A 144,179-nucleotide genomic window follows, 5' to 3' on the forward strand; every position below is an offset into this window, starting at 1 on the left:
TCACTGTAACCTTGATTCCCAGGCTCATGTAATCCTCTGGCCTTAGCTTTCTGAGTAGGTAGTACTACATGTGCATGCCATCACACTCAGCTAATTTTAAAATTTTTTTTGTAGAGATGGGGTCTCACTATGTTGCCCAGGCTAGTCTCTACTCCTGGCCTCAAGCAATCCTCCCCTCCCAGGGTTTTTTTTTTTCTTTCTTTTTTTTTTTTGAGACAGAATCTTGCTCTGTTGCCCAGCTGGAGTGCAGTGGTGTGATCTCGCTCACTGCAACCTCCATGTTGGGAATAAATGTTTATCTTCTGATATCGCAGAGAAGAATTGGCATTCAGACAAAAGGTTTATCAGCAAGGCTTTCTTTTACTTTCTGCAGAAAGGGCACTGCTCTCCAGCAGTCTTGCTATGAGAGTGCCCTGAAAAAAGGAGACAAGATTATTTATAACTCGATGCATCCACCCTACTACTCTATCTGGCCTCCACTGGCTGGAGCAGGACCTCACATTGTATACTTTACCTAGTTGGCTAACAACTTAAAACTTTCCTAAATAGGTAAAGGGAGAAAGAACAAAGAAAAGAGGAGGTTGCTCATGAGACGATCAAGGAAGCAGCTCCAAATAAGGAATGGCATGAACTATGGGCTGGGACTTGCCCAGGCTTGTCCGGGCATGCCTGAATTAGCCAAAACAGCTAGCTGGGCTAGAATATAGGGGCTAACAACGGATAGGGACTTTAGGGTAAGAATTTATTATCCTTTAAGGTTTAAGATGAAAACTGAAGAAGAACTTCTCTATTCCTTACAGTTCCCCCCTTTTTATTGTATAATTCTTCTTCGAACTTAACATACCTTGGCTTTGTTTCTCTCCTTGGTATTCTAAAAGAAGCAATCTTTCTGAATCAGGTGGAGGAGTAGTTAGGGATGTTTTGGTAAGAGTCATATCGACTAATTTCTGCATTATTCCTCGGATGCAGAGTATAATACAATATCCGACAAGAAAGAGTATACTTACTGCAGTTGCTAAAGAGCTCAGAATCAAAGCAGTGGTCTCTTTCTATTTGCCAAAACCAGCTTTCTAACTAATTTGAAATGGGATTATTAACGCTAGATTTTTTAGCTAACTCATTTGATAGGGCACTGAGTCCTTACAGAGCTCTTGTTATGCTCCTGTTGGCAGCAGTGTTATCTGGAATAAAGGTACAGCACTAGGTCTTAATTATTGCACAAATACTTCCTTTTCTTTTTTCTTTTCTTTCCTAAGCCATTTGGCTGGTGGGTCCTAATTGTCAGCTCTTCCTCTGTTAGCATTCATAGCATCCTTAGTATAATTCACAAAGTGTTGTTGATGGTAATAAATATAATTTATCTAGTCTACATTTTTATTAATGGTTACCCACCAGAACAATGTAGATTCAAACCCTGCAGCTATTTGATTTCATGCTTTAAATTTATCTGGCACTCCTCGTGGGACTCCAATGGCATCTGTATAAACTTGCGGATCAAAGGACTCGTAAGGAGTGTCTCTTGGTTTACGGTGTTTTGTTTTTACCTTCTCAGACTCATGAAATGCCAGGGTGAAAGGGATAGCCAATTGGATTAGAGCACATGTACTGCTCCAAATTTCTGGCAGAGTGTCCAGTAAAGGTCCTCCACAGTACCACTATACATCCACTCGGGGGATGGTTGAGGGTAGACTGATGGGTAAGGTCTTGGAAGGGCTTGAGTTCTTTGCATCCTTTTATGCTTCTGAGGAATGTCAAATTCTTCCCTTGCGGTAAAAGGCATGAAGTAAACTTGGCATTTAGAGGTGGAAGCTGGATTGTCTTCGGCGGCTGACCTGAAGGGTGTCGAACTTCAGTAAACAGCAGAGAGAGAACTCGGCATGAGCTAAGCTGTGGGATTCTGAAAAGAGCTACCATACAGTCCAGACCTGGTGGACAAAGGGACTATGCAAGTGGAAAGGGGACAATCTGGGCCTCTGGTCTGCCATGCGCACAAGTGTATCAGTTGCTCTTATTCAAGGTGCGGACGGAATATTTAATCCATTCCAGCCAGGCATTTGCATTGTTTGAATGGCTAAGGTCTGCCTTAGATCTTCTAGTTTTACAATAGACACCTTAGTTATATCATTAGATGCAGGAACAACCAGTGTCTCGCCTAAGACTGAGACTACTGAAATCGAAGAAGAAGGGGGAACAATGTGTATCTCAAAAATGCCTAAGGGATCCTTTTTATTTACATAAATCCTTATACTATAGAAGCAACTAAGCACAGGCCTAGAGTCAGTTTATAGGACAGGGTTGCATAGATAAGACTGACAGTTGGAACGGGCAGTTCCTTTAGTGAAATAGAGGAGGGGCTTTAAATCAGCAGAAACCTCACCTGTGGAAGTCTAACCTTGGTCCTGAGTGGTCTAAAGAACATAGACTAAAAAAAAAAAAGAAAAAGAAAAAGAACATAGTATAGTCTTAACTGCTACAGGGTTGCCAGGTTGTAGGAACAGAAAATTGGCCTTTTGGTTGCAAGTGATCACACGATGGGAACCAGGAGTAGCTGTATCGATTAGATGGCCGAGGCATAAATACTTATTTGAAAAGGTTAGCTATTGTTGATCTTTTACACCTCCACAAGGTATGACAGAACAAGCATCAAAGGTCTGAGGTGAGTCAGACTTAGTTACATTAATAACAAAGGCGCTCATAACAAAATAAGAAAAGGAAAAGAAGCAATATAAAAGGTATATGAAAATTAAACTTTAATTTCAACCGGGTAGGGCTTGACCTCGGAATGATAGCCCATGATTCTGTGATGATGATGCTCTCTTGACTCCAGTATGATGGGTCCACCCTTTCTCCACTGTACGAACAGCAGTCTTGGTCGTTAGGAACACGAGGTAGGGTCCTTCCTAGGCTGGCCTGAGCTGCTTTCTTGTCTATCCTTTGATGAAAACCTGATCCCCAGGCTGATGCTGTTGCATTGGAAACTAAGGTGGCACCTGTGCTAAAAGACCTTTAGTTGTAAGAGAAGAGAAGGTGGAAGAGAGACCAAATATATAGTTTCTAAAAAATTAATCTTTGGTTTCAAAAATGGGAATGTCAGCTGAGGAATGTAGGTAAGGTAATCCATATAACATTTTGTATGGGGATAGACCAGTATCCTTCTGGGGAGCAGTCCTAATCTTCAGTAACACGATGGGAAGACATTTGGGCCGTGGTAACTGTGTTTCTAAAATTAATTTAGTTTTCTGAACATAGTATAACTATACAAAAAAAAGAAAAAATTAATTTAGTTAAATAGTTTTTTTCGTTTTTGTTTGGTTTTTTTTTTTTTTTTTTTTTTTTTGAGATGGAGTTTCGCTCTTGTCACCCAGGCTGGAGTGCAATGGCGCGATCTCAGCTCACCGCAACCTCCGCCTCCTGGGTTCAGGCAATTCTCCTGCCTCAGCCTCCTGAGTAGCTGGGATTACAGGCACGCGCCACCATGCCCAGCTGATTTTTTGTATTTTTAGTAGAGACGGGGTTTCACCATGTTGACCAGGATGGTCTCGATCTCTCGACCTCGTGATCCACCCGCCTCGGCCTCCCAAAGTGCTGGGATTACAGGCTTGAGCCATCGCGCCCGGCCTTGTTTGGGTTTTTTAAAGAGTTTGGTTCATTCTTTCTACTCTTCTAGAAGAGGAGGGGTGCCAGGGAATATGAAAGTCCTATTTTGTGTCTAACACTTGGGCCAACTTCTTAATAATATATGCAGTGAAATGAGTCCTGTTATCTGAATCAATATTTTCTATTAGTCTAAATCTAGGTATAATATGTTCAACTAATGCCTTTACTACATTACTGGCAGTTGCCTTTGAGAAAGGAATACCTTCTACCTAGTGTGTAAAATGACCTACCATTACTAATAAATACTTTTAGACAGTCAACTCAGGGCATTTCAGTGTCATCTACTTGAACACTTTGGCCTCTAACCTAGAGCCTCTTTGTCTCTTTGTTCCTTCTTTATCTCTCGCTACATATTCTTTCTGGGCTTTACCTAAAAGCGCTTCTATTGACTGGCTTTTCTAATTGTCTAGTTTTTGTAACTTCTTTGCAATATCTGGCCAGCTATTTGTAACAAATACAGCTTTAACATCCTTTGTCTTAGAGGGCTTTGTATATCAAAAGCTTCAGAGAGATTTTGAGGTCAAGGAGCTGAGTCTCGAATTTCTTTAATAATAATTTCTTCCAATTCTCTCCTGTTATTTTGATGGGCTGCAAGATTATTGTCCCACTGTGGGTCTTGAGCTAGAAACTTTGTATCTGCTGCTGGGACATCTTGGCCTGGAGGACGATCATGCTCCCAGGCCGCCATAGCAGCCCTATGGATGACGTTCTGTTCCTCCCTTGAAAAAAAGAACGCTTACAATGGACCTTAACACTGTCCAAGTATATAACTGGGGCCTTAAGAACTGATTCTGACTCTATCAGGGTCATCTAGTAATGGCTTAAATTCTCTTTTCAGACTTCGGACCTCAGAAGCAGTCAGAGGAGCATTCAGGAAGCCAATCATGCCCCGTCTTTGAGGCGCTTCCTTTAGCGGAAAAAGCTTTGAAGCTGAAGCTAATTCTTTAGCGGAGGGAAAAGGAAAATTTGGGATAGCTTTTTTACATTGTTGCGTCTCCGGCTGAGGTGGTGCAGCAGTGGGCTGAAACAGGAGGCCTGAGAGCAAGAAGGGCGGGTGCGGGGGCCGCAGCTGGGGGAGCAGCTGGGAGTGGCGGATCTGTGGGCAGCGGTGTGAACAGGGAAGGTCTAGGGAGTCCCACTTATTTGAGGGTTGCTCATGGATAAAAAACTTTACCCTTGTCAGGCAAGGCCTCTCCTAACTTTGTTCTACTCCGTGGTTGTTTCCTTCCCTCCCTAACAGGTAAAGGAGGAAGGCCGTGCGGTCAACAGAGAGCATAAGCTGTCTCCTAAGACCAGGCTCTTGTTACTGACATACACTATCAGAAGTTGACAGACCTAATCCCTCCGACCTAAATTTTGGCCGGACAACTGCAGGCTTGAGGATTGGTTCTTTGGTCTATATAAAACAGCAATATTTTAATCATTTGTTGTTTTTCTTATGCTTAGTCCTTTCATTATCTTTCGAATATGTTAGCATAAGCCCTAAAGAATATGTTAGCATAAACCTACCGGAGTCAGCTTTACTTCCTGTCTTTGTTTTACTAAAAGCATTACCCATGTCATATACTGGTCAGGTTTAATCTCCTGAAACCAGCGAAAGGCCCAACCCCTCAAGCTAGGGATGTCTTGCCTTTCCAGCCCTGGGAAGTTGACCTGTTCCCTCCCTTTTCCCTTCTGAAGGTCCTTGGCACATTCGCGCCTACACACATTCAATCCTTCAGAAGATGACCACTGAAGAAGTACTCTGTCACCCTCTTGTGACGTTTCCAAGGTAGAACATGCCTTGTGTACGAGGTTGCCTGGCCGCTAGTACTGCAAGTCTCTCTTTCCCCCGCATTGCTGAGAATCTGGATTTATTCCTTGCACTGGGTGGATCCCGGCTCTCTACCTTTAGGGCCGCTGCAACAAGGCAGTGTAGGGCATGTCTCCCAATGAGAGAGGGCTGGAGACCGCCCCAGAGGGGAATGCCTCCCCGTATGGGCCACCAAATTGTTGGGAATAGTGCTTATCTTCCGATGTTGCAGAGAAGAATCAGCATTCAGACAAAAGGTTTCTCAGCAAGGCTTTCTTTTACTTTACGCAGAAAGGGCATTGCTTGCCAGCAGTCTTTTTTTTTTTTTTTTTTTTTTTTTTGAGGCTGAGTCTTGCTCTATCACCCAGGCTGGAGTGCAGTGACATGATCTCGGCTCACTACAACCTTTGCCTCCTGGGTTCAAGGGATTCTCCTGCCTCCAGAGTATCTGGGACTACAGGCGCCCACCACCATGCCCAGCTAATTTTTGTATTTTTAATAGAGACGTGGTTTTACCATGTTGGTCAGGCTGGTCTCAAACTCCTGACCTTGTGATCTGCCTGCCTTGGCCTCCCGAAGTGCTGGGATTACAGGTGTGAACCACCACGCCTGGCCTCACCAGCAGTCTTGCCAAGAAAGTGTACTGAACAAAGGAGACAGGATTATTTATAACCTGATGTGTCCACCCTATGCTATGTCTGGTCTCCATTGCCTGGAGCAGGATCTTACAGTCTATACTTTACCCAATTGGCTAAAGACTTAAAACTTTCCTAAATAGGCAAAGGGAGAGAGTACCAAAAAAAGAGGAAGTAGCTCATGAGATGGTCAAGGAAGTGGCTCCAAATAAGGAATGACATGAACTATGGGCTGGAACTTGCCCAGGCCTGTCTGGGCATGCCTGAATAAGTCAAAGCAGGCCAGGTGCGGTGGCTCACGCCTGAATTCCCAGCCCTTTGGGAAGAGGGAGTCCGAGGTGGGCGGATCACGAGGTCAAGAGATTGAGACCATTGTGAAACCCCATGTCTACTAAAAAATACAAAAACTAGCTGGGCGTGGTGGTGCTCACTTGTAGTCCCAGCTACTTGGAAGTCTGAGGCAGGAGAATTGCTTGAACCTGGGAGCAGAGGTTGCAGTGAGCCAAGATCGTGCCACTGTACTCTAGCCTGGTGACACAGCAAGACTCTGTCTCAAAAAATAAATAAATAAATAATAAGTCAAAGCAGCTAGCTGGGCTAGAATATAGGAGCTAAAAATGGATAGGGATTTTAGATAAAGAATTTGTTATTCTTTTTTTTTTTTTTTTTTTGAGACGGAGTTTCGCGCTTGTTACCCAGGCTGGAGTGCAATGGCGCGATCTTGGCTCACCGCAACCTCCGCCTCCTGGGTTCAGGCAATTCTCCTGCCTCAGCCTCCTGAGTAGCTGGGATTACAGGCACGCACCACCATGCCCAGCTAATTTTTTGTATTTTTAGTAGAGACGGGGTTTCACCATGTTGACCAGAATGGTCTCGATCTCTCGACCTCGTGATCCACCCGCCTCGGCCTCCCAAAGTGCTGGGATTACAGGCTTGAGCCACCGCGCCCGGCCAAGAATTTGTTATTCTTTAAGGCCTAAGATGAAAACTTGGAAGATGAACTTCTCTATTTTTTAGACTCCACCTCCCAGGTTCAAGTGATTCTCCTGCCTCAGCCTTCCCAGTAGCTGGGATTACTGGCTCTTGCCACCATGCTCAGCTAACTTTTGTATATTTTTAGTACAGACAGGGTTTCCCCATGTTGGCCAGGCTGGTCTCAAACTCCTGACCTCAAGTGATCTGCCCACCTCGGCCTCCCAAAGTGCTGGAATTACAGGTGCAAACCACCGTGCCCAGCCCCCACCCTGCTTCTTAAACCACTGAATTATAGGTGTGAGCCACTGCACCTGGCTTCAGTTAAGCTTCTTGATGTTATCTATTTCTTCAGTTACCAGTTCACTCCACAACTCATTCCGACAGAAAGTATGGTGCTCATTACTGAGTACTGACTCCTGAGGACCCTTTTCTTGGCTTCCAGGCACTCTTCCTCTTAAATATTGATGTTCCCCTAGCTCCTGACTTCAGCACCATGTTCTTCTCTTTCCTAATCTGTTTTGGGAGGATCTCTTTATTTTCCTGGTTTAAATGTGATCGTTTTACTGAAGGAACTGGACTCCATGTGGTGCTGTTGCCTATTGTCCTTTCAAACTTGCTTGATGGGCTTTCTCTGTCCTGGATGAAATCTCAGAAAGTTGCCAGAACTGCCCCAGTCCTTCTGTTACAAGAACAGCCTCTTATCAGATATTAAATTGTTCAACATTAGATAATGTTATCACAATCAAAAAGTTCCACTTAAATGAGAGTTTCAGCAAGGTGCCTGGTTCATGCCTATAATCTCGGCACTTTGGGAGGCCAAGGTGAGTGGATCATCCTGGCTAAAACAGTGAAATCCTGTTTCTACTAAAAATACAAAAAAAAAAAAGCTGCTGTGGTGGCACACGCCTGTAGTACCTCCCAACTACTTGGGAGGCTGAGGCAGGAGAATGGCTTGAATCTGAGAGGTGGAGGTTGCAGTGAGCTGAGATCATACCACTGCACTCCAGCCTGGATGACAGAGTGAGACTTTGTCTCAAAAATAAATAAATAAGAGTTTCTCCGCACCTTCTCTCAGCTTAAGGTGCGGAAACCTGTGATATAGAATTATCTGCTGAATGTCTTCCTTGTAGTAGTGGACATCTGTAGTTTTTTATTTCTCTGGCATCTCATCTCCTCCCATTTTAGTTTAAAAAGCTTCTTCCTCATGGGATGTCTCATTACACGTGGCCTGGGTGGAGCTGACACCCTTCTATCCCTGACAAAGTTGTTTTCTTTTTCTTTTTCTTTTTTTTTTTTTTTTTTTTTTGAGGCAGAGTCTCGCTCTATCGCCAGGCTGGAGTGCAGTGGCATGATCCCGGCTCACTGCAAGTTCTGTTTTCCGGTTTCAAGCAATTCTCCTGCCTCAGCCTCCCGAGTAGCTGGGACAACAGGCACACACTACCAGGCTTGGCTAATTTTTTGTACTTTTAGTAGTGATGGGGTTTCACCATGTTGGCCAGGATGTTCTCTATCTCTTGACCTCATGATCCGCCCACCTCGGCCTCCCAAAGTGCTGGGATTACAGGTGTGAGTCAACATACCAGGCCTTACCCCTGACAACGTTTTAAGAGTCAGCCAACCTAACCAATCAGAGTAAGTAACTCACTTCTTTCATCACTACGGTTGAGAGATGGAATTTATTAAAGCCAATCAGATCTTTGCAGAACTATCCCTGGGGTTGCTGAGCTGGTAGGATGGATATGAGCCTGGTGACTTTCTTCACCACAGAGATAGACAGGAAAAGTGGCCCTCTACTTCAGCTAAGCTTCTGCTCTCAAGATTTCTTTTTTTTTTTTTTTTTTGAGACGGAGTTTCGCTCTTGTTACCCAGGCTGGAGTGCAATGGCGCAGTGTCAGCTCACCGCAACCTCCGCCTCCTGGTCTCAGGCAATTCTCCTGCCTCAGCCTCCTAAGTAGCTGGGATTACAGGCACGCGCCACCACGCCCAGCTAGTTTTATTGTATTTTTTAGTAGAGACGGGGTTTCACCATGTTGACCAGGATGGTCTCGATCTTTCGACCTCGTGATCCACCCACCTGGGCCTCTCAAAGTGCTGGGATTACAGGCTTGAGCCACCGCGCCCGGCTGCTCCCAAGATTTCTTAAGAAATTTATTCTCCCCTCCCCACTTGAATTCCTTTGAGATAGATTTTACAATTTACACTTGAAAAAGACCTGACTGAAATAGATGGCCTACAGAAAACTTGAAAACCTCAAACATGTCCAAAAGGGAATTCTTTGTTTCTTCCTCTTCTACTTTCATTGCCTCCATTTCTAGAGCCCATCACTAGAGCCCTTCCCTCCTTTTCCATACATGTCCTAGTTTGTACCGACTTTCTCACTCCCCAGCAATAGCTTCCTTTTTTGGTTTTTCTTTTCTGACTTTACCTAATCAAATCTGTTCAGCCACGAGAACAATCATTCTAAAACACAAGTCTGGTTTACCATTTTTGTTGTTGTTTATTTGTTGAGATGGAGTCTCCACTCTGATGCCCAGGCTGGAGTGCAGTGGCACAATCCTGGCTCACTGCAACTTCTGCCTCCCCGGTTCAAGAGATTCTCCTGCCTCAGCCTCCCGAGTAGCTGGGAATACAGGCATGCATCACCACGCCCAGGTAATTTTTGTATTTTTAGTAGAGATGGGGTTTCACCATGTTTGCCAGGCTGGTCTCAAACTTCTGACCTCAGGTGATCCACTCACCTCGGCCTCCCAAAGTGCTGGGATTACAGGCGTCAGCCATTGCACCCAGCCTGGTTTACCACTTTCTCTTTGGAAATACCTCAAATGTATCAAATCGTCTCTAAGATCAAGTCCAGTCCCCTCATTTGCCAACAGAATCTTCCATGAGGGGCGCATGTTCTGAGAATCACCTCAAGGCTGGGTCATGTGCTAAATAAATAAATCAATCCTTCTATGATGATGTCTTTTTTTTTTAAATTGTATTTTATGGTCTGGGGCACATGTGCAGATTATGCAGAATTGTTGCATAGGTACATACATGGCAATGTGGTTTGCTGCCTTCATCCCCCCCCGTCACCTGTATCTGTCATTTCTCCCCATGTTGTCCCTCCCCAACTTACCCATCTCCTGCTGTCCCTTCCCTACCCTCCCCAACAGACCCCAGTGTGTGATGCTCCCCTCCCTGTGTCTATGTGTTCTCACTGTTCAACATCCACCTATGAGTGAGAACATGCAGTGTTTGATTTTCTCTTCTAGTGCGTGATGCGGTCTTACTTGCCTCTTTAGTCTCATCTTCACCCTGTCTTTACAATTTCTGTTAGGCAACATCAATCTGTTCATCATCCCTTGTAAACACTAATCATCTACTTATGCTTCCTCTCCCAATTTTTTTCCTCTACCCCTTTGCACCTTTGCTCAGATGTCAGCTCTTCCAGACAGATGTCCTTAGCTCCCAAGTGGGGTCAAATGCTCCTACCGTTTGCTCCCATCGTAGCTAGTAAGATTTTCCATATTCTGTTAAATTCTTTCTTAGATCCGTCTTCCTGAGCATAAGCAATGTGAGGGCAGGTACTGTATCTTATTCATCTCTGTTTCTCTAGTGTCTGGCATTGTTGGACAAAATTGTCACATTTAAAAAAATTTTGTTGAACTGAAAATTCACCAGTTAGATATATTTGAGGGCATAGATATTCTTGGTAAAATGTAAAATCCACCTTACCTGAAGTGTAAGTTTCATAGTTCAAAATGAATAAACTTGATCAGTACTACTTTTTTTCTAACATCCTATTGATATGGGTCATTAAAAGGAAGGGTTCTGTAAGATAGTATGTGTACTGGTTGGAGAATTCAATTTTTAGAGTTCTAGAGTTAGAATTCCCAAGGCAGATCCTTTGTGTTGACATCATTACAAACAAAAAGCAACATTAAAAAAAAAAATAGAACTCCCAAGGTAGAATTTGAAGTTTTCTATTCATAAACTCAGTGACTTTGGCAAATTATTTAGCCTCTCTAAGCCTGTTTCCTTATTTGTAAGAAGAAAATCATTTTATGTACCTCATAGTACTATTTTAAACTTAAAATAGGCTGGGTGCACTGCCTCACGCTTGTAATCCCAGCACTTTGGGACGCCGAGGCGGGTGGATCATGAGGTCAGGAGTTTAAGACCAGCCTGGCCAACATAGTGAAACCTCATCTCTACTAAAAATACAAAAATTAGCCGGCTATGGTGGCAGCCGCCTATAATCCCAGCTACTTGGGAGGCTGAGGCAGGAGAATCGCTTGAACCTGGGAGATGGAGGTTTCAGTGAGCCAAGATCATGCCACTGCACTACAGCCTGGGCGACAGAGCCAGATTCTGTCTCAAAAACACAAAAACAAACAAACAAAAAACATAAAATAATCGTCCGGAATGGTGGCTCAGGCCTGTAATCCCAGTACTTTGGGAGGCCTAGGTGGGTGTATTGCTTGAGCTCAGGAAGTTCGAGACCAGCCTGGGCAACATGGAGAAACCCTGTCTCTACCAAAACTACAAAAACTGAGTGTGGTAGTGTACCCTGTAGTCCCACCTACTCAGGAGGTTGAGGCAGGAGAATTGCTTGAACCCAGGAGGAGAGGTGGAGGTTGCAATGAGCAGAGATCACACCATTGCACTCCAGTCTGGGTGACAGGGCGAGACGCCATCTCTAAATAAATAAATAAATAAATAAAATAAAGATTAAAATAATTCAACTGATAGGGTTCAGGACCTGCCACTCTGAAATATGACTGTAGGAAGCCAGAATATGCCACCCTAAAAGAGACTGTTTTTTTTTTTTTTTATTTTGGTTAGCATATTGATTATTTTGGAGAACTGCAGATACAGAAGCTCTGAAAGGTTACCATTCGGTAAAGGAAATATACATTTATAAAGTAAATTTTCATTTATAAAGGCATCTGTACTAGGAAGAGAGTTACTCATCAAATAACTTTTATTACATGAGAGACTTCCATCACATTTCCTCCCCTCACCCTCCCATAATTTGTCTCCACTCTCCCCACCACCCCCCAGAAACCCCAAACCCTTTCTGTAGCTCAGCATTATAATTAAGCCTCAATCATCTGGCCACTTCTTTAAGTCTCATTTATGCGGGACTCCCGTGAGCAGATGTGTCATTAAATGGCCACTGGCAAGGCATGGTGGCTCACGCCTGTACTCCTAGCACTTTGGGAGGTCGAGGTGAGCAGATCACCTGAGGTCAGGAGTTCAAGACCAGCCTGGTGAACATAGTCAACCCCCCATCTCTACTAAAAATACAAAAATTAGCTGACTGTGGTGTCTGATGCCTGTAATCCCAGTTACTCGGGAGACTGAGGCAGGAGAATCTCTTGAACCTGGGAGGTGGAGGATGCAGTGAACCCAGATTGCGCCATTGCACTCCAGCCTGGGTGACATGAGTGAAACTCCGTCTCAATAAATAAATAAATAGTAAAATGGTTTTCTTTCTGTTAATCTGCCATAAGTCAATTTAATTTGTAGACCAGCCAAAGAATCTGAATCTAGGAGGATACAGGGAAGCACTTTTTTTTTTTTTTTGCCCCTACACAAGAAACACAAAGTGCCTCTCACAGTGTTTATGTGGCATATATAAATATTCAATCCAAATTTGCTTTTATCATTTTCATTAATAAAGGTGGGTCTGGAAAGATGCCATATGTAGGAACGGTAGAACAATCATGAGGACACCTTTTTACACTGGTGGGTGAGGAGAGGCGACATCCCAACCTTAAAATTTTTTTTTTGTTTTATTGTTTTTTTTTTTTTTGAGACAGAGTTTCGCTCTTGTTACCCAGGCTGGAGTGCAATGGCACAATCTCAGCTCACCGCAACCTCCGTCTCCTGGGTTCAGGCAATTCTCCTGCCTCAGCCTCCTGAGTAGCTCGGATTACAGGCATGTGCCACCATGCCCAGCTACTTTTTTGTATTTTTAGTAGAGACGGGGTTTCACCATGTTGACCAGGATGGTCTCGATCTCTCGACCTCGTGATCCACCCGCCTCGGCCTCCCAAAGTACTGGGATTACAGGCTTGAGCCACCGCGCCCGGCCTATTGTATTCTTTATTTATTTTTGAGATAGGGTCTCTGTCACCCAGGCTGGAGTAGGGTGCACAATCTTGGCTCACTGCAACCTCTGCCTCCTGGGTTGAAGCAACCCTCCCACCTCAGCCTTTTTGGTAGCTGGGACTACAGACGCATGCCACCACACACAGCTAATTTTCATATTTTTAGTAGAGACAAGGTTTTGCCATGTTGCCTAGGCTGGTCTCAAAGTCCGGAGCTCAAATGATCCTCCCATCTTGATCTCCCAAAGTGCTGAGATTACAGGCATGAGCCAACATACCTGGCCTGTTTGTTTTATTGTATTTTTAAAATTGACAAATAATAATTGTACATATACATGGATTACATAGTGATGTTTTAATATATACACTGGATGGTGATGAGATCATAGTAATTAGCATATCCATTATTGCAAAAATTTATCCTTTTTTTGTGTTGAGAACATTTAATATCCTGCTAGCTATCTGAAACTGTTAGCAGTGGAGACTCCATAAGTGTTTGCAGCAACCTCAGTTCTTGCCTTCTCAGAATAAAGAAATCAATTCAGGGGCATAAGGCCGACTGAGAGTCTGAGACAAATTTTATTTTATTTTATTTTTATTTAGTTTTATTTTTTGAGACAGTCTCGCTCTGTTGCTTAGTCTGGAGTGCAGTGGTGTGATCTTGGCTCACTGTAGCTTCCACCTCCTGGGTTCAAGTGATTCTCATGCCTCAGGCTCCCGAGTAGCTGGGATTACAGGCACCCATCACCATGCCTGGCTATTTTTTGTCTTTTTAGTAGAGATGGGGGTTTCACCATGTTGGCCAGGCTGGTCTCAAACTCCTGACCTCAAGTGATCCACCCACCTCAGCCTCCAAAAGTGCTGGATTAGAAGTGTGAGCTACCATGCCTGGCTCTTCCCGTTTTTGTGTGCGAGGCAAGTTTCAGCTTATTTAAAGGTTTTAGAGCAGGAACAAAAGGAAGTAAAGTACACCTGGAAGGAGGCCAAACAGGCCATTTGAAGATTCAAGTGAATGGTTTGACCTTTGACTAAGGGTTTTTTACATAGACATACTCTGGGGGGTTGCATCTTTTCTCCTTATTCTTCTCTTGGGGTGGGCAGTCCACATGTACAGTAGCCTGCCAGCATTTGGGAGGGGCCGCATGCAGTGTGAATTGTGCTCATGCTTCCTTGAGGCATTTTGCCTTAACAGTCACGCATTCCTAGAAGTTCATATACCAGTTAAATAGTCCCATTTTGCCTCTTAGTGCGCATGCTTGAGCCTACTTGTCCAACTCCTGAGATCTTATCAGGAAGCTACTGATGACCAGTTTCAGGTGTTTCTATCTATTGGGAGACGGCCTTTCCCCGGCGCTGGCTGCGATTGATCATTAGAAGTTTAACAACTGCCTGACCATCACCTGATGGTTGCCTGACATTCCTGATGGGGATGGGGCGCCCTTTCCTGCCCTGCTCCTGTCTGACTACCCACTGTAACAACACTATGTAGTCATCCTACAGTGCTATAGAACACTCGAATGTATTCCTCCTATCTAGCTATAATTTTGTGTCTTTTAACAGATCTCTTCCCTCCTTTCCTCCTACCCTTCCTAGTCTTCAGTAGCCTCTGTTCTACTTCCTACTTCTGAGATAGATTTTTTTAGCTTCCACATATAAGTGAGAACATACACTGTTTAACATTCTGTTCCTGGCTTATTTCACTTAACATAATGTCCTCCACTTATTTTTATTTATTTTTTTTATTGAGACAAAGTCTCACTCTGTCACCCAGGCAGTGCAATGGCGAAGTCTCGGCTCACTGCAACCTCTGCCTACCGGGTTGAAGCTATTCTCCTGCCTCAGCCTCCTGAGCAGCTGGGACTACAGGCATGCACCATCACGCTCGGCTAATTTTTTTTGTATTTTTAGTGGAAACAGAGTTTCAATATGTTGGCCAGGCTGGTCTTAAACTCCTGACCCAGTGATCCACCTGCCTCGGCCTCCCAAAGTGCTGGGATTATAGAAGTGAGCCACCACGCCCAGCCAATGTCTTTCAGTTCTATCTATGTTGCTATGAATGACAGGATTTCATTCTTTTTTAAGACTGGCTAGTATTCTGTGGTGTATATGTACCATATATTCTTTTCTTCTTTTTTTTTTTAGATGGAGTTTCACGCTTGTTGCCCAGGCTGGAGTGCAGTGGTGTGATCTCAGCTCACTACAACCTCCACCTCCCAGGTTCAAGTGATTCTCCTGCCTCAGCCTCCCGAGTAGCTGGGATTACAGGCACCCACCACTATGCTCGGTTAATTTTGTATTTTTAGTAGAGATGGGGTTTCTCTCTCCATGTTTGTCAGGCTGGTCTCAAACTCCTGACCTTAGGTGATTCACCCACCTTGGCCTCCCAAAGTGCTGGGATTACAGGTGTGAACCACACCTTGTCCCTTCTTTTTTTTTTTTTTTTTTTGAGACGGAGTCTTGCTCTGTTGCCCAGCCTGGAGTGCAGTGGCAAGATGTTAGCTCACTGCAACCTTTGCCTCCTGGATTTAAGCGATTCTCCTGCCTCTACCTCCCGAGTAGCTGGGATTACAGGCACGTGCCAGCACACCTGGCTAATTTTGGTATTTTTAGTAGAGACGGGGTTTCACCATGCTTGTCAGGGTAGTCTCAAACTCCTGACCTTGTAATTCACCCGCCTTGGCCTCCCAAAGTGCTGGGATGACAGGCATGAACCACCACGCCCAGCCCCCATACTTTCTTTATTCAATCATCTGTTGTCGGACACCTAGGTCGATTCTCTATTTGGGCTGTGGTAAATAGTGCTGCAATAAACCGGAGGTTCTAGATGTCTCTTTGCTATAATTACTTCCTTTCTTTTGGATAAATTCCCAGTAGAGGGATTGCTGGATCATATGTTAGTTCTATTTTTGTTTTTTTGAGGGACTTCCATCGTGTTCTCCATAGAGGTTGTATTAGTTTGTATTCCCATTGTGTATAAAAGTTCCCCTTTCTCTGCATTTTTACCAGTGTTTGTTACTTTTTTTTTTTTTGATAGCCATTGTAACTGTGGTGAGTTGATACTTCATTGTGGTTTTGATTTGCATTTCCCTTATGATTAATGATGCTGAGCATTTTTTTGTATGTGTGTTGGCCATTTCTTCTTTTGTGAAATATTTGTTCAGATCATTTGCTCTTTTTGTTGTTGTTGTTTAAGATAAAGTCGAGGCCAGGCGCGGTGGCTCAAGCCTGTAATCCCAGCACTTTGGGAGGCCGAGGCGGGTGGATCACAAGGTCAAGAGATCGAGACCATCCTGGTCAACAAGGTGAAACCCCGCCTCTACTAAAAACACAAAAAATTAGCTGGGCATGGTGGCGTGTGCCTGTAATCCCAGCTACTCAGGAGGCTGAGGCAGGAGAATTGCCTGAGCCCAGGAGGCGGAGGTTGCGGTGAGCCGAGATTGTGCCATTGCACTCCAGCCTGGGTAACAAGAGCGAAACTCCGTCTCGGGAAAGAAAAAAAAAAAAAAAAAAAAAAAAGATAAAGTCGAACTCTGTCAACCCAGGCTGGAGTGCAGTGGTGTGATCTTACTGCAACCTCCGCCTCCCAGGTTCAAGCAATTCTCCTTCCTCAGCCTCCCAAGCAGCAGCTGGGACTACAAGAGCATACTGCCATGCCTTGCTAATTTTTTGGGGGGTTTAGTAGAGACAAGGTTTGACTGTGTTGCCCAGGTCTCAAACTCCTGAGCTCAGGCAATCTACCCGCCTTAGCCTCCCAAAGTGCTGGGATTACAGATGTGAGCCACCATGCCTGGCTTGCTCATTTTAAAAATCAGATTGTTTGGAGTTCTTTTGCTGTTGAGATGTTTCCATTTCAGCTGGGCGTGGTAGCTCACACCTATAATCCCAGCACTTTGAGAGGCTAAGGCAGGAGGATTGCTTGTATCAAGGAGTTGAAGATCAGCCTGGGCAACATAGTGAGTGAGACTTGTCTCTACAAAAAAAAAAAAAAAAAAAAAAAAATTAGCCAGGTGCAGCTGTGTGCACCTGCAGTCTCAGCTACTCAAGAGGTTGAGGTAGGAGGATCGCTTGATCCTGGGAGGTTGAGATTGTGAGCTGTGATGATGCCACTACACTCCAGCCTGGACAACAGAATGAGACCCTATCTCAAAAAATAAAATTAAATTGAGTTAAAAAGTTTGCTTCTTGTATATTCTAGATATTAATATCCTGTGAGATGATTAGTTTACAGATATTCTGTAGGTTGTCTTTTAACTCTGTTGATTGCTTTCCTTGCTGTGCAGAAGCTTTGTAGTTTGATATAATCCCATTTGTTTATTTTTGCTTTTGTTACCTGTGCTTTTGAGGTCTTATTCATAAAACCTCTTCCCAGACCAATGCTCTGAAGCAGTTCCACTATGTCTTCTAGTAGTTTTAAGATTTTGAATATTACATTTTGGCCTTTGATCCATTTTGAGTTAATTTTTATATAGGGTGAAAGATGGGGATCTAATTTTATAATCTATTTTTTTTTCTTTTTGAGACAGGGTCTCACTCTGTTGCCCAGGTGGAGTGCAGTGGCACAGTCATGGCTCACTGCAGCCTCAATTTCCTGGGCCCAAGTGATCCTCCCACCTCAGCCTCCCAAGTAACTGAGACCACAGATGTGTGCCACCATGCCTGGCTGATTTTTTTATTTTTGTAGTAACAGTGTCTTGCTGTGTTGCCCAGCCTGGTCTCAAACTCTTGGGTTCAACTGATCCTCCTGCCTCAGCCTTTCAAAGTGCTGGGATTACAGGTGTGATCCCCTGTGCCCAGCCTAGTTTCTTTCTTTTGCATATGGATATCCAGTTTCCCCAGCATCATTTACTGAAGAGACTGGCTTTTCCTTGTTGAATATTCTTGGCACCTTTGTCAAGAATAAGTTGGTTGTAGATATGTGGATTAATTTCTGGGTTCTCTATTCTGTTCCATTGGTCTGTGTGTCTGCTTTTATGCCAGTAGCATGCTGTTTTTGTTACTACAACGTTGTAATATTTTTTGAGGTCTCATAGTATGGATACTTCCAGCTTTGTTCTTTTTGCTCAAGATTCCCTTGGTTATTTGGGGTCTTTTGTGGTTCCGTATACATGTTAGAGTTTTTTGCCCCCTTTTTTTGTGAAGAATGCCATTGGGATTTAGATAGGGATTGGATTGACTCTGAAGATTGCTTTGAGTAGTATGGTCATTTTAATAATATTAATTCTTCTGATCCATGAGCATGGGATGTCTCTCAATTTGTTTGTGTTATCTTCAGTTTCTTCTATTTGTGTTTTGTAGTTTTCTTTACAGAGGCCTCTCACTCATTGGTTAAATTTATTCCTAGGTATTTTATTTTATTTTTTGTAGCTACTATAAATTGTACTTCTTGAATTCCTTTTCAGCTAGTTCACTGTTCATGTATAGAAACACTACTGATTTTTGTACATTAATTTTGTGTTCTGTAACTTTTTTTTTGTTGTTGTTGAGACGGAGTTTCGCTCTTGTTACCCAGGCTGGAGTGCAATGGCGCGATCTCGGCTCACCGCAACCTCCGCCTCCTGGGCTCAGGCAATTCTCCTGCCTCAGCCTCCTAAGTAGCTGGGATTACAGGCACGCGTCACCACGCCCAGCTAGTTTTTTTTTTTTTTTTTTTTTTTGTATTTTTAGTAGAGACAGGGTTTCACCATGTTGACCAGGATGGTCTCGATCTCTCGACCTCGTGATCCACCCGCCTCGGCCTCCCAAAGTGCTGGGATTACAGGCTTGAGCCACCACGCCCGGCCGTGTTCTATAACTTTAATTTACCAATTCTAAGAGTTTTTGGAAGAGTCTAGGTTTTTTTTGATATATAAGATAGGACATCTGCAAACAGGGACAATTTGACTTCCTCTTTTCTGATTTGGATGCCTTTTATTGCTTTTTTTTTTTTTTAATAAGATGGGGTTTCACCATGTTGGTCAGGCTGGTCTTGAACTCCTGACCTCCGGTGATCCGCCCACCTTGGCCTCCAAAGTGCTTGGATTACAGGTGTGAGCCACCACGCCCGGCCTGCTCTTTTTTTGAGATGGAGTTCAGTCTTGTCACCATGCTGGAGTGCAGTGGTGCAGTGTCTGCTCGCTGCAATCTCTGCCTCTTGGATTCAAGCAATTCTCCTGCTTCAGCCTCCGGAGTAGCTGGGACTACAGGCGTGTGCCACCATGCCCAGCTAATTTTTTGTTTTTTTTAGTAGAGATGGGGTTCCACGCCAGCTAATTTTTTGTGTTTTTAGTACAGACAAGGTTTCACTGTGTTAGCCAGAATGGTCTTGATCTCCTGACCTCATGTGATCTGCCCTCAGCCTCCCAAAGTGCTGGGATTACAGGTGTGAGCCACTGTACCAGCCATGCCTTTTATTTCTTTCTCTTGCCTAAATGCTCTGGCTCCAACCTTGAAATTTTGTCTATAATAAGCTGTGTTTAAAGTGTCTTTGTCCATTTGAGCTATTATAACAAAATGCCATCACTAGGCAGCTTATAAACAACAGAAACTTATTTCTCACAGTTCTAGAGGCTGGAAAATCTAAGATCAAGACACTGGAAGATTCAGTGTCTAATGAGGGTCCACTTACTGGTTCATGGACAGCCATCTTTTTGCTGTGCCTCACATAGTGGGAATTGTGAGAGTCTTTATGCTTTATGAGGTTTTTTGGTTTGTTCGTTTGTTTTTGTTTTTTGTTTTGTTTTTGAGATGGAGTTTCACTCTTGCTGCCTAGGCTGGAGTGCAGTGGCATGATTTAGGCTCACTGCAACCTCTGCCTACCAGGTTCAAGCAATTCTCCTGCCTCAGCCTCCCGAGTAGCTGGGATTACAGGGATGCATCAACATGCCTGGCAAATAGAGATAGGGTTTCACCATGTTGGTCAGGCTGGTCTTGAACTCCTGACCGCAGATGATCCACCTGCCTTGGTCTCCCAAGTGCTGGGATTACAGGCATGGGCCACAGCACCTGGCCATGAGGTCTTTTTTATAAGGGCACTAATCCCATTCTTGAAGGCTGCACTTTATGATATAATATTACTTCAGAGGTTAATTAAGAGTTCAACATGTGAATTTAAAAGGGACATAAACATTCAGACCATAGCACAGTGTCTGTTCATAAGTGATAGGAAATTTGAGAATATTGGCCGAGGTGTTTCTCAGTCACTGTCACATACTTTATTCCTTATCTCCAGTCAACATTGCACCTAATTACTGGACAGAGAGCACTGAGTAATGAGGAAGGAAAACTAGTAATGAGGAAGGAAAACCGCATCTCAAAGCAGTATCTAGAGGTGCTATGCAATTCACAAAGGTCCTTCACATCCATGATCTTATTTAGACCCCATCACAAACCATGTGTTAGAAATTTTGTTCTCACTTTAAAAATAAAGAAGATAAAGTTTAAAGAAGTTTAAATGACCAACTCCAGATCGTGGAGCTAACAGGAAGCTTAGTGAGGAATCAAGCCTTTGCCTTTTCTGATACATGTGAAACAGAGATCAGGCAAACAAGGAGCACAAAATGGAGATGGGAAAGCTAGGCAGGATAAGGAAGAACTATCTGGCAGGGACAAAATCACTAGGGCTGCCATGGTCTCTAAGGAGCAAAGAAAGGACAAAAATGTATTTGAGTAGTGAAGAACTTAAGAGCAGGTTGAAAGTGGGGCAATATAAATTACGATGACACATTATGAAACTTTTTGTCAAGGAAAATAATTGATCTGGAAAATTTCAAAGAAATCATTGACCACCCATCTTACAGATGAAAAAATTCAGACTCAGGGAGATGCCTAACCAGCCGTTGGTCTCATCACTGATGGGAGAGCCAGGCTTAAGGCCATCCAGGATTCATAATTATACCAGAGTTAAAATATTACAATGGGCTGGGCATGGTGGCTCATGCCTATAATCTCAGCACTTTGGGAGGCTGAGGCAGGTGGATCATGAGATTGGGAGTTCAAGACCAGCCTGACCAACATGGATAAACCTTGTCTCTACTAAAAACACAAAAGTAGCCAGGCGTGGTGGCACATGCCTATAATCCTAGTTACTTGGGAGGCTGAGGCAGGAGAATCGCTTGAACTTGGGAGGTGGAGGTTGCGGTGAGCCACGCTTACACCATTGCACTCCAGCCTGGACAACAAGAGTGAAAACTCCATCTCAATAATAATAATAAAATATTACAATGCCACTCCTCTCTTTTTTCAAACAGCTTTATCAAGGTATAATTTACCTATCATAAACTTCACTCACTGTAAGTGTTCAATTAGTTTAATACGTTTACATGTCTGGGTAACCATCATTACAATCTACTTTTAGAATATTTCCATCACACCAAAAAGAAAACATTGAAATAGTTCTGCAGCGGTAAATAAATAGCTATTGACCTCAGACCCCCAAAGAACCTCCTGTTCATAGCATCTCAACCACACCACAACCTGGAATTCCCCATGATCTAACTAAGGATATCCAGCTCTCTCAGTAGAGACTTTTCAGGACCCCACACTGGTAATAAGCAGTCGCTGTTGTTCTAAATGGTTGGTACTTGTGCCACACCTGTTGTTAAACAAGTTTAGTAACACTTCTGGGAGGGATTAAGATGAGCACTCAACTTTTCTGGTTCCCAATCCACAGCTTTTCATACAGCATCTTGATTTTCAGGAAGGCCAGAAAACAAACAACTGAACAAGAAGAGAACAAGTGTTATGAAATTATGCCTCAAAAAAAAAAAAGAGACACTTTAGAAGGGCAAGAGATTGAGCTGGTATCTATCTTCATCTCTTCATGAAAAGTGTTATTTTTTTTTCCATAGTCCAGCTTTTTTTTTTGAGATGGAATCTCTGTCTCCCAGGTTGGAATGCAATGGCACCATCTTGGCTCACCGCAATCTCCGCTTTTTGGGTTTAAGTGATTCTGCTGCCTCAGCTTCCCAAGTAGCTGGGATTACAAGTGTTCTCACCATGCCAAGCTAATTTTTTGTATTTTTCGTAGAGATGGGGTTTCACTGTGTTGCCCAGGCTGGTCTTGAACTCCTGACCTCAAGTGATCCACCTGCCTCAGCCTCCCAAAATGCTAGGATGACAGGTATGACCCACCACGCCTGGCCTAAAATCCAGCTTCGACACAAGTGAAAGGTGATTTTTTTTTTTTTTTTTTTTTTTGAGGTAGAGTCCCCCTGTTGCCCAGGCTGAAGTGCAGTGGCGCAATCTCGGCTCACTGTAACCTCTGCCTCCTGGGTTCAAGCAATTCTCCTGCCTCAGCCACCAAGTAGTTGGGATTACAGGTGCGTGCCACCACACCTGGCTAATTTCTGTATTTTTAGTAGAGACAAGTTTTCAACATGTGGGCCAGGCTGGTCTCGAACTCCTGACCTCAGGTGATCCACCCTCCTCAGCCTTCCAAAGTGCTGGAATTACAGGTGTGAGCCACCATGCCTAGCCTTACCTTGAGGTTTATACACCTCTGCTGCTAATCTAATGGATAAACTTTTTTTGTTGGGGCGGGGTCGGGACAGGGCCTCATTCTCACCTAGGCTGGAGTGCAGTAGCATGATCACAGTTAACTGCAGCCTTGACATCTTTGGCTCAAGTGATCCTCTCAGCTCAGCCTCCCAAGTTAGTAGGCATGCACCATCATGCGTGGCTAATGTTTTTGTAGAGATGGGGTCTCGCTATGTTGCCCAGGCTGGTCTGAAACTCCTGGGCACAAGTGATCCTCCTTCCTCGGCATCCCCAAATGCTTGGATTACAGGCATGAGCCACCATGCCTGGCCCTGGTGGATGAACTTCTAAGGGTCAGGTAACTTCCTGAAACACAAATTTTCATGGGTATGTATATTTTTCTGTGGAATGGATCCATGGTTTTCATTTGATTTTTTTTTTTTTTTTTTTGAGACGGAGTTTCGCTCTTGTTACCCAGGCTGGAGTGCAATGGCTCGATCTCGGCTCACCGCAACCTCTGCCTCCTGGGTTCAGGCAATTCTCCTGCCTCAGCCTCCTGAGTAGCTGGGATTACAGGCACGCGCCACCATGCCCAGCTAATTTTTTGTATTTTTAGTAGAGACGGGGTTTCACCATGTTGACCAGGATGGTCTCGATCTCTCGACCTCGTGATCCACCCGCCTCGGCCTCCCAAAGTGCTGGGATTACAGGCTTGAGCCACCGCGCCCGGCCTCATTTGATTTTTAAAGAGATCCATGGCAAAAAAGTAAATAAGGAACCACAGTCTTTTCAAGTAATAGTTTGCTATGACCATGTTTTGTAAGAGGTCTAGGGGAGAAATAAGCAGGGAATGTCAGGGCTGCAGACATGGGTAAATAACTCTTGCTAGAGAAGGGCAAAGACAGGGAATAAAGTAAAAGTTTTCCTGATTCACAATTTTCTTTGCAAACTATGTATGTATATAAATCAACTATTTTTGACATGTAGAATAAGTCACACTCAAAATAAGTCACATATACAAACCATTGTTATTTTGTTCACTTTCTTTGTCCTTTATCAGAAGATTTAAATGAAATGACTGGGATTTAAAATTATTTTTAAAAATACACTTTTGCTTTGTAGATATGCTTTTGTTATCACTCTGAATTATGAATATAGAATTTTTGCTACTTTATGAAATCCCATCTATATTTCAACTGGATTACATTAGCATTTTAAAATTGTTAACCAAAACCCCCTCAACTTCCCAGTATTTCTACATAAATTACAATGAAACCAAGTTCATTCCTTAATATATTTACAAAAGTGATTTTTAAACTCAAAATGGTATGTCATTCCCATTGCATTTTATCTTAGACTTTTTAACATGGTGTTTTAGACAAATCATGTAAAATTTTGATTGTCTTTAATAGATTCATGGAATTTGAAATCTAGAAGAAACTGTAAAGATTATGCAGTCTGGCTTGCTCATTTTATTAATGAGGAAAGAAACCCAGAAAGATAGAAGCCTCACTGAAGCTAGCTAATGACAAAGCTAAGATAAGAATGCAAGCCTTGGATTCTTAGTTTGGTGCCTTTTCCAAAATCCAATAAACAAACTGTTGGTGGCTGAACTGCCTCCATTTCTCTGCTGAGATCAGCCCCTAGGAGACTAAGAACAAAGTACTCTGTGGAATAGTAGACTCAAGCCAGTACTCACCAACTCTGCCTTTTCAAGCTTCAACAAACCAATGTTCACAGGACTGCTTCTGACTTTCCAGTTTAATAAATCACTAGAACAAAAGCATTCATAAATCACATTACCCATTGTACCATTTACCCTGTAGTCCCTTTGTGGGTCCTTTAATGTTACTAGACTATTTGGTTTCCCGTATTTCCTTTTCTTTACTGGCAGAAAGTCCAGATGCTAGTTTAGACCTCTCTGTCTCAAGCTCTCTCTTTATTCTGGAAGGGAAGATCTGAGGCACGTACACAGCTTGTGTATGTCCGGATTTTTTTTCTTCCAGGGAAGTGGAGATGTGGGTAGTTTGTGAAATGAGAAAAAAATCTCCACCTTGTCACCCAATGGGCATTTCTAATTGCTGTGGAAATGAGAAAGTGAACATCATTATCAAATCTAACAATCATAACAATTCCTTAATATTCTCTAATATCGGCCGGGCGCGGTGGCTCAAGCCTGTAATCACAGCACTTTGGGAGGCCGAGGCGGGTGGATCATAAGGTCAAGAGATCGAGACCATCCTGGTCAACATGGTGAAACCCCGTCTCTACTAAAAATACAAAAAAGTAGCTGGGCATGGTGGCGCGTGCCTGTAATCCCAGCTACTCAGGAGGCTGAGGCAGGAGAATTGCCTGAACCCAGGAGTCGGAGGTTGCGGTGAGCCGAGATCGCGCCATTGCACTCCAGCCTGGGTAACAAGAGCAAAACTCCGTCTCAAAAAAAAAAAAAAAAAAAAAAAATCTCTAATATCTATTCTATAATTTTCTCCAGGTGTCTCAAAAATATCTTTTTTACAGTTTGTTTGAATCTAGATCCAAACAATGTTAACGTATGCAGTTGTTCAATATATCCCTTAAGTGGCCAAGCACGGTGGCTCAGGACTGTAATCCCACCACTTTGGGAGGCTGAGGCAGGTGGATCACTTGAGGTCAGGAGTTGGAGACCAGTCTGGGCAACATGGTCAAACCTGGTCTCTACTAAAAACACATAAAGTTAGCCAGGTGTGGTGGCACATGCCTGTAGTCCCAGCTACTAAGGAGGCTGAGGCAGGAGAATCATGTGAGCCTGGCAGGCAGCAGCTGCAATAAGCCAAGATCTCGTCACTGCACTCTAGCCTGGGTGACAGAGTGAGACTCTGTCTCAAAAAAAAAAAAAAATATGTATCTTAATTACATATGTTGCTATTAAGAATATCCAGTAAGGATATGAGAAACTTTAACTTCATTATTGCTGAATTATTTTCCAAAGTGATCATACTGGTTTCACGCCTATAGACTTTATGAGAGCTCTACTTCCTCTCTCACTTGTGGTATCCTCAGAATTTTTTTTTTTTGAGACGACAGGGCAGGGTCTTGCTCTGTCACCTAGACTGGAGTGCAGTGGCATATTCTGTCAGACATTTTAACTTTTCCCTATCTGATAGTAATGATAGTAAGCCTTGCTCTGTAGACATATGCGCCTAGTCTTTAAACAGTGCATAATCGTGTCTTAGATATTAATATAACATGCTTACTGAAGATAATTATATACCCCCCACACCATCTGTAAGTCACTGTTTTGGCTCCTGTGTCAGGATCTTTTTATTAAATATTAAGAAGGAAGAAGACAGGTTATTATATGCTATTTCATATTACCTACAAAGGATATGACTGGCATTGACTTTTCCCTCCCGTGAAGATACTTTTCACATATATGTAACCCAAGGGATCAGATATTGGTTCCACCGTGATGAGTGTCAGAATTCTTGTAACTTTTTTCCTTATTAGTATCAGTCATGGCAGGTTGTTGGCTCTGATGATGTCATAATGCTTTGTAGGGTCATCTGATGCCACTTTTTCCATACGAACAATCAAGCTTTTAGGCAAAGTGAACCTGATCTTCTGAAGTCACAGGAATAAAGATATCTCAAACGAAATATACTGGAAACTTCTTCTATAAGCTTTCCTCTTTCATTGGGATATGTGGATTTCCTCACTGTTGTAATGTTGATGACACAATGGGGCTAACACCGGATATGCTTCCGGTTGATTCCGGTTTACCAAGAGCATCCAAACATCCCTCAAGGACACAGTCACTTTGCACAACAAAGGGAAAATCCGCTCTTCTGGCAATAGGGTAGACGTCTGAGAGAGGGGAGAGAATACCACCATAACTTCTCTAGAGATGGATAGTGTGTTTAATATTATGCCATAGACTAACTGGCGTATTTTAAAGATCTTTTTCTTTTTAAACACATTTCGGATTAGAGAAGTTCCAAAGAATGTAATCTATTTTAAGAGTGTGAGTGATATTCTACATTGCATTTATATCTTAAAGAAATTTCTAAAAAGAAAGCCGAGTCAACAAAATGACAGATTTTTAGCCTTCATTCTGGTAACATAAAAGCCTTCTACTCATTGTGTCTGCCACCTTAAGTTTTAAAGATAGAGCATGAGGTGCAGGCTTTGGCTTCCATTTTCCTCTTATAAACCAATGACATCTTCAGTTCCAGAATAGCTTTTTTCAAACGTGACTTCTGATAAATGTTGGCAGAACTGGTGCATTCCTAAAATAAGTTATGTATGCTCAGCTTTCCCTACCCAAGTTAATCCCTAAATGACCACAAAACTGCCCACCACCACATAGGCTTAAGAGAAGTCTGGACATAATGGTATAAGTGTATATTATAACATGACATTGGCATATTTAAAAAAAATTAATGCCTAGGGTCAACTCGCTAATCAAATTTAGACTGCCCCAACAACCGTAACTATTGTTGATACATGTGAAATTTAAAACTGAAGGGCTGGGGTAAGGGGCAGAAACTGCACACAACATACAGACTTCCAAATTTTCTCTCCTTTTTCAGGCAAGTTTCAACTTCACAAATCTAAATACCCTCGCCTTTAAAATATCAGTGTTGTTCTCTTAAATCCTCATCCCGTTGTACAAGGAAACCTATGGTCTCTCTTCCCCAAATTAAGAATACTAGAAGCCGTCAGAACGAGACTTCGTCTCAAAAAAAAAAAAAAAAAAATCCCCCAAGAAACGTTCCAAGTCTCCAAAGACCAGAAAGTAGCTGCGCGGGAAGTTTTACGGGGCCCCAAGGCTCTGAGAGTGGGATTGGTAGTATGGAAAACACATCCCAAGGCAAAAATCTGTACCGCACAGCTGTGGTTGGAAAAACAAAACGAACAGAAAAAAGCTGCGCAGATCCGGACGTCATAAGGATTTCGCGGTACAGATGAAGAAAACAACCGTAGCCGAGTCAAAACTGGAGCCCTGTGTCCTCGGTACCGAGAGTAAACGAAGGCTGGACTCGGGACCTGCGAGTCCGACCGTGACCGAAGGGACTCACAGCGCCATTTACCGTGCCCCCGCCCCGCCCCGCGGTCCCGACTCCCGTCCGCTAGCGTGCCAGCCAATCCCCTCGCGCTGTCCCCTTCCCATCACAGACCCCGCCCCCGCGCCGGGGATGTTGAGCCCCCGCGGCGTGACGCGAGCACGGCAGCTCCGCCCCCTGCGTCTCTGGCCTCGCCGGCCTTGGGGGGATGGTTCCATCATGGCGTCAATGCAGGTGAGAGGAGTTTGCTGCATCTGGGCGTGCCAGAGAGCCGCCAAGGGGGTGCCAGCGTTCGGGCGGGGGCGGTGTCCGCGATTCGGGGACACCCGGGAGGGTTCGGGATCGGTCCGGGTGGTCTGTTTTCCCTCGGCTCAGGGCGTCGGGGGAGGGGTGAGAGGCGGCGAGAGGCGTTGGGTTGGGGGGGTGGTGCGGTATCCGTCGGTCGAAGCGGACACCAGCCGACTGGGAAGTTGGGTGATAAAGGAGGCTTGGGGGAGAAAGGGCGAAGTCTGGCGTTCCGGTCTCAGAATCCGCTCCCCGCACACACACACACACACACACACAAACACAAACACGGGCGCTGCCAGTCTGCTGCCCGTCAGCCCCACAGTTGCCTTTCCCCCGCTGTCCCTGGCCCGACGGAAACAGCTGCGCCCGCGGTTGTAGCCGGGGTAGAGGCGGCGAGGGGCTGAGTGGGGGGGAGCCGAGAAGGCGTCTCCGGAGAAGGCGGCTGCAGACGGCGCTCAACGGCCTCTGCTCCGGCCTCCCACGCCGGGCCTCTCTTCTGCCCTTTGACTCTTAATTCTGTGCTCGTGAGTACCTTCTCTTTCCATCTGCACCGGCATTCACACTGACATTCCTCCAGCAGTCCACTGTCTCCTTCCTCTCGAAGCTGCCCCGAGCCCACCGCCTGATGGACGATCTCCCGAGAGCCGAGTCCTCAGCCCCCTTAAACCTCTCGGGATAGTTCGCCCTCTATTTTGTTTCCCCTTATAGTGCCCCACCCTTGCTGTCGCGGTAAGGCTACTTCTTGTTGCCCTTATTACCCAGACCTTTAGTAGAATCTTAATTTGGTAGGTGGCGTTTGTTAACCTGTGTCATTTCTTCCCCACTTGGCAAGGCGTGGTTTTCTGGTTTTCCAACTTAATTTACTCCTTTTGCCCGAATCCAGGGAGTTGTTTTATTTATTTATTTATTTTTGCAGGCAAAGATGGCAACCACAACTGTAGTTTTGTAGATACTGTGTTATGTATACCCTGCATTTAATTCATTGATGAAGACGAGCAGTATCAAAGGACATAGGAAGAGAAGGTAGAACTCTAAATAGGAGTGTCAGCTGAATACCCTTTAGCATTTTAATAACATCCCCTTGAGTAAAGAGAGAGACCACGTTTTCTTAGAAGTGTTTTTTTGCTTTTGTTTCTGGAAGAAGCAAGTCTCTGTTCCCCCTCCTTTTTTTTCTTTTCTCTGCTGAAAGTGTTTTTCTTCCCTTTTTTGCATCTTCTTCCTCTTTTAATATTTCTTTGCTTCACGTTTACTGCTATGCTTTTGTTATTCCCCTTTGAACCTGTTTTTCTTGCAGTATTCTTTTTACCTTTGCTTCTCCCTCTGGACTTGCCTGCAGAACAGAAAAGTTTTATATAACATTTCTAGTTGAAGAGATGTCATGAATGGTGCAGGGAAAAAACAAGAACAATTTCAGGAAACATTATACTTTACACTAGTTTCCCCAGAGACGTTAGAGAAGTTTCGTCATTTGAGGCCGAAAAAGGAACTGTGGAATGCTAGTTGAACAGTAGACGCAATAGGCTACAGGACCACTTAAAGATTTTTATCTGTGTTAAGATTAAAACTTTTTTTTTTTTTTCGAAACAGAGTTTCACTCTTGTTAACCAGGCTGGAGCGCAATGGCGCGATCTCAGCTCACTGCAACCTCCGCCTCCTGAGTTCAGGCAATTCTCCTGCCTCAGCCTCCTGAGTAGCTGGGATTACAGGCACGTGCCACCATGCCCAGCTACTTTTTGTATTTTTAGTAGAGACGGGGTTTTACCATGTTGACCAGGATGGTCTCGATCTCTTAACCTCGTGATCCACCCGCCTCTGCCCCCCAAAGTGCTGGGATTACAGGCTTGAGCCACCGTGCTCGACCTAAAACATTTTTTATGAGTTTAAGATTATCGGTATTAAGATTAAAACGCAATTTGAGGCTAAAGATTAAGATTAAAATCCACAGCACTTATAATATTTGACAAGAGAACTTAGTGTGTTATCTGGTTAGATTGAGTGTCTGGAAAAGGCAGATTTGTTTTTTTTTTTTTTTGAGACGGAGTTTCGCTCTTGTTACCCAGGCTGGAGTGCAATGGCGTGATCTCGGCTCACCGCAACCTCCGCCTCCTGGGCTCAGGCAATTCTCCTGCCTCAGCCTCCTGAGTAGCTGGGATTACAGGCACGTGCCACCATGCCCAGCTAATTTTTTGTATCTTTAGTAGAGACGGGGTTTCACCATGTTGACCAGGATGGTCTCGATCTCTCGACCTCGTGATCCACCCGCCTCAGCCTCCCAAAGTGCTGGGATTACAGGCTTGAGCCACCGCGCCCGGCTAGGCAGATTTGTTTCTAAGAGAGAAGTTGGTAATCTTGAACTTTTACATAGTGTCGTAAGCAATGGAAACAAATACTTGATTGATAGTGCAGTAGTGCATTTTTTCTGTGCCCTAAGTATTACTACCTCAGACTGTCTTACACTTTTGTTTTTGTTTTTGTTTTTGTTTTTGAGACAGAGTCTTGCTCTGTCACCAGGCGCCAGACTGAAGTGCAGTGGCATGATCTCGGCTCACTGCAACCTCCGCCTCCCGGTTTCAAGGAATTCACCTGCCTCAGCCTCCCGAGTAGCTGGGACTGCAGGGGCACGCCACCATGCCCAGCTAATTTTTGTATTTTTTTTTTAGTAGAAACCAAGTTTCACCATGTTGGCCAGGATGGTCTTTATCTCTTGACCTGGTGATCCGCCTGCCTCGGCCTGTCAAAGTGCTGGGATTACAGGTGTGAGCCATCTCGCCTGGCATTTATTTTTTTAAGACGGACTCATCCTCTCTCACCCAGGCTGTAGTGCAGTGGCACGATCTCGGCTCATGGCATCTTCAGTCGCCCGGGTTCAAGCGATTCCCCTGCCTCAGCCTCTTGAGTAGCTGGGACTACAGGCACATGCCACTGTACCTGGCTAATTTTTTTGTGTTTTTAGTAGTGATGGGGTTTCACCATGTTGGCCAGGATGGTCTCCATCTCCTGACCTCGTGATTGCCCGCCTCGGTCTCCCAAAGTGCTGGGATTACAGGTGTGAGCCACTGTCCCCCAGCTGTTTTATCACTTTTTAAAGTTTTTCCTTCACTTATTCTATCTAAATCTTACCACTCTCTATTCTGTGTTTTCTGGTTAGAGAAATGGAAAATAGGTGCTTCCTATTTGTATTAAAATAGAAAATCTTTCCTTTTTATTTGTATTTTAAAATATCTAGTACAGATTTTCTGGTAGTATCTTTTTTGTTGTTGTTGTTACGCAGTCTTGACCTGTCACCCAGGCTGGAGTGCAGTGGCGCAATCTCCGCTCACTGCAACCTCCGCCTCAGTCTCCCCAGTAGCTGGGACTACAGGTGTGCACCACCACACCTGTCTGATTTTTTGTATTTTTAGTAGAGACGGGGTTTCACTGTGAGCCAGGATGGTCTTGATCCCCTGACCTCGTGATCCACACGCCTCGGCCTCCCAAGGTGCTGGGATTATGGGCATGAGGCACCAAGCCCGGCTGGTAGTATCTTTAAGAAATTTTAATTTGTGTAAGTCAAGCTTTTTAAAAGACAGCCCTACTTTTTGTGTGGTTATTCTGTATATTTGTTGTACAAAGTTTATATTCTATCTTAATGGCAAAGTTTCGCTCTTTAAAGATAATTAGATTATACATAAACCTTCAATCAAATTATCAAATTTGTTTATTCTCTCAGCAGTTATCTTTTGGGGGCCCTCTATGTGTCAGACACTTACCTGGGTGCCACGGTTATAGCAATGAACAAAAGCATGCAAGATTTCTGCCTTCGTAGATTTAATAATAAATAGTCTGGTAAGAAGAGACAGACAGGAACAAAATATTTAAGTTAATTGTGTTTTTGTTTTGAGACGGCATCTCGCTGAGGCTGGAGTACAGCAGCATGATTTCAGCTCACTGCAACCTCCGCCCCCAGGGTTCTCAGCCTCCTGAGTAGGTGGGATTACAGGTACCAGCCGCCATGCCCAGCTAATTTTTTTTGTGTCTGTAGTAGAAACTGTTTTGCCTCATTGGCCAGTCTGGTCTCAGACTCCTGACCTCAGGTGATCCTCCCACCTCGGCCACCCAAAGTGCTAGGATTACAGGCGTATGCTACTGTGCCTGGCCAATTGTGTAATTATATTACAAGGTAATAGTACAGTGGAGAAAAAACATGGAAGAAGGTTAGGAAATTGGTATTTTGGGGGTTTTAATAAGGAGAAAATAATCTGTGACATGGAATGACCATGTCCTTACACGAAAAGCTTTTAGTGGATTTCTTTATCTTACCTGCACCAAGATGTTGCTGCTGCTGAAGTTTCTTAAGCTGTAAGAGAAACTGTATTTTTCTTTTTCTTTTTTTTTTTTTTTTTTTGAGACAGGGTTTCGCTCTTGTTACCCAGGCTGGAGTGCAATGGCGTGATCTGGGCTCACCGCAGCCTCCGCCTCCTGGGTTCAGGCAATTCTCCTGCCTCAGCCTCCTGAGTAGCTGGGATTACAGGCACGCGCCACCATGCCCAGCTAATTTTTTGTATTTTTAGTAGAGACGGGATTTCACCATGTTGACCAGGATGGTCTCGATCTCTTGACCTCGTGATCCACCCGCCTCGGCCTCCCAAAGTGCTGGGATTACAGGTGTAAGCCACCGCGCCCGGCTGAGAAACTGTATTTTTCTTAATGCCATATTATGCAAACGTAACATGGAATTTCATTGCTTGATAAAAGTTAAATAGTCTTTAAGATCAGTGGAGTAAAACAAGTAAGGGTAGACTTTGAATTTCTTATTGGACAGTACGTATTTTAAAGTTGAGCTGTTAACTGCTTTAATGTATTCTGTCAGTGGCTCTCAACCATCTTTAGGTTGTGTCCACATAGAAAATAAATTTTGAGTAGTTCACTAAGGTAGATGAGGTTGGGAAGCTAGAAAAGCACCTGGCAGGCAGCTCCTCATGAAATAACCTGGAATGGGAGATCAGTATTCAGGCACACTTGTAAATGCTGGGGAAGCTCTGCTCCCTAATATTGCTAGAGTTCTGCCATATACAATTCAAGGAAGTGGTTTTCAGACTTAAGTAATCCCTTTGAGACATTCTTTATTCATTTCTTTTTTCCCCCCTTACTGTTGTTTCTAAGAAAAATTCATATATCACCAAGTAAGATTACAGTGGAATTATGTTTTAAGAAACCTTTTCTTTTTTTGGAGAGGGTCTCACTGTGTCACCCAGGCTGGAGTGCAGTGGTAGGATCTGGTTTGCTGTAGTCTCGAGCTCCCTGGGCTCAGGTGATCCTTCCATCTTAGCCTCCTGAGTAGCTGGGACTCTAAGCATTTTTATTTTGTAGAGACAGGTTTCACCGTGTTGCCCAGGCTGATCTTGAATTCCTGGGCTCAAGCAGTCGCCTGCCTTGGCCTTCCAGAATTCTGGGATTATAGGCATGAGCCAATGTGCCCGGCTTCAAGAAACCATTCTTTTTTTTTTTTTTTTTTTTTTTGAAACAGAGTCTCGCTGTGTTGCCCAGGCTTGAGTGCAGTGGCACAGTCTTGGCTGACTGTAGCCTCTGCCTCCTGGGTTGAAGCAATTCTCCTGCCTCAGCCTCCTAGGTAGCTGGGACCACGGGTGCGCACTGTCTCGCCTGTCTAATTTTTTTTTTTTTTTTTTTTTTTTGAGACAGAGTCTCACTCTATCACCAGGTGCCAGGCTGGAGTGCAGTGGTGTGACCTCGGTTCACTGCAACCTCCGCCTCCTGGGTTCAAGCAGTTCTCCTGCCTCAGCCTCCCGAGTAGCTGGGACTACAGGTGCACACCACCACCCCCAGCTAATTTTTTTGTATTTTTAGTAGAGATGGGGTTTCACCATGTTGGTCAGGATGGTCTCGATCTCTTGACCTCGTGATCCGCCCGCCTCAGCCTCCCAAAGTGCTGGGATTACAGGCTTGAGCCACCGCGCCCGGCCTCGCCTGTCTAATTTTTTGCATTTTTAGTAGAGATGAGGTTTCACCATGTTGGCTAGGGTGGTCTTGATCTCCTGACCTCGTGATCTGCCTGCCTTGGCTTCTGAGAGTGCTGGAATTGCAGGCTTGAGCCACTGTGACTGGCGAGAAACCATTCTTAAGAGGATGATACATTTGTGGTGATACCTAAAATTGACAGTAGTTAAACAGATCTACATTTAGTTTTGGTAATTCTGAAAATCTTAAAATATTACATGGAAAGTTTCTTGTAGCAAATTTTTAATTTTATCATTTTAGGGACTGTGATTATTTGGTAGAAACTTTCTATCCCCAAACTGCAAAAGCATTATTTTATTGAAGTGAATTTTTATGTGATTCTAAACATTTTTTTTTTTTTGAGATGGAGTCTCGCTGTTGCCCAGGCTGGAGTGCAGTGGCAGGATCTCAGCTCACTACAACCTCCGCCTCCTGGGTTCAAGCAGTTCCCTGCCTCAGCCTCCTGAGTAGCTGGGATTACAGGCCACCACACCTGGCTAATTTTTTTTTTTTTTTTTTTTGAGACGGAGTTTTGCTGTTGTTACCCAGGCTGGAGTGCAATGGCATGGTCTCAGCTCACCGCAACCTCCGCCTCCTGGGTTCAGGCAGTTCTCTTGCCTCAGCCTCCTGAGTAGCTGGGATTACAGGCATGCGCCACCATGCCCAGCTAATTTTTTGTATTTTTAGTAGAGACGGCATTTCACCATGTTGACCAGGATGGTCTTGGTCTCTTAACCTCGTGATCCACCCGCCTCGTCCTCCCAAAGTGGTAGGATTACAGGCGTGAGCCACTGCGTCCGGCCCTGGCTAATTTTTTGTAGTTTTGGGGTTTTACCATGTTGGCCAGGCTGGTTTTGAACTTCTGACCTTGTGATTCACGCGCCTTGGTCTCCCAAAGTGCTGGAATTAAAGGCATGAGCCACTGTGTCTGGCCGATGATAAACGTTTTTGAAAGTGGAGCAGTATTGAGGTATTCTGTTCTTAGCTGAATCCTAAAATCATATTTTTTTGTTAAATGCCTCTTTTAAATTTTATATTCTTTTTTTCTTTCTTATGGTTTATTTAATATTATTAAATACTTGGCGTCCTGGATATAATTTCTGATTTTAGAATTTAACTGCTTCATTCAGACTTCTCCTAAATTAGAAATTTTAACATATACTGTATATGCTTTTCTAATTTGACATTCTAGATATTTTAATTTTAGATACAGCCTCCTGTTACATTGTGTCTTAAGATCTTAGAAAGTCAGTGCATGGTAGTTGATGTTGGTCAACTCTAAAAACAGTGAAATAATTGAGAGAAGTGGTCAGTTGAATTACTCTTGTGAATTTTCTGCATTTACTTCCTCTCTTACCTAGCTGGGTCTTAGACTGTTAACTGTCAATTTGGCTGGATAGAAGGAGGAAGTTGAGATTTAATGACAGGAGATAAAGTATGAATGTGTGCTTATTTTCAGACTTAGAAATAATGCATTATTTTGGATTATTCACAGCTTTTTAAAGTTTTTCCTCTCTGAGATAGGGTCTCACTCTATCACCTAAGCTGGAGTGCAATGACACGGCCTTGGCTCATAGCACCCTTGTCCTCCTTGGCTCAGGTGATCCTCCCTCTTCAGACTCCCGGGTAGCTGGAACTACAGACATGCCACCATGCCTGGCTAATTTTTGTATTTTTTGTAGAGATAGGGTTTTGTTGCCCTGTTTGCCCATGTTGCCCGTTTGCCCACCTTGGCCTCCTAAACTGCTGTGATTATTACAGGATGAGCCATTGCGCCTGGCCCACAGCTCTTTACTCAAGTAATTGGCTATAGTGACTGAGAGAGATGGAATATGGACTCTTACTGACATTACTCTTATAGTAGTCATATTGCCTTGACAGATACCACATCTGTTTGTTGATGTCATTATGAAAGGGTTACAACATAATAAAAAGTTAGAAATTGGGCCAGATGTGGTGGCTCAAGCATGTAATCCCAGCACTTTGGGAGACCAAAGTGGGCGGATCTCCTGAGTTCAGGAGTTTGAGACCAGCCCAGCCAACATGTTGAAGCCTCATTTCTACTAAAAGTACAAAATATATATATATGTATATATAGCCAGGCGTGGTAGAGCACTTCTGTAATCCCAACTATTTGGGAGGCTGAGGCAGGAGTATCTCTTGATCCCAGGAGGCAGAGGCTGCGGTGAGCCAAGATCACTTCACTGCTCTCCAGACTGGGCAACAAAGTGAGACTCCCATCTCTTAATTAATTAATTAAAATAAAATTAAAAAAAAGATTATCTTTGAACAGTAAAAATTTACCATTATAATTTTACTCAGTACACAAGTATACACATGAGGAAGATCTTTTTAAAATTTGATGCATAACCTTACAAACTCTAAGCTCTAAGGAATGTTCTTTTTTTTTTTTTTTTTTTGGTGACGGAGTTTCACTCTTGTTACCCAGGATGGAGTGCAATGGTGCGATCTGGGCTCACTGCAACTTCCGTCTCCTGGATTCAGGCAATTCTCCCTGCCTCAGCCTCCTGAGTAGCTGGGATTACAGGCACGCGCCACCATGCCCAGCAGGTTTTTCGTATTTTTAGTAGAGACGGGGTTTCACCATGTTGACCAGGATGGTCTCGATCTCTTGACCTCGTGATCCACCCGCCTCGGCCTCCCAAAGTGCTGGGATTACAGGCGTGAGCCACCACGCCCGGCCTCTAAGGAATATTCTAATTTTCTTAGCTCTAGAAGTTATAAGATAGTTTAATAAACGCTTAATTTTTGACTGAAAAGTTACATAATTACACCAGTGATTTCTCTGTGATGTAAAACTGTGTTCATTCCTTAACCTTCACAGCATCAACAGATTTCAGAGCTTAGTTTCTAATACTAGCTTCACTACTCAGTTACTATGTAGTTTTGAGTAAGTCGCTTTCCAAATAAGTACTTACTTATCAGAAGTTACTGCTATGTCTTTATAAGAATGAAATTAGGTTAGTTGACTTCCTCTTTTGTAAAGAATGTGAAAATACTATGAAGAACATTAAAGTTATGGCAAATGCATGCAGCAATAAAATGAGCCACTTTTTTGGTATATTATAAATATGAATTTTAAATTATTCCTTTATAGGTACTGAACCTTACTGTTACAGAATTGATTAATAGACTGACCTAAAGTAGAATTAAACTAATGTGGAATTTGCTATTTAGGAATGCCTTTTGAAGTGTTAAGTAATGGACAGATACTTACTATAGTCACTTTGTGCACATTTAAGGGATAGAGGGAAAGTATTTTTCCTGCTTTCATGAAGCAGGAAATCTAAAGCAGAAAATAATGTCAGATTATCTTTAAAGGCTGGCCACCATGCCTGGCCTTCAAAGATAATCTTCAGTATCAAGGAGAGTTTTTAAGGTGGGATGATCCCAGCCTGGCCAACATGGCGAAACCCCATCTCTACAAAAAAATTAAAATTAGTTGGGCGTGGTCACATGTGCCTGTGGTCCCAACTACTTGGGGGACTGAGGTAGGAGGATCACCTGAGCTTGGGGAGATTGAGGCTGCAGGGAGCCAGGATCGTGCCACTGTACTCCAGCATGGACGACAGAGTGAGTCTTTGTCTCAAAAAGTATATATATAAATACAAATTAAAGTGGAATGATGTGGCATCTCTCTGAAAATATAGTTCTCCTTAGTATTTACCTAAATTGAGCCTTTGTAATGTCAATTTTATTCCATCTCTGTATCATTGTTGTCTGCCTCATTATGCATAGTATCTGTAAAATACTTGATCATGTTTTTTTCTTGAGATGGAGTTTTGTTTTGTCGTCTAGGCTTGAGTGCAGTGGTGCTATCTCAGTTGACCGCAACCTCTGCCTCCCAGGTTCAAGCCGTTCTCCTGCCTCAGCCTCCTAGGCAGCTGGGACTACAGGCATGTGCCACCATACCTGGCTAATTTTTTTATTTTTAGTAAAGTAGAGACGGGGTTTCACATGCTGGCCAGGTCTTGAACTCCTGACCTGAAGTGATCCGTCCACCTCGGCCTCCCAAAGTGCTGGGATTACAGACATGAGCCACTGCAACCGGCCTGTCAGGTATTTTTAAAATGTCCTTGTTTGAAAGCCTTTATTTGTTAATGTAGTTCTTAGATCACCAAGAAACAGTGCATGCTTTTGAGTTGTTTTATTCTAAGACTCTAATTTCATTTAATTGCTTTTGTAAAACTTCATTAGTGATAAAGAACACAGGCTCTGTAATCAGAAGACCCAGATTCAAGTCCTGTTTCACTACCTTTTTTTGTTTGTTTGAGGTGGAGTCTCGCTCTGTTGCCCAGGCTCGAGTGCAGTGGTGCAGTCTTGGCTCACTGCAACCTCCACCTCCTGGATTCAAGCAATTCTCCTGCCTCAGCCTCCCGAGTAGCTGGGACTACAGATGTGTGCCACCACGCCTGGCAGATTTTTGTATTTTTAGTAGAGATAGGGTTTCACCATATTGGTCAGGCTGATTTCAGAACTCCTGACCTTGTGATCTGCCTGCCTTAGCCTCCCAAAGTGCTGGGATTACAGGCGTGAGCCACTGCACTACTTTTTAAAAAGTACCGGCCTTCACTACTTTTTAAAAAGCTATATTGCATAAAAGTCAGTATGGAATGTAGTGGGTAAGACAAAAACAGATTAGCAGATACGTAAACATATGAAACTGCGTTTTTTATTTCTCTTCCCCAAACTAGTTCTGTAATATTCCCCATGTTGGTATATGGGCAACTTCATTCCATTTGCTCAGCCAGAAACCTTGGGGTCATTCCACCCTACAGTCAAGCTGTTAGCAAATTTCTGTGTATTTTGCTTTCAAAATATATCCAGAATTCAACTGTTTTTCTGAATTACTTCCTGGTATAAATGCAGATGACATCCTCATTCCTTGCCTGGATTATATTAGTAGTGTCATACCAATTTTCCTGCTTCTGCCCGCATCCCTTTACTTATCCCTTTAGATTCCCAATAGATTTTTTCAAAACAAAAGTCATGTCATTTCACTCACAATTCTGTGGCTTTTCTCTCTTCCTCAGAATATAATCCAAAATTCATGTTATGGCCTAAGAAGCTTAACCTCTTCATGTCTCTGAAGCTTTATTAGCCTCCTTGCTACTCCTGCCTTGTTATTTTCTCTACTTGGAATGCTGTTCTCACACATCTGGATAACTTCCTTTTTTTTCACTCAGAGCTTTGTTCAAATATTTTTTTTAAGAGAAGCCTTCCTGACCACCCAGTATAAAATAGCTCTCCCACCTCAGCACTAATAATTTGCTTTGCCTTGATAAATTCTTCAGACCATTGACTATTATTTGTTAATTAGCTTATTTACTATTTTCTTTGATGTGACTTGCGCCTGGCATGTAGGAGGTCTTTAGTCAATGTTGAATAAATGAGTAAGTGAGCACAGCTTTCGGAATCAAAATACCCTGGGTTTGAATTCTAGTTTTGTTGCTTAATAGCTGTATAACCTTCCACTCCCCAAACGTAAAATAGATAAATGACAAATCAACAATCATATAAGGTAAAATAGGTTATTTCATTTCATGGATCTTTGGAGTTGTTTGTGAGTTATCTTTTAATGCTATATGCTTCCCATTTTAAACTTTACTAGATGCTTTTGTCTTTTTATAAATATACATTCCCATTTCAAAATAACTGCTGGCCCCATTTCTAGTCCCTGCACTATCTATCAATGGAAAAAATAGATTTCCTTTATGAACATGTGTTACATGAGGTCTCTCTTTGTATTTTCAGACCACAGGAAGGAGGGTGGAAGTATGGTTTCCAGTAAGTGTGTGTTTTTTGCCAATTCTCTTCAAAATTTGAGAATTAGTCAAATAAAACTTTGAGCTTTTAACATCCATTTTAACAACCTTTTAAGGCACAGTGTTTTCTTCTAATTGAAATATAATCCACATATCATAAAACTTACCCTTTTAAAGTGTACAATTCAGTGGTTTTTAATATATTCAGAACCATCATCGCTGTTTGCAGAACATTTTCATCACCCCCGAAACTCCTTATCCTTTAGCAGTCACTCCCTATTTCCCCCTTTCACCATTGTCTGGAAACCACTCATCTATTTTTTGTTTCTGGATTGGTCTATTATGGGCATTTTGTGAGAGTGGAATCATATAATATATGACATTTTGTGGCTGGCTTCTTTCACTTAGCTGTTTGTCTGAGACAGGGTCTCATTTTGTCGCCCAGGCTGGAATGCAGTGGCGCCATAGGCTCACTGCAACCTCCACCTCTTGGGTTCAAATGATCCTCTTGCCTCAGCCTTCCTAGTAGCTGCTACAACAGGCGTGTACTACCATACCTGGCTAATTTTTGTAATTTTTTTTTTTTTTTTTTTGGACAGAGTCTTTCTCTGTCACCCAGACTGGAGTGCACTGGTGTGATCTTGGCTCACTGCAACTTCCCCATCCTGAGTTCAAGTGATTCTCTTGCCTCAGCCTCCCGTGTAGCTGGGACTACAGGCATGAGCCACCACACTTGGCTATTTTTTTTTTTTTTTTTTTTGTATTTTTAGTAGAGATGGGGGTTTCATCATGTTGGCCAGGCTGGTCTGTGACTCCTGACCTCAAGCAGTCTTCCTGCCTCGGCCTCCCAAAGTAATGAGATTACAGGCATGAGCTACCATGCCCAGCTCATTTTTGTGTTTTTGTGAGATGGGGTTTTACCATGTTGGCCAAACTGTTCTTAAATTCCTGACCTCAGGTGATCTGCCTGCCTCAACCTCCCGAAGTGTTGGGATTACAGGTGTGAGCCACCATGCCTGGCTAATGTTGTATTTTTAGTAGAGATGTGGTTTCACCATCTTGGCCAGGCTCGTCTTGAACTCCTGATCTCAGGTAATCTGCCTGCCTTCGCTTCCCAAAGTGCTGAGATTACAGGCATGAGCCACCATGCCTGACCAAAATATGTTTTCAAATTATTTGTAGAGACAGGGTTCCACTGTGTTTCCCAGGCTGGTCTTGAATACCTGGCCTCAAGTGATCTTCCTTTCTCCACCATGGCCTCCCAAAGTGTTGGGATTACAGGTGTGAGCCACCATGCCCAGCTCCTGGCTAATTTAAAAAAAAATTTTATAAAGACAGTTTAGCTATGTTGCCGAGGCTGCTCTTAAAACTCCCAGTCTCAACAATCCTCCTGCCTGGGCTTCCCAAGTGATTACTGGCCTGAGCCACGATGCCCAGTTCATAGTGTTCCTGAGTTTCATCCATGTTGTAGCTTGTATGAATACTTCATTCCTTTTCGTGGCCAAGTATTGGCCCATTTTTTGGTTATACTACAGTTTATCCATTCATCAGTTATTTAAATATCAGATTTTTGGGTTTCCTGTTTTCATTCATCAATTGGTTGAGTTTGGATTGTTTCTACTTTTTTGTTAGTGTGAATAATGCTATGAACATGTATGTACACATTTTATGTAGGCTTATGTTTTAATTTGTTTTATGTACCTTGCATGTAGGAGGACCTCAGTAAATGTTGAATGAATAGGTCATATGGTAACTCTGTTTTAACATTATAAGTCTGTAGTGAATAAACAATGATTTTCTCCTGTACTCATCCGCAACACTTGATTCTCCTTTTCTGACACCAGATGTGTGGTTTTTTTTTTTCACACCAAGCAGTTTTTCAACACCAGCTGGGTGTTCTGCAATTCAGTTCTGGCATTAACCAGAGTTAAGGGCTCAGTCCCACAGGATAGGCTCCCACCTCAGGCACCAGTCAGAAGTTGTAGGTTCCCACATAACTCACAACTTGTGTCTGACTTGGCTACAAATTGGAGGTTTCCATAACCCCCTTCTTGGGTTCAGTAGTTTGCTAGATCAGCTCACAAAAAACCAGGGAAGACAGTATACTCACAATTGTCGATGTATTACACACGATATATTAAAGGACACAATTGAACAGCCAGATGAAGCTTTGCATATGTGAGGTTTGTAAGGGCCCTTAACTCAGGAGCTTTTGGTCCCATGGAATATGTGGATAGTTCTTATTCAACAGTTCAAAAGCTCTTCAAACTCGCCTTTTGGGTTTTTATGGAGGCTTCATTACTTAGGCATGACTGATTAAATCATTGGCTATTGGTGATTGATTAAACCTTTAAGTCTCCTCCCTTCTTCCCCAAAGAGTGATGGGGTGGAGCTGAAAGTTTCCACCCTCTAATCACATGGTTGGTTCCTTTGGCTACTAGTCGCCATTCTGAGGCTCTTCAAGAGTCGCCAGCCACCAGTCATGGTATTAACATATAAAAAGATATATATAACTTCCAAGATTTCAAGGGTTTTGGGAGCTACATGAAGACTAAATATATCCTTCTGGTTGTAAATCACAGTACCACACTAAGGAATTGCCAGATTTTTTCACAGCAACTGCAGCATTATGTACTCCTGTGAGTAGTGTGCAAGAACTCCAATTTCTGTGTTTGGCCAGTGCTTGTTATGGTGGTTTTTTGATGATAACATCCTAGTGTGAAGTGGTATCTCATTGTGGTTTTGGTTTGCATTTCACTAATGACTAACGATGCATTAAGCATCTATTTCTGTGGAGAAATATCTATTCAAATTTTTTGCCATTAAAATTTTTTTTTTTTTGAAATGGAATATCACTCTGTTGCTCACACTGGATTGCTGTGGCATGATCTTGGCTCACTGTAACCTCCACCTCCCAGATTAAACCAGTTATCCTCCCTCAGCCTCGCCAGTAGCTGGGATTACAGGCATGTGCCACCACGTCCAGCTAATTTTTATATTTTTAGTAGAGATGGGATTTTGCCATTTTGGACAGGCTGGTCTCGAACTCCTGGCCTCAAGTGATCCACCCACCTCAGCCTCTCAAAGTGCTGGGATTACAGGGTTGAGCCACCACACTAGTTCTAAAAAATTTGTCATTTTATTGTTGAATTGTAAGAATCCTTTATATGTTTAGACTAAATGTCCTTTATTAGACATGTGATTTGCAAAAATTTCCTGTTTTTCTGTGGGCTGTGATTTATTTTCTTGATAGTGACATTTGAAGCACAAAAATTGTTAAATTTGGCAAAATTTATTTTTTTTTCTTTGTTGTTTGTGTATTTCGTGTCATATCTAAGAAATCATTGCCTAATCCAGGGGGCCTTGGAGATTTGCATCTAAGTTTTCTTCTGAAAATATAATAATTTTAGCTTTTATATTTGGGTCTTTGATTCATTTTGAATTCATTTTGCATATAATGTAGGGATTATTTAGTTTTATAGTATTAATATGGTAGCTTGTTTGCCATTTGAAGTTATATAGGACCAAGCTGAGAACCCATTAGGTTTGATAGTATCAAGTTGGATTCAAGTTACTTCTCTGGATTAGAGAAGCTGTTTTTCAGATAAGAATTTACATTGCAGTCCTACTAAAAAATGTGATTGTAGTGTAGAATATTGCTGAGAATATTTTTATTTCACATATAAGCCTTTATTATAATTAAAAGAGGTGTATCAACTTCAGTTTTTAGACTTACAAAATCTTTGAGGCAGAGAGCATCTCAGATGTCATCTAGTCTAACCATCTTCCCTTTAAATATTGCTGCATTTTATGATTAGAGACAGTCCATAAAATAAAATTAAAAAAAATTTTTAAAATAAAAATAGTCTTTTGTACTACATGAAATGAACATACATATTAAGGAAATCGAGTAATGGGTGTTAAAGAGATTTGATAAAAGAAAACTTGCTATATTCTTAGGAAAACCAATTTAAGGATTTTAGTGGAGAAAGTTATCTTGTTGGGCGTATTTTTTGTTTGTTTTCAGACAGGGTTTCTCACCCAGGCTGGAGTAGGGTGTAGTTAGGCTCACTGCAGCTTTGACTTCGTGGACTCAAGCGATTCTCCCACCTCAGCCTGCCGAGTAACAGACTACAAGTGCACACCAATATGCTTGGCTAATTTTTGTATTTTTGGTAAAGATGAGGTTTCATTGTGTTGCCTAGGCTGATCTAGAATTCCCAAGCACAAGCAGTCTTCTCACCTCAGCCTCCCAAAATGCTGGGATTACAGGCATATAATTCATTTCATTATAACAATTTGTTTAGGTTACCTTGATTTATATGTTTCTGTAGTCCAGCTTCATTATTCATGAATTCTGTATTTGTGAATTCACTTCTTTGTAAAACTTACTTGTAACCCTAAAATTGATACTTGCAGGGCTTGCTTGCTTGCCTTTTTTTTTTTTTTTCCTTGCCATTTGCACACTTAAAGAGCAGTGACTTTGTCATTCTATGCCCCCACTCCCAGCTGAGGTCAAATAAGACTATGCTTGGCTCATACTGGTTTATTTTTTAGGTCTATTTTGTACCACAGTATTTAGCATTTTTGTGCTTTATGTTGGTAATTTCACTGTTTAACTGATGTGCTGTCTAATGTTCCTATATCTACATGAAGGCTGTGCTGTGCCTTTTGCAGACAATTTGTTCAGGCATGCATTATAGTGCTGTTGGCCATGAGTTTGATAATCAACAATATATAGTAAATAAGAGGCCAGGCATGGTGGCTCATGTCTGTAAACTCAGCACTTTGGGAAGCTGAGGTGGGTGGATCACTTATTAGGAGTTTGAGACCAGCCTGGCCAACATGATGAATCCTTGTCTCTATTAAAAAATACTTCCCCTGCCAAAAAATATTGCTGGACTTGGTGGCATGCACCTGTAATCCCAGCTACTCAGGAGGCTGAGGCAAGAGAAGTATTTGAACCTGGGAAGTGGAGGTTGGATTGCAGTAAGCCGAGATCAAGGCATTGCCCTCCAGCCTGGGCCATAGAGTGAGACCCTGTCACACACACACACACACACACACACACAAAGTCTTTAGACAAACACAGAAGAAACTAGTTACTTTTGATTGGCTGAAGAAAATAATGTGATCAGAGGCTGGCAGGAATCTAACCCTGTATTTCCTGTAGCAGTAGATTCCATATTTACTAATTTAGTGTTTGCCACAACTTTGTGGAGAACTTAACTACTATGAATAATGATAATTGACTGTATTTTAATTAAAAAAAAATTTTTTTTAGAGACAATCTTGCTCTGTCACAGTGGCAGAGGTGCAGTGGCATGGTCTTATCTCTCTGCAACCTCCTGGGTTCAGGTGATTCTTGTGCCTTAGCCTTCTAAGTAGCTGGGTTTACAGGCATGCACCACCATGCCTGGCTAATTTTTTTGTTGTTGTTGTTGAGATGGAGTGTCACTGTGTTGCCTGGGCTGGAGTGCAGCGACGTGATCTGGCTCATTGCAACCTCCACCTCCTAGGTTCCAGTGAGTCTCCTGGCTCAGCCTCCTGAGTAGCTGGGACTATAGGCATGCATGCACCACCAATGTCTGGCTAATTTTTTGTATTTTTTGTAGAGAAAGGGTTTTATCATGTTGGCCAGGCTGGTCTCGAACTCCTGACCTTAAGTGATCTACCTGCCTCAGCCTCCCAAAGAGCGGGGATTACAGGTGTGAGCCACCATGCCCAACTGTATTTTTTTTTTTTTTTTTTTGAGATGGAGTTTTGCTCTTGTTACCCAGGCTGGAGTGCAATGGCGTGATCTCGGCTCACCGCAACCTCTGCCTCCTGGGTTCAGGCAATTCTCCTGCCTCACCCTCCTGAGTAGCTGGGATTACAGGCATGTGCCACCATGCCCAGCTAATTTTTTGTATTTTTAGTAGAGACGGGATTTCACCATGTTGACCAGGATGGTCTCGATCTCTCGACCTCGTGATCCACCCGCCTCGGCCTCCCAAAGTGCTGGGATTACAAGCTTGAGCCACCGCGCCCGGCCTGCCCAACTGTATTTTGATTTAAGTTTCAGTACACTTTTGATTTGAAAGTATTAAAGTCCAGTTGAAATTAGTAAAATGTGGCCGGGCGCGGTGGCTCAATCTTGTAATCCCAGCACTTTGGGAGGCCGAGGCGGGCGGATTACGATGTCAAGCGATGGAGACCATCCTGGCCAACATGGTGAAACCCTGTCTCTACTAAGAATACAAAAATTAGCTGGGCTGGGCGTGGTGGCGCATGCCTGTGGTCCCAGCTATTCGGGAGGCTAAGGCTGGAGAATCACTTGAACCTGAAGGCGGAGGTTGCAGTGAGCCGAGATCGTGCCACTACACTCCAGTCTGGGCAATAGAGAGAGACTCTGTCTCAAAAACAAACAAACAAACAAACCAAAAAACTAGTAAAATATAGTGTTGCTACGTCCAGGTTTCTTGTTTGATTGTTTTTCATTTTCTACTGTAGACCAATACATACCTTCCCTGTGTTTTTTTATTTTGCTTTTTTTTTTTTTTTTTTTTTTTTTTTTTGAGTTAACCATGCAGTTCAGACCAGTGGTTTTCAACTTTGATATATCAAAATCACCCGAGAAACTTTAAAAACATGCTATTCTTATGTTATGATGTAATTGCTCTGGAATGCATCCTGGGTATTGGAATTTTTCTTACCTCTTCAGGTAATTCTTTTTTTTTTTTTTTTTTTTTTTTTCGGAGATGATTTCTCTTCTGTTGCCCAGGCTGGAGTGCCTTGGCGTGATCTCGGTTCACTGCAACCCGCATCTCTTAGGTTCAAGCGATTCTCCTGCCTGAGCCTCCCAAGTAGCTGGCATTATAGGCACACACTATGATGCCTGGCTATTTTTTGTACTTTTAATAGAGATGGGGATTCACCGTGTTGGGCAGGCTGTTCTTGAATCCTGACCTCTTGTAAAGTCTCTAATTCTGTACTCAGCATCTAGCTTCTCTCTTTTTTTCTCAGATATTTTACATGTCATTTATCACCACCTTCCTCTCACCTTTATCCTTCCCGTCAGTATTTACAGATGCAGAAGTTTCTCCTAGCAAACAACTGACTCTGCCTCTGTTCTGTTACCACCCAGTTGATTTATTTCCCTTCACAATCAAATTTAAGAGTTAAAAAAAAAAAAAAAAAAAAAAAGAAACATGCTTACAAAAGAATTAAAAAATCATAGGTGGCTGGGCATGGTGGCTCACACATACAATAATTTCAGCGCTTTGGGAGGCTGAGGTGGGAGCATCACTTGAGCCCAGAAGTTTAAGACCAGCCTGGGCAACATGGTGAAACTCCGTCTCTACAAAAATTAGCAGGGTGTGGTGGTGCGTCCCTGTGTTTCCAGATACTTGGGAGGCTGAGGTGGGAGGATCACCTGAGCCCAGGAAGCATAGGTTTCATTAAGCTGAGATTGTGCCACTGTACTCCAGCCTGGGCAACAAAGTGAGACCCTGTCTCAAAAAAAGTTAAAATATAAAAATGAAAATCATAGGTGAATATTTTTTTTATGGGAGGGAGGGAGTAAGGGAGCCATAGGTGAATATTTTAAAGAATCTTTATAAAATACTCACCTTGCTTAAGGAATAAAAGTTGCCGTTACCTTTGAAACCTCCTCTATGTCCTGATTTTTTTCTTTTTTTTTTTTGAGAAGACACTAAAGCATTTTTTTTTTTTTTTTTAATGTTCCACGGGTTGTACCTCACTGCTTCCTTCCCACAGTAAATTGCTGTCTTGGATTTTATGTTTGTCGTCTTTTATTTTTCCTTATAGTTTTATTTTAAGCAATACATTTTGTTTTTAAACTTTAGGTAAATGGAACCATACCGTTAGTAATTCTTTTCTGACTTTTATAATTTCAAGATTAATCCATCTTCAGGGATATAGCAGTCTTTTTTTTTTTTTTTTTTTTTTTTGAGATGGAGTCTCGCTGTGTTGCCCAGGCTGGAGTGCAGTGACGGGATCTTGTCTCACTGCAACCTCTGCCTCCCGGGTTCAAGCAATTCTCCTGTCTCAGCCTCCTGAGTAGCTGGGACTACAGGTGTGTGCGTGCCACCACACCCAGCTAATTTTTGTATTTTTAGTGGAGATGGAGTTTCACCATGTTGGCCAGGATGATCTCGATCTCTTGACCTCGTGATCTACATGCCTCAGCCTCCCAAAATTCTGAGATTACAGGCATGAGCCACTGTGCCCAGCCATAGCAGTACATTTTTGAGGCTAAGTAGTATTTTATGGTATAAACTATCACTCTTGATCAGTTTTACTCCTAACATGTTATTAACAGTGCTGCTTTATATATTATAACACATTTTCATGGTTTTCTCTTAAGGTATTGATCTACAAGTGCAAGTGCTAGGTTATGGCATGTCTGTTCCATTTTCCCAGATAACACCACACTGTTCCAAAGTAATTATGTTGGTTTATGCTCTTACTGGTAGTACATGAGTTCCAGGGATACCACATTCTCCCTAACACTTGACATACTTTGGTGAAAGGTACTCTTTATAGTTCTGCTTTATGTTTCCTTAACTAGTAAGAATAATTGAGTGTAATTGTATGTGTTTTGGGACCATTTGTGGCTCCTCTATTAAATGCTTGTTCTTATCTTTTGACTGTTTTTCAATTTGGTTATCCTTTTGTTTATTTTTTGGTCTGCTTGAGCTTTTCATTACTTTGAGAGGTGTTAAATCTTCTGTGAAGACATTTGTAAATTTTCCTTTGCTTATGTATTTTGAGGTTGTTATTACTGTATACAGGTTTTATGGTCATGGTAAATATATCATTATATAGTTATTCTCTATCTTTTTATTATTTTTGACTTTAAAGTTTGTGTGACTTGTGATACTGGTGTAACTATGCCAGCTGTTTCTTAAAATTTGGCCTAGTATCTTTTTCTATCTTTAACTCTGAACCGTTCTGTGATCTTACATTTCAGTAATATCTTTTAAAAATCTCAACTATACTTTTTAACCATCCAATCTAATATTCTTTACTGTTTACTAAAGAACCTAGTCCAGCCGGGCGCGGTGGCTCAAGCCTGTAATCCCAGCACTTTGGGAGGCCGAGGCGGGCGGATCACAAGGTCAAGAGATCGAGAGACCATCCTGGTCAACTATGGTGAAACCCCATTTCTACTAAAAAATACAAAAAATTAGCTGGGCATGGTGGTACGTGCCTGTAATCCCAGCTACTCAGGAGGCTGAGGCAGGAGAATTGCCTGAACCCAGGAGGAGGAGGTTGCAGTGAGCCGAGATCGTGCCATTGCACTCCAGCCTGGGTAACAAGAGCAAAACTCCGTCTCAAAAAAAAAAAAGAAAAAGAACCTAGTCCAATTTTTAATGAGTAATTCATATAATTTATTTCTTTCCTTTTAAGTGCTTTTCATTTGTCTTGCTTTTCTTCCTATGTCTGTGTTTTTCCTTATTTTAGATTGATTTCTTTTTTCGTTTTCTCATTTTGTTTTTCCTACCTCTACTAGTTTGGAAGTTACGCACAGTTTTATTTATTTATTTTTTAGACGGAGATTCGCTTTTGATGCCCAGGCTGGAGTGTAATGGTATGGTCTTGGCTCAACTCAAGCTCCGCCTTCCGGGTTCAAGCGATTCTGCTGTCTCAGCCTCCCAAGTAGCTGGAATTACAGGTGCCTGCCACCATGCCTGGCTAATTTTTATATTTTTAGTAGAGACGGAGTTTCACCATGTTGGCTAGACTAGTCTCAAACTCCTGACCTTAAGTGATCCACCTGCCTTGGCCTCTCAAAGTACTGGGATTACAGGCGTGAGCCACCGCACCCGGCCTACAACAATTTTTTTTAGATATTACCTTAGCTGTTTTTTGCATTTATTTTACTGTTATTTTTTATTGGAAACCCTTTTTTTTTTTTTTTTTTTGAGACGGAGTTTCGCTCTTGTTACCCAGGCTGGAGTGCAATGGCGCGATCTTGGCTCACCGCAACCTCCGCCTCCTGGGCTCAGGCAATTCTCCTGCCTCAGCCTCCTGAGTAGCTGGGATTACAGGCACACGCCACCACGCCCAGCTAGTTTTTTGTATTTTTAGTAGAGACGGAGTTTCACTATGTTGACCAGGATGGTCTTGATCTCTCGACCTCGTGATCCACCCGCCTCGGCCTCCCAAAGTGCTGGGACTACAGGCTTGAGCCACCGCGCCCGGCCTGGAAACCCTTTTTTATGAAAAATCTCAAGCATGTAGTAAAGTAGAAACAGCGTAACCCTTTGTAACTTTTGTGTAGATTCAACAATTAACAGTTTTCATATTTACTTTATATTTTATTTTTTGTTTAATAAGCTTTTGCTTTTGTTGACAGCTTTATTGAGAAATAATTCACATAACATACTCATTCATTTAAAATGAGTTTTTTTTTTGAGATGGAGTTTCGCTCTTGTTACCCAGGCTGGAGTGCAATGGCACGATCTCGGCTCACCGCAACCTCCGCCTCCTGGGTTCAGGCAATTCTCCTGCCTCAGCCTCCCGAGTAACTGGGATTACAGGCACGGGCCACCATGCCCAGCTAATTTTTTGTATTTTTAGTAGAGACGGGGTTTCACCATGTTGACCAGGATGGTCTCGATCTCTCGACCTCATGATCCACCTGCCTCGGCCTCCCAAAGTGCTGGGATTACAAACTTGAGCCACCGCGCCCGGCCTTTTTTTTTTTTTTTTTTTTTTTTTTTTCTCATGACACAGCCCTTAGGAGGTCCTGAGAATATGTGCCATCCTTTCCCCCGCCCCCGCTTTTTTTCTTTTTTGAGACGGAGCTTCATTCTTGTTGCTCAGGCTGGAGTGCAATGGTGTGATCTCGGCTCACTGCAACCTCTACCTCCCAGGTACAAGCAATTCTTCTGCCTCAGCCTCCCCAGTAACTTAGATTACAGGAGTATGCCACCATGCTCAGCTGATTATTGCCATGTATGAATATACAATTTACCCATTTTTACATTTTTTATTTTATTATTGTTTTTTGAGACAGAGTTTGACTCTGTTACCCAGGCTAGAGTGCAGTGGTGCAATCTCGGCTCACTGCAACCTCTGCCTCCTGGGTTCAGGTGATTTTCCCGCCTCAACCTCCCAAGTAGCTGGAATTACAGGTGCCAGTCACCACTCATGGCTGATTTTTTTTTGTGTGTGTGTGTGACTGGTAGAGACAGGATTTCTCCATGTTGGTCAGGCTGGTCTTGAACTCCTGACCTCAGATGATCTGCCCACTTTGGCCTCTGCAAGTACTGGGATTACAGACGTGAGCTACCATGCCCAGCCGTATTTTATTTTATTTATTTTTTTGAGACGGAGTTTTGCTCTTGTTACTCAGGCTGGAGTGCAATGGCGCAATCTCGGCTCACCGCAACCTCCGCCTCCTGGGTTCAGGCAATTCTCCTGCCTCAGCCTCCTGAGTAGCTGGGATTACAGGCATGCCCCATCATGCCCAGCTGATTTTTTGTATTTTTAGTAGAGACGGGGTTTCACCATGTTGACCAGGATGATCTCGATCTCTTGACCTAGTGATCCACCCGCCTTGGCCTTCCAAAGTGCTGGGATTAAAGGCGTGAGGCACTGCGCTCGGCTGTATTTTATTTTATTGAGACAGAGTCTCGCTCTGTAGCCCAGGCTGGAGTGCAGTGGCGTGATCTTGGCTCAGTGCAACCTCTGCCTTCCCGGTTCAAGTGATTGTCCTGCCTCGGCCTCCTGAGTAGCTGGGATTACAGGTGCCCGCCATGACGCCCAGCTAATTTTTGTATTTTTAGTAGAGACAGGGTTTCACCATGTTGGTCAGGCTGGTCTCCAACTCTTGCCCTCATGATCGCCCACCTTGGCCTTCCAGAGTGCTTACAGGTGTGAGCCACTGCACTGGGCCTGCCTTCTAATTTCTATAACTTTGTAGGTAATCCGTCTTTTATGTATGGCATTAGAATTAGCTCTTTTTAATTGATGTTTTATATTTTCACAGTGATGTTTAAGTTTAAATTTCTTCTGTTTATACTGCTTAGAATTAATTGGGTTTCATTGACCTGAAGGCTGCTGTCTTAATTCTGGGAGATTCTCAGGCATTATTATTTGAGAAACATTTATAGAAAACGTTGCTATCTGTTCCCTAGTCTTTTTTGGTGGAGGTGATCTCTCTACCTTTTATGTTTTCATTATCTATTTCTCTGAGTTATATCCTGGATAATTTCTTACAGACCATCTTCCGAAGTAGTAATTCTTTCTTCACCTGTGTTTAATTTATTTATTCTACCCATTGAGGTTTTCCTTTTTTCTTTTAAAGAGACAGGCTCTCTCTGTCACTCAAGCTGGAGTGCAGTGACTAGATCATAGCTCACTATAACCTGAAGTCCTGGGCTCAAGAAATCTTCCTGCCTCAATTTCTGGAGTAGCTAGGACTACAGGTGCAGAACACTGTCATGCCTGGCTAATTTTTTATTTTTTGGTAGAGATGTGGTCTCACTATGTTGCCCAGGCTGGTATTATACACCTGGCTGCAAGTGATCTTGCTGCCTTGGCCTCCCAAAGTACTTGGATTATAGGCACAAGCCACTGTGCCTGATCAAAAAAATTTTTATTTAGATGTAATTTACATGCCATAAAATAGTCCCATTTTCTATACTCAATAGTTTCAGTGTATTTACTCTTTTGTGCAACTATACCCATAATCTAACTTTAGAACATCACAAAAAGAAACCTTTGTGTCCATGAGTAGTCACTCTCCATCACCCCATTCTCCTTTTCCCAGCTCCTGGCAACCGCCGGTCTGCCTTCCGTCTCTATAGATTTGCCTGTTATGGACACTTCATATCGGTGGTATCATACAGTATGTGGTATTTTGTGACTGGCTTCATTCAAAAACAGCATAATGTTTTTGAGGTTCATTTGTGTTGTAAAATCCTTCAGTACTTCATTCTTTTTGAAGGTGGAATGATATTTCATTGTATAGTTGTAACATTTTGTTCATTCCTCAATTAATGGTCATTTGGGTTGGTTTTTGGCTACTATGAATAATGCTTCTATGAATGTGTATGTTTTTATGTGAATGTTTCATCATCCATTGAGTTATTTTTTAATTATACAAAAAATATCTTTCAACATTTTTGTAAAAGAGCCAAATAATATAAAGGTATGTGGTGCCTACAGTATGTCCTCTTTCTCCACTGCCATTTCCAACTGTCAAATAATTGAGTGTGTTTTTTTCTGGTCCTTTGTATGCATTTATAGGTTTGTGTAGTTATACCTCTTTTAACATAAATTACATATATTTTTAAAGCTTACTTTTTCTTCATTTCAGTATGTTTTGGAGTTTTTTATTTTTTTGTCAGTACTCAGGTCCACATCATTTCTTAATGGTTGCATGGTCTTAGTTTGATATACCATAATTTGTGTAATTTACCTATTGATTATTAAAATGTGCACTCTGAATGAAGAGACCTCCCAAATAGGCTTTGTGTAAGCAACATGGCTGTTTATTTGCCTGGGTGTGGGCAGGCTGAGTCCAGAAAGAGAGTCAGCGGAGGGCAGTGGGATAGGAGTTGGTTTTGTAGGTTTGGGCAGTTTTTGCAAATTGGGAGGGGGTCGTAGGGTCTAGAGTCATGAGGTTGACCAAGGTCAGTTACCCAGTCCAATTGAACAATAGAGGATGTTTCAAAGTTAATTAGGTGTGGCAGGGGGTTGATCATTTCTTCCCCTTTTCATGGTCTTCCAGATACTTCAGATTTTCCAGGAACTCATCTGGAATGTCCATGCAGGTCACAGAGGTTATCATGGTGTCCATGGTGCCATCAGTCAGCCTAAAAGTCCTTACATTGATAGATACGTATTTCTAGATTTCGTTTACAGTGAAGCTATTTTATATGTATCTTCCTAAGATTCTGAGTAGTGAAATTGTTGCCTCAAAGGATAGAACTTGGATTTCTTCAGGATTTATATTTGTATTTGTTTCTACCAGTTGCCTTGAGGCCACCACTTCTGGACTACTTTTGATTAAATCCTTCCTTAATGTTCTCAGGTAGCAGGAATTCAGAGTGTGAATCCATGTGGGTTGAGGTTATGAAATTTCAGGGGAGAATGTTTTTTCTTCCTTCACCCGTTGCTAAGCTTAAAAGTAGGCAAATTTCATTGTTGTCTCTTCGCCCATTTTCTTGTTCACCTTTCTGTTGAGGGATCATAGTTTCAGCTCTTCTGTTAGTGTCTTCACTTTGGATTTGCTATTGGGTTTGTTTGACATCTCCATGGCAAAATCCAGTCCTAATCCTTACATTTCAGAGTTCCTGCATTCACTTTGTCTTTGTTTTCTCTAATTATCCAGGGTATACACTCTGCCATTGTGCTAGGAATGAAAGTCTGGTTAGTCCTTGAAACATATTCTTCCTTGGCTTTCTGCATACGACAGTTCTGGTTTTTCTCCCCTTTCCACTTTTCTTTTGGACGCCACTGTACTCTGAAAGCATTCAGAAATTATTGAACGTTTGTTTCCTTTTTTGGGCTATGGGTGCTTAAGAAGAGAAGTCATTAAGTCCTGACACTTCGTGCGTTTCTGTTAGACTTTTGAAAAATTTAGCTTAAACTAAGATTGAATATCTCCATTGCCTTCTCTTTCCTGAAAGGGAAAACAGTTTAAATAAGTAACTCTTAGAAATGTAACCAGAATTCAGTAGGAGGGAAAATGTTTCCTTACTTTACATGAGTTTAGTTCTGTTTAAAAACTGAAAAAAAAAACAAAAAACAAAAAACAAAAACTAAATTCATTGCCTCACATTTCCCTCTGAAAGGAGAAGTGGCCACTGTTAGAACTGTTTCTTTTCTTTTCTTTTCTTTTCTTTTTTTTTTTTTTTGAGACAGAGTTTCGGTTTTGTCACCCAGGCTGGAGTGCAATGGCGCGATCTTGGCTCACCGCAACCTCCGCCTCCTGGGTTCAGGCAATTCTCCTGCCTCAGCCTCCTGAGTAGCTGGGATTACAGGCACGTGCCACCATGCCCAGCTAATTTTTTGTATTTTTAGTAGAGACAGGGTTTCACCATGTTGACCAGGATGGTCTCGATCTCTCGACCTCGTGATCCACCCGCCTCGGCCTCCCAAAGTGCTGGGATTACAAGCTTGAGCCACCGCGAGAACTGTTTCTTAATGTTGTTAGGGAAAAAATAATAGCTACTTCTTAGTGTAATGCTATTAATATTAATATGGGTGGCATTCGTATTTTTTTTCATCATGCTCTCCTGTTTTTAACCTTCCATCTTTAATTGGTTGTTAGATGAAATTGGAGAAAACATTCTTGCTAATTTTATGTACAGTTGTATTAACATAGCATATATTCCCACATTTTTAATGTTTTTTCTTCTCATGTTTGTATTTTTCCCTTCCCTGAATGGGGATTTCTACCCTTTAGGATAGTTTCTCAAAGTGTCAATTTGAGATACAACTTAACAAAATGTGAGATCGGTATACCTCCCCCATCTTCTTAATTTACTTTATTTTTCTTCACATTTTAATATATCATATAGTACAGTGGAGCCTTGAAACAACGAGTTTGAACTCTGTGGGTCCATTTCTATGCAGATTTTTCCCCCCCAATTCCCAGCATTTTAAAGCTGAGTATACAGAGAGTTGATTTTTATCTGCATGCAGGTTCAGCCCCTGGGATATGTGAATTTTGGTATGTAGAAGGAGGCAGCTGCTGGAATCAAGCCCCTGATGATACAGAAGAACAACTGCATACTTACTAGTTTTGTTTTTATTTATTGAATATCTCTTCCCTCACTAGAAAGTAAATTTTGCAAAGTAAGGAATTTTATCAGTTTCTGGGTTGATATTTTGCCGTTATTAGCATCTAAAATGGATATATTCTGTTTTCCCGGTTTTGATTCATAACCACAAGAGTATAATTTGAATTTTTTGTGCTTTAACATCTGTTAATGTGGAATATTTCAGAAATGAATTAGTTTAGAAGCCATACTAATTTAAAAATGAATGCGCTTTTGGCCAGGCACTGTGGCTCACGCCTGTAATGCCATCGCTTTGGAAGGCCAAGGTAGGCGGATCACTTGAGGTCGAGAGTTTGAGACCAGCCTGGCCAGCATGGTGAAACCCTGTCTCTACTGCAAATACAAAATTTAGTCAGGTGTGGTTACGCATGCCTGGAGTCCCAGCTACTTGGGAGGCTGAGGCATGAGAATTGCTTGAGCCTCAGAAGTGGAGGCTGCAGTGAGCCGAGATTGCACCACTGTACTCCATCCAGCCTTGATGAAAGAGCAAGACTCTGTCTCAAAAAAAACCCCAAAAAGGGCCAGGTGCGGTGGCTCATTCCTGTAATCTCAGCACTTTGGGAGGACGAGGCGGGTGGATCACGAGGTCAAGAGATTGAGACCATCCTGGTCAATATGGTGAAACCCTGTCTCTATTAAAAATACAAAAAAATCAGCTGGGCATGGTGGCATGTGCCTGTAATCCCAGCTACTCAGGAGGCTGAGGCAGGAGAATTGCCTCAGGAGACGGAGTTTGCAGTGAGCCGAGATCGCGCCATTGCACTCCAGTTTGGGTAACAAGAGCGAAACTCCTTCTCAAAAAAAAAAAAAAAAACAACCAAAAAAAACACAGAAAACAAATGAATGAGCTTTTTATTTTTAGGATGTTATTTAAAATATTTTTTTTTTATTGTTGTTATTTGTTTTTGTTTTTTGAGATGGAGTCTTGCTCTGTCACCCAGGCTGGAATGCAGTGGCACAATCTTGGCTCACTGCAGCCTCTGCCTCCTGGGTTCAAGTGATTCTCCTGCCTCAGCCTCCCAAGTAGCTGAGATTACAGGTGTATACCACCACATCTGGCTAATTTTTATTTATTTATTTATTTAGTAGAGATGGGGTTTCACTATGTTGGTGAGGCTGGTCTCAAACTCCTGACCTCAGGTGATCCACCCACCTTGACCTCCCAAAGTGCTGGGATTACAGGCATGAGCCACTGTGCCTGGCCAAAATACTCCTTTTTTTTTTTTTTTTTTTTTTTTTTTTTGAGACAGAGTCTCTCTTTGTCGCCAGGCGCCAGGCTGGAGTGCAGTGGCACAATCTTGGCTCACTGCAACCTCTGCCTCCCGGATTCAAGCAATTCTCCTGCCTCAGCCTCCCAAGGAGTTGGGACTACAGGTGCACACCACCATGCCCAGCTAATTTTTGTATTTTATTAGTAGAGATGGGGTTTCACCATGTTTGCCAGGATGGTCTTGATTTCCTGACCTTGTGATCCACCCGCCTCGTCTCCCAAAGTGCTGGGATTACAGGCGTGAGACACCTCTCCCAGCCTTGACACAAAATATTCTTAGGTCCAAATACCCACTAGAGATTTCCCATTGGCCACTTGGTGCTCACTTCTTGTAAATGATGTGGTGGCCCACAGTCAGTCTGATTAGTTCCGGAAAGCAGTCAGTTAGAGGCTGGGCATCTTTTTGATATTATATAAAATTTCTCTTCAACCCCTGTAGTAAGTCCCAGTCATAGGGGAGAATAAATACCAGGAGTAATCGTTCACATGCATTCAAGTAGAAAATAGTTTTAGGCACCGAACCAGTATCTCTCTCTTTTTTTTTTTTTTTTGCTTAGATATAGGGTCTCGCTATGTTGTGCAGGCTGGTCTTGAATTCCTGGGCTCAAGTAATCCTCCTGCCTTGCCCTCCTAAAGTGCTGGGATTACAGGTGTGAGCTATGATGCCTGGCTGGTGTCACTCTTAAGTTGAGGGTCACATAACCCAGGCTGTTGTAGTGATCTAGAGTAGAGGTTTTTAACCATGTTATTATGACATATAGATTTGGCATTCCATTTTGTGGTATGTTCTAGTACATTGTCATTGACGATATTTAATTATGGAATTTGTAGATGGTTTTCTTACCAGGAAAAAAAAAAAGGAGTAAATAAGTATGGTTTCATATCATTGATTTATTTTTATGGTGAGGAAGGAGAGAAAGGGAGCTGACTGCTGTCTGGACTATAGAACCAGACAGCAGCCAATTCTGATAGTGTGTAATCATTGATCTCTGTGGTATTTAGATATGTCAGAATCCTCTTACTGAATTTGTAAACCTATTTGGGTAGCTTTGAAGAGCTCAAATTCTTGGGTGCTTTGCAGACTTGAGCCAACACAAGATAAGGGCTAGAGTTTTCATGTTTACTTCAAATTTGAGATGCTTCAAAACATGTAAGAATTACAAAGAAGGTAAATTCTGGACCTGGCTGGCTTTTTTGGATGGAAGAATAAGAAAAAGGGAACAGTCTTTGCCGGGCTGAGATTCATTTGCAAATAAATTTATGCCTTTATGTCTGTGTACTGCTTTGCAAATTCTGGGAATAAAGTGCATATTTAAAGATTTAAGTGATTCTCTGGCCTCAGACTCCTGAATAGCTGGGATTACAGGCACGTGCCACCACGCCTGACTAATTTTTATATTTTTGGTACAGACAGGGTTTCACTGTGTTGGCCAGGCTGATCTCGAACTCCTGACCTCAGGTGATCCGCCTGCCTCGGCCTCCCAAAGTGCTGGGATTCCACCTTACCCACTTATTTTTTTTAAATGCATTTTTTCCATATTTTAACATCTTTCAAACTAGGGTATGTATTATTGATGGTGTGTCATTGTTTAATTGGCAGTAGTTTTTCTTTCCTGATGTTACCTAAAATAATGATACATCTTACAATTGATTGTGTGTCTTAGATTTAGAGGACAGTGGTATATTTGTAATATATTTGTGATTAATTTTTCTATCCCTCACCAATTTAGGGACAGACAAGGGTAACATTTGGCTATGAACTACTTGAACACTAATTTTTCATGTCCTCTTCCCTTTTTTCCCCCATGGTTTCTGGGTGTTTCTGTTGCTTTAGTTCTGCAGTTATTTTCCATTTTGTAGTTATCTCAGTCTGTAGTTGCCATTTTCCTTACCGCCTGGGAAAGCAGGCCAGTATTGCCATGATGGTTTTTATAAGCCGATGGTGTCATTGCTTTAGCTAGTGTTCTGTCGTGAATACTAGTGTTTCTTACCAAATTTGTTAACATTTTGTCTTTATTTGTATGGTGAATGCAGCCTCATGTGCTTATAGCTTTCTGGAGTGTATGACTTCTAAAAGGTCATACTAGTTCTTCATGTGAGTTTTCATTTGTCTTTACATTGTGACTCTTTAAATACTTTTCTTCAGCTGTTCTATGTCCACATTCGGGAAACTTAAAACTAGTTTCTTAGAATCATGACTTCAGGATTTTTCCTTCCTTGTCTAATGAACTATTGTTCCTGGAAGGATACACCTAAGGGTGAATTCTCTGTTTTTATGAATCTGCAAAATAGATACTACACTTTGTTTGACCTTCCACTCTTTGTATCTTTTTAAAAAATGTTTTATTTGTAAATGTATATACTCATTTAACTCCCCAAATGCTGGCTGATCTCTCTCTGTTGCAAAGGATGTGAATATGCAAGGCAGTTTATTGCCTAGTAGCTAAGATGGCCGTGGTCTGGCATGAATTGTCTTTTTTTTTTTTTTTTTTTTGAGATGGAGTTTCGCTCTTGTTACCCAGGCTGGAGTGCAATGGCGCGATCTCGGCTCACCGCAACCTCCGCCTCCTGGGTTCAGGCAATTCTCCTGCCTCAGCCTCCTGAGTAGCTGGGATTACAGGCACGCGCCACCACGCCCAGCTAATTTTTTGTATTTTTAGTAGAGACGGGGTTTCACCATGTTGACCTGGATGATCTCAATCTCTTGACCTCGTGATCAACCCGCCTCAGCCTCCCAAAGTGCTGGAATTACAGGCTTGAGCCACCGCGCCTGGCTCTTTTTTTTTTTTTTTTTTTTTTTTTTAATGTAACTCCATCCCCTCAGTAAAAAAACATGGTCCAGTGAATGTCTTAGATTGTGACTTAGTGATATTGATGAGGAAGCAGATGATAGTCTCTTCTGGGATGGAGGGGAGGATGGAGCAGTGGTCCTGCATTATCTATAGTGATAGGTAGGTGTTATGCAGTGCATAACAAACCCTTAAACTTAGTGATTTAAAGCAACAAATGTTATCTCACAGTTTCAAGGGTCAAGAATCAGAGAGGCATAGCTGGTTGGTTCTGGCTTAGTGTCCCTCTTGAGTTTGCAGGTAAGATACTGGCCAGGGCAGTAGTCATCTCAAAGCTTGACTTGAAGGATCTGCTTACAAATCACTCACATGGTTGGTTATTGGTAGGAGGCTTTAGTTCCTCACTATGGAAGGCCTCTAAATTAGGCTCTTTTCAGCATGATAGCTTGATTCCTCCAGAGTAAGTGATTTGAGAGAGAGAATTACCAAGACGGAAATCATAGTTTTAAAAATAATCTAATCTTGGGAGTGACATACCATTTCTGTTGTATTCCATTGGGAGGGAAGTACACAAGGGTGTGACTACTAGGACCTTTACAGTTTATTGGGAATTCTCTTGAAAGTTGGCTACTATACTACCACAGATGCATTTCTTTGTGGCGATGTAAGAAGTCTAAGGGTGGGGAGACCTTCACCATTATGTTCAGGAGATCAGGGATAATGATACCAGTACAGCGCTTTTTTAGTTTGCTTTTGTTTTCTTGTGTTTTGCTTGGTAGCTATGCAGATTGATTCTCCTTTATATACTTGCTTCTACTAAGAAGGGCTATCATTCTTGGCCTAGTAAAGTCCTCAAGATCTGAAAGATTTCTGCAGCAGTGTTTCCCAAAATATGGTCCTTGATAAAGCTTCTTTGAGATGCTCTATACTCAAAGGGTTCTGTTATCTGGAAACCTCCTTTTTTTTGTTGTTGTTGTGTTTTTTGTTTATTTTATTGAGATGGAGTTTCACTCTGTAGCCTAGGTTGCAGTGCTGTCTCCCAAAGTGCTGGAATTACAGGCTTGAGCCACCATGCCTGGCTTTGTTTAATTTTATTAGAGACAAATTCTTGCAGTGTTGCCCAGGCTGGACTTGAACTTTGATGCTCAAGCAATTCTCCTGCCTCAGTCCCTTGAGTAGCTGGGACTACAGGCATGCTTCACTGTGCCCAGCTATTTTTGGAGACCTCTTTATGTCATCTTTCTCCCTTTGGACAATCACTGTACAAGTTAGTATATGAAAAGTTCTGTTGAAGAGGCCAATTCTTGTTTGACCCAGTTTTTAAAAAAATATACTTGATCACAGAACCCTCATTTGTTAATATCAGTAGAAAATAATGAAAACCTTATTCTAACATAGAAATTTGCCATAAATTTGTCTGTCTTTGTTCAAAACAAATTAAGCAAATTTAAAGTCGTCTTATAGCGATTCACAACAGACAACAGAGTTTTCTATCTGTAGTGGTGTTGGATGGCTAAGCTTATTTAACGTGTCATAAATTGAAAAGACCTAGAAACATTACCATACTGATAGTAATATTTCACTGTTCAAAAAAAGAAGAAACCACTTTTTTTTTTAAATGGAGTTTCACTCCTTCCTGTTGCCCGGGCTGGAATGCAATGGCATGATCTTGGCTCACAGCAACCTCCGCCTCCCGGGTTCAAGCAATTCTTCTGCCTCAGCCTTTCAGGTAGCTGGGATTACATGTATGCGTTACCATGCCCAGCTAATTTTTGTATTTTTAGTAGAGACGGACTTTATCCATGTTGGTCAGGCTGGTCTCGAACTCCCGACCTCAGGTGATCTGCCTGCCTTGGCCTCCCAAAGTGCTGGGATTACAGGCATAAGCCACAGTGCCCAGCCTGAAGGAGCCACTTTTTAAGCAGAGAACTCTTAAGTAATGAACAAGTATCCATACTTGTCTTCACTTTAAGAAAAGACTTATGCTGGGTGCAGTGGCGGTGCCTGTAGTACCAGCTACTTGGGAAGCTGCAGCAGGAGGATCACTTGAGCCCAGGAATTCTGGGCTGTGGTGTGCTATGCCGGTTGGGTGTCCACACTGAGTTGGCATCATTATGGTGACCTCCCTGGAGTGAGGGACCACCAGGTTGCTTCAGGAGGAGTGAATGACCCAGGTCAGAAACAGAGCAGGTCAAAACTCCCATGCCTATCAGTAGTGGTATTGTGCCTGTGCACTCCAGCCTGGGCAACTTAGTGAGACCCTATCTCTGGAAAAAAAAAAAAAAAAAAAAAAAAAAGACATAGTAAGAATCTTTATAATCTTGCATGCAATTTTAATAACATTGTTTATTTGGTTGTTTTATAATTCATAAATTAGGGACTACTGTGTTTTTTGTTTGTTTTGTTTTGTTTTTGCCTTGTTCTACACTGAAAAAGAATGGTCACTGATGGTAACAAGGGAAGAGGCATACAATAAAAAGCTGTACAGATAAGTATGCAAAATACATAGCCATTTTAGGATACCTAGTATGTAGGAAGAAAACTTCAACATACCTCACATCATAGTATGTTGTATTATGATGTTCTATAAATGATGTTCATAACAACCTTGAAATATTAAACCATGTGCAGGTGATCCTATTTATGAAAACAAATAGATTATAGATTTAAATTACTTAAAATTTTTAAAAATTATATATATAGAATCTTTTAACATTTTATTAATATTTTCTTTTCTTTTTTTCCTCTGATTTGATTCTCGTCACAAAACCTAACATTTTCAAAAGGCTTTTTGCATAAAGGGTTACTTTTAGAACTTCTCTGGAAAGCTTGTCTGTGAAATGACATTCTTTAAGGATTATGGAGAACTTTGGCTTTTATAATTAGAAAGCAGCAAAGGAAGCACTGCTAAAACTTCTAAGCACTTTTTTTTTTGAGACAAAATCTCGCTATGACACCAAGCTGGAGGGCAGTGGTTGCTCACTGCAACCTCTGGCTCCTGGTTCAAGTGATTCTTCCGCCTCAGCCTCCCCAGTAGCTGGGACTACAAGCTTGCACCACCACGTCCGGCTAATTTTCGTATTTTTTAATAGAAATGGGGTTTCACCATGTTGGTCAGGATAGTCTCCATCTCTTGACCTCCTGATTCGCCCGCCTCAGCCTCCCAAAGTGCTGGGATTACAGTCCTGAGCCACCACGCCTGGCCCTTTTAAGCACTTTTAACCCAAGCTGTTAAGATCTTACACAGGTCTGAAATGTGAAATGCTCTGAAATCTGAAACATTTTGAGTAGCAACATGACACTCAAAGGGAATGTTCATTGGAGTATTTCAGATTCTGGGTTTTCATATTTGGGATGCTCATCAAGTAAATCCGAAACAATTCTGGCCACGAGCAGTTCAGATAAGGGTTACTCAACCTATAACCTCAATATAGTAGCTATGAAGTCTTGATGTTTTATAGATAACTGGCTATTCTTCATAACTGCTTTAGTGTTGAAAAAATTTTTTAAACTGCTTTAGCATCAGTGTTGAAATATTTTTTCCAATGCAGAAGGAATGGTTTTGTGAACTGAAACTTCAAAGCAATTTTTTAAAATGTGGGATTAGCCATTGTGCAAAACTTAACTGGTCAAGCAGTTAATACACATATCCCATTGAAGAGTTTTGTGCCTTTCAGTTTTTGTACATAACGAGGCAATTATAAGTTTTTTTTTCTTTTGTTTTATTTTCGAGACAGAGTCTCATTCTCTAACTTAGGCTGTAGTGCAGTGATACAGCTACAGTTCACTGCAGCCTTGGCTTCCTGGGCTCAAAAGATCCTTTTGCATCATCCTCTGAAGTAGCTGTGAGTACAGGTGCATGCACCTATGCCTGGCTAATTTTTTTTTTTTTTTTTTTTTTTTTAAGTAGAGACAGGGTCTCACTGTGTTGCCAAAGCTGGTTTCAGACTCTTGGGTTCAAGCAGTTTTTCCACCTCTCCCTCCTGAAGTGCTGAGATTATATTCATGAGCCACCACACCAACCTACTTGTTTCCTTCATAAATCTGCGAGTCTTTGGGAACTCGTGATAAAATTCTAGAAGCTTTTCTACTTGTAGTTTGAGCACCAGGCTGAACTTTCTCCTCTTTTGCAGTTCGCTTGTATTTTAAAAGCAAATCAGGGCCGGCACAGTGGCTCACACCTGTAATCCTAGAACTTTGAGAGGCCAGGGTGGAAGGATCACTTGAGGCCAGGAGTTCAAGACCAGCCTGTGCAACATAATGAGACCCTGTCTCTACAAAAAAAATTGTTTTTAATTAGCCAAGCGTGGTATTGCACACCTGTAGTCCTAGCTACTCGGGAGACTGAGGCAGAAAGACGGCTGGAGCCCAGAAGTTCTAGGCTGCAGTGAGCTGGGATCATGCCACTGCATGCCAGCCTGAGTGACAGGTGAGGCCCTGTCTCTTAAAAAATCAACAACAACAACAACATAAATCTAGTCAAACTTTAAGAAGAAACTGTAGCCGTTGTACCTCATGAGATTGAAGATCCAGTCTGGAGTTCCTGGAACATCAGAGGATGTGGTTCTTCCAGATTCTTTTCATTGAGTGAAAACTGACTCTTTTTTTTGACTTGTGACAAGGCCTTACTGGACAGAAAGATCATGTAGACTTCCTTTGCCTTTTCCTGCATCTGCTTATCATACATTAAAGACATTTTTACATGCTAGCCAGAACAAAATATTTTCTTCATTGATATTTTTATTTTTAAATTCCCTAAATCTTTTCATGCCTTCTAAGTCTTCCAGCAGATTCTCCAGGAAAGCCACCCATTTGGCTGTGCTCTTGAGGCTCTGGTGGCTGCTGCTGGAACTATTATTACTGTCATGGATGTATTTACTGGTTTATATTAATGAATATTATAATGCATACAGATGAAGAGATGCATGAGGGAAGGAATGTGGAGCTTCCATGTCCTTTCCAGGTGTGCCACCCTCCAGGAAGCTCCTCGTGTTCAGCTGCCTGGAAGCTCTAGTGTTGAAATAGTTTGACAATAGATTGTGAATTATAGGACAGGCTATTCAAATTTTGAGCAATAGGTATATAGAATATATAAGGGACTAGTAAAGGGGAAAGATATGGACTTTTGGAGGAAATGTAATAATTTCAGATTGGAGAAGGATATTATCAAGGATAACTGGAAAGATGTTTTTAAAGCAGGCCACGTGTGGTAGCTCACACCTGTAATCGCAGCACTTAGGGAAGCTGAGGTTGGGAAAATCGCTTGAGGAGTTCAGTACCAACCTGAGCAACAAAGTGAAACCCCTGTCTCTACCAAAAAAAAATTAGCTGGACATTGTGTTGTACACCTATAGTCTCAAGCTACTTGGGAGACTGAGGTGGGAGGATTCCTTGAGCCCAGGAGTTTGAGGATGTGGTGAGCTGTGATCACACCGCTGCACTCCAAGCTGGATGACACAGACCCAGTCTAAAACAAAACAAAACAAAGGACAAATTATTATTCATGTTCTTTTCTAGAAACGACTACAGAAAGAACTGTTGGCTTTGCAAAATGACCCACCACCTGGGATGACTTTAAATGAAAAGAGTGTTCAGAATTCAATTACACAGTAAGTATTTAAACTGCTCTTTCTTTGTTATTGATAACGTATGAATGTTCACCTACTTTTTAAAATTACAAAATTATTTTCACATTTCATCTTACTCTCTTTCACCAAAAGGTAAATACAGTAAAGAGATCTTATTCTATGCATTTATATATATAATCAGTATCATATTATACACATTTTTGCATAATTTGTAAAGCTTTTTTTTTTTTTTTGAGACGGAGTTTCATTCTTGTTACCCAGGCTGGAGTGCAATGGAGTGATCTCGGCTCACTGCAACCTCCACCTCCTAGGTTCAGGCAATTCTCCTGCCTCAGCCTCCGGAGTAGCTGGGATTACAGATGCGCACCACCATGCCCAGCTAATGTTTTTTTGTATTTTTAGTAGAGATGGGATTTCACCATGTTGACCAGGGTGGTCTCGATCTCTTGACCTCGTGATCCACACGCCTCAGCCTCCAAAAGTGCTGGGATTACAGGCGTGAGCCACCGCACTCGGCCTGTAAAGCTTTTTTTTAAAACTATCCGGTAAATTTTTAAAATTTATTTTTCTTTTTTCTTTTTGTTGAGGCAGAGTCTTGCTCTATTGCCAGGCAAGAGTGCAGTGGCCCTGTCTTTAGAAAGTGTGACTCTCAGCAGTGTCATTGAATATATAAAAATCTGTGCCATGAGAATGAAAAAGAAAGTGAGGGATAGGAGGGGACACAGAAGTATTCTAATTCAGGTCCTTCCTTGAGAGTGGAGCAGAAAGCCCTTCCCAGATACATTAAGAAAAGTAGAGAGGGCTGCCTCTCTGAAAAATGAACATCTGAGTCTGAAATGTTTTTAATGGTATCATCTTAAAATTTCAACAACCAGTGTAATCAGTCCTTATCATCTTTATTTATTTATTTATTTATTTATTTTTGAGATGAGGTTTCACCGTGTTGGTCAGGCTGGTCTTGAACTCCCGACCTCAGGTGATCCCCCCACCTCAGTCTCCTTATCTTTTTTATTTAATAATTTTGTTAGACAGTAGTAAATGTTCTGAAATTGCGGAAAAATCTAAAATAATTTATCCTTCACTGAAAAAAAAACTCCAAAAAGAAAAGTAGCCAATAAGGTAAAAATTGACGATAAACCAACTTGTAGGACAATGAGCCAATTCAAATATTTAGTGTAGTCTAGGTCCAGGGAGTCTAAGTGACCAAAAGTCATATAACTTGCAGAGGAAACAGTTCTGGGTACTTTTGACATTGGCATTTGAATCAGTACCTAAGACAGGGGTCAAAGCTTTAAAAACCTTCAGGAATATTATGAATAGATGTATAGACTCTTTTGAAAAAAAGCTAATACATATCTTTCGCTCTATAATAGTCACTTAAAAATATTGTTAAGTTTGGCTGGACCTGGCGGCTCACGCCTGTAACCCCAGCACTTTGGGAGGGCAAGGTGGGCGGATCACAAAGTCAAGAGATAGAGATCATACTGGCCAACATGGTGAAACCCCGTCTCTACTAAAAATACAAGAATTAGCTGGGCATGGTGGCGCATGCCTGTAGTCCCAGCTAGCTACTTGGGAGGCTGAGGCAGGAGAATCGCTTGAACCCAGGAGGCGGAGGGTGCAGTGAGCTAAGATCTCACCACTGCACTCCAGCCTGGCGCCTGGTGACAGAGCACGACTCTGTCTCAAAAAATATATATGTATACATTGTTGAGTTTTAAACTGATTTTTTTTGTATATATCATATATAGAAAATATGAAACTCTTATTCTAAAACAACCATAAATGGAGCATACATTTAGAGTGGCATTTGTTGCATATTATTATTATTTTTTGAGACAGTTAGTTTCACTCTTGTTGCCCAGGCTGGAATGCCATGGCGCCATCTTGACTCAGTGCAACCCCTGCCTCCTGGGTTTTAGCGATTCTCCTGCCTCAGCCTCCCCCCACCCCCAACCAGTAGCTGGGATTACAGGCATGCGCCACCACGCCCAGCTAATTTTTGTATTTCTAGTAGAGATGGGGTTTCTCCTTGGTGTTCAGGCTAGTCTCGAACTCTTGACCTCAGGTGTTCCTCCTGCCTCAGCATTGCAAAGTGCTGGGATTATAGGCATGAGCCACTGCACCCAGCTGTGTTGCATATTATTATTCAAATGAAACTGATGCTTTTTTCATCCTGATGCAGATTATGTCCCATTTTAATCTTTTTCCTCTCTCCTTTTATTAGCCTACCTCAGAGTATCCCAAGTCTCTATATTAGCTGTCTCTGTAGCTCTCAAGGAAACTGATAATAATCAGATTACTTCCTCTTTCATCCTTTACTTTTTTGAGAGGATGGGGAAACCATACAACACAGTAATTTATAAAAAATTGAAGGAATGTTTTAAATTTTTACAAATAGAAACATTTTAATAGATTACCAGGTAGTACCACAAATTATAGCAGCCACAGCAACAATACCTTTGTTGTAGAGTAAATCCTATCATTTAGAGATATCAGTCAGGTAAGAATTTTTCTTTTAAAATGATTTACTGTAAATGAACCATAAAAGTTTTACCTTTGTGCCATTTCTAGGATATAAAGATGGTCTTTTAAAGAACCAGATTGTTAACAGTATATGAAGATGCATAAAGAGGATGTTGAAAGCACATTAAGAAGCTTTCTGATGGGTACAAAAAAATAGAATGAATAAGATCTCTAGTATTTGATGGCACAAAAGGGTGACTATAGTCAATAATTTATTGTTCATTTTCAAATAACTAAAAGTATAATTGGATTATAACAGAAAGGATAACTGCTTGAGGTGATGGGATACCCCATTTACCCTGATGGGATTATTATGCATTGTTTGCTTGTATCAAAATACCTTATGTGCCTTATAGACATATACACCTACTTTGAACCCACAGGAAAAAAAAAATTTTTTTTAACTTTCTGGAAGACAATTTGGTAGAATGTATCGAGACCTTAAACAATGTGAATACAGGTATTGATTGACTTATGACCTATGCAACTTATGACCATTCGACTTTACGACCACAATCACTAGCCACGACTGCTCCGCGTCTGGCAGTGCAAACGTTGCCCAGCTGGGCGTACGACAATGCGGACCAGCTTCTGGCAGCACTACCATCTCCGCGTGCACCATTTCAACTGTACATATAGCCTACTCAACTTAGGGCCAAATCGTGTTACGACCGTTCCGTGGTCCCCACCACAGTCGTAAGTTGAGCACTGCCTGTACTATCCTATTTGACCTACTACTCACCATCCTAAGAAAGGAACAGATAAAGAAAAAGACTTAGAACTAACTATACTCATTTCAGCATTACTAATTCTAGGGATAATTTGGGAATGGTATAAATATCAATAATATGGAAAAGATTTGTCAAGGCAGTGCAGTAAATAATGGTATCACTTGAGTTATAGTCTGTAGTCAGCATGTAAGGTAAAAATTTTGTATAGTTATAATTATCTCTGAAAAATCCTTAAGTAAGACCTTATTGGTCTGTATTCTCTTTTAATAAATCCGCCAAACCCAGTTTTTCCTCCAGAGTGGAATAGATGGTTCTGTCTTTGATTAGGAACCATGATGTATGAAGAAATAAAAAATTCTAATGCTTAAACATTAGAATTACAGATTACTAGGTACTCACAGGTGTTAAAGAACTGAGACTGATTGAGAGAACAACACAACACATGTAGTCTCATCACATCCTTTATCTGGGGCATATGCTGATGAATGGAATCACAAACCCTGATGGTTTAAATTTATGTAATTTTTTTTTTTTTTTTTTTTTTTTTGAGACGGAGTTTCACTCTTGTTACCCAGGCTGGAGTGCAATGGCACGATCTTGGCTCACCGCAACCTCCGCCTCCTGGGTTTAGGCAATTCTCCTGCCTCAGCCTCCTGAGTAGCTGGGATTACAGGCACGCGCCACCATGCCCAGCTAATGTTTTGTATTTTTAGTAGAGACGGGGTTTCACCATGTTGACCAGGATGGTCTCGATCTCTTGACCTTGTGATTCACCTGCCTCGGCCTCCCAAAGTGCTGGGATTACAGGCTTGAGCCACTGCGCCCGGCCAGAAGTTTATGTAATTTAAGTGTGTACAAAATACAGCTACTGGACTGCCATTTCATATAGGCTAGGAAACAAAATGACTAGAATGAAGTGTACCCCCAAAAACTTTCACAGTGGTTATCACTGGGTGATTTTTCTTTATACTTTTCTGAAGTTTCTACACTAAACATATATTACTTTATTAAGTAATAAAAAGTTATTAGGCCTGGTATGGTGGATCATGCCTGTAATCTCAATGCTTTGGGAGACTGAGGCAGGGCGGGAGGATCCCTTAAGCCCAGGAGTTCCAGACCACCCTGGGCAACATGGGGAGACCCCATCTCTACTTAAAAAAGGAAAAATTTAAAAAGTTAGCTGGGCATGGTGGTGTGTGTCTGTGTTCCCAGCTACTCGGGAGTCTGAGGCGGGAGTCACTTGAGCCCAGGAGGTCAGGGCTGCAGTGAGCCCTGATTGTGCTGCAGCACTCCAGCCTAGTTGACAGAATAAGACCCTGTCTCAAAAAAAAAAAAAAAAAAAAAAAAAAAAGTTATTACAAAGTACCTGAAACTCTTGGAAGTTATTCTGTCTTTGACCTGTCATACAGATACTATAAGGATTGATGAGATACTCGCTTAGCTCTTATTTAAAAGCTGTGCTTGTTAGTATAGGTCATACGTAAATTTACGTTGTATGTCCTAAAATTACCATTTAAACAGAATGAAAGACCACCATTTTTCTTGGGAGTATCACTGTCTAGTGGATGTGGGTGGAAAAATAAAGGAATTTAAAAGACTGTGAAGGACCTAATATATAAAGGGGGAGTTTCTTTGGGTCTGGCGTGGTGGCTCATGCCTGTAATCCCAGCACTTTGGGAGGCCAAGGCAAGCGGATCAAGAGGTCAGGAGTTGGAAACCAGCCTGACGAACCTGGCAAAATCCTGTCTCTACTAAAAATAGAAAAATTAGGTGGGCGTGGTAGTACACGCCTGTAATCTCAGCTACTTGGGAGTCTGAGGAAGGAGTATCACTTGAACCCGGGAGGCAGAGGTTGCAGTGAGTTGAGATCACACCATTGCACTCCAGCCTGGGCAACGGAGTGAGACTGTGTCTCAAAAACAAAATAGAGAGAGAGAGATTTTGTTCTGTATGCAGCTTTTGTCTTGTATTTAATTTACCATGCTTTGGCTCTGATTCAGGAATGTGCTAGGTTTTTTTACATATATGGGGTCACTTATCTTTCCAGCAACACTATGAGGTAATTATTTTCTGTTTTATTATTGAGGTAGTTAAAACTGGAGAGGCCTTACACAACTAGTTAAGATTAACTGTAATTGCCACTTCAGTATAACTTAAGTTATAACTGTCTAATTTCACTATAAAATATTGTCTTTTGGGTCTGTGGTTATATCTTTCATTACCGTGTATGGTACTCAACATGCATTCTAAAAATGAATAGCTATGTTCTTAAGAGTCTGTATACAGTAGCTGATTTCTTTTAGTGAATAGACATATTTATCATTTTACATATTCCTAAGTTCATGATACATGGTGATGACTAGAATCCCAGCACTGTGTTTTCTGTCTTCCTTTTGTTTTCTTGTATTTTAAAATACAAGAAAGTTTAATACCTGAAAAGTTCAAGAGAATTGGCTAGGTGTACAATAATTATAAGTGACAGAGCTATAAGTAGGAACTCACTGTTAATGACTTCAGTTCACTTTTGCTTCTAATGACTTCAGTTCACTTTTGCTTCTAATGCTGCCCTGTTATCTTTTTTTTTTTTTTTTTTTTGAGACAAAGTCTTGCTCTGTTGCCCAGGCAGGAGTGTAGTGGTATTATCTCGGCTCACTATAACCTCTGCCTCCTGGGTTCAAGTGATTCTCCTGCCTGAGCCTCCTGAGTAGCTGGGATTACGGGCGCACACAACCATGCCTGGCTAATTTTTTTTTTGTAGAGATGGGGCTTCATGTTAGCCAGGATGGTCTTGATTTCCTGACCTCATCATCTGTCCACCTCAGCCTCTCAAAGTCCTGGAATTACAGGCTTGAGCCACCGTGCTTGGCTGCTGCCCTGTTATCTTTGCTTGTCATTATCCCTTATTCTTCCCCCATCTTAAAATAGCAAGAAACAGTATATAGACTAAAAAATAAAAACACGTTTATATTTATGATTGTTACATATGAAAATAGACTTGCATAGATGCCATAGAAATCTATTCTGGACTTTTTTTTTTTTTTTTTTTTTTGAGATAGCGTTTCGCTCGTTACCCAGGCTGGAGTGCAATGGCGCAATCACGGTTCACCGCAACCTCTGCCTCTTAGGTTCAGCCAATTCTCCTGCCTCAGCCTCCTGAGTAGCTGGGATTACAGGCACGCACCACCATGCCCAGCTAATTTTTTGTATTTTTAGTAGAGACGGAGTTTCACCATGTTGACCAGGACGATCTCGATCTCTTGACCTCGTGATCCACCCACCTCGGCCTCCCAAAGTGCTGGGATTACAGGCGTGAGCCACCGTGCCCAGCCTATTCTGGACTTTATTAAACAATTGAAACATAGTGTGAGATAAAGGAAAGGCACTACAAAGCTTTGCTTAACTCTCAGAGTAAGTGGACTGATGTCAGTTTAGTTCCCCTTTCCCTGGGAATCTTCTCTAGAATGTTGATGAGAAAAATAAGTCTGACAGCTACAGTTTTCTGTTGTCATTGTCTATATGTATTTCTCCATGGCTTCCACCAGTAATAATCAGACAGGCAGTTGATTAGTTTGATATTATGTGTAGAATACATAATATCAGCATTGTAGAAATGATACTTTGGAAAAATTAGGTAGTATAAATCAAGTAGGAAGAGCACAGGCTTTGGTGTTGGCACACCTAAGTTTGAGTTTTTATTTTGTTTGCTTTTTTAGACCTGGCTCTGTCTTTTGCTAGCTGTCTCACCTTGATCTGGTTATTTAACACCTGAGTGTCAGAGAAAGGGATATGTCATGAGTATTAACACTCACTCAGAGTTATTGTGAGGCTGGCAACTGCTGTTACGAATAAACAACTCTTGTCCCAGTGCTTAGTGTATAGGAAGTAGTTGGTGTTCTCTTTTCTCCTCCTTACCCCAGTCTCTATTATCTTAAGTTTTTAATTTGCCTTTTCTATTCTAGGTGGATTGTAGACATGGAAGGTGCACCAGGTACCTTATATGAAGGGGAAAAGTTTCAACTTCTATTTAAATTTAGTAGTCGATATCCTTTTGACTCTCCTCAGGTAATTGCCTTGCTTTAAATTTTTTTTTTTTTTAGATAGCTAAATGCCAGTGATGTCTGACTAAGTAAAAACATATAAATCAGTTATATGTATGTAGATGGATTTGTTATTTCAATATCTTATTTGTAATATAAGCAAGATACTATGAACATTACACTTCATTGGGATTAGGGCTTTACTGCATTTGTGCTTCTAAAATTATTCTGTTTGTTTCTTATCTATAAATGCTAGCAGAAAAGGGAATAGAAATCTAACCAAGCCTCTAGGCTGGGGGTCCCCAACCTCCATGTTTCGGACTGGTTCTGGTCCATAGCCTGTTGGGAGTAGGGCCACACGGCAGGAAGTGAGCTGCATTACTGCCTGAGCTTTGCCTCCTGTCAAATCAACAGTGGCGTTAGATTCTCATAGGAGTACAAGCCTTACTGTGAACTACAGAAGTGAGGGATTGAGGTAGTATGCTCCTTATGAAAATCTAATGCCTGATGATCTGAGATGGAACAGTTTAATCCAAAACCATCATCCAACACCCCCACCCCATCCATGGAAAAATTGTCTTCCATCAGACTGGTCCCTTGTGCCAACAGTATTGGGGACAACTGCTCTAGAATGTGGGAGAAATTGGCATTTTGGAATAACTGGAGGCACTTCCCATAGGTCAGATAATAGAATCACATGGTGAAGAGAAAAGTTTACTTTGTAAGGAGTGCTTTGGTTTTGCATTGACTTGCTATCTTTGCAACCTCTTAGTACTGGAAGGGCAGAGTATTACTATCACCAGATGTTAAATATCTAAACATCGACCCAAAGTCTGATTATTATAATTTTATGCCCAATTACTTTAGTTAATAGCTTAATACTTAGACAAGGGATAATGGTGGTAGAGGAATGTTTTTGAGAGCTATTTAAATATGGTAGAGGTTAGATAAAGGAAGACTCTAGGATGACTTGCAGGTATCTGGCTTTGTAAGATAGGTAACTGAGTTACTATAATTACTTATTCTTCAGAGAATTATTGTAACAAAGCAGTTCATTTTTAAAATTTGAGGCTTTTGATATCCGTTGGCTAAAGTGATAAGCATAATGACAACTCCTGGTATTGCTAGCTAATGAGCTATTCTGGAAAATAGAACGAAATACCTGAAATATTTCCCAGATACTGAAAATTTAGCTTGTTGAGTGCTGAAGTATACTGTTTGGAGGAAAATGGTATTTCATTACCGCTTTAAACAATATACCAAACACAGCTTAGTCTTTTCTTAGTCATGTAAGAGAAGAGATAGAAGTCAGTTATTCTATTGTGCTGTAAGTAAAGAGATAATTGTTTTAAGTGAAAGAGTATGCGCTATTGTGACCTCTGGATGTCTGTAATAAGCATCTATAGACTATAATAAAAAGTCAAAACAAACATCTTTCCAGAAGATTGTCATCACTTTCTCTTGTTGCTTTCTGCCTGGTCAGCATTATTTCTATGAATGTGTGAAGACAACGGGATTTCAGTCCCTTTTCATCTTCAGCCTATTTGTCCACCTTCAACTAAGTTCGTTGATGGTATGGGAAGGAAGACTATGTCACACCAACCCAGAAGCTTTCGACTAGGGAGATAGTGGGGGAAGGCTTACTCTGGGAGCTTACAGATTTTTCACCAAAGGAAAATAATATTTCTGTAAGCATGAAACCAAGTCAAAAACGTGTTGTCTAAACTCTTTCCTTAATATTTAATTCTAAATCAAATATCAAACTTAAAAATAATGTTGAATTTCTTTTTTAATATTTATGTAAGTTATAGCATTTGTAATAATTTCTGCCTCTTGTTCTACCTCAAATTCATTTTATTCTCCTTCCCTGATTTTATTTCTGCCCGCTCTTTGAATTGGTATTATCCAGGTTCTTTATTCAGCACTCTGTTACTCTTCTCACTCTTCCTTCACCTTCAGTTGCCTTAAGCAGCCAACTCCCAGAACACCTCTTTTTTTAAGGCTTAATTTCACACCCTTGTTGAAATACTTGAGTACCTTCAGACATCTCAAATTTAACACAACTAAATTTGACCTTTCCAATAACAAAATAAAGAATATTTTTTTCTTTATTCTGGGTTACTGTCCACCTATCTATTTTGTATTAAATTTTTCTTTTTATCTACACTCCTCCCTCCTGCATTTGAAAGGCAACCCACTCTTTTCTTACTGTCAGTGCTGTAGTTGTTTTTTTTGTTTTTTTTTTGCTTTGAGACAGTTTTGCTTTTGTCACCCAGGTTGGAATACAGAGGTGTGATCTCGATCTCGGCTCACTGCAGCTTTTGCCTCCTGGGGTCAAGTGATCCTCCCATCTCAGCCTCCCAGGCAGCTTGGACTACAGGTGCATGCCACCACCACACCCAGCTAATTTTTATATTTTTTTGTAGAGATGGGGTTTTGCCACGTTGCCCAGACTAACCTCGAACTTCTAGGCGCAAGCGATAAGGCTACCTCCTTGGCTTCCCAAAGTGCTGGGATTACATATATGAGTCGTCATGCCTGCCTAATCCAGGTTTTTATCTTTTAATTGAATGGTTACAGTAGCCTTTAGGTCTTTGGATTCCTATGCATCCTCTCATGGTGCCATTAGATTTCTTTGAAGGCACAGTTATCTCATTGGTTACACACCACACATACACCCCTCACCCCCACTTCACTTCCACAGCACTCTGTCTCACTCCACATTCCCCAGAATTCCCCACCCGCTGGCAGTAAAACCTCCTAGTGGTTTTTATTTCCTATGGAATCAAGTTTTTAGCCTGACATTCACGTCCCTGTGTAGTCACATCCAAACTTAACTTTTTTTGCACTTCCATGCATTCTGTATGGCAATATTTCTATAAATTACTTCGTAATTTAACTTCCATTCTGATTTTGTCTTCTAACATCTTTTAATGAAGTGGTTAGGGGAGGTAAATTAATCCTCATTTTATATGTGAAGAAATTGAAGCTTGTAGAAGTGAAGTGCCTTGTTAATGTTTTAATAGCTAGTTAATAGAACAGTCAAGACCCAAACCCAAGTCTTTCCTTTCCTCCTTTACCATACTGCCGATTAGATGCAAGTATCAGTGTGGAAAAAAATGCCTACTTATCTATGCAGTAATTTTCTCTCAAAGTAGAAGATTATATGTGGAATAAATGATAACTTTGAAAGCCAGTTATTTTCACCCTTTTTGAAATATGAGGATTCCTTTTTTAATTCACTTTTTTTGATGGGGTAGATCAAAAAAAGTAATCTACCTATGCTATGGTGTAATCATAGCTCACTGCAGCCTCCAGCTTCTGGGTTCAAGTGATCTTCCACCTCAGCCTCCAGAGTAGCAGGGACTACAGCCATGTGCCACCATGCCTAGCTGTTTTATTATTATTATTATTATTATTTATGTATTTATTTCTTTGAGACAAAGTCTCACTGTTGCCCAGGCTAGAGTGCAGTGGCATGATCTCAGCTCACTGCAACCTCTGCCTCCTGAGCTCAAGCCATCCTCCCTCCACCTTCAGCCTCTCCCAAGTAGCTGCAACTATAGGCATGCGCTACCATGCCCGGCTAATTTTTTTGTAATTTTGGTAGAGAAAAGGTTTCTCCATGTTGACCGGGGTGGTCTCGAACTCCTGTCCTCAAGTGATCCACCTGCCTTGGCCTTTCAAAGTATTGGGATCATAGGCACGCCCAGTGAGAATTCCTTTTTTAATATCAGTTAATTCTGTTAGTCCCTCTTAAGGCATAGAGGCTGTATATTCTAATATCCATTGACTGGGAAAATGGCCAAACTACTCTGAGGCTAGTAATACTTTAAAATTTTTAAAAATGTATTTATACATAATCTGTATGGGTTTAACATAATTCTAGTGGGTCAAACATCAATGCTTGATGTACTTATATATGTCAAGATTTTTCCAATAACTGAAATTTTCCAGAGATCCAGTGCCCTGGGAAAGCAGCTGGAATCAGTCTTCTAGGGCAATAAAATCCCCCCACAATTTTATTTGATGAAACTCTGTAGCATTAGCATTTGTTAGATAAATTAGTCTTTCATCTTTCTGGCTAGGTGTGGTAGCTCATGCCTGTAATCCAGGCACTTTGAGAGGCTGAAGCAGCCGGATCACTTAAACCCAGGAGTTTGAGACCAGCCTGGGCAGTGTAGGCCGACCCCATCTCTAAAAAAGAAAGAAAAAGAAGTCTTTTCACCTTTGCATGACATGAGCAGTACTGAGTTTATCACAGTGTGAGATAAAGGAAAGGCACTGCAAAGTATTGTGAAAATACTGCCTTTGTACCTGTAAATGAGATCTGTAAGACTGTTACACACCATTATGGTTTGTTGTGTTTTTCCTCTTCCCAGTTGTATTAATACCTCATGTTGTGTCCTGTCTTATGATGAAAAAGTAACTTTTCTAAAATGTTTGGCTCAGTCATTTGCCTTAAAAGAAAGAATAATAACAATTTGTCAGTTAATATGGAAACAGAGATGAGGCATCTTTTCATCACTGTTTGCCACTAATGTACATTTACTGTCAGCCATACAGAAGGTATCTTTCTATGTATATATTCTGTTTTCTTAGGATACAGGGAAATGGTTGGTTGATTCAACATGTATTTGGCATCAAATACTGTTTCTTCCTCAGAGAGGGGAGAGAATACAGAGATTTAAAAGGCATTGGGCTTGCCTTTAAGCAGTTTATAATCTGTTTAGTATTTGGATAAGTAAATATTCATTCTGTATTTCTTGAGCATGTATCGTGAGACAGACACTGTGCTGGGTGCCGGTGATTCCTTGATGACCAAAACTGCAAAAACAAAAAAAATCCTGCGTATGTGGAGTTTACATTCTTGTGGGAAGAGACAGTAAGCAATGAGTTCAATACATGTGTTATGGAAGATGGTGGGGGAAAAGTACAGAAAGGGAGATGAGGGTATTGAAATATTGGATAGAGTCATTGGAAAGATTTCAGTGAGAAGGTGACACTGAAGGAGAGATCTGAAAGATGTGCAGGAGTAAGCCATTTGAAAGAGTTGAGAGAACAGGTGAAGACAAAGTGCAAAGGCTCTAAATCTGGAACGTTCAGGATGGGTCCCTGGAGTAGTGTATAAACAGGAAGGGGAGTGTAAGGCCTAGGTCAGTGTATTAGGCCATTTTTGCACTGCTATAAAGAAATACCTGAGACTAGGTAGTTTATAAAGAAAAGAGGTTTATACAGTTGTGCAGGCTGTACAAAAGCATAGTGTTGCCATCTTCTTCTGGCGATGGCCTCAGGAAGCTTACCGTCATAGCAGAAGATAAAGAAGGAGCAGGTGTCTCCCATGGTGAGTGTGAGAGCAAGAGTCAGTGGAAAGGTGCCACACACTTAAACAACCAAATCTCAAGAGAACTCATTTACTGTCGAGGACATCACCAAGCAATTCATGAGAGCATCCACCCCAGTGCCACAAACACCTCCCACACCTCCAACATTGGGGGTTACATTTCAACATGAGATTTGGACGTGACAGACATTCAAACTGTATCGGTCAGAGAGATCATTTTGACTGGAGGGGTCATCACAGATTGTATAGGACATTTACAGCCCATTGTAGGAATTTTGACTTTTTACTCTTAGTGAGATGAGGAAGCCTTTGCAAGATTTTTATCAGAGGAATAACATAGTCCTATTTAAAGTTAAAAGGAACAGTCTGGCTGTTGTGTGGCATAAAAACTGTTCAGGGCATTAAAGGTATAAGGAGATGAGATGGATCATTACAGTAAGCCAGGTGAGATGATGGTGACTTGCACCAGAAGGGTAGCAGTGGATGTTTTGGAAGGTGGTCATATTTTGGACCTGTTTTAACATTTGAATCAACAGGATTTGCTTATGGATTAATTTGGAGTATGACTGAGGGAGAGGAGTCATGAAAGCCTCCATGATTTTTGGCGTATGCAGCTGTACAGACAGTTAACTGAAGTTTGAATTGTATGCTTTGGGAGCAAAAGGGAAAACAAGGTTGAATTGGGCCTTAAAGGACAAAGAGTTTATGTGAAAAATATAGGGCAAAGTGTGAAAGGACTTGTCCTCTTCAGATTTATGAGCATATTAGCTGTTGTAGTTTTATGTGTCGATACATGTGGAGGTTACAGCAGGAGAAGAGAGTGGAAGGATGTTTTGGGGCTCATCAAAAAGGATCTTGCAGTGTGAAAGAAGCTTGACATTTCTCTCATAGATATTAGGAGAGATGGCTCATCTCCATCAAAACTCTGAAGTCCACAGCTGAGTGTGGTGGCTCATGGCTGTAATCCCAGCACTTTGGAGGCCAACGAGTGCAGATCACCTGAGGTCAGGAATTTGAGACTAGCCTGGCCAACATGGTGAAACCGCTACTAAAAATGCAAGAATTAGCTAGGCGTGGTGGTATGCTCCTGTAGTCCCAGCTCTTCAGAGGCTGAGGCAGGAGAATTGTTTGAACTGAGGAGGTGGAGGTTGCAGTGAGCCAAGATCACACCACTGCATTCCACCCTGGGCAATAGAGTGAGACTCCATCTCAAAAACAAAACAAAACCAAAAAAAAAAAAAAAAACCAAAAACCTCTGAAGTCCTCAAGCTTAGTATCTTGACACTCCTACTACTTTTTGTGTCTACATCCAAGATGAAGTTCTTCCATTACTTTACATGTCCAATAGTTATACGCCTTTTTTCTGTTAAAACATTCTATTTGAGTGGAACAAATCTGAAATACATGTATGTCACCTTTACTTATGTTTTATTGAGACAAGGTCTCACTGTGTCGCTCAGGCTGGAGTGCAGTAGCATGATCTCTGCTCACTGCAACCTCCACCTCCTGGGTTCAAACGATTCTCCTGCCTCAGCCACTTGAGCAGCTGGGATTATAGGCATGCACCACAATGCTTATTTAATTTTTGTATTTTTAGGAGAGACAAGGTTTCACCATGTTTGCCAGGCTTGTCTGGAACTCCTGATCGCAAATGATCCAACTGCCTGAGCCTCCCAAAGTGCTGGGATTACAGGCGTGAGTCACCGCGCCCGATTTATACTACCTTTAAACCTCCCCATTACACAGGGTTATTGTTTTTGAGATTTTTAACTAATATTTGGTGAGGAAATTTTCAGTATTTTAGAAGTAGGATAAATACTTATTTTAGAGGGAAAGGAACAGTGTCTCTTTGATTTGAAACCCTTTTGATACTAAGAGTGGTGCTGAAAGTACAATTGTCTTGAATATAAAGCTTTAACCCTCTCCTGTTTATGCCCCCTTACCACAGACCCTTTTCTGTTGCTCAAAATTCAAAATTCATTAATTGTAGAGATTGAGAACCTGTTTTCATGATGTCTTCATCTTGCCTTTTTTTCCTGGTTTGATTTTCCACTCTTTAATGAGGTGATGTTCAAGCTTTCCAAAGTCTTTGAGTGACAATTTTTATTGCCCTAAATTGTCAAAAATCTTTGGCCCCCAGAAAAGAAGGTGAACAGTGAACACTATTCACTGACGACTTGGGGGTCAGGGAGGAGGAAGACGGAGGATTAGACCGGTAGGCTGAGAGAACACAGAGTATAAAGAGAATGATTACCATCCAAGGCAATCCAAGTTTAGTTTCATTATGCCCAATAATTTTGTCTTTGCAGTACTTCTGTAGTTGCATGGTACTGGTTATTACAGAGTATCAGGAAACACTTATGGATGCTTGCTGATATATATGAGAGGACTAAAAAGAGAAAATTGGATTGAAAGCTATGCTAAAATTTCAATCTCCAGTCATTTTTGTCAAATACTTGCCATTTGTGGTAGACTACCTATATGATACATTATACATAATTAAATATCTGATTTAGTTTCCATTATAACAATAAACTCATTGCTTGTATGGTCAGTTTATGTAGTTACACATTAAGTACTATGATTTGCTTATAATTGTAATCAGAGAACACATTTTCCTCATACTGTCCCTGGAAAAACATTGGTATCCATATTGTAGATTGGCTTTTATAATTATATTGTTTTGTACTGCTCATTTGTATATACTGTGTTTTGACCTAGCTTGACACCATATTAGGTGATTGAGTTTCTACCTACCTCTGCACCAGTAGTCTGAACAGTAGTTTGCCTCCTTTGTGGTAAGATCTCAGTACCATAAGGTCTTTCAGTACTGGGTTTGATGTTTGGAAATTCTTGAATTTCATTTTACAAAGTTACCTAATATCCATCCTTTATTTTGTTCTTAGCAATAATGCAGAGGTTTTTGGTAAAGTGTATAAACATATAGAAGTGTACAATTACAAGTCTACTTTCAGTTATTGATTTTTGTTAAGTCATTGTAATAAATTAGCTGGGTGTGGTGTCGCATACCTGTAATCTCAGCTACTTGGGAGGCTGAGACAGGAGAATTGTTTGAACTGGGGAGGAGAAGGTTGCAGTGAGCCAAGATCGTGCCATTGTACTATAGCCTGGGCAACAAGGGTGAAACTCTGTCTCAAAAAGAAAAGAAAAGAAAAGAAAAAATGCTATTTGTGGAATCTGTGCTTATTTGCCTTTTATATGAATGAACTATTGAAAAAATTTTTTCCTTTTTTTTTTTCTTCTTCCAGAAATTCACCTCTGGCATGTAAATTCACCCTTTCCATGTTTAGATAAACTTCTAAAATTCTGTATCTGGCCAGTTAGGCCCTAACCTATTATATAATATATGCAAATAATTAATTTCCCTTCTTTTGGTTGCTAAAATTTTCAGGTTGCTAAAAGTATCATGAATTTGCCCCGCATGCAGAATGTTAAAAAGCCCCTGCTGTTTTATTTAAAGGTTATTGAGATCTGAATTATTTTTATCTTAGTCCCGTTTTACTTCAGAGTTGTTTCTGTCGTCTTGTTTCTGGCTCTCTTCTTTGCTTACAGAATGTCTACTGCTGCTGCTGTAGGTGTTTTCTACTGCTACTCATCCCTTTTCTCTCTTTTCTCCTGAGTTCCTTTTGGTTCATGCCTACCTCTGGCTCTCAGGCCAGGTGATTTAGTTTATAACCATTTCTCTTTAGGATAAATACTGCTTTCTTTGTGCTCTGAATTGGCTGGTGGAAACATCCTGTGGTAACCTTCGTGTTGCTTTTTTCTTAAAAGGTTGGTGATTCAGTTTTGCCAAAGAAGATAATTTGGCAGTTTTTTTTGTTTGTTTTGTTTTGTTTGTTTTGTTTTGTTTGCACTTTCAGATCATTATTGTGCTTGACTTCTTGAGACAGACCTTACTGGAAAAAAATCTCTTTTAAAAAACAATTGTGGCCAGATAATGAACTCCTGAGTATTGCTTGTGTTTTAGTGAAAATATCCTACTGGTCAAATGGCTTTTTATGGCAAAATGAATACCCCAACGCAGATGCATATTCTATAAGATTTGTAAACTCCCATTTTCCACATCTATAACTAACACATGGTAATATCAGATGTATATGATGTAAAAACAGTAGTTCATATTTATTAGAAATAAAATTTTATTAAAAAAATATTGACAGACTCAAAGTGTAGAACTATAAGACCATTTAAGCATGTTTTCTTTTACAGAGGAATACTTTTTTTTAGCAAAAAGTAATGAAGAGGGCACTAGCACGGAGAGGGATAATTAAGATAAATGGCGTGCTTAGAGCATAGCCATTACAAAGTCAAAGTCCTTTCAGGGGCCTCGTGTAATTAGGTGGGATGAGTCACTTGATTTCTCTTATTTTGAGACTTTACTTTTGCTTTTTAGCTTTTTTTTTTAAGTGGGAATACAGGGTCGATGTCCAGAATTTAAAGAGGGAAAAAAAAAAAAAAGAAACATGCAAGTATGGAAAATCATTCCTTTGGGGGGAAAAATGCCTTTTGCTGTCTTATGTAGCCTCAGCCAAGGAAATGTGTCCCATATGTTAGTTAAAATATTTGAATTATTAGAAGACTCCTACTCATATGAAAGACTGCTTTGTTAACATGTAAGTCTTTTAAAATTGTGACAAAATCAGATTCATAGCTAGATACTTAGAATATCTATAAAACCTTAGCTTATGGGAATTTCCTATAACATATTCCGTATTAAACTGTAGCATACCTTACTCTATTTATACTTACGTGACTGGTTCTTTTTTCTGCTCTTTAAAGAGAAAAGGGTATGTCTAAAGCAATACTTGTGTATCTTTTGTCAGTTTCTGCTATAATTTAAGGTAAGATTTCTCCTTACTAGTACTCTGCTATAGTTGGATATGAGGCAGGTTGCAGGGCTGAGAGAGATGCTGTAAATCTGATTTAGGAATTGTTGGTTTATATCTGATGAGCTTTATAAAAATCTAATGTTTACTAAATCGGAATCTGTGAAAGTAGGACACTTGAATTTGTCTCACTATTGTTGCCCAGTCTGCAGTGCAGTGGCGCGATCTCAATTCACGATAACCTCTATCTCCAGGTTCCAGAAATTCTCTTGCCTCAGCCTCCTGAGTAGCTGAGAGTGCAGGTGCCTGCCACCACACCTAGCTAATTTTTGTATTTTTAATAGAGGGCAGGGTTTCACCATGTTGGCCAGACTTGTCTCGAACTCCTGACCTCAGGTGATCCACCACCCGCCTTAGCCTCCCAAAGTGTTGGGATTACAGGCATGAGCCATCGCACCCGGCCTCAAATTTGTATTTTTAACCAGATTTTCAGCTATGTTTTTTTATTTTTTATTTTTTTTTAATGGTGAGATCAGGAGTTAGGAATTGCTACTAACCTGCAGAATAAATATAGTACACAGTATAAACATAAGACTTCTGCTTTCTCAGACAACTTTGGACTATGCTTACAGATTCCTCAGGATATATGAATTTATTCTCCTGCCTATTTGTGTAGGTAAACAAGTTTAAGAAAAAATACTATAGGATATTTATTAAATTATTAGGGCAAAGCAAGAAAATCATGGATTTATTACCATTCAAAACATTGCTGAGGCAAGATAGAGAAAGGAAAAACTGTTACAAGAATTGAGTAAAAGGAAAAGTAGAGTAGAATAGCAAGCAGTTGGGAGACTTGGTCAGCTTTTGTATTTTTTGTCTAGGCACATAGTTATTTACTGATTAACAGCTGGTAACTTGTGCCTGTCATAATGGATGTGTGAATTTAGAGGAGTTGGGATATATAGCAATCATTTCCCTTTGCACATGCACCTTAGAGCTAACATTGTAACAGGTAGTAGTAGTATGAGTATTCCTACCACCTGTCATTTATATTTTCCCAAAATTGAATATTTTTGTTGGGAATTTTAACATACTTGATTTTTATATACAGAGAGCAATGAATAGAATTTGAAAAAGTCATTCTTACAGTGAAAAAATATGTAGTTAGTTTAGAATTTTTAAGGAGAATTTATCAAAAATAACCAAAATAAAAAATAATTTGGATTCTTTTCCCTACTACGTGGTTATTCATTCAGTGAAACCAGTACTTACTGAGTTAATGAGAGTAAACAAATAAGCAGTTGTTTATAATGTTCCTGGAACTGATTTTGGTTTGTTTTTATTTTGTTTTTATACAGTCAATATTTGTTCTATGTGGAGACTATTTTAGTTTTTGGTAATAGAGAATATTTGAGTTTTAATGGAATTTTATTCTCTCTTAGGTCATGTTTACTGGTGAAAATATTCCTGTTCATCCTCATGTTTATAGCAATGGTCATATCTGTTTATCCATTCTAACAGAAGACTGGTCCCCAGCGCTCTCAGTCCAATCAGTTTGTCTTAGCATTATTAGCATGCTTTCCAGCTGCAAAGAAAAGGTAGGACTTTTCAGAATTACTCCAGAAAATATCTCTTCTCTCAGTTTAGGTAGATAAACAATTTTAATATGTAATTATTTTTATTTGGAGGAAGGACTTAGCCTTTTTATTTTAAAACTATAGGGAATTTCATGTTTAATAATAAATTGGAAGGTTATTTTGATACCTTTTCATTCCAAGTAGAAGTTTTAAATGTTGAATGGGATAGAAGCTAGACTTAATGTTTCATATTTTTTAAAATAGGAAATGTGTGCACATGTTCTTAAATAATCTGATTTTATTCCCAAAAGCATGCACAGGGTAAAACTGTACAAGAAATTCTTTTTGTGGATTTCACGGTGGAAAGCCTCAGAAATATGCATCATAGCTTCCTTCTCCCCTCTGCCAGCTCCCACTCTACCAGCATGTTTCAGAGAATTTTCCAGGAACCAGAGCTTTCCTATCCTAATAATTAGGTTGAAGGAGGAAGACCAATTTAACAGTAGAATTTTCAGGACGTTTCTTCCTGTTCTCCTTTATTAATCCACAGATTCTGTGTCTGTCTAATGGAAGTGGGGGCAGGGGAGGGGGTGGGAAACAGAAAGAAAAAACCACTTCCTAAATTTAAAATGTAGGCTGGCTTCCGTGGCTCACACCTGTAATCCCAGCACTTTGCTGGGAGGCCGAAGCAGGCAGATCACCTGAGGTCAGGAGTTAGAGGCCAGCCTGGCCAACATGGTGAAACCTATCTCTTCTAAAAAGACAAAAATTATCTGGGTGTGATGGTGTGCACTTCTAATCCCAGCTGTGTGAGAGACTTGTGGTAGGAGAATCACTTGAACCCAGCAGGCAGAGGTTTCAGTGAGCCAACATCACGCCGCTGTACTCCAGCCTAGGTGACTGAGTGAGACTCCATCTCAAAAATAATACAGTAAATTTAAAATACAGACATAAATTTAGGATACCCTTTAAAGATGTCTGAATCCTCTATGCATTTCTGGTCCTCTTGTCATTCCTGTTTGAGGGTTAGTATAGCATAATATTAACGTATTTCTACATTTTAAAATCCCTCTTAAATCCCCATGAGGGTTTCCTTTTACATTCTGTTTGAAGGAAAAACAAATTTGCCTTAGTAGTTAGGGAGCTATTTGTGTTTTGCAGTTTTCTTCTTTGTTCTCCAAATTGAACTGATTGTCATTTTTATTAAATTAGTATTTGGAGAACGTTTAAGATAATAGTTCATTTTAAAATGATAGGTTATTTTAAAATAACCTATCTTATTTTAAATGATTATTTTATCTTAGGTTATTTTAAAATAACCTACCTTAGAGTGCTTCATATGCTGAAGCACGCTAAGCCACAGCATATGAAATAATGGGTTAAATTGCCCTTTTTTTTTTTTTTTTGAGATGGAGGTTTGCTCTTGTTACCCAGGCTAGAGTGCCATGGCGCGATCTCGGCTCACCGCAACCTCAGCCTCCCGGGTTCAAGCAATTCTCCTGCCTCAACCTCCTGAGTAGGTGAGACTACAGGCATGTGCCACCATGCCCAGCTAATTTTTGTATTTTTTTTTTGTTTGTTTGTTTGGTTTTTTTTGAGACGGAGTTTCGCTCTTGTTACCCAGGCTGGAGTGCAATGGCACGATCTCGGCTCACCGCAACCTCCGCCTCCTGGGTTCAAGCAATTCTTCTGCCTCAGCCTCCCGAGCTGGGACTACAGGCATGCGCCACCACGCCCAGCTAATTTTTTGTATTTTTAGTAGAGACGGGGTTTCACCATGTTGACCAGGATGGTCTCGATCTCTTGACTTCGTGATCCACCCGCCTCGGCCTTCCAAAGTGCTGGGATTACAGGCGTGAGCCACCGCGCCCGGCCAATTTTTGTATTTTTAGTAGAGACGTGGTTTCACCTTGTTGACCAGGATGGTCTCAATCTCTTGACCTCGTGATCCACCCGCCTCGATCTTCCAAAGTGCTGGAATTACAGGCGTGAGCCACCACGCCCGGCCTGCTTTTGTTTTGTTTTTACTCATTTCTTGCTTATTGCTTTTATATTTTCTCCTCTCACCCACCCCAACACATACAAGTATTAAACTTTTATGTGTAGGGCAAAGCAGTTTGTGGGTACGAGGCCTTCTATGTTCCTGTTATGCTTTAAGTCTATAGAAAGGTAAGATGGTAACAACAGGATTTAATAACAAAGTTATGAAGTGGTGAACGTCAGTGATATCTGTATATACTCTTGCATGTACCTCATAATTATTAGATTTTGTTTACATTTAAATGTATTATTAAAAACTAGAGAATGACTATATTCTGTATGTTTCCTTCATCATCATCTAACCTTCACTGTTCCCCTTACATTCTAATCGTCTGCTAGTAGTGTTTCTTGCATACTTAGTATAAGACTAATCATTCCATTTAAAGCACTAATAAACTATATTTTTACTGTTACCATTGTATAATGTGTTTAACCAAGATGATCTGGAAGTCAAGATTTCCATGAAATATAACATTTAAAAAATTTCCTAGTATGTGCTATTTTTACTGTGTTAAGTGATAAGTTACAAAAATGAAAAGAAAATTTTCTTTGGCATTGAGGGGATCTAGCTCAAAAGAAACCTTAAAAAAGTCTTTTAGGCAACGTGCAGTGGATCACTTGAGGCCAGGAGTTCGAGACCAGCCTAGGCAAAATGGCTAAACCACATCAACTAAAAATAAATTAGCCGGGTGTGGTGGTACATGCCTGTAGACCCAGCTACTTGGGTGGCTGATGCACGAGAATTGCTTAAACCCAGGAGGCCAAGGTTGCAGTAAGCTGCGATTGTACCACTGCACTCCAGCCTGGCCAGTAGAGCAAGACTCTGCCTCAAACAAAACAAAACAAAACAAAACAGTATTTTAAATACCCACTTAAACGTTTTACTATTAAAATGGGTAAATTTTATTCTGTAGTAGACATGGTTCTATGGGCTTTACTTTATAATTCTATTAGTATTAAAATATTTTACTTTAGGTGTTTGAGACTTTAGTCATAATTCTTTTATTCCAATTACCTTTTACACAGTCAGGAGTGGTTCCATGAGCTGAAGGTATTTAAATTCAGTATGTCATTAGATTACAATGGATTAAAGATAATTTCTGATATTTTGATCATGGGCCTTTCAGTAAATGCCACTTTACTTGCATGCCTTTATAATACACTTATATCGTTCACACTTTTCAGTTTGTATCCCATTCCTAAAACAATTTCATAAGATTTCTTTTGTATAGTTTCTTTTCTAAGAACAGTGTCTCCCTGATCACTTATCAGGGAGATAGGTGATTTAAGCAAATGAGAATGAGTATTTTTTTCTAAATATTTTTTGAAGACTTTTCTGATGATTCTTGGGTTCTAATCAATATATACATAAAATGAATTTGTGAAATTACTTGCTGTAGTAGTACCAATTCCATATGAACATAGATTTGACTTTGTAGAATCATCCCTTCCTTGAAGTATCTAATTTCATAATATTAATTTTTTAGGAATTTTCTCTAATTGTGTCCCCAGATTAACTTGGAATACTTTAATGTCTTGTGCTGTAACATTTTTTTGTTGTTAAATGAAATTAATATTAACACACAAGGGCATTATGAGGCTCAACTAGGACGATAGTTATATATATGAGTTTTAGAAGTGTCAAATTGACTTGCTGTTTTCCGTCCTGCTGTCACAGAGTCCTACTCACCATTGCTTTCTGGTTAGACTTTCCTTAAATGATGTCATAACACACTTATTTTTGTTAGCCTCAGGTAGAGGAAAGGATTCCCCTAATCTCTCATTTTCATTGGCTTAGCTAAGCAGATTTAAGTCTGAAAATAAATCCTATGTATACACTATAAAATATTTAAGTATAGGAAAATAAGTTATCAGGATGATTCTGAAAGTCAGCATAAAGGAGACTAAAGGATAAGGTTAGCTATCATATCTATAAACTTTAATATAGCTCTGATACAAATTTGACTTTTCCAAGTCTGTGTAGAGAGTAACATTTTCTTTTGTCTGGTTAATATCCAATAGATTTCAGTAAAAATCTCTTCCATAATACATCTTCAGTGTTGTTGGCGTCACTTTATCTGATGTAGCTCCCTTGCAGAGCTGCCATATATCTCTCATATTGTTCTAGTCAGGGCATAAGTACAGCAGAGAGGCCAATTATAATAGATATGCCAATATATATATTTTCCCCTTTTTTCTCGAGTATTGTTTAGAAACAGAATCTTCTGGTCTATCTTTGATGTTATTCTATTATAGTTAAAAAAAAAAAGTTCTTTGTGGAGGTTTGTACGTTGCTTGACTTCTCTAGGCAAATCTAGTTCAGTAGGCTTTTCTGGTTTTTTGTTTTGTTTATTTATTTATGAGACAGAGTCTCACTTGTCATGTAGGCTGGAGTTCAGTGGTACAATCTGGGCTCACTGCAACTTCTGCCTCCTGGGTTCAAGCAATTCTTCTGCCTCAGCCTCCCAGGTATCTGGGATTACAGGTGCCCGTCACCATCCCCAGCTATTTTTTTTTTTTTTTTTTTTGTATTTTTAGTGGAGACTGGATTTCACCATGTTGGCCAGGCTGGTCTCTAACTCCTGACCTCAGGTGATTCACCTGCCTTGGCCTCCCAAAGTACTGGGATTACAGGCGTGAGCCACGGTGTCTGCCCAGTTTTGTTTTTTAATAGAGATGAGGTCTCACTATGTTGCCCAGGCTGGTCTTGAACTCCTGGGCTCAAGTGATCCTCCCACCTTGACCTCCTAAAGTGCCAGGATTACAGACTGAGCCACCTCACCTGGACTGACTTTTAATGAACTCCCAAAGGTATTTATTAAATTATTTCCAGGGAACTAACAAGATACATCAAACCAAAATTCTTTACAACTTAATGTTGCCCCTTCTGGTGTAATAGTCATTCCCTCCTGATAACACTGGAACCTAACACAGATCACACACAAACACCCTTATTCTTATTTTTTAATTTAGGTGTTAAGCATCTGCATTTCCTGGAATACAGTTTTAGTTTTTATTCTTTTAGATATACTGTCCATGTTTATATTGTTTTTTATGCATTTTGTGTTAATTTTGCTTAAGCTTTTATTAAAACTGTCTCTCCCTTAGTTTTACTGTTTTTTGACTTGTCTATTTAAATTCTTTTTTGTTTCAGAGACGACCACCAGATAATTCTTTTTATGTGCGAACATGTAACAAGAATCCAAAGAAAACAAAATGGTGGTATCATGGTAAGCAGTTTGAATTTGTAATAACTTCTTAGCATTTTGATTTGAAAATTATGTTTGCTAAGACTTGGGGAGAAGAAGGGAAGATATAATTGGTGTTACGTTTATGTAATATGAAGAAAATTATTTAAAATATTCTGACGTATTTAATGGATGAATTACACTAGATTTTAATGGGACAAACAGAATCATAACCATCATAAAAGTAAAATGTAAAATTACTTTGATATCCTGAGACTCTACCATTTATTACAAAAAAAAAGTCCTTAATAATCTTTAGATCAAATTAGAACTAGTTACTGGGAGCCCAGGCTTGGTAGCTTACATCTGTAATCCCACCACTTTGGGAGGCTGAGACAAGCAGATCACTTGAGATTAGGAGTTCAAGACTAACCTAGTCAAGATGGTGAAACTCTGTCCCTACTAAAAATACAAAAATGAGCTGGTTGTAGTGGCATGCACCTGTAATTCAGCTACTCTGGAGACTGAGGCATGAGAATCTCGAGCCCTGGAGGCAAAGGTTGCAGTGAGCTGAGATTGTGCCACTGTACTCCAGCCTGGGTGAACTAGTTACTGGGAAACCTGTTGTTTGAAATAGAAGTTTTGATGCCTTGTGTATTCATTTAGTTCTGGTACTATTCATGGCTTGGGGGAGGGAGAATCACAGTAAGTTAGAGGTACCTCCTCAAGTTAAAGAAAGCTCTTTATTCTAGTTGTCTGGGCTATAGTTCGTAATGTACCGATCAGTGCATATTTTGATTTAGATGCTTGTCCTGATCATAGAATAGAGTAGACAGTTAGGTTTGATGTGGCTAATATAAATAAGAGGCCCATATAAAAGAGTATTGTCTTTGTTTTTTTGTGTGTGTGGAATTTTTCTCCTTAATGTTAACCTGATACGAAATTATAACTAGCAAAAACTAATGCAGCTATGGCCTTCTCTGCTTATCTTCTTCTATCCAATGTGAAACTTTCTGTATCCTCACCTAAGTTGAGTAAATTAAAAACTTAAGAGTTACTCAGGTATTGAACTGGTGTAGCTAACCAGAGTCAGTGCAATAGAACTATGCCAGAAGTTACAAATTAGAAAACACAAAGAAATATGCTGTTCCTGAGAGACCGGAATGCGAAAATTTAGAGTAATACCAATGAGAAACACATATGACTTAGAAGAAGGTGACAAACTTTAAGAGCTGTGAAATAAAAATACATATATTTTACAGGTTCAGTGGAGTTCATTAAAAATCCAGTGAATGATCGCAGGGTGGGGAGGGAGTTAGGTGTTTGAAAAGTTTGGGAAAAAATAGTAGACCAGAAGAGTAGAGTTTCAATTTTGAAACATAAAAGTAATGGAGGAGAATTAATCTATCAGACAGGATACTAAAACATATTAATGGAAGAATAGATCACTGAAATACAATTCCTCTTATTTAGACCATGTAGTATATAACGTTTGAATATATGATAAATAAGGCATTACAAATCAGTGAGAAGGGGAAGGATTATTTAGTAAGTAATCATCTTGGAAAACTGGTAGTCCTTTGGGGAAAAAAATAATATTTTCACTGCATAAAATATTTCCTATAGATTCAGTATTTGTATTTATTTTTTATTTATTTTTTGAGACGGAGTATCACTCTGTTGCCCAGGTTGGAGTGCAGTGGTGCAGTCTTGACTCACCGCATCGTCCACTTCCTGGGTTCAAGCAGTTCTCCTAACTCAGCCTCCTTAGTAGCTGAGATTACAGGCACAGCACCATGCCCGGCTAATTTTTGTATTTTTAGTAGAGACAGGGGTTTCGCCATGTTGGCCAGGCTGGTCTTGAACTTCTGACTTCAGGGTGATTCACTTGCCTCGGCCTCCCAAAGCACTGCGATCACAGGCGTGAGCCACCGCACCTGGCCTAAGTATCTTTTAAAATACAACAAAAAAATATTTTTTTCAATTTTGAGTATCAGCTCCCTGGAGGAAGGAAGAATTTCTTTCTTTCTTTTTTTTTTTTTTTTTTTTTTTTTGAGACGGAGTTTCGCTCTTGTTACCCAGGCTGGAGTGCAATGGCGCGATCTCGGCTCACCGCAACCTCCGCCTCCTGGGTTCAAGCAATTCTCCTGCCTCAGCCTCCTGAGTAGCTGGGATTACAGGCACGTGCCACCATGCCCAGCTAATTTTTTGTATTTTTAGTAGAGATGGGGTTTCACCATTTTGACCAGGATGGTCTCGATCTCTGGACCTCGTGATCCACCCACCTCGGCCTCCCAAAGTGCTGGGATTACAGGCTTGAGCCACCGCGCCCGGCAGGAAGAATTTCTGAATTTAAAAGGAATCACAAGGAAATTAAACCTTCAGTTACATGAAAATTTACAACTTTTATAACTTTAATAACTTTAAACTACTATCATTATAAAGTTTGAAAAAATTGTGAAATGTTTATAGCTTATTAAAAATAAAGACTTTATGAAAGTTGCTTATGGATAAATGACAACATAGGCAAAAAAGTGCAGCTTAGTAAAATAATTACCAATTTAAGATTTTGTAACTAATTTTCTGAATCTGCAGAGTTTTATAAAACAAATGCTATACTGAAGGAGAGTAAAGAGTAGATAAAAGTGTCTTCATACTTGCTGGTGATATGTAGCAAGTTTGTATAAACCTTTAAGGAAGCAGTTTAGCAATATTTAGCAAACTTAAAGTTCAAGAGCAAACCTTTTGTTTCAGTTATTAAACTTCAGGAAATCTGTCCTAAAAAAAATAATGCTTAAGAAAGGTTTTATTTGTGAAATATTCAGTGTAGCACTTTATTATTATATACTCAATTTCCTAGTCTGCCATACGTTACCTCTACGTGTGCTATTTGCCTGGAATTAATTCTGCTACACACACAACTCTCTTCTTAGGAGCTCTTTCAGCAAAGTCTTGTTAAGTACTCCCTCCTTGGAGGAACCTCATAAACTTTGTTAAGATGCCTGGAATGCTGGTTTTGCTTTCATTTTTAAGATACCCCCAGATAATTCTGATGTAGCTAGTCGTATGAGAACTATTATTTCTGAGATTATTTGACAAAGTTTCCAAATAGACTCATTAATAAACAGGCTTAATTCTTACTGGACACTGAAGTTCCCTTCAAATTATTAATAAAACCCAACTTGAATTAAATGGCCTTTTACTTCAGTTTACATTGCTGGCTTCTCATTCTTTTTACCTTCTCTTGCCTTTTAGGACCAAACATTAAGCCTCTTCACTCCGTGCCTCCACAAAAAAGCTTTAGGAAAAAAAAAAAAAAATCCTGAGTGTCAGAGACTCCTTTATCCTACTGTAGTAAGTTACCACATTCATCAAAAATTAAGATTAGCCAATTAGGAATCTTGACAAACATACTTTTTATTTTTTTTCTGAGATGGAGTTTTGCTCTTGTTGCCCCAGCTGGAGTGCAGTGGCGCAGTCTCTACTCACCGCAACCTCCGCCTTTTGGGTTCAGGTGATTCTCCTGCCTCAGCCTCCTGAGTAGCTGGGATTACAGGCATGCGCCACCATGCCCAGCTAATTTTTTCTGTTTTTAGTAGAGGTGGCGTTTCTCCATGTTGGTTAGGCTGGTCTCAAACTCCCAACCTCAGGTGATCTGCCCGCCTCAGCCTCCCAAAGTACTGGGGTTACAGACGGGAGCCACTGCACCTGGCCAGCCAAACGTAATTATTTTTTAGTGTCAAAGTTAAGACTTTAGTAATTCTGGTTCAGATTCAGTCTTACTAGTAATAGAAAAGTTCTTTTCCGCAAGTGTTTTTAAAGCACCTTGAGATTTTTCATGCAACTTGAGAAGACATTGTTTTATTTTTATGAGGTATATATTTTTTAAAATACATCCCTCTCTCCTACTTTCTCACCCCATTGTTAGGGGATATTCCTATTTTCCTTTATTTTACTACTCCCTGGTAGAGAAAGTTCAAAAAGATAATTGGTTTTCTAGCCCCTCTAATGCTGGCTTATATGGTTCAAAGGATTTATAAGAAGTCTTTCATCTAAGAATACTTCAGAGTTTTGGCCAGCCGCAGTGGCTCATGCCTGTAATCCTAGTGCTTTCGGAGGCCAAGGCAGGCGGATCACCTGAGGTCAGGAGTCTGAGACCAGCCTGGCCAACATGACAAAACCATCTCTCTACTAAAAATACAGAAATAAGCTGAGCTTGGTGGCAGGCACCTGTAATCTCAGCTATTCCGGGGGCCAAGGCAAGAGAATCGCTTGAACCCACTGGGCAGCAGAGGTTGTAGTGAGCTGAGCCAAGATCATGCCACTTCACTCCAGCCTAGGCGAAAGCTTCAGACTCTGTCTCAAAAAAAAAAAAAAAAAAAAAAAAAAAAAATCTTCACAGTTTCTTCTTACTGCTTTTGAATAAGAAATGGGGAAAGATAAACCCAGAAATACAAGGATTAGTTCTTTAAATTACAATTTATAATAGAAGCTATTTTTCACAGAGTTAACAGTTTTTACATTACTGAGAAATCCACACTTTCATGACAGAAGTATAAAGTTCCTTTTAGTAGTTTGGAGACATAATTTTCAAGTAAGCCAAGAAGTACCAAAAACAAAACAAAGTCTTTCAAACCAAATTAACCTTTTACATAATATAAAATAATCTGAAGTTCATACAGTAATTCGTTTTTCCTGTAAACTGACTGAAGGTATCCCTTCTTCATTCACCTCTCCCCACCAATGCAAATAAACTATTTTTAAAAGGCACTGGATTCTTATTCACCTAAATTAAGACTGTTCTAGTCCAGTCCCCAATCTTGGGTACATAGAATTTTTTTTTCATTTACAGGTAATTCTCTTTAAAATATCTTTGGTTTATTGACTTGGAATGACCATTCTTATCTCTTTTCTTTTTTTTTTTTTTTTTTTTGAGACGGAGTCTCATTCTGTCGCCAGGCGCTAGGCTGGAATGCAGTGGCACAGTCTTGGCTCACCACAACATCTGCCTCGGCCTCCCAGGTAGCTGGGACTACAGGCGCATGCCACCACACCCAGCTAATTTTTTTTGTATTTTTAGTTTCACCGTGTTTGCCAGGATGGTCTCTATCTCTTGACCTCTTGTGATCTTCCCGCCTCAGCCTCCCAAAGTGCTGGGATTACAGGTCTTATCTCTTAATATATATTTTCTCCTCTTCCTTGAACACTGAATGTTTGAATCATTACCCCCCACCATTCTCCCTTTAAGGGACAACTTTGTTTTGAAAATGACTTTCATAGGCAGTTCAAGAATGGTAATATTTGTTATACATCGAAATGGTAAAGCAGTTGTTCTATCATCCAACTAGGATGGCTGCAGGGAATCTTCTTTGAACTTTTCTTTCACTTTTAAAAAGCTAATGCATTTCAGCTGTGTAGCACATACTGTCTTCTTTTTATGTATCAGAATAGCAGTCACAGGCAATGTGAATAATAGCTTTTCCTGGCATTATAGATAAATTTAGAGCATTATAGATAAATTTGGATAATCTTATCAAAGATAATCATACTTTTATAAAAAGCCTAACACATTAATTTTGTTTATTAGAACTTTCCACAAGTCAGCATACCTTTTGTCTGCTTAGCTGCTTTAGTTCCAGTGTAACACCAAGTTACCAAGAAATACAGACTCTTGATGTTTCTTAGCATCATCTCATTTTCAAAAGATTATGAAACAGGCCAGTTTCCTTATGTGACCTTCAAGGCAGAAAGATCAGAGACTGAACAAAGGCTTACTAAGAATTGGATAAACTCACTGAAACACTTAGCATTTCAATTTCTAGAAACTTAGTGGAATTGTATGCCTCAGGTCTCAAGGTCCACAGTCTTCCTGTGTGGTGTTTCCCAACATACTTGCATCAAGGTGAGTTAGTGTTCGTCAGATCTAAGCAAAGAGGCAAGAGAGGTTTTGGCTTAGATTAGTGACTATACATATACTCCAAAGGGGACTTCCTGGATGCTGGATGCAGGATGGAAATACAGCTAATGAAAAACAACAAATGTGAAATTCACTTGGTTTCCTGGTTTTGTAAGAGGAGGAGGACCCTGCTGACATGCTAAAGCTGAGCGAGCTACCAGATACCAGTGTTAAAATTCTTGGGAGAGACCTCTCTCAGCTTAAAGTTGTGGTTTTCTAGATTATTAGTTAGAATCCCTTAAGAATTAGGCCAGTCACTGTTTACTCCACTGTTAGTGTCTTTATATGCATCTTACCTTGTATTTATTATTTATTTTTGAGGTTCTTACTTAACACACAGTGATTTGTTACAACGTGAAAGTCACCCCATTAGTGTTTAGAGGTCTTTGGATATATTAAATAAAAAGTTGTCTTGATAGTTCCTATACATTTCTTTATTACTTGAAGTTGACTATCTCTCAACAATATTCCAGAATTCTTTTATAGTTTCTATTCATTAATGAATTGAAGTCACACCTGCTTTGAAATGCAAATATATTCATTTCCAGTTAAGGCAGTAGGGGAGTGGAGGGGATTCTTAGGCTTTGAATAATCAATTGAGCAGGGAGAATAGGGTTCAACAAATAAAGAAGCCTAACCAAAATAGGTATTCGAAGTAGACAGCTCACCTCAGCCTATAGATGGACTGAAGAAGTTTCTTACAATTCAGGGCTAGCATCTTCCTTAGAAAACAGATATGCATACAGTTCCATGCACAAATAAATGAATGAGACCTCAAAGTTCTATATCATAAAACAGACACAATCATTGTTTTTGAGAAAGAAAGTATATCTCTTTGTGAGACCATAAAAATAATTTCAGTGAGGTAGCTAACTAAAATCCATTATTTATATTGATCTATTTGTTTTCTGAGGTCAGTCTCGGGCATATACAACTTAAATTCATAAATGATTTGCTTCCCACAGAGGGGAGAACAGATCTGTGGCTGGAACTATTCTTTTTAAAGTTTTAGAAAATTGAATGGTTAGTTATAAACTGTAGGTTGAATATCACTTATTTGAAATGGTTAGGACCAGAAGTGTTTTGGATTTCAGTTTGTTTTGCTTTATTTTGTTTGAATATTTGCATGTGCATAATGAGCTGTCTTGGGGTTGGGAGCCGAATCTCAACATGAAATTTATGTATGTTTCACATATACCTTAAACACATGATCTGAGAGTAATTTTACACAAAACTTCATTTATTTTTTGAGACAGAATCACACTCTGTCACTCAGGCTGGAGTGCAGTGGTGCGATCATAGTCACTGCAGCCTCAACCTCCTGGGCTCAGGTGATCCCCCCACTTCAGTGTCTTAAGTAACTGGGACTGCAGACAACATACCACCATTTCCAGCTTTTTTTTTTTTTTTTTTTTTTTTAATATTTTGGGAGGGGTATAGATGGGATTTCACCATGTTGCCCAAATTGGTCTCAAACTCCTGAACTCAATCAGTCTGCCCACCTCAGCCTCCCAAAGTGCTGGGATTGCAGGCATGAGCCACTGCACTGGACTTATACAGCATTTTAAGCATTTTTTTTGCATGAAATAACATTTTAACTGACCTGTCACATGAGGTCAGGTCTGGAATTTTCCAGTTTAGGTGTCATGTTAATGCTTAAAAAGTGTCAGATATTGGGTTAGGGATGCTCACCCTGTGTAACTTAAGGCTGCTGTTGAAGACTGGCTTCAGAGACCTAGGCTTATAGGAAGTGAATTCGCATAATGTTTAGATAGCATGTCCAACAAAATGATGAATCTGTAATTTGGGGGAGGTGTAGAGGAATATCATTTTAAAAAAACCATGGACTACATTCTGATTCTGTTCAGCTGGAACATTTCTATAGAAATACAAAGATTGCAAGAGAGCAGAAGCATAAAATTGTCTCAGACTAGTAGTATCAAACGCCTTTTCTTCTGCTATATAGTTGCTGTCCATAGATTTACCTGTATTGTGAACTTTATTTGTACTACCTTTTAGAGTTACAAAACCATTTTCTAAATTCCTGACTCCACACTTTTAATCAGTTTGTTTGTGCCTTCTGTTTGCTGCTGTGTAGCAAGTCTGTTGTCTACTTTGAAATATTTCTTGAATTGGTTCATTAAAGGAAAATTTTAATGCCCTAAATCAGGCGTCCCCAAACTACAGCCCGCGGGCCGGCCTGAGGCCATTTATCCAGCCCCCCCGCCACACTTCAGGAAGGGGCACCTCTATGATTGGTGGTCAGTGAGAGGAGCACAGTATGTGGTGGCCCTCCAACGGTCTGAGGGACAGTGAACTGGCCCCCTGTGTAAAAAGTTTGGGGATGCCTGCTCTAAATCGTTGAGAGACAAAACTGTAAATCTCTTCTCTTCTCTTTCTTAGGGGTAGCATCTGCTTCGTATCTACTGACCTATATTACTGTGTTCCTTTTTTTTTTTTTCTGGTCTTCTTTCCCTGGGGATATCCAAGGAGATGGGTTTCCATGATAGTTGGAAACTATTTGATAGTTCTTATTCTCAGGAGAAAACGAAATGACCTCTTTCTAATACAGTTCTCTCTCTCATTTATATTTCCCAGAAGTCCAGTGAAGTTAGCCATGGTAGGTGTTACCTCTTTGAATCTGAGAGTTCATATGTTATATTTCAAAGTGTAATTTTAGTAGAGGCTTCTGTAATTCCAGGAAAAATATAAATGATTAATTTCAGATTTTTCTTTAAGCCATTATCTTGTCACAGATACTGTAGCCAAGAGGTTAAATATACCTTTTTCTTTTTGAGATGGAGTTTCACTCTTGTTGCCCAGGCTGGTGTGCAGTGGCGTGATCTAGGCTCACTGCAACCTCCATCTCTCAGGTTCAAGTGATTCTCCTGCCTCAGCCTCCTGAGTAGCTAGGATTACAGGCATGTGCCACCACGCCAGCTAATTTTTTGTTATTTTTAGTAGAGACGCAGTTTCTCCTTGTTGGTCAGGCTGGTCTTGAACTCCTGACCTCATGCTGGGGTTCAGGGGAGCCCTCAGCTTCCCTGAGAGGATGTTTCTCCTGGTTCTTGGTCTGTCACTCTCAAGAATGATAGGAGACCACAGTGCAGTGTGCTCATAAAGTAAAATACCTGACTCCAAAAGTGGTTGCAGAAAGTGATTTATTTAGATAAAGAGAAAAAGGAGAGAGAAGAAGAAACAGCTCGTTCTTACACTGAGTGAGAGAAAAAAGCTGCTTTCACACTGAGTGAGAAGGGTTCCCAGAGGGGGAAAACCAGAGAAAGAAAGCTCCTCTCACACGGAGTGAGAGAATCCAGAAAGATGGAATCCAGGAGAGGAAAGACAGCTTCCACACTGAATAGAAGGGAATTGAGAGAGAGAGAGAGAGATGGGGTTTAGGAGAGGAAAAGCAACTTCCACACTGGGTAGAAGGGGAGACCCCAGAGGGAGAAAATCCAGGAGGGGAAAGAGAGCTCCCACTATGTGGGAGGGCATTCCAGAGAGCTGGAAATCTGGTGTGGGTGAAGGAGAAATTTTATCCTGGGAGAAATTCCCACCTCCCCAAGTTCCTTTGGCCAATGAAGGGAGTTCCTTTAAACTTCTGCTGGGGTGATTGACTCTTAAGTTTCTTCCCAAGTCTCCTGGATGGAGAGAGCTGGATGGTGGGGGTGGGGGAGGCATGGTGCTGGGAAGTTCTTGCCCTTAAAACTACACCCCCTTGTGGACCCTGTAAGAAAATGCATTCGTTCACTTGTGATCTACCTACCTTGGCCTCCCAAAGTGCTGCGATTATAGGTGTGAGCCACCATGCCCAGCCTAAACGTATCATTCTTTTACCACCTTTTGTCAGCCTGTATTTGTCTCAACCCAAATTAGGTTTACTGTGACAACATTTTTTGTTTTTTGTGTTTTTGGAGTTAGTCTGTCCTGGTATCCAGTAATACTTTCATCTTGCTGGCAAACTATGTTCTTCCTACTAACAGATAAGTTTTTTGCTTCTTAGTTATGGCCCTCCTATTTAGAAAAAGGATGGCCATGGCTTTGGCTCATACTTGTATCTATATTTACAGTTTGCTTATAAACTCTTGATTACATATAGCCATCGTGGATTTTTAATCCTGCAAGTCCCTGTGGATCCAGCTGTTAAGGATCATCTGTTTCTTCTAAACTAGGGTATTCAAAGTGGGTATACAGTCTGACAGGGATTGTGATATGGAAAATAGCTTCACAAAGATTTCCTAATCATTTTGGTAGCACATTCTACAGAAACCTACTATACTAAAATCCTCTTGCAATGAACAAGCTAATAAAGAAAGATGCATTTATGCCACCACCTATCAAAGATGATATGATATGTCTTTGGAGATACAAGGTAATTAGTAGTTAACTGGATAACATTATATTCAAATTGAATTTTATCTATCACTTTTCTTATTGTATACATTGTTTTTATTTATTTATTTATTTATTTATTTATTTATTTATTTTGAGACGGAGTTTTGCTCGTTACCCAGGCTGGAGTGCAATGGTGCGATCTTGGCTGCAAGATCTGCCTCCTGGGTTCAAGCAATTCTCCTGCCTCAGCCTCCCTAGTAGCTGGGACTACAGGCACACACCACCATGCCCAGCTAATTTTTGTATTTTTAGTAGAGACGGGGTTTCACCATGTTGGCCAGGATGGTCTTGATCTCTTGACCTCATGATCCACCTGCCTCAGCCTCCCAAAGTGCTGGGATTACAGGCGTGAGCTGCTGCACCCGGCCTTGTATACATTGTTATCTTGTATCACCCTAAAATTTATCCCCAGTAGTTTGACATATTAGGTAGAGTTTAGTGCCATCTTGGCATATTATATAGAATTTAGCACCATCTTTTAGCTTAGAGATTTAAGTATGAGTAGTTTTAGTGTTAGTTTCAGGATCCACCCTGAAATTCTATAGAGTGTTACTCTATTGCAGAAGTCGTGTTTTAAGGAACTTTTTCATATTCCTAAGTTTGTTTTATAGTCATCCCAAGGTTTGTTTTTTTTTTAAAGACAGACTCTTGCTCTGTCACCCAGGCTGGAGTGCAGTGGCATAATCTTGGCTCACTGCAACCTCCACCTCCCAGGTTCAAGCAATTCTCTGCCTCAGCCTCCTGAGTAGCTGAGATTGCAGGCATGCACCACTATGCCTGGCTAATTTTTGTATTTTTAGTAGAGATGGGGTTTCACCTTCTTGGCCAGGCTTGTCTTGAACTCCTGACCTTGTCATCTACCTGCCTCAGCCTCCCAAAATGCTGGGATTATAGGCATGAGCCACCGTGCCAGGCCGGAACATCACTTTTTTTTGACAGTGTTGCCTGGGGAATCACAACTCTCTGCAGCCTCAACCACTGAGACTCAAGTGATCCTCCTGCCTGAGCCTCCCAAGTAGCTGAGACTACAGGCGCACACCACCCTACCAGGTTAATTTTTGTATTTTCCGTAGAGGCAAGATTTTGCCATATTGCCTGGGCTGATCTTGAGCTCCTAAACTCAAGCAGTCCATCTACCTCTGCCTCCAAAAATGCTGGAATTGTAGGCGTGAGCCATTGTGCATTGCCAAGAAAATTTTGAGTGAACCTTAGAGGATATAAACTATCTACTTGTTTTCTTAAAGATACTATACCTTTTTTTTTTTTTTTTTTTTTTTTGAGACGGAGTTTCGCTCTTGTTACCCAGGCTGGAGTGCAGTGGCGCGATCTCGGCTCATCACAACCTCCGCCTCCTGGGTTCAGGCAATTCTCCTGCCTCAGCCTCCTGAGCAGCTGGGACTACAGGCACGCACCACCATGCCCAGCCAATTATTTGTATTTTTTTTTTTTTTTTTTTTTTTTGAGACGGAGTTTCGCTCTTGTTGCCCAGGCTGGAGTGCAATGGCACGATCTCGGCTCACCGCAACCTCCGCCTCCTGGGTTCAGGCAGTTCTCCTGCCTCAGCCTCCTGAGTAGCTGGGATTACAGGCACACGCCACCATGCCCAGCTAATTTTTAGTATTTTTAGTAGAGACGGGGTTTCACCATGTTGACCAGGATGGTCTCGATCTCTTGACCTCGTGATCCACCTGCCTCGGCTTCCCAAAGTGCTGGGATTACAGGCTTGAGCCACCGTGCCCGGCCAATTTTTTGTATTTTTAGTAGAGATGGGGTTTCACCATGTTGACCAGGATGGTTTCGATCTCCTAACCTCGTGATCCACCAGCCTCGGCCTCCCAAAGTGCTGGGATTACAGGCTTGAACCACCGTGCCCGGCCAAGATACTATTCTTATTTATTTAAAAGCATCAAATGAATTAGTGATGATGATTTTTTTTTTTTTTTTTTTTTTTTTTTTGAGACGGAATTTCGCTCTTGTTACCCAGGCTGGAGTGCAATGGCGTGATCTCGGCTCACCGCAACCTCCGCCTCCTGGGTTCAGGCAATTCTCCTGCCTCAGCCTCCTGAGTAGCTGGGATTACAGGCACGCGCCACCATGCCCAGCTAATTTTTTGCATGTTTAGTAGAGACGGGGTTTCACCATGTTGACCAGGATGGTCTCGATCTCTCGACCTCGTGATCCACCCGCCTCAGCCTCCCAAAGTGCTGGGATTACAGGCTTGAGCCACCGCGCCCGGCCAGTGATGATTATTTTTAAACTCCAGTCTGTTTCCCTCTTGAAATTACTGGATCATGGAATACTCTAGAGTTTGCTGAGCTTGGAAGTCAGATTTTACTGGTTTTTAATTAGCAGTATATCAATTTTAACATGAGATAGTGTATTAATCTGTTTTGTGTTGCTCTAAAATACCTGAGACTAACTTATAAGAAGAGAAGTTTATTTGGCTCACAGTTTGGCAGACTGTATAGGAGCACAGTGCCAGCATCTGCTTCTGGTGAGGCCTCAGGAAGCTTTTACTAATGGCAGAAGGTGAAGGGGGAGCAGGCAAGTCAAATGGCAAGAGAAGGGAGCAAGAGACAGAGGAAGGAGGTCCCAGACTAAATCTTTTAACAGCCAGATCTCATGTGAACTCATGACTGCAAGGAGGGCACCAAACCATTCCTGAGGGATCTGCCCCCATGACCCAAACACCTCCCCAGTAGGCCCCTCTCCAACATGGGGTATCACACGTTTCAACATGAGATATGAAGGGAGAGATATCCAAACCATATCAGACAATTTATAAAATATTTTGATTAGGATTTTCAGAATTTTTTTCCTTGAGTACTTTCACAACTCTTGGCCACCAGTTTCATCTTTCTTTCTTCCCTCCCTCCCTCCCTCTCTTCCTCTCTCTTTCTCTTTCTTTTTCTTTCTTTCTCTTCCTTCCTTTCTTTCTCTTTCCTTCTTTCTTTTTCTTTCTTTCTTCCTCTTTCCTTTTTCTTTCTTCCCTTCCTTCCTTCCTTTTTTTCTTCCTTTCCTTCTTTCCTTTTTTGTTTTTTTTGTTTTCTCTCTCTCTCTCTCTTTTTTTTTTTTTTGGTGGGGATGGTGTTTCACTCTTGTTGCCCAGGCTGGAGTGCAATGGCGTGTTCTTGGCTCACTGCAACCTCTGCCTGCCAGGTTCAAGCGCTTCTCCTGCCTCAGCCTTTGGAACTGTAGGTGTGAGCCACTACACTCGGCTAAGTTTTTGTATTTTTAGTAGAGGCGAGTTAGCTGTGTTAGCCAGGATGGTCTCGATATGCTGACCTCGTGATCCACCCGCCTCCCAAAGTGCTGGGACTACAGGTGCAAGCTACCGTGCCCGGCCTAGTTTATGTTGCTTTCTTCTGAAGAATAACTCATCCTCAGAATAAATCCTTCAGATATGTTTTGTAAAATAAATTTTGTAAAATAAATAATCCTAAAGTTGTCTATGTTACATAAGTATGTGCTGAGGCTATCAGAAGTTATTGTTAAATAATTTTATGAGTTTTTTAAATGACCCTATTTGCATATGTATCTCTATTTGCTGAAAGCTTATTTTCTTTCTCTCTCTCTTTCTTTTTTTTTTTTTTTGTTGGGGGAGCAGTCTCCCTCTGTCTCTAGGCTAGAGTGCAGGGGTGTGATCTTGGGTCACTGCAACCTCTGCCTCCTGAGTTCAGGCTATTCCCTTGCCTCAGCTTTCTGAGTAGCTGGGACTACCAGTTTGTGCCACCATGCCTGACTAATTTTTGTATTTTTAGCAGAGTGAGGGTTTTACCATGTTGGCCAGGCTGGTCTCAAAATCCTGACCTCAAGTAATCCCCCCACCTCCGCCTCCCAAAGTGCTGAGGTTACAGAGGTGAGCCACCATGCCCAGCCTGAAAGCTCATTTTCTAAAGGGAAATTAATCTCAACAATTTATTGAGTTGGAGATTGCATCTCATTGAAGAATGGTTACTTCATGTCTAAAGACATATCATGTATTATTCTGTGTTCAACAGCATGGCACTGTTGGTTAGGAGTTTACTTCCTGTCTCATCACAGTGTTAACTTGTTGCTTATAAAACAAGACTCTTAAGATTGATACATCCTGAATATGTGCTAACATATATCAGTTTATAATTTTAAATAGAATGTATTAATAAGATATCTTTTTAAGGTTTGTGTGAACTACTATTTCCCTGAAAGAACCAATTTGTTTGTCACTGTATAATTGAAAGCATATTGCACTTTGTATTCACAGGTTTGGGGGAGGCAAATCAGACATTTAAACTGTACTTCTTGCTAATTGAAATTATTTCTACATTAAACAAACTTGGAGAATTTACTTAAACATACTTGACTTTTTAATTATCTTTTTCTCCTTTTCTTAAAGATGATACTTGTTGATGCCACTGTTACCATCCTCCTAGCAGAAGATAGTCCTACTGAGAAAATGAGCACTTTGATCATTCAGTCTTTGAACTTTAACCTTTGACTGGAAGTGACCTATAGGCAATGAAGACTTCTTCCTTTTACTGCATTTTTACTCGTGTGCATTCTGGGCGCATGTTGATCGCTGGTTCAGTCCAGGCAACTGACATGCTTTTATTAGTCATACAGTATTAATGCAGGTGTCAGGAAACGTCAAATATAATTCCATTTTTTATTTTTATTTTTTTAAGCTTTTGGAAAAGCTCCAGGTCCTCATGTATTGTGCAATAACAATGACTTCCTTGGCGGTTTTGGTACGTTCATTGCCGGCAATGGACGTTGTAACAGGAAAAGTTTTCATTAACTCCTGCCACTCAATGATTAATGCATGATAGGGCCTATGAAATGAACTTATCAGTTATAGTGGAAATATAAAGTGAGGGATCCAACATTACTTTAAAAGTCACCCCAACTGTTTATATTTGGATTCTATGCACTGTGATCCTAAGATTAACAGCATGAATTAACATGCGTCTTTAAAGGACTGTAATGAAAGATCATTGCGTATTTATTTAATTGTTTATATCTGCTGTCAAGTTGTTTTGACATGGAAGATTTTCAAGTAACATTGGCAGAGAGGTACAGTATGTTATCCCTATGGTGAAAATAAATTCATTTGTTGTATATAGTTCCTCAATCTCTGAAGTAAAGGTATGAGTAATATAGGGTATGAATGGTTTAATCAAGGCTTTATTTTGGAAGTAAGAAAAATGGCAGTGATGATTAAATTGCTGCAGTCCATAATTTGGGCTTATTTGTACATTAAATATTTTTTTCCAAGTAGATTATACTCTGTTAACTTCCTGCTAGCCATCAGCATGAGCCCTACTGCCTAAACACTATTTCATTTATTTATGTTTGGAAAACCCGTAAACATTTTTGTTTGCAACCTTGTTTCTTTCGTTATAAGTCAAGTTTGAATGTTACGATACTTTTATTGCAAAACTTTTGTTAAGTTTTTTCTTGTAAATTTTCTTTACTTGTAAGTATCATCTTGTCCTTTAATCCTGTACCCTAAAATAAGAAATACATTTTTGACAGAGGCTTAATGTTTTAACTAAAGAGTGTGGACATTTTTATTTTAAAATTTAGGCAAAAATCGCTATCAAATGGTATGTTTGCTTATTTGTCTCACAGCCATATAGTTTTTCCTGGAGGGTTTTGTTTTGTTGTTGTAAAGACTTTGCTTACAGCAAGATAAAATTTTCTATAGAAAAAAAAAATTGTCGACAGGTCCAATTCTCAGTACCATGTGAGTTAATGATACTACAACTAAGTTCTTTTTAAAAAAAGTGATTAATGTATTTTATAAATTACCTTTTCACATATGCAAAATCTGTTTCTACTACAATGTTATTTTTACTAATGCCTTATTGTTGCACTCTTTTTGAAATATCCTGCAGTGAATATATGAATCAATTTGGGCTTAAAACTAAAAGCCAGTTGGCTGAAAGGTTTGAAATATGTACCCCAGTAAAACCATTCAATCAATAATTGGTAAATATTTTAAAATTGTTTTTAATCTGTATAGATGACATTTTGTAGCTTTGTACGTGTTGTTAATTAAGGGCATATAATTTTACACTCTAAAAGTATAATTACTGAACTCAGGGGTGTGGGTAGACTTCAAAAATATGTCTGCTATAGAAATAACTTGAAAAAAAAAATTAAAGCCGTGGCCAGCCACCAAATTGTGGACACTGTTTATATACTGCTAGTTATCAATGACCACTTTTAAACAATTACAAACGGTTTTATTCTGTCTTGACTAGATATATATATATAAATTCTCACAGTGATCTCTGTCAGTTTTATTGGTTGGCCTGTTTAACCAAGATAGAAAGTTTTTGAATTCCTCATAGTTTTAAACTGCTTTTAATATGAAAATTGCAGTGGTAAATTATGTATTTTCATATTTTACATGACTGCTCTACACTACTGTTTGACTTGATCTTTTTCTGGGGGTGAGGGATAAATCTGTCTCCATATTGCTGGTCCTCTTACTAAAATGCTTTTATAAAGAAATGACTGGTGACATTTATTCACCAAAGGAATTAATATACTGGGTCAAAGATTAACAATGCTATACTGTAGAGTAATAGGTCATATGTAGCCTCAACTGAGGTTTTTATAACAATATTTTAACATACCTCTCTCTCTCCATATAAATACCATAAAGTAAACTAAAATGAAACAGGGGAAAGTAGAGGAAAATGAGATAATTTCAATCATCTTACGGCTTAAAGAGAAGAAAATAAGATGAAATATTCTAAAATACAGGAACACAAACATTCAAAATTCATAGTCAGATTAACAACACTCTTAAATTTAGGAATCATTGAAAACTTGCACTTAGATTTAATTTATATGTAAGTTACATTATGAAAAGTCATAAGGCATTTATCTGAGTCATTGCTCTACAGAGGGCAATAAATGAATGGCTTGTAATAATAAAAAGAATATTTCTCTATAATGTATTGTTGAAAGACAACCAGAATACCAAGAAAATGTATATAGGAATATGCTACTTGCCTCCTCCCTGCATTCCCTTGGCGGGCACTATTTGCTACATAGGCCTACAGAATTAGACTTTGATACTTAGAAGATAATATACACTCTTCTTTTTTATTTATTTATTTATTTATTTTTAGTCCATTCTTCTGGTTTGCCAAATTCTATTAAGACAGTGATAACATTCACTTCTTTATTTATGCACGCTCAGATCATAACATGGTGCCCTTCCCCACCCCCTTTTTTTTTCTTTTTTTGGTCAAGTAGGGATTAATGCCATAGGTTTTAAACAGAGGGATTGTTTTCAGTTTTTAAGATAATTTTTTTAAAAAATACATTTTATGGTTGCTCTCTTAAGGAATTAATACTCACTTTTGAAGGACTTACTTGTGATATGTATCATTTTATCATTTTAGCCAGCAGGGAAATAAAGCATTTTTAATCCCCAGAAGAAAGTGCTGGAAATAGCTTTTATGTAGTCAACAGTTCACCTGGAGAAAGATCTGAATCCTTGTTGTTTTGACTAGAAATATCAATATTTGGTATAAAGTAACTAGAATAGTTTATTACTTTTTCCCTTTTGAAATTTTAAATGTATGCAAATATATATATCATTAGATTCCTGTGGTAGATAATCCTTTCTTCAGATTCTAAAACAGGTGTCTAGTAACTGCTTAATTGTTTCCAAATTGCATCAAAAATGAATTGGTAAATAATGGAAATGAATAGTGATATGAAAATGGTTATGTAACTACATACTATTTCTAGTAATCAAGTCTTATTTTTTAAAAGCCTATTGTTTTTGAGAATTGAGATATTTAAAACTTGTTATAACTTCTTCCTAAAAATAGAAGAGAAGAGGAAGTACTGTGTGTTCAAAAAATTTTTTAAATAAAGAATTCAGTGTCACTAGTTCTAAGCCTTTATGGTTGCTGCTGCTTATATTTCTTGATCTCACTTTCATTAATTTTTTAGTACATATCTTAGCTGAATGCTTAAAATGTCCAATTAATGTGTAACTGTGTATGTAAATTGCTTTTCAAAAAGAACCGAAGCTTAACCAATATTCCTCTTTTCTGAGGATTCATTATCAGAATTGGCGACTATACTGTTCTGTGTTATAGTAATGCCCTTACTGCCTGTGCATGATTGAGGTCTGTGAAGAAAGTGTCTTTTAATCTGTACCAACTGGCCACAGTCCTCTTGGTAGTCCTTTTTTTTTTTTTTTTTTTTTTTTCCCGAGATGGAGTTTTTTGCTTTTGTTAACCAGGCTGGAGTGCAATGGCGCAATCTCGGCTCACCGCAACCTCCGCCTCCTGGGTTCAGGCAATTCTCCTGCCTCAGCCTCCTGAGTAGCTGGGATTACAGGCACACGCCACCATGCCCAGCTAATTTTTTGTATTTTTAGTAGAGATGGGGTTTCACCATGTTGACCAGGATGGTCTCGATCTCTTGACCTCGTGATCCACCCGCCTCAGCCTCCCAAAGTGCCGGGATTACAGGCTTGAGCCACCGCGCCCAGCTTCGTAGTCCTTTTTAAATTTTTAAAAATCCCTTCTTTATTTTTCTTCCTATTTTTCTGTCTCTTCCCACAGAGGTCCAATGTATTCAGCAGTTTCCTTTTCTCACTTCTAATTTTTTTTTTTTTGAGGTTAGGGAATCTAGAGAAAGAAGATACTAAAATTATGCCATAAATTTTTGAAAAATTTAAAAAGACTGTCTTTCCAGTGGGGTGTGGTGGCTCACGCCTGTAATCCCAGCACTTTTGGGAGGCCGAGGTGGGCAGAACACCTGATGTCGGGAGTTTGAGACCAGCCTGACCAACTTGGTGAAACTCCGTCTCTACTAAAAATACAAAATTAGCTGGGCATGGTGGCGCATGCCTGTAATCCCAGCTACTTGGGAGGCCAAGGCAGGAGAATCACTTGAACCCAGGAGGTGGAGGTTACAGTGAGCCGAGATCCCGCCATTGCACTCCAGCCTGGGCAACAAGAGTGAAACTCTGTCTCAGGAAAAAAAAAAAAAAAAGGCTTTTATTTGTACAAATAAAACACATGGAATTTCTGATACTGATTTCAGTTCATCAGTAGATAGATGGCTGAATTTGCTGAATAATTACTTGGTAAATGAGCTGTTAGCTGTAATTAGTTCTTCATTACTAATACTAAGGAAATTTTTATTATTTTTGGATGAAGACTCCCAAAGCCTAATTATTGCCCTTGCAAATTATTTTTCCCTTTAAATTTCTAAGTCATTTTGAGATGTGGAATTATTACTGTTTTTTGTTTTTTGAGGTGGAGTCTTGCTCTGTCTCCCAGGCTGGAGTGTAGTGGCATGATCTTGGCTCATTTTAATCTCCACCTCCTGGGTCTAAGCGATTCTCCTGCCTGCAGCCTTCTGAGTAGTTGGGATTACAGGCATGCACCACCACACCTAATACTTGGTTTTGTTTTGTTTTTTTTGAGGCAGAGTCTCAGACTCACTCAGGCTGGAGTGCAGTGCCATGATCTCAGCTTACTGCAACCTTTGCCTGCTGGGTTCAAGCGATTATCCTGCTTCAGCTTCCCAAGTAATTGGGACTACAGGTGCGCACCACCGTGCCGGCTAATTTTTTGTATTTTTAGTAGAGACAGGGTTTCACCATGTTGGCCAGGCTGGTCTCGAACTCTTGACCTCGTGATCCGCCCACCTCGGCCTCCCAAAGTGCTGGGATTACAGGTGTGAGCCACTGCGCCCTACCCAATTGTTGTGTTTTTAGTAGAGACGAGGTTTCACAGTGTCAGCCAGGCTGGTGTCAAACTCCTGACCTCAAGTGGCATGAGCCACCGTGCCCAGCCTGGAATTATTTTTTAAAAATAATTTATGGGAGATGCTTTCTCACCATGAATTGTGTATGGGTTGTTTTTGTTCATGAGACAGGGTCTTGCCCAGGCTGGGGTGCAGTGGCACAATCGATTGATTGCACCTTTGACCTGCTTGGCTGAAGTACTCCTTCTGCCTCAGCCTCTCCTGAGTAGCTGAGTCTACAGGTGTATGCCAGCATGCCTGGAGATACACATATATATATATATATATTTAAGACATGAGACCTCACCATATTGCCCAGGCTGATCTTGAATTCCTGGGCTCAAGCATTCCTCCTGCCTCAGCCTCCCAAAGTGCTTGGGTTACAGGTACAAGCCACCACGTCTGGTCTGTTTGCTAATATCAAGATAGGTTTATGTGCATTATTATCATTAGAGGCACATAAAATCTAGTAGTACTTGAAACAGCTCTCTGTCCTGAAAGTTGAAGTTAGGGTTCTATGATCCTGGTGAGATGTTAATTGTAATTTTAATTTTCACATGTTAATATTGTGACTTGTATTTTGTGATGAGTCTTCAGAATGATTAAACAACTATTTTTTTAATGAGAAAAAAAATGTTAAAATAGGGTATTTTGAATATGTGGAAGCAGTGCTGAATAGGAGCTGATCTATTTTATCATACCTCAAGAATTCCAGTTTTATATGGTGAGTGAGTGACTGGGAAAAGGAGAGATTCAGTTCTTGTTCTATTTCTTGGCACATAATACTCTCTGGGTTTTGAGAAAAGATTGGTCCTACAACAATTTTAAGCTATTTTCTTATTGGTTCTACAACAATTTTAAGTTTTCTCAAAGGCAAAATACGATTTCAAAATGACATCACTTGTCAGATTTTCTGGTATGTGGAAAGATTGAATTTTCCTGCCTCTTTTGAAGCCTGAAACATACAATTTAAAGCCTGAAATCTACCATAAGGAACTTGGTAAATTTTGTCAGATACCATGAAAGTGCATCTCTTCATAGTTAACCACACATGGCTTATGTAAAGGCAAATTGATGGTCAGGCTCAAGGTAAGATAATTATTTGAATGGATTATTGAGTTGACTAGTAGCCAAAAACTAAATGCATGTTCAGGTCAAAATGAGTTTGTTCATTTTAGTTGTTACCATTTTCATCATTCAGAACTACAGATCATGCATTTTATTAATAGGAATGAAAGCTCATGCTTGAGGATTTGAATAAGGTGGATTTATGTATTTTATAAATTCAAGTTGCAAAATACGTAAGGTCACTACTTTTTAAATAGAATATAAATGTTAAAACAGATAAATCTATGTTATATATTTTTAAATATATGTATCAGACTTGAATGCAGATTACTTTGTGTGCTTTATGGAATTTCATAACTTTTAATAATAAAGCAGTTGTCATTGAATTTATTTTGTAGACTTGAATACTAAATTGGATAGCTACCAGACCTCTTTTTAGTTTATGATGTAAAACTTTATTTGTACAGTAGTTTCTCTTTGCAAAAGACTGTGTTTTAAAGGATTATGGAAATAGGAGCATGTACATTTCCAAAATGAGTGCAACAGAATGAAGATAGTCACTTAAACCACCTATTTAACACATCATCTTTGTGTAATAGATAGCTCGTTTTAGTGTTTCTTTGTGTTTTAGTCAGTCAATTAAAAACTGAGTGTTTTCAGAGAAGATGGAAATGGAGACCTGGGCACTGGCTTAGAGCTGTCATGAGTCTGATGGGGCTGAACTTCAAATTGTACAATTAATTACGGACATACTGTAAAGAACTTCTGGCTGCTTTCTGGAGTGTACAAACAGATCAACTAATTGACTTAAATGAGTGACTCTTGAAGCTGCAAGAAGAGAAAGGAAATAATCGCAAGAAGGGGCTATCTCTGTATCTGTTATTCCCAACAGAACTAAATATGCTCTGCTGGTAATTACAAGTTTTCTTTTCTACAGGGGATCTGCTTGCCTCAGGAGTACCTTAAGTCACTGAGGCAGCCATTCTGCCATAAAAACAATCATGTCTCAAGCTGTTCCTGCCATCCTACACAACTATGTTAGTAGATGGTTAGATAAATATATGATCCATCTTCCTTTGTACTTTGATGGTGCCCTTTTCCTTTATTATAATCCTTTTAAAGTAGTTTCTACCTCCCATGGGAGGATTTGACTTCTCCACTAGGTTAAGCTACTCTGGATAAGTGATTCTGTTGATGTCCTCCCTATATTTCTTACTCATTTGCACATTAACATAATAGATAACAAGATTGAACAGAAGCTGAATTGAAGGGTCAAGTGACACAGCTAAGAGTTCTGTGTACTTGGGATAGTAAACTCAAAGCCACAGTGGTTCTCCTGTTTGGGGCCCCTTTCAACCATTTTTAAAGTTTATTTTTAATGTTTGCCTGGATAATGTGAAATATGTAAGTGGGAATCCCTATACTCTTTACGGTTAAGTGGATTAGGGAAATATTTTAATAAGGAAAGTTTATCAGCTAAAGTAGGAAGTATCTTCTCATGTCTGTACCTGGCCTTCAAGGACTTCATGTGGGTGAATATGTTTCATCAGGCAAGTACCTGATATAGATGGCTATATCCTGCAGATAACCAATTCAACATTAAAATTTTATGTCTCCATACCCCAATGAAAACGTTTCTTTTATCCTTCTATAATTTTATGACATACCTATCCAACCTAGTTAACCAAGCAGTGACACTGATGAGAAGTCCTCTTCCTCTTGTATTTTTCAAATCCTGAGGTTTCTACCCTCTCTCCAGTCTCCTTACTATTAGGGTCTTTCACTATCTGGCCTGGGTGTCCCTGGGCTGCTCTTCAGACTCAACAAACCTTGTTTCATAAGCGGTAGCAATGCAAGCCTCCATTGTCCTTTGCTAATGTTCTTCCCTGTTCCTAGAATGTTCATGATCTGCATTTCTACATGAAATGTCTAGTTCACAGGTAGCTAAAAGGTTGTCATCCTTGTCCTTTCTTCTCCCCACCCTCTGCCACTCATCTATCCTGAACTTTTAACAATAGGGCCAGTGTTGAAATTGTGTTTGTGGCCCCGGCACATAGCACACAGTACCTAGCATACAGTACCTGTAGCATATAGGCATTTAATAAGTGTGTATTGAATTAACTTGATTATACTTGTATTTTTATCCTAGCTTTCTCAAAGAAACTTAGGTGCTAGCAATTTTGAAACCTAAGTCTGGAATCACCATCTGAGTAAAATGTTACAGCAGAATACCCTGCTCTTTCTATCCCAGAGAGTTTGAGAAAGTTACTTTTAAATAAATCATTAATCATTCTTCATTGGTTTTGGCTTCTTTTTTATAGGTGTTTCTCATATCTTTATTTCCAAGGCAAATTGCTTGTCACAAATTGTTTTAAACTAAATGCATCTCAACCATAAAATCATAAAGGTAAACCTGACATTCATAGAGGTTAAAAACCAACATTAAACAGATAATTATTGTGTACCTTTCCTATGCCAAGAAGGGTGGGAGATGACGTATGTATCTTCAAAGGACCTATGTAATAAGGGAGGTAATAAATAGAAAACATATAAAATGTGGCAAGCCTTAAGAGGTGCAGATAGTTTCTGAATATCACAGAAACGTCTGCGAAAAGTACTGTCATACATAAAGATGGAAATAGACACAGGGGACTCCAAAAGGGAGTGGGGGACAGGTGCCAGGGTTTGAAAAACCACCTATTGGGTACTGTGTTCACTATTTGAGTGAGTGGTTCAATACAGCTCAAACCTCCAGCATTTATGCAATACATCCGTGTAACTAATCTGCATGTGCACCCTGTGGATTTATTTTATTTTAATATTGTCATGGACCAGGCATGGTGGCTCACACCTGTAATCCCAACACTTGGGGAGGCCGAGGCAGGCGGATCACTTGAGGCCAGAAGGTTGAGACTAGCCTGGCCAACGTGGAGAAACTCCGTCTCTACTAAATATACAAAAAATTGGCCAGGCGTGGTGGTGCGCACCTGTAATCCCAGCTATTCAGGAGGCTGAGGCACTAGAATCCCATGAACCCAGGAGGCAAAGGTTGCAGTGAGCTGAGACCACACACTGCACTCCAGCCTGGGTGACAGAGCAAGACTCCATCTCATAAAAATACTCTGTCATGGTGTGAAAATTGTAAAACTTTATAGATGGGTTTAAGAGTTCCCCAGTACCAAAAGCTAGGACAGGAGAAGAGCTTGCATGAAAATCAGCACAAAGAACTGCGTGGCTGGTTCAGGGTGAGCAGGGTATTTGGGATGATGTAGGTCCTTGTGAGTCAGGGTAAGATTTAAGTAATTTGGTCCTTCCGTTTTTACTAGCAGAGAGATGAGCCCAGCAACGAAAAGTTGCTTTTGTCCTCGGGGCACTTATCAATTGGGAAGAAATAGTAATGAAACTGACCCTGTGTGGGCAGTAGTATCACAAGGATAGTTGCCCAGGATATGCCTAAAACAAGAAGTCTGAACTACTACCTCAGCATTCCACACTGTCACCAGGCTGGAGTGCAGTGGCACGATAGCTCACTGCAATCTCCGCCTCCCAGGTTCAAGCGATTTTCCTGCCTCAGCCTCCTGAGTAGCTGGGACTACAGGTGCGTACCACAATGCCCAGCTAATTTTTTTTTTTTTTTTAAATAGAGACGGGGTTTCACCGTATTAGCTAGAACGGTCTTGATCTCTTGACCTTGTGATCCGCCCACCTCAGCCTCCCAAAGTGCTGGGATTACAGGTGTGAGCCACCCCACCCGGCCAAGAAATAATTTAAAGCTAGACCCAGTAGGTCTACTTCATAGTAAAGATCAGCTAAGTAAACCAGCCATGATTCAGACTTGCATCCACTTGAGGGTGGTTCAGGGAATGTCAAGCCTTGGACTTGGATTAAGGTGTGGTTCCTAACTGTCAGTGTCCTCAGGAGGTGACATGCAGAAGCAAATGAAAATCCTCTCTGGAGGAAGATAATTTCTTCCTAGGACATAAAGTTAATCACATTCTAGGAAATAAGATACCGTGATTGACAACCAGCAGAAACAATGTAAACAGACCTAGAAAGCATTAGAGGAATTTGACATGATGTGATACAGTTTGCTGATCTGCCTAGCATGACTTGGGATCTTCTCAATGAGAACCTATCTTGTTTGTCTTTATACTCAAATAATATTGAATGCCTACTGAGTCTCAATGAACTGTGATCAGGCAGGGAAGGCGGACAGGTAATTGAAGTGCAGTTTGACACTTGGTGTCCTGGGGTAATCACGAAGTGCTGGGTGACCGTCAAGGCAGGAACAATCAACACAGGGAATCCAAGAGAGAATTCAGGAACATGATGAAATGCAGGATGAGTATTTGTCAGGTAAAGGTGGGAGAGTGAAGATGAGAGCATCTGAGATAAAGCACACACTGCAAAGGCTCAGGTATGAGAAAGAACAGTGTGGTGGAAGTGTTGAATTTGAGTTGTAAAAACCTATGTTATGGCCAGGTGTGGTGGCTCATGCCTGTAGTCCCAACACTGGGAGGCCAAGGCGGGTGGATCACCTGAGATCAGGAGTTTGAGACCAGTCTAGCCAACATGGTGAAACCCTGTGTCTACTAAAAATACAAAGAAATTAGCCAGACATGGTGGCGGGTACCTGTAATCCCAGCTACTTGGGAGGCTGAGGCAGGGGAATTGCTTGAACCAGAAAGGTGGAGGTTGCAGTGAGCCAAGATTGTGCCACTGCACTCCAGCCTGGGCAACAGAGCGAGAGTCTGTCTCAAAAAAAAGATAGACATAATGGAACAGAATAGAGTCCAGAAATACCTGCCAACTGGTTTTCAAAAAAAGATGTCAAGACACTTCTCTGTGAAGCAATAGTCCATCAAACAAAAGGCATTAAAACATTTGGAAAACTATATTTAAAAAAAAAATCTTACCTAACACTACTGGGTACAAAATTAGCCCAAACTGAATTGTAGACCTAAATTGTGACCAAAATCAATAAAACGAAAAAAAAAAAAAAAAAAAAAAAAGAAAAAAAAAAATCTGACGTCTTGGATTTGGCAAAGATTTCTTAACTATGACACAAATTCTAAAAGAATGAGTAGGACTCATCAAAATTTAAAACAGGTTTTTCAAAAGACAAACTATAAAAACAAGACAATATCTTTGCAAATTATATTGATATATCTGATAAAGAATATATTTATACTTAAAAAAAAACCCTTAAAATTTAATAACAAAGCCCAACGAAGTAATGGGTAATTTTCTTCTTTTACTTGAACTGATACTTAACCAAAGAAAATATAGGAATGGTAAACAAACATCTGGAATGCTGCTCAACACTCTTAGTCGTTAGCAAAATACAAATAAAAACTATGAGATACCACTACACACTCACTACCATACCAAGTTTTGGCAAGGATGTGGAGCAATGGAAGCCCTCCTATGCTGCGGGTGGGAATTCAGAATTGTACAACCACTTTGGAAAATAATTTGGCAGTTTCTTTAAAAGTTATGCACATACCTACTATACAAATCAGCCATTCCACACAGCTATTTGCCCAAGAGAAAAGAAAGCATATGTCCACAAAAGGCTTTCTACACTAATGTTTATATCATGCATTTATGTTTTATGTAATCTGCCCAAACTAGAAACATCCCGAATGTCCATCAATAGGTGAACAGACAAGCAGAATCTCCATACAATGGAATAATAGCAATAAAACAGGAAGAAACTATTGATACACGTAATGAAGTTGATGTATTCTCAAGGAGACAGGGCCTCTTCCTGGGGTAAAGATGGTGGGAGAGTGGGGAAAAAGGAATAGAGCAGCAGGCACTGGATATTGCGGGTGAGTTATCACAGCAGACCCGAACCGCCTCTGCATAGCCTGCTCATAGCTTGTCTGGAAACTTGGACTGGGGGAGTGTTCCACTCCTAGAAAGTGATATGAGGCTCTCTGCATCTGAACTGTTTGCACAAACGTGGTTTATGCCGAACCCCTGCTTGCCTCCTAGGAGTCTGACAGTGTGGTCCGCACCAAGCAGCACCTGCCAATGGGGCAGCCCCACTAAACACCCTGGGTCACATAGTGCTGGGACAGCCAAGTGCATCCTGTGTGAAGGCGCTGGGACTGGGAGAGGACACTAGGTGCTGGCCCTGGTTCCCCCTGGACTCCGCCCCGGTCCCCTTCCCTTCACCAACACTCCTGCCTCCTGTCACTGTAGTCAATGACAGCTGCGAACAGCACAGTGTGCCGAGTCATGGAGCACTCTTTCAAATTCACTGCTGTGTGGGTGGCCATGGGACTCTGGCACAGCAGAGAGGGTATGGAGGTGACATTCAACAGCCAGTCAGAGGGATACCCACCCTGGCACTGGGCAGGGTCTTGGGGGCTCTGTGCTGGTGGAGAGGCCAGAAGTTCTTAGTCCTGCCAGGAGAGCAGTAGCTGTAAGCATTTAACGACCACACGGCCACAGAAAGCTCAGCGTGGAACCAGAAAGAGACCCTGTGGCAGTGAGCTTCACAGAAACAAAGCTGTCCACTCAAAAGAAAGCAGGTGAAAGACTGGAGAAACCTAGGCAGCAGGCATAAGGGATATTAGCTTGGAGTCCCTGTAAGAATAAGACAGCAGACCACGGAAGAAAAGAAGGTTGGGCCAGGCACGGTGGCTGACACCTGTAATCCCAGCAGTTTGGGAGGCTGAGGCGGGTGGATCACGAGGTCAAGAGATCAAGACCATCCTGGCCAATATGGTGAAACCCCATCTCTACTAAAAGTAGAAAAATTGGCTGGGCGTGGTGGTGCTCACCTGTAATCCCAGCTACTTGGGAGGCTGAGACAGGAATTGCTTGAACCCGGGAGGAGGAGGTTGCAGTGAGCCAAATTCATGCCACAGCACTCCAGCTTGGGCAACAGAGCGAGACTCCATGTTAAAAAAAAAAAAACACCAAAAACCAAAAACCAAGGCTATAGGTCTTTAAGAAGTAAGGCAGGGGTCTCAGCAGAGCTGGGCTGCAGGCTGGCGGGAAGCAAGGCCACCATTCTGATTGAAACAGTGCCATAGGCCAATGTTAGGGCTTCGGGCCCCAGACTGGGTGTGGAATTCGGTGCAGGGTTGAGCCGTCCCACCCACATTCACATGCCAGCTCATTCCACAGCTGCTCCAGCCCCACCTGCAGCCGCTCCAGGTAAAGAGACAGGTGCTGGGTCAGTGCCTGCCTGGCCTGGCTCTGGCCCCACAAGGTCATAACCACCAGACCACTCACCTGCATGGCCTCTAGCCCTGCCTGGGACAGCCGAAAGAGGAGGCCTGCCACGCCATCCAGGGTGCCTGCCAGCTGTACCTGGGCAGGGAAGCCAAGGCAGAATCAGGGTGAGGTCCAGGGCAGAGAGAGCCCCAGACCCTCCTGCCTAGGATGGGATGCCTGGCAAGTGGGGGCTACAAGCCAGGCCACAGAGGGAGCTCTCAACCCAATCCTTCCCCCCTGTGCCACCCACCAGGTGCTGGAACCTTCTCACAGAGGCACCCGAGCCTTGAACCTTCTTTTCCAGCCAGGCTTGCACCTGGGAGCCAACTGCTGCAATCCTGGACTGTTAGGACAGAGAAGAGGCTGGGAGTCCCTCGGGGCCACATAGGAATGAAATAGACAAAAGGTCTCAGTGCCAGCGGCAGGTGCGGGCCTCACCCTGGGGCTGTGTGCTCTGGTTTCTGGGCACAGAGAGACCCAAAGGGCTCGGGGTTCCTGGCACTGTGGCCTCTGCCCAGAGAGAGAATGGTAACCCCTTCCTTGTGTCCCAGTCCAGGCCCTCTCACCTCCACATGGCCCAGCAGGCACCCCTGGCAGCCATACACGCCAGCAGAAGGCTGTGGTTGGCAGCCTGCAAGGTCAGGTGTCCCAGGGGCTGGAAGGGCTGCTTGCCATCCAGGAACAGGACTTCCACCTCTGCTGACCGCCCGTGGGCACATGCCCGCAGCACCGCACTCTCTTCTCTGTCCCCTGGAGCCAGAAGGGAACCTGCTGGGGCACCCTGATGTTTCCAGCGGCCTCCTCCTCCACCACCACTTTCCGTAGCTCCCTACTGCCCCAGGCCAAGCCTCAAAGTCCTAGAACTTGAGAATCTGGAGCTGCACCACCTCAATAGACCTGCTGAGCCACCTGAATCCCCCTCTTCTGTACCCTTCCCAGCAGCCTCACCTGACATGGCTGTCAGGGAGGGAGGCCATGCAGTCCTGACAGGGTTTCCTGAGCCTTTTTTTTGAGACAGGGTCTCACTGTCACTGAGGCAGGAGTGCAGCGGCACCATCGCAGCTGGGACACAGGAGCGCACCACCCCACCAGGCTTTAAGTAGAGACTGGAGTCTTACTATGTTGCCCAGGCTGGTCTTGAACCACTGAGCTCAAGCGATCTTCCTGTCTTGGCCTCCCAAAGTGCTGGGATTATAGGTGTGAGCCTCTGGGCCCAGTCCCAGCTTCTGAAATCTTAATACCCAGACCCTTCTCCTTTTTTGAGCCAATGGGGGCCATGACCAAGTGAGCCGAGCTGGGACCCAGCCGCCACTCACTTTCCTCATGGGACACAGAAACCTGGAGACAGCTTGGGGCCCTGGACATGGAAAGCCTCACTTTCTCCTCCCTATTGTCCACATTCCCCTCCAACTGGACCAGACTTTGAGAAGCTGAGGTGGAGACGCGTCCCAGTAGGCCAACCTGCTGAGCCTCGGAACCGCGAAGCTGGGAGCGGGAGGGCAAAGTCCTCAGTGGAGTCTGTCCCTGGCCCTGTCCTTGGTCTCTGTCTCCTGCCAGCCCCAGGCTTAGGAAGGGGCTGACTGAGGAGGCTACAGTCAGGCCTGTAGGAAAGAAAGGGAAGGCACAATAAGCACACCCAATCTCCAGGGCACCAAGTTCCCTGGGCCACATCCCTCCCGAAAGGCTCCCAGTGCCTCATCACAGAAAGCGCCTATGAGAATACTCAGGGCCGGGCACAGTGGCTCACTCCTGTCATCCCAGCACTTTAGAAGGCTAAGGTGAGCAGATCACTTGAGCCCAGGAGTTTGAGACCAGCCTGGGCAACATGGCAAAACCCCGTCTCTACCAAAAATTAGCCAGTACCTTAGCAAATAGATTTAAACAATTTTTAAAATATTCATCTAGGATATTTTAAAATATCCACGGTGACTCACGCCTCTAATCCCAGCACTTTGGGAGGCCCAGGCAGGTGGATCATGGATCATGAGGTCAGGAGCTCGAGACAGTCCTGGCTAACCCAGTAAAACTCTGTCTCTACTAAAAATACGAAAAATTAGCCAGGTGTAGTGGCACACACCTGTAGTCGTTGCTACTTGAGAGGCTGAGGCAGAAGAATCACTTGAACTTGGAGGCAAGATGGTGCCATTGCACTTCAGCCTGGGTGACAGAGTGAGACTCTTTCTCCAAAAATAAAAAATAAGAAAAAAACCATCTAGGAGCCCACCAACCCAGCAGCAGCCTCCACAAGGCAACTTAGAGATGGCTTCCCAGGCCCCACCCAGACACTCTGATTTCATTGGTTTGAGGGGGCACCTCAGGCACTTGTGTTTCTAACATTTGCAGTGCCCGGGTGTTTCTGCCAACAGCCCAGGCTTTCCGAGTTTGCATAGGAACCACTGCAGAGGTCTAAGCAAGTTCAAGGAGATGCGGGTAACACCTGGCGTAACACCCCAGGCACTGAGCAGTTTACCTAAATCCCTGCAGATGCCTATCCTTGGGGCATGGCAGAGACCAGGACCAGACCAGTTGTCTAGAATGGGGTGTGGGAGAGGCTCAGAGGCCCCAAGAGAACACAAGCCTGGAGGAGGCCCTGCGGGGGAAGGAGCCTCAGCTACCCTGTATTCTACTCCAGACACTGCAGCTAACAAGCTGTGCACCCTTCAGTAAGGGCGGCACCCTCTCTGGGCCTCAGCTCCAAGGTCTGTAAAACATACAGAACAATGGTTCACAAAACATAGAAGGACTTAGTGTGTGTGTGTGTGTGTGTGTGTGTGCGCGCGCGCGTGTGTCTGTTATGGGTTGAATTTGGTTCCTCACATATGTTGAAGTTGTGACCCCCCCCATACCCGTGAACATGGTGTTATTTGGAAACAGTTTATTTATTTATTTATTTTTTTGCAAATATCAAGTTAAGATGGGACCACAGTGGATGAAGGTAGGCCACACACCCAACGAATGCTGTTTCCAGGAGAAGGCCATGTGAAGACACCACCCAGAAGGCCACCACGTGGGTCAGAGGCAGAGACTGGAGCAATGCCACCATAGCCAAGCATTGCCGGCAGTGAACAGAAGCTAGAGGTGGTACGGAAGGATCTTCCCTAGGACTTTCAGAGGCAATGTGGCCCTGCTGACAACTTGATTTTGGACTTCTAGACTCTAGAACTGTGAGACCAAACATGTCTGTTGCATTAAGCCTTCTGGTTGGTGGCAATTTAATACAGTAGCCCTTGGAACTTAATGCAGCGTGCTTACTAAATGTGCGGAAGCACATTGATCTCTGAGGAGATCCAAGTTGGTAAGAAGGTACAGCCTAGGACTACTGTGGAAATTCACAGAACACAGTGTGATCCTGCCAGGCAGGTGGGGCAGGGGACAGTCTGCAGACCGCACAGAGTCGGCTTCAGCCCCACTGGCTATCACTGAAGAGCGAGGGCCCCATACACCTCTGTGCAGCCTGGGAGAGTGCGTGACCTCCCTGAATCTGTCCCTTATCTGTCCTGGGGCCACTGGACTGTGGGGAGGAACAAAGAAGGCTGAGAAAGCCTCTGACCACTCCACAGACCCCAGAATGGAGCCAATGAGGAGGCACCGAAACAGCTGTCCCAAATAAATCTGGGACAGGGAAGCAAGAGGACCAGTCACTTGCTGAGTGTCCACCACAGGCTCATTCCCAGGCATCTGGTTCCGTCGGGCATGGGGCTTACAGATCTGGGAGCAGCCAGTAGCCTGGCTGAGAAACGGGAAGTGACCATCAGTCCCAGAGAACAAGAAGCTTGGAAGGAGAAGCTCCTTTGAAATGGCCACAGCTGCTGGACTATCAACCCACAAATGCCATCCTCATCCAGCTCCAGATGCCAGGAAGGGAGAGAATTCCCTTCTCACAAGCACCTACTACATGCAAATGTTGTACAAATGTCTGTTTTCCTCCTAAGAATTCTGCAAGAGAGATGTTAGATGTTCTTATTTGACAGTGGGGAAGACTGAGGCTCAGCAAAGGAAAGTCACAACGTCAAGTTCACCCAGCCAGGGAGACAGAGGAGGCCGATGGAAACACTGAGAGAGCACCTGCTATGTCATGTGCCTTGGCTATGCAGGCAGTGGGAACTGCTATCCGGACCTCCCAAAACCATCCTATGAAATACCTGATCCAAGATGAGGAAACAGATGTTCAGATCGGTTCCTTGCTGGGATCGCCTGGCCAGGTCAGGGCAGAGTAGGCACTGGAGGCAAGCTCTGTCCCTTCCTACTTCCCAGGGCTGCCGAGAGGCAGGAAGGGGAGGAGATGGGGCCAATAATGGCTAATGACAGCAAATACTTACGTAGTGGCAGTTTTCCATCAGGCACTGCTCTAAGCAATCTATGCCTGTGAACATACGTGATCTTTGCAATATTAACCCCATTGGAGATATTATTATATCCATTATTATAACCATTTTACAGGGGAGGAAACTCAGGTGCCAGGAAGCAGCTGGGCTCAGATTCAAACTTGGGCAGCCCAGCTACTACCTCTCTGTTATAGGAAGGTCTGGGTGTTGGGCCGGTGGAGGAGCTGCTTTGTCTTGGCGCCAGGCCTAGCCTGGGGTTCAGCAGGTGTTCCCTGCATCCAGAGTGATGCTCTGGCCCCATCCAGGGTGCTCATCTGCAGTTCCTCAGGTGGCCACTAGATGGCAGGGGCCGCCCAGGCAGTGAGGACCTGCTGGCCAGGGAGGAACGGGAGGGAAGTCCGGGCATCTTCCCCAGTGACTGTCAGCCTGGTCCTGGCCACCCACCTCCAGCTCCCCGGAGAAGTCAGGCGAATGAGACCTGCTGTGGTTTCGGAGGGTCAGGCTGAGGTGCAGGCCGTGGTCTGGGGCTGGGGTGAGGCCCAGCTGGCAGTGGGAACGCAGCAGGAGCTCACCCTGTCCCAGGATGTGCTCCCCGGAGATCAAGAGGGCCTAAGATGAGAGAGTCTGGGTGTCAGGCAGGCACGGGGCGGGGCGGCGGGAGGCGCGGGGGTGGTCGGGCTATAAGAGCTGCTTCTCACCATCCCCTGCACCTGGAATATCACAGCAGCTGTCACCTCCCAGCCTCCACGCCTGCCCCTGCCCCAGCTAACCTCTAAGAAACGCAAATCAGGGCCGGGCACAGTGGCTCACACCTGTAATCCCAGCACTTTGGGAGGCTGAGATGGGTGGATCACGAGGTCAGGAGTTCAAGACCAGCCTGACCAACATGGTGAAACCCCGTCATTACTAAAAATACAAAAATTAGCCGGGCATGGTGGTGCTTGCCTATAATCCCAGATCTTCAGGAGGCTGAGGCAGGAGAATCCCTTGAACCTGGGAGGCGGAGGTTACGGTGAGCTGAGATCGCACCACTGCACTCCAGCCTGGGTGACAGAGTGAAACCATTTGTCTCGGGGAAAAAAAACAAAAACAAAAACAAAAACAAAAACAACGCAAAGCAGACACTGTCCCCTGCACTTAAGAGAGGCCGGGCTCTGGCATGGCCTGTGGACTGTTTCGTCTTCCCAACCTCACCTCCCTCGCTCCCTTAATAAGGGCTGCCTCGTGGTCCTCAAGACAAAGTCCTGCCTCAGGCACCTTCCCTCTGCAGGGCTCGCCCTTACCAGTGAAGCCCCTTTTCCAACACCCTGTCCCTTCTCCCTGCTTCCTCCCTGCACAGCATTTACCACGCCCTGACCACAGACCAAACAGCTCTAGTTTGCTGTATCTTCCTGGCCCCACTGGAATGCACCACCCAGGAGGCCGGCACCTGGGCTGTCGCTTTCACTACTCAGTCCCTGAACCTACAGCACAGCCTGGTATAGGTAAAACACACACACGTTTTCTGAATGAACAGAGGAATAGATAAGGGGTGGGAAACGATGGTTCAGTGCTGAATCTGGCTCACTACCAACTCTTACAAATACTTTTACTGGAATACAGCCATATGCATTCACTTACATATCATCCATAGCTGCTTTCACAGTGGTGGAGTTGGTAGTTGAAACAGAGACTGGATGGTTCATAAAGCCTAAAATATTTACTATCTGTCCCTTTACAGAAGAGTGTGGGTCCCTGGGATGCATGGATGGATGGTGGATGCATGGATGGACAGTAGATGGATGATGATAGATGGATAGTGGAGGGATGGAGGGATGCAAGGGAGTGAGGGTGAGAGGGTGGGAGGGCAGAAATAGGGGGATGGATGGAAGATGGGAAGGAAGAAGGAAGGATGGGTGAATGAATGGATGGGTGGGTGGATAAAAGAACCAGTGAACCAGCTGCCAACCCCAGGAGGGGAAAGGGGTTGAGGAAAAGGGGTCCCAACACCTCTCTTCTGAGGCAATCATGACAACAGCAATGCTAACTTCTGTGCCAGGCACCAAGGCTGAGCATTCCTGCATCACATCCCTCTTAACTCTCACCATCACCCTACATCCTGGAACCTGCTGCTACTTCCATTCCTCAGATGAAACACTGGCAGCTCAGAGAGGAGATGTGCCCTGCCCAGTCACCCAGCAGGCAAATGGCAGAGCCACCATGCTGGTGTCTGGCTGCCTCGCTCACACCCCTGCCTTCTGCGGGCACCACTGTCCATACTGCCTCATCACCACGGGTCCCTGGTCCTCCAGCTGCCCCTTCCTCCAGGGCAGACTCACCCTGGGCAGGTCACAGAGCCCCAGGTGGAGGGAGTGCTGCAGCCAGTGTGCATAGTCAGTCTGTACATCTCCCCAGAAGCTCTGCCGGGCACAAGAAGCCCTGAGGATGTGCTCCAGCATGGCCTCTATGATGACCTTGTCTGGCTGAGATGGCTGATCCCTGTGGAATGAGAGAGCCCTTGTGTCAGGGACTCATCACATAAGAGAATGCCCATAGCCAGCTACAGATGGAGACCCTCATCTAGCAAGAACATGTGCCAGGAATCCACCGTCAGAGCCCTCATCAGCCGCAGCACTACCTTATACTCTGGTGCAGGATTTTCTTCTTTTTTTTGAGACAGAGTCTTCCTCTGTAGCCCAAGCTGGAGTGCAGTGGCACAATCTCGGCTCACTGCAACCTCCACCTCCCAGGTGCAAGTGATTCTTCCACCTCAGTCTCCCAGATAGCCGAGACTGCAGGAGTACATCACCATGCCCAGCTAATTTTTTGTATTCTTGGTAGAGACAGTGTTTCACCATGTTGGCAAGCCTGGTCTCGAACTCCTGACTTCAGGGGATTCCCTGCCTCAGCCTCCCAAAGTGGTGGGATTATAGGTGTGAGTCACTGCACCCTGACCATGGCAGGATTTCTGCTGTGAGCACTTAGGGGGATCGGCCTAAGAGCCCCAGGAACCCAGATGGGAGGCCCAGAAGAGGAGGGGGCTTCCAGGGCCAGTTCTCCCCAGTTCTCCATGGGCGGGTTCCTGCCTGAGGCTCTGCAGAACAGTGCTCGGCCCCATGAGGAGCCCATCAAGTAGTGATGCTGGAGGAGACCTGGTTACTGATGCCTCCATGAACCTGAGCTCCGATCTCCGTCTGCCCCCTCCTGAGAAGCCCACTAGCACCCATCTCCTTCCCCATCTGCTTCCAGCATGAGATGCTGGAAACACATGCTTTTCTTGTCTTCCAGAGCCCTCACCACATCCCAGGTAGGAAGGGAGTATTGTGCCCATTTCACAGGTGAGAAAACCAAGGTGCAGAGCAGGGAAGTGAGTTGCCCAGGGTCCCACAAGCACTGGAACTCAAGACCACACAGTCCCAGAGCAGGGCACTCCTGCAACATGTGCAGTCATGTGGGGGTTCCCTGCCTGGACACTGCTCCCCAGGCCTCACCTCATATGTCAAGTTGTGCCACATGTGCTGCTGGGCCCAGGATAGGTCGATCTGTTTAGTGAACACTCCTGGGGTGTGTGTTATGGCCCCGCAGGCCCAGAGCGGGTACAGGCCCAAAGTTTCCTGGAGCAGATAGGGAAGAGAATAGGGTACATGACCTGGCAGGGGGGCAGCCGAGAAGCCTGGAGCAAAGGGGAGTCCCACACTGGGCACAGTGGCCAGATCTCACATACCTGCCCCGGGGAGGCAGCCAGGCAGCCATCCCAGGTGGTGCTGTTTGCTGAGAACCTGTCGGCCCAGGTGAGCTGCAGAGCCACAGGCTGTCCTGTTCCAGGTGAGCTGTACCTGCATTGAGATGGGAGGGCAGTGGTGGGGTTAAGGGGGAGACTAGGGGGAGAAGAGAGGCTAATGGAACCCCCACACCCATCTCTGTTGGGAAATGAGAGGCTAGGGAGGAGGGAGAAGCTGACACCGCCCTTCTGCAATATCCCTGTGGAGGAATTAGGGTGGAGGGTGAAGAGATTGCCCTGCCCCTCATCTCTGGAAGAGCCCAGAGCTGTTCCCAGGCTGCAGACTGAAAGCATCTGGATTAAAAAATTGCCTCATTCCCAACACCCAGACTCAGCCTTTCCAAAAGGAGGAAGCAATCGCGTGCTTCCGTGTGGTCCCCCGCCAAGCACTCTGCCCCTGTCTTATTCCCCTTGCAGCTCTCCCCAAAGCACCAGGCTCCTTCCCACCAGAGAGGCCTTTGCACATGCTTTTCCTGCCTCCTGCAATGCTGCTTCTGCAGCTTTTCGCAAGCCTGGTCCTTCCCATCTCAGGGCTGCCTCCCCCATGAGGCCCTCACTGACTGCCCGCCTACAGTAGCTCCCGACCCACCTGTCCAGTTACTTTCAATCTTATATACTCTTTACTTTTCTTTTTTTCTCTGAGGTGGAGTCTCACTCTGTCACCCATGTTGGAGTACAATGGCATGATCTTGGCTCACTGCAACCTCTGCCTCCAGGGCTCAAGCGATTTTCCTGCCTCAGCCTCCCGAGTAGCTGTGATTGCAGGTGTGCACCACCAAGCCCAGCTAATCTTTTGTATTTTTAGTAGACAGGGTTTTGCCATGTTGGCCCGGCTGGTCTCAAACTCCTGACCTCAAGTGATCTGCCTGCCTCGAGCCTCAGCTGTTCTATACACACCTGCAGGAAGGAATGTTCCAGCTTCATGAAGTTGGTAAGACTGGCCTTAGCAGCTACCAGATGGGTGCTGATGTGAAAATGATGCTCCTCCACGCCCAAGGCAAACATGCTCTGAACCTCACCCTAGGAGTAGTATAGCTGAATCAGGAACACACACACACACACACACACACACACACACACACACACACACACTAAATCGCATCAGGGCTCTGATGGAACATTTAAGCAGATGCTGGCTTTAAGCTGTGAGCTCTGCCTCCTGAAGCCCCAGGCCCAAGAGACCCACAGCTTCCTAGGCTGGAGGAACTTTGGTGAAGTAAGGGTTTGGAGCCTCAGTTTAGGCCATCAAATGTGGCCACAGCAACTATCTTCTCAGGCCCTCCCTGCTATAACACTGACTTGAAAATATCTACCAGCCCGGCACCAGCAGGCAAGAACTCTAGTTGCAGTACTGTTGCAGACAGCAGGGGGCAGTCTAGCAGAAAGGACAATGCTTGGGCTTGTGTCAGCATCAAACACACAGAGCTCCAAGTGTGGATGCACCATGGAGAGGTGAGTAATCTCCAGCTAGTTCCTTAACCACCTGAGCCTCAGCCTTCTAATTCAAAACACAGGGATAAGGACATCTATTTTATTATGGGTTGCTATCAACATTGTATGAAATAATGTGCTAACTTCCAGGTTGGCTGAACAGCAGATTCGCTAGGGGAAACTTACCAAAAATATATTCTGGGCTCCCACTTAAAACCTACAAAAACAGAATCTCTGAGAAGAGGTTCAAGAGCTAGTACTTTTTTTTTTTTTTTTGAGATGGAGTCTCACTCTGTCACCCAGGCTGGAGAGCAGTGGCATGATCTCGGCTCAATGCAACCTCCACCTCCCAAGTTCAAGTGATTCTCCTGCCTCAGCCTCTCGAGTAGCTAAGATTACAAACGTGTGCCACCATGCCTGGCTAATTTTGGTATTTTCAGTAGAGATGGGGGTTTTGCCATGTTGGCCAGGCTAGTCTCGAACTCCTGACCTCAGTTGCTTTGCCCATCTCAGCCTCCCAAAGTGCTGGGATTACAGGCTCCAGCCACCACATTTGGCCAAGAACTGGTACTTCTAATGAGCTGACCAGAGATGTGTCATTACATTAGTGTTATCCCTATCAAAAATGTTCAACCTGAATCTTGTCTTCAGCAAACAATCTGACAGATCCACATTAGAAGAATGTTTTGCAAAATAACTTCCTGGACACTTCAAAATTGTCAATGCAGGTTTTTTTGTTTGTTTGTTTGTTTTTGAGACACGGACAGGGTCTTGTCTGTCATCCACCCTGGAGTGTGCAGTGGTGTGAACACAGCTCACTGTAGCCTCAACCTCCTGGGCTCAAGCAATTCTCCCATACCTCAGCCTCCCGGGTAACTGAGACTACAAGTAGGCACTACCATGCGTGGCTAATTTTTTAAATTTTTTTGTAGAGAGAGGGTCTCCCTAGGTTGCCCAGGCTGGTCTTAAACTCCTGAAGTCGAACAGTTCTCCCATCTCGGCCTCCCAAAGTGTTGGGATTACAAGTGTGAGCCACTGCATCCAGTTGGGATTTTTTTTAAAGGTGGTTAATGATAATAAAATGTTTAGGGGAAATCATATTGATATCTGCAACTTACTTTGAAATGTATCCAAAACTAAGATGGATGGAGAGCTATGTGATTATGCAAAATAAAATCTGAACAGGAAAATTTAGGTGTGCGGGTGTTCAACTGTGAAATTACTTCCATTTATTAGTGTCTGAAAAATTGTATAATAAAATGTTGAGGGGGTGCTGGACACAGTGGCTCATGCCTGTAATCCCATCACTTTGGGAGCCCAAGGTGGGTGGATCACTTGAGGTCAAGAGTTTGAGAACAAGCCTGGCCACCATGGCAAAACCCCATCTCTACTAAAAATGCAAAATTTAGCCAGGTGTGGTAGCGCATGCCTGTAATCCCAGCTACTCAGGAGGCTGAGGCAGTAGAATTGTTTGAACCCAGCAGGCGGAGGTTGCAGTGAGTCGAGATTGCATCACTGCACTCCTGCCTGGGTAACAGAGAGAAACTCTGTATCAAAAAAAGTTAAAAAATAAAAATAAAAAAATAAAACATTGGTTAAGAAAAGGTAGGATGTGGAAGGAGAATGTTCTAGATCAGGAGCTGGCTTTTCGGTCAAATGTGGCCCACAACCTGATTTTGTAAATGAAGTTTTATTGTAACGCAGCCATGCCTATTCACTTACATGTCGTCTAGAGCTGCTTTTGTGTTACAATGACAATTCGGAGTAGTTGTAACAGTGATCATAAGGCCTGCAACCTCTACACTTCACTTTACAGTAAAAGTTTGTAGGCCGGGCGTGGTGGCTCAAGCCTGTAATCCCAGCACTTTGGGAGGCCGAGGCGGGTGGATCACGAGGTCGAGAGATCGAGACCATCCTGGTCAACATGGTGAAACCCCGTCTCTACTAAAAATACAAAAAAAAAAAAAAAAAAAAAAAAAAACCTGCTGGGCGTGGTGGTGCATGCCTGTAATCCCAGCTACTCAGGAGGCTGAGGCAGGAGAATTGCCTGAGCCCAGGAGGCGGAGGTTGCGGTGAGCCGAGATCGCGCCATTGCACTCCAGCCTGGGTAACAAGAGCGAAACTCCGTCTCAAAAAAAAAAAAAAAAAGTTTGTAGACCTCTGTTCTAGATTAAGAAAATTAAAAAGACATGGCAATTATGCACACTGTGCAATCTTGGCCTGAATCCCAGATTTAAAACAAAACAAAACAGTTTTTTGAAAGAACGTTATTGGGAAAGCTGGGAAATTTTATATGGGCTGTACATTAAATGAAGGTATTACTTCAATGTTCATTTTCCTGAATGCTGTAATTATTGTGTTAAATCAGAAAATATCCTTTTTACAGGAAAGAGGTGAAGTATTTCAGAGTAAAAAGGTGACATCTTCAGAAACATCTCTATATTAATTCTTAATGTTACAGAAAAAAATGTATGTATGATAATACAAATTTATGTAACATAGATGAGAAATATGGAAAGATATTAACAATTGATCAATGTTCACTGTCCCACAGTAACTTTTACATAGGTTCAAATGACTCAAAACAAAACTGGGGAAAAACTAAGCAGCTCCCTGAATGGAGCCAGGTGCGGTGGTACCACCTGTAGTCCCAGCTACCCTGGAGGCTGAGACGGGAGGATCACCTGCACCCCAGAGCTTGAGGCTGCAGTGAACTATGATCACGTCACTACACTCCAGCCTGGGTAACAGAGCAAGACGCTGTCTCAAAAAGAAATTTTAAAAATGAAAAGTAAGGCCAGGCATGGTCACTCACACCTGTAATCCCAACACTTTGGGAGGCCGAAGTGATGGATCATTTGAGGTCAGGAGTTTGCAACCAGCTGGGTAAGATGGTGAAACCCCATCTCTACAAAAACAAAACAAAACAAAAATTAGCCAGGTGTGGTGGTGCGTGCCTGTAATCTCAGCTATTCAGGAGGCTGGGGCAGGAGAATCGTTTGAACCCAGGAGGCAGAGGTTGCAGTGAGCTGAAATTATGCCACTGCACTCCAGCCTGGGTGACAAAGGGAGACTCTGTCTCAAAAAACAAATAAATAATAAGGAAAGAAAGAAGTTTCCTGAATGATTGTGCAGTTGTAGCGAAGTGTAGGGAACTCCAAAATCATGTGTAAACTGGGCAGAGAACCCCAGCACATAGCATGTGCTCTGTAAAGAAAATCAGCCTGGGCCAGGACTAGGAGGGTGCCTAGCAAAACACGGTGGCTGGCCGGAAAATGAAATGACCAGTTGGCAGACGTGACCATTCATGCATGCACTCCCCCATTCATGCCCTGTTTTTTACTGAGCACCTGCTATGCATTAGGCCCTGTGCCAGGCACTAGGCATGCCCTCCAAGGAGCTCCAGATTTGGACACGGACAACGACAGCTCAGAGGGACAGAGGAACCTGGCCTAAGTCTAGTGGGCCCTTCTGTCCACTCCCAAGACCCCTCAGTCCTTCCTGCAGAGCAGAAACGGGGGTGACACTGGCTCAGCTCAAACAGCTGCGGCATCAGCTCCAGCCTCTACAAGTGTGCCAGGCTGGGTGAGGCAGCGCCAGGCACCAGGCACTGGGTGAGGAGGCCTCCCCTGTCTCCCAGAGGGCTCGTGGGCCTGGCTGTGGGCTGGCCCAGGAACGTAAACCTGGGTATGTTTGGGAAAGATGGAGCCAGAGGTTTCCGAGGGTGGCCCACTTGGGCCTGCTCCAGGCTGGTGGACAGATGCTCATGTGTTAACATGCCCCAGAGGGGCCTGGCCCCCTTCCACCTGGGGCAAGCATCTGGAACCAGTTAGGAGCCAGGTGGCTGGGGCACAGTTACTTTAGCGGGGACTGAGGCTGAGCTGCGGCAGCAGCCCAGGAAGGAGGGGAGGTGATTCCGGTCTGAAAACAGCAGCTATTTGCTAGAAGGGAGAAAAGAGAGGGCTTGAAGCTGGCAAGACGCTGCCTTGTCCAATGCCCCCAGGGCCAGGTTGAGACCAAGTCAACTTCCCCAAGAGAGGGTTAGAGAGCCAGGATCACATCAGTGGCCCAATGCAGGGCTATTACCACACCCTGAGGCCCAAGAGCCATATGATGTCCTGGTTAGGGCTGGACTCTGGAGCCAGGTGACCTGGGATTGAATCCCAGCTTGGCCTCTACCTAGCTCTGGCACCATGGGCAAGCATCTCGGTTGCCCCTCTCTGAGCCTCAGTTTCCCCATTGGTATCAAGGGTTAAGCATGGCTCTGGGCTGCAAGTCCGCCATGAGCCCATCCATGAGCTTTCTGGGGTTGTCCCATGGGAGCCCCAGCAGTGTCTGGACAGCAGGCTTGTGACCCCCTGGCCGCCTCCCAGGGCTCTCCTCACATAGCTCCCCTCCCCTCAGTCCTTCAGGCCAGGGTGGGAATCATCTCCATGTTTCCTTTTTGTTTTTCCTAGAGACAGGGTCTTTCTCTGTCACCCAGGCTGGAGTGCAGTGGTATGATCTCTGCACACTGCAGCCTCTAACTCCCAGGCTCAAGTGATCCTCCTGCCTCAGCCTCCCAAGCAGCTGGGACTACAACAAGCATCACCACACCTGCCTAATTTTTAAGACTTTTTGTAGAGATGGGGGTCTCAATATGTTGCCCAGACTGGTCTCACTATGCTGCTGGAGCTCCTGGGCTTAAGCAATCCTCCCACATTGACCTCCCAAAGCACTGGGGCTACAGGTATGAGCCACTGTGCCAGGCCTGTGTAACCCCAGGGCGCTGCACCCTCCTGTCGGGTTCCTTTCCACCCCAGGGTCTCAGCCTTGGCACAGCTGATGTCTCGGCTCATGGCCTCCTCGCAGTCGTGGCTGTGTCCTGCGCACCGTAAGATGCTTAGCAGCATCCGTGGCCTCTGTACACTGACCCTCAGAGCGTCCTCCTCCCCAGTGTAGCAACCAGAAACTCCCCAGACATGTTGAAAGTCCCTGGCGGTTGGGGGGAGTCGCCTCTAAGTGAGAACCACTGGTTTACCCCTTCAACAAGTGGCTTACTCACCCCATCCCTGGCTGCTGAGATCTGAGCACTGGAAACTGGCTGGTAGCGCCTGACGTAGCACACGCGTGAGAACACCGAGCACCTCACCAGGCGCCCAGCCATAAGGGCAGTCATAATCACTAGTAAGTGTTTAGAGCCTGGGATGCACTTAGTTTCTGAGACCAAGAACTCATCAGTGCTCTGCCTGGAGAGGTTGAGGGATTTTTATAGCTAGGTGACCTTGGAAAAGTCACTTGCCCTCTCTGAGCCTCCCCGCCCACATCGGTGCAGCGGGGCTGAGCAGAGGATTGAGAGGTGCTGTGTCCAGCATCAGTGCACAGTAGGTGCCCAGCCAATGGTTCCTCCCCACAAACTCCTCTCCTCCTGGTAGGTGGGGGCCTCACCTGACTCCCTGGTTCTGGCCATGGACGTCAACGACCAAGCTGGCCTGAGAATCGCAGGTCAGCAGCAGCGAGGAGCTCATCTCTTCTGCTGCCCAGAGTCCTAGGAACACAAGCTGAGGAGGGAGCAGACTGCGAGGTGTGCAGGCATAGACAGCCTGAGGACCCTCACAGGCCAGGTGGGGACCCCAGCCAAGCTCTACAGCCCAGTAAGTCTCTGTCCCCAAGCCCCGCAGGCCTGGCTCATCCAACACTCTCATGGGTGCTGAGGATGCAAGGGGTCGGCCCCTGTTGCAGCTCAGGATGGCAATGCCCACTCAAAGGACAGCTGCAGCCCAGACATCAGCCAAGAACATGCTCCCGGGGTGGGGGTGGGGGCTCCTCATCACCTGGCCTTGAGTCCAGGATAGAGTGTAGATGAAGTCAGGGGCATGGGGCATCCAGTCCACTCAGTTGTGGGGTACAGAGCTGAGATCCTTTGCAGGAGGGGTGATATCCTGGCCCCCTGAGCCCACGGGAACCACCCCCTCCTCCCACCGCAGAGTGGACTAGGGCAGGGGTTGCTGGGTAATCTGAAACAGGAGTGTGTATGTGTAAGAAGCACTGGAGCCTGCTCTGGAACACACTCTGTGGCTCTTGGAGAAGGAGGGCCAGCCAGGCAGAGCGAGTTCATGCCAAGTGACAATGGCCATGGCATGGCCCCATGTGGGTTCCTCTGCCGAGGCAGGAGGGCCCCATGAGGAAGGACCTGGGTGCCAAGTCTGAGGCCCTATTTTGCTGCTTGCTTGCTAGGTGACCTTGGGCAACTCACCCACACTTTCGCCTGTGACCCAGATACAATGGTGATGATGATGATAATGATCACTGTCACACCATCAGCATCGCCTTTTTCATCTTTATCACAACAAGTGCTTCTTAAGCATCTACTTGGGCATTTGTGAGATTAACTCACTCAGTCCTCACAACCTTCCCGTTATAGGTAGTATCATCATCCCCATTTTGCAGATTAAGAGATGAGGGCACAGAGAGGTGAAGGAATTTGCCCAGGGCCACATGGCTGGCAAGCAGCAGAGGTGGGATCCAAACACTGGAAAAAGCTTGGTAAGGAAGGGGCCATCCTGCCTCTCTCTGGGACGTTGGGAGGATGAAACTAACAAATGCCCATGAACCCTTCAAAGGGGGCTGGCATGGGGCGGGCACTGGACAAGCAGGAGCTTTGATTCTGACTCAAGACTGCAGGGCAGAAAGACAGGTCAGAAGCCAGACGCTAATCCAGGGTGCCTGTCCACACCAGCCCTGCGATTGGGAAGGCAGAGACTGCTCAGCAGACCTGGTTACAGTGATTACAAATGAAGCCTTTGTAAACTGTAAAGTGCTGGGGAAGCCCAAGGCCTGGCCCTCCCCCTCTGCCCTGCACAGAGTGGGTTCTCTGCACCCCAGGAATTGAACAGAGGGAACAGAATCTGGAGGGAGGTCTTCCCCGTCCACTCCTTACCTGGCTGGAGAAGGGCAGGTCCAGCCTCTGAAGAGTGAGCACTGTGTGGCGGACATTGGCCACCATCTGCAGTGGGCCGTGCAGTGGCCAAGCCACCAGGGCTGCCAGGTCCATGCTGGCACCACCGTCCTTGCCACAGAAGGCCACATTGGCCTGGGTCTGGAACTCTAGAGACAGAAAATGGCACGGGCTACTGAAGACAGATTCACCTCCCTTCCCAGCCCAGGAACACACCAGACTTCGGGAGGGGCCATGCCCTGTGGCCCTCAAACACAACACCAGCAGGAAAGGGAAAGACTCCCATGGGGGGCTGGGTGGGGTCACTCCCTTTTGAGCCTCCTTGACATCATCTGTCATTATTTGTACCTGAGGATCTAGGCCTGGGTGGCTCTTCCTTTCATTGAAGTTGAAGTTGTTGAAATGACACCTCCTCCAAGAAGCCTCCCCTGACTACCCATCTGAAGTCCCTCCCAATTCTTTGATGCCAGGCATCCTCAATCCATCTCCCTGGAGTGGGGTTCCCAGCACAACCTGAAATGACCTCACTCACTTACTAACTAGGTGCCTGTTCCCCTACTCCCACCCCATGAGAATGCCAGCCCCCCGGAGGTGGGGTTTCTCTTAGGACAGCTCCTGACACACAACAGGGGGTCAGTGAGTACATTCCGAATGACTGAGGGAGGCTGCTTCTCTGTAGGGATTCCTGGAGATTCTCTGAGCAACCTGCAGATGAATCAGCATGGGGTCTGCTCTTGCTAAATGGCCACTACAGCCTGATACCCACCTGCAGCCACCTGGCCGTGGCTGGAGGGTCCCATCCCTCCCATCATCCCCCACAGAACAGGAGAGTCTGGCTCACAATAGGAGTTTCTTCTTTGGCTTAAATTCCCTCTGCTACACATAGAAACCCATCTGGTCCAGGAGCCGCAGAGCAAACAGATGGCACCTACTCTATGTCAGACACCAGGTTCCCGTGGGGTGCAGCTCATGGCTCAGGCCCAAGTGACACTCAGCCAGGCTCCAGCGCCTCCCATCTGGCCAGCAGGGTGGATAAGCCCCGAAGCTCTGAGCCTTGACTTCCTAATCTATAAGGTGGCCATAACCCACCCACCTCAAGAGACAGCATCCAGAGTAAATGGGGTAACACATGGGAGAGGACCGCCCGTGGGGCATGCAGGAGGCCTGGGAAATGCTTCCGTCCTTCCTCATCCCACACTCAACCACGTGTATCTACTCCGTGCGGAACAAGAGGAGGGAGGGAACACAATTCCCATGCCCGCCCGTGGCTGTCGGAGACACCAAGAATGTTAACGACAGGCAGAAAGTGTCCCTGAGAGGGTGGACAGCAGACTGTGAACAGCAATGGGAGGAGGGAGAGGTCCCTCCTGGCTGGGGGCGGCCACACCAGACATCCTGGGCCAGGAACTAGAGCGGCGTGGAAGTGTTCATCCAGAATGACCTCCCATCACTCCATCACTTGTCCCCAACACATTCTGAGGTCAGCTCAGACTAGGGACAATTTCCTCATGTGATCCAGTCCTCTGTTCACCCCTCAGGAGGCTGAGGGCCAAAAATAAAGTTTTTGTTGGTTTTTTGTTTGTTTATTTTTTTGAGATGGAGTCTCATTCCGTCACCCAGGCTGGAGTGCAGTGGTGCGATCTTGGCTCGCTACAACCTCCACCTCCCAGGTTCAAGTGGTTCTCATGTCTCAGCCTCCTGAGTAGCTAGGACTACAGGCATGCACCACCATGCCAAGCTAATTTTTTTTGTAGAGACAGAGTTTCACCATGTTGGCCAGGGTAGTCTCTAGCTCCTGACCTCAAATGATCCACACGCCTCAGCCTCCCAAAGTGCTAGAATTACGGCCATGAGCCATTGCACCAAGCCCCCAAAATAAAAAAAGTTTGAGGCCAACAGAAGATGCCCTAGGGGACTAGGGAGACCCAGGGGTCCTAAATGATCAAGAGCCAGGTTTTTGTAATCTATCTGGGGGTCAGAGGGTAGCTCTGGGTTCAATCCTTGCTCCATCATTACCAGCTTTGTGGCCTGGGCCAGGCGACTTAACCTCTCTGAGCCTCCATTCCTCATGTGCAGAATGGGAATGGCATTCCTAACCCTACCTCATATGCTCATTCACGCATGTTCAACACCTACTATGTGCCCTGTGGCAAAGCAGACAAAAATCATCCCTGCCTTCATGGAGCACACATTCTGGTGATTCTAGTGCAGAGAAAATGAGAAACAGAAGTATTTGTATGTTACATGGTGTGTACAAATGACAGAACTGGGGAGAGGGTGGGAGGAGATGAGGAGGTGGAAAGGCGGCCTCCCTGAGATGCCATTGGAAAAATACCTAAGGGCAGGTGTGTGGGAGAGAGGCATTCCAGGTGGCAGGATCAGCCCGTGCCAAGGTCCTGGGGCAGCAGCAAACCTGGTGTGCTAAAGAATAGAAAGGAGTGGACCCGGTGGGGTTGGGGGCTGGGAGATGAGGTCGGATGGGGGAAGGGTGCGGGTTCTGCCGGCTCGCAGGCCCCTCTAAGAGCTGTGGCTTTCCCCTGTGTGATGGGGACAGCTGTACTCTACTGAGCTCCTGTGTGTACACAGCTTGCCTGGTGTGTAGGTAGTAAGTGCCCAGCCAGTGCTGGCTCCTCTCATTGCTTTTATTTTCCCCCTGTAATGGGCTGAACCATGGACCCCAAAAAGAGATAATGAAGCTCCACTCCCCTCACCCTCTGTCCTATGAATATGACCTTATTTAAAAATAAAGTCTTAGCTGGGCGCAGTGGCTCAAAACTCTCAACCCAGCACTTTGGAAGGCTGAGGTAGGTGGATCACAAGCTCAGGAGTTTGAGGCCAGCCTGACCAACATGGCGAAACGCTTTCTCTACTAAAAATACAAAAAGTAGCCAGGCATGATGGTGCAGGCCTGTAATCCCAGCTACTCAGGAGGCTGAGGCAGGAGAATCACTTGAACATGGAAGACAGAGGTTGCAGTGAGCCAGGATCACACCACCGCACTCCAGCCTGGGTGACAGAGTGAGATTCTCTCATAAATAAACAAGTAAGTAAATAAATAAATGGTCTTTACAGATGAAATAAGTAAAAATAATGTCACATTCAAGACAGACGGGTGTTCATTCCACTGTGGGTTGTTTTATTTTGAGACAGGGTCTCATTCTGTCACCCAGGCTGGAGCACCTTGTTGCAATTATAGCTCGCTGCAGCCTCGACCTTCTGGCTCAAGCAATTTTTCTGCCTCAGCCTCCCGAGTAGCTGGGACCACACACATGTGCCACCACATCCGGCTAAGATTCCTGTGCACACCAGCTAAGATTTCTGTGTTTTAAGCCATTCGGTGTGTGGGACTTGGTTGCAGAAGTCCTAGGAAACTAATCTGCCTGACTTGGGAGTGAGGCCATTCATGGGCAAGGCTAGACTGGTTGTCCCAGAGCCCAGGGCCACACTGGGCTTGATGGAGTGCCATCTGGGTCCAGGCCTGAGGCTGCTGGCTGGCCCAGGCATGGAAGAAGCTAACTGCCCAGTCCCAGGGCTGTGTGCTGGATGCCTTACCATGTATCTGCAGCTCTGTGAGCAGGGAGGTCTTGCCTGGGAATCCAGCCCACAAGAAGGCCTCACTGTTATGCCGGCTCTGGCCAGAGAGCTCCAGGTACCCATCATGGTAACAGCAGCTCACAAAGTAGTTAAGAGATGTGGATCCCAGCCGGGCGCGGTGGCTCAAGCCTGTAATCCCAGCACTTTGGGAGGCTGAGGCGGGCGGATCACAAGGTCAAGAGATCGAGACCATCATGGTCAACATGGTGAAACCCCGTCTCTACTAAAAATACAAAAAATTAGCTGGGCATGGTGGCACGTGCTTGTAATCCCAGCTACTCAGGAGGCTGAGGCAGGAGAATTGCCTGAACCCAGGAGGCGGAGGTTGTGGTGAGCCAAGATCGTGCCATTGCACTCCAGCCTGGGTAACAAGAGCGAAACTCCGTCTCAAAAAAAAAAAAAAAAAAAAAAAAAAAAGAGAGATGTTGATCCCATCAGGATGCATCCAGAATCCTCAAAGCCCGAGCTGCCGTTGTGAATGTCTGTGAAGACCTGGAATGCCACCAAGAAGATGCTGGGCTGCCCTGTGCAGAGAGACAGCCAGCCCTGAGCAACCTGGCACTGGCTCCCACACACCCTGGGGTTATCAGTGCCATCCGTGTCCCTGTGGTGGGAGGAACTTAGACCCTCTTGAAGGAGCAGGTTTGATGACCAACGCAGTTACTCCAGCTAATTACACATGCTCCAAGGAACCCGCAGAGAAAATACAGAGAATCAATCAGAAGGTGGGGCAGGCAGGGAAGAGGGGGCCTGGGGAGGACGGCTAGATCAAAACTTTGGGAAGAGGAAGATGTCCTGGCTGATGCGAAACAGGTTGGCAAACTACAGCCTACACCTTTTGTTGTAAATAAAGTTTTATCGGGGCATAACCCTGCCTGTTTGTCACAGGTGTGTGAACCAGAGCAACTCCATCTTGAATAGGGGCTGGGTAAAATGAGGCTGAGACCTACTGGGCTGCATTCTCAGATGGTTAGGCATTCTAAGTCACAGAATGAGACAGGAGGTCACACAAGATACAGGTCATGGCCAGTCATGGTGGCTTATGACTGTAATTCCAGCACTTTGGGAGGCTGAGGTGGATGGATCCCTTGAGCTTAGGAGTTCAAGACCAGCCTGGCCAACATGGTGAAATGCCATATCTACTAAAAGCATAAGAAAAAAATGACCCAGGCCTGGTGGCACCTCCCTGTAATCCTAGCTACTCAGGAGGCTGAGGTGGGAGAATTGTTTCAACTCGGGAGGTGGAGGTTGCAGTGAGCCGACATTGTGCCACTGCACCCAGCCTGGGGAACAGAGCAAGACTGGGTCTTCCAAAATAAAAAAGTAAAGAGAAATTCAGGTGCAGGTGTAGAGTGCATTAGCAGGAGCAATGGTGCTGTGGTGGTGGAGAAGGTGGTCAGGAAGGGCCTTTCTGTGAAGGTGATAGACATGAGGGCTGAGCCTGGGGACTCCCGGGGAGAGCAGCCCGGGAGGTGCTGTTTTTTGTTGGTGCCATTTGTGGTCCTTTTGTTTTGTTTTGTTTCATTTTGTTTTTGAGACAAAGTCTTGCTCTGTCACCCAGGCTGGAGTGAAGTGGCACAATCTTGGCTCACTATGATCTCTACCACCTGGTTTCAAGCCACCCCAGCCTCCCAAAGAGCTGGGATGGCAGGTGTGAGTCATTGCACCTGGCCTCTGCATCAACATGTTGAAATTCTTCTGACAGCTGTGCTTTAGGAAGAGTGTTCTGAAAGCCATCGGAAATAAATGACAGAATGGCAGGACAAGGATCACGTCAGTGACAGGGTGGCTGTGGACATCCGCTGGCCAGCAGCAGGGAAGCCATTCAGACCCCGGATTCTACCTCCGCAGCCTGCCTGCACCTGAACCCTCGTCCCCACATCAGTAGAAGCCTGGAACTCTCAGAAAAGCAGACCTCATCAGCCACTGCCACCTTCACCAGAATGATGTGATTAATTCGTTCACACAGAAGACAGCAGGAACCCTGAGAGAACAGAATCCAGAATGTGTGGGTTTTGATGGACAGGGTAGGATCTGGGAGGCTCCACCTACCTCACCCCCGACCCCCACACTCCTTTCCCAGTCCTGCTCGGCATAGAGACTAGAGTGACATCACCAGAAAGGTAGATGCGTGGAAGGACACCAGCGACACAGAGAAGAGGAAGCTGGAGATCCACAAGGCGCCCAGCTCCTGGCCTCGGATGCCCAGGACTCTGTCCAGAAAGGCTCCCTCCCAGCCATGGAACTTGATGGTCCTCGAGTTCTTGAGGATGGAGCTGGTGAGCTGGGCCCGCAAGTCCTTCTGCCTCATTTGCTCTCCTGGGATTGGAGGAAAGAGAGAGATGAAGACATGGCTGGTCCAGAATTCTCCCCTGCACCCTGACAGTCACCCTGCAGCAAATCCCACTGATCAAACCAAGTGCGTCTGAAAGCTGTCTACCACTCCGCATCTCTGACCTTCATCCCTGATCCATCCACCATCATCCTGTGCCTGGACTCCTGCAGGAGCTGACCCGGGACCACTGCCCCGGGGAGGCAGCTTCTGATGCCCGGAGAACAGAGGCTGCCCCTGAGCCCACCTGGGTACAGCGCCATCAGGAAGGCTACCTGGAGATGGGTAATGCCTCAGTTACACCTTTTTTTCTTCCTTTTACATTTTTGGTGGAGTTGTCGGGGGTGTCTCACTATGTTGACCAGGCTGGCCTCAAGCTCTTGGGCTCAAGTGATCCTCTGCCCCTGGCCTCCTAAAGTGCTGGGATTACAGGCATGAGCCACCGTGCCTGGCCATGGGTTTTCTTGAACCAAAGCAAATTCCTTGTCATGTTTAACAGAATTGTGCCCCAGCCCTGTACTTTCCTTGATTCATCCTCCTTTGAATAGCGAACCTCTCAAAAGCTATGACGAACATGGAAGAGCCACTGGCCGGGTGGGCTAGGTGGTGGCAGGGGGGTTAGGGTCCCAGCAGTTGGCATCCCCTTTCCCAGGATGTACACATGTCCTCATGTACCTGTCCTTTTATCTCCTAGGTCAGCTCGTTGACACTGTCTGGGTGAAAAAAGGAGACCAGATCTTGTTTTCATCCATGTTTGAAGCTAATATCACCATCTACAACATTGCTGTCAGTGCGTGCCCGAGCCACCAGTAGCCTAGAAATATTTAGACCTGGTTTATTAACTATACACCTGCCAGACCCAACCCAGCCAAAACATGAAATCGACCGGGCACAGTGAACCACATCTGTAATCCCATCACTTTGGGAGGCCAAGGTGGGTGGATCTCCTGAGGTCAGGAGTTTGAGACCAGCCTGGTCAATGTGGTAAAACCCCATCTCTACTAAAAATACAAAAATTAGCCAGACCTAGTGGTGGGTGCCTGTAATCCCAGTTACTCATGAGATTGTGCAGGAGAATCACTTCGGGCTGGGATGGGGAGTGAGACTCTGTCTCAAAAAAAAAAAAAAAAAAAAAATTCATCCTGGGATGCAAGGCTGGTTCAACGTACACAAGTCTATAAACGTAATTAACCGCATAAACGGAACCAAAGACAAAAACCACATGATTATCTCCATAGATGCAGAGAAGGCAAAACTCCCCATAAACTAGGTATTGACAGAACGTATCTCAAAATAATTAAAGCTATTTACAACAAACCCACAACCAGTATCATAACGAATGGGCAAAAACTGGAAGCATTCCCTTCAAAATCTGGCGCTAGACAAGGATGCCCTCTCTCACCACTCCTATTCAATATAGTACTGGAAGTTCTAGCCAGAGCAATCAAGCAAGAAAAAGAAATAAAAGGTATTCAGTTAGGAAAGGGGTAGGTCAAATTATCTCTATTTGCAGATGACATGATTGTATATTTAGAAGACCCCATTGTCTCAGCCCAAAATCTCCTGAAACTGATAAGCAACTTCAGCAGTCTCAGGATACAAAATAAATGTGCAAGAATCACAAGCATTCTTATACACCAATAACAAACTTAAAGAGAGCCACATCAAGAACGAACTGCCATTTACAATTGCTTCCAAGAGAATACCTAGGAATACAACTAAAAGGGAATGTAAAGGACCTCTTCAAGGGGAACTACAAACCACTGCTCAATGAAATAAGAGAGGACACAAACAGATGGAGAAACATTCCATGCTTATGGTTAGGAAGAATCAACATCATGAAAATGGCCATACTGCCCAAAGTAATCTATAGATTCAATGCTATCCCCATCAAGCTACCAATGGCCTTCTTCACAGAACCGGAAAAAACCACCTTAAACTTCATATGGTACCAAAAGAGAGCCCACATAGCCAAGTCAAATCTAGGCAAAAAGAACAAAGCTGGAGGCATCACACTACCTGACTTCAAACTACACTACAAGGCTACAGTAATCAAAACAGCATGGTACTGGTATCAAAACAGAGATGTAGACCAATGGAATAGAACAGAGGCCTCAGAGGCAATGCCACACATCTACAACCATCCGATCTTTGACAAACCTCTCAAAAACAAGCAATGGGAAAGGGATTCCCTGTTTAATGAATGGTGTTGAGAAAACTGGCAAGTCCTGTGCAGAAAGCAGAAACTAGACTCCTTCCTGACACCTTACACTGAAATTAACTCCAGATGGATTAAAGATTTAAACATAAGACCTAACACCATAAAAACCCTAGAAGAAAACCTAGGCAAAACCATTCAGAACATAGGCATAGGCAAGGACTTCATGACTAGAACACCAAAAGCATTGGCAACAAAGGCCAGAATAGACAAATCAGACCTAATTAAACTCCAGAGCTTCTGTACAGAAAAAGAAACAATCATCAGAGTGAACTGGCAACCAACAGAATGGGAAAAAATTTTTGCAATCTACCCATCTGACGAAGGGCTAATAACCAGAATCTACAAAGAACTAAAACAGATTTACAAGAAAAAAAATAAACAAGCCCATTCAAAAGTAAGTGAAGGATATAGACACTTTACAAAAGAAGACATACACGAGGCCAACAAATAAATGAAAAAATGCTCATCATCACTGGTCATTAGAGAAATCAAAACTACATTGAGATACCATCTCACGCCAGTTAGAATGGTGATCATTAAAAAACCTGGAGACAACAGATACTGGAGAGGATGTGGAGAATTAGGAATACTTTTACACTGTTGGTAGGAGTGTAAATTAGTTCAACCATTGTGGAAGACAGTGTGGCGATTCCTCAAGGACCTAGAAATAGAAATTCCATTTGACGCAGCAATGCCATTACTAGGTATATATTCAAAGGATTATAAATCCTTCTATTATAAGGACACATGCAAACGAATGTTCATTGCGGCACTGTTTACAATACCAAAGACTTGGAATCAACCCAAATGCCCATCATGGTAGACTGGACAGGGAAACTGTGGCACATATACACCATGGAATACTATGCAGCCATAAAAAATGATGAGTTTGTGTCCTTTGTAGGGACATGGACGAACCTGGAAACCATCATTCTCAGCAAACTGACACAAGAGCAGAAAATCAAACACCACATGTTCTCACTCATAGGCAGGTGTTGAACAATGAGAACACATGGGCACAGGGAGGGGAGCATCACACTCTGGGATCTGTGGGGGAGAACTACGGGTGGGACAGCAGGGGGTGGGGAGTTGGGGAGGGATAATATGGTGAGAAATGCCATATATAGGTGATGGGGAGGAAGGCAGCAAACCACATTGCCATGTATGTACCTATGCAACAATCTTGCATGTTTTTCACATGTACCCCCAAACCTAAAACGCAATTATATATATATACACATATATATATATATATATATATTCATATAATATATATATGTATATGGAAAGTTCCCTTTCCACCTCTCTCAAACAAAAACAAAAACAAAAAAAAAGAAAAAAGAAAAGAAAAAGAAAAACTGGGGTTATTAATCAGTTGGTAAGGAATAATGGTCTTGTTCACAAACTTTGGATCCTTTTTTTGCAGCCTAGAAATCACTCCAGTTAGTAAAATAATAACAGTAATAACAACAGCCAAAAGGGAAGAGTATTTAAAATGCAGGTGGTGCTCGTCTAGGCACGTTTGTGGGTAACATTATTTAGCCTTAAGCATCATCTTAGGAGTACATCCTCATATGATTCCCATCTGACAGGTGGAAAAACGGAGGCACAGAGACCTACGTCTTCTGTCCGGACTCAAAGTGGTATTAAGTTGTGGCTCAGGTGTCACCTGACATTGTCTTGTGCACTATGCCTA

The 144,179-nt window shown here is 42.7% G+C and overlaps 1 protein-coding gene across 2 annotated transcripts; it reads left to right on the forward strand.

Moving 5' to 3' along the window:
- Nucleotides 1–27,735: 27,735 nt before the first annotated feature.
- UBE2W (ubiquitin conjugating enzyme E2 W) lies at nt 27,736–104,940 on the forward strand. Of its 2 annotated transcripts, XM_074386982.1 has the most exons (7): nt 27,736–27,886; nt 39,710–39,742; nt 65,100–65,191; nt 72,387–72,489; nt 84,098–84,253; nt 89,427–89,502; nt 104,187–104,940. In XM_074386982.1, the coding sequence occupies exons 1-7, from the start codon at nt 27,785–27,787 to the stop codon at nt 104,198–104,200; spliced, it is 576 nt and encodes a 191-aa protein (XP_074243083.1). In that variant the 5' UTR covers nt 27,736–27,784; the 3' UTR covers nt 104,201–104,940. The 2 variants fall into 2 exon arrangements, with proteins under 2 accessions (XP_074243083.1, XP_003940735.1); XM_003940686.3 differs by lacking the exon at nt 39,710–39,742 and having other exon boundaries at nt 27,770–27,886.
- Nucleotides 104,941–144,179: the final 39,239 nt, after the last annotated feature.

This window comes from Saimiri boliviensis, chromosome 15 (genome assembly GCF_048565385.1).
Source record: "Saimiri boliviensis isolate mSaiBol1 chromosome 15, mSaiBol1.pri, whole genome shotgun sequence".
In the NCBI taxonomy this organism is placed as follows: Eukaryota; Metazoa; Chordata; class Mammalia; order Primates; family Cebidae; genus Saimiri; species Saimiri boliviensis.

Coding starts and splice junctions, on each gene's coding strand:
- UBE2W (XM_074386982.1), top strand. CDS start 27,785: ATGTTGAGCCCCCGCGGCGTGACGCGAGCACGGCAGCTCCGCCCCCTG. Junction 65,192..72,386: donor GTTCAGAATTCAATTACACA/GTAAGTATTTAA, acceptor TTTCTATTCTAG/GTGGATTGTAGACATGGAAG. Junction 72,490..84,097: donor ATCCTTTTGACTCTCCTCAG/GTAATTGCCTTG, acceptor ATTCTCTCTTAG/GTCATGTTTACTGGTGAAAA.